Source organism: Syngnathoides biaculeatus, chromosome 16 (genome assembly GCF_019802595.1).
Source record: "Syngnathoides biaculeatus isolate LvHL_M chromosome 16, ASM1980259v1, whole genome shotgun sequence".
Taxonomy (NCBI): domain Eukaryota; kingdom Metazoa; phylum Chordata; class Actinopteri; order Syngnathiformes; family Syngnathidae; genus Syngnathoides; species Syngnathoides biaculeatus.
In genome coordinates, this window is record NC_084655.1 from 5,872,513 (window position 1) to 6,009,624 (window position 137,112).

Genomic DNA, 137,112 nt, shown 5'->3' on the forward strand with positions numbered 1-137,112 from the left:
ACCCACCCCGCTTCAAGGTGATTGGCTCCTTCATTGAAGGAACGGTAGAATACGCTCATGGAACGTGATATCCAGCCTAAATACTGACTGTATATTTGGACGCCCATGAACAGCGAGAAATAAAATATGATGAGTGAACGTGAACCTCAAGGATAGATCATTAATGGAATTGAGGAAGCACTTAAATTATATTGTTTTATATATTTGTGTTTTCTGAAATGTTAGCATATTTCGTGCTTTGTTTTTGTGTTGTCTGAAATGTTAAAGTGTTTCATGTTTTGTTTTGTGGTTCCTGAAATGTTAGTGTTTCACAATTAACTATCGTTTTGCATTTCCAGGCTACCATATCTCTATTTTGTAAACTCAACAGGAGGTGCCAATGACTACTTCCCACATGGTCTCATCACCATGGCTATCTTCCCAACAGACGTTTGGTGAAGCCATCATTGCCTGTCTGTGCGTCTTTGAGGTCTTGTAACATTTTGAGGAACAATTCGTATGAAAAGAAAGTGAACCCGGTGGACAAGGCGGCCTTGATGAGGCTCGGAGAGAGGCCTTTAAAGAAGCCTCGCATGCCCTCCTCTTTGGTAATCTGCGCAATGCAGTCCACTAACCCCTGGTAGTGGCGGACCTACAAACATAGTAGGGGAAAATGGGACTTTTAAATGGCTGGACAAACAAAGATAATGAATACTTTATAGACTTACATGTCTAAACATTTTCTTACTGTAAATATCTGATGCTGAAAGTGTTACAAGACTACCATATTGTTGCTATTTTAACTAGCCTGTCCATAGTGTTTTGCATTATGTGTTAGCATTAAAATATCAAGATTTTGGAACAAAAACTTGTTCACTATTTGCCAAACACCTGATTATTGTGACGTTCACTACCACCACAATCAGCGCTTGTAATTTTACATTTTTGCTCGCAAGTCAAGAAAAAAAGAAATAAATGGGCTGGTGACTCATATCTCGAAAAACGCACAGGTTGAGTCAACAGTAGTCCAATTTACCAATGTAGTTTAATTAGATTTTCATTTTTTGAAGACCAAATTATTCAACTAGCTCTTTATTTTTTAAAAAAATTCCATCGACTTGTTTCAGGTACTTCTGTTCAGTTACACCTTTATTTGTGTGACATTTTAGTTATTTCATACGGCTTTTGTTTATTTTCAATTATTTTTTTATATACAGTGGTAACTTTGCTTACGAACATGTCTGGTAACGAAAAATTCAGGTTACAAAACGCCACCTCGGGAAACATATTGTCTCTAGTTATGAAGGTGATTCATACAGATATGAAAGGAAAAAGTAGGCGCTGGATTCCCCAAATTCCACCAAATGTAAACATCCTCTATCTTGGTTTGTGTGGCACGATAAGTGTTGCTCTCCCACTGGCTATTGCTGTAACATCTTCCTGGCATCCCATTGGCTAGGAAGGATGTCAATCTTTACCCATGATGATTTTTGATTCCCTTGGACATTCGACTGTCACCGAATCACGCTAGTGCTGTCACACACTATCAGAAGCTTACACATGCTGGAGAAGTATAACTTTTTCGTTTGTGTTTTTTGCAAGTTTATTCATCTTTCTTTACCATGGGCCCCAAGAAACTTTAGTGGAATTAAGTTGTGTGCATGCGTATGTTCGTACGTATGTTTTCTCTCGGCTGTCAATGTTTGCCTCCTCCTCTGTCCACCACGATGCCTTTTGCTTGTCACTCACCGTTCTCTTCGCATAGTCGTGCAACATCAAAAGTAAATGAACATAATGTTTTTAGTGTTCTTTACATTATGTACTTTTAATGCTTATTTTTGGTTGGGGGGTAGGTGTTTGGAGGTCTTGGAACAGATTACTGTAATTTCTCGAGTATAATGCATCCCGAAGTATAATGCGCACCCCCAAAATTGACCTAAAAAAAAAAAAAAAAAAAAAATCTGGAAAACCCTTCTACCAATGTACTATGCGCACCACCAATTTGCTGATACCCATATGCTCGGAATATTAGGAATGATCTGTATTTATATTTGTTTGGTTTGTATTTGTATTGTTTTAAAAAAAAATGTTCATACAACAATTATTAATCATTGTGCATGTGCTGATGAAGCTGTAATATCTCGGGACGGGCCACAGGACACGCTTGTCACGGTCCCTGCAATTGTCAGAACAGAATCCCTCAACCAACTAAAATAATTGCTCAATGATGGCACATTTTAATACTGTTGATAACACATATTACAGTCTTAAAAATATAAACTATTTCACACTGTTTATGAAACAATGCATTAAATATTTGTGCATAAAACGTTTGTGGATAGAGCAGTTTATCCACTATATTACACATCCTTGCCCAAGCCTTCAAAAGAAGCATCTGACTCATCTCCAATCCGAAAAAGAGCCATACCAGTTCGTGCATCGCTGTGGAACTCATCAATGATGACTTGAAACATTTTTTTTTAATCCCAAGAGTTTGGGTCACGCAGCGGACCCTCTCCCCCTCCATTCGGCTACTATCTGTAGCATCTTTCACTATGGCGTCAGGTGGCTATCAAAACAGCATGAGCTCAAACTATGTAGAAACAAGCCTAATGGGCACATTTTTAAAAAAGTGAGCATTTCAATTGTGTGCGCTCTCCCGTTTTTTTTTATGTCCCCATGAGGCTCGTATTTCGGAGTTAGAGCTCACGTTATTTTGATACCCACCTGAAGCCAATGAGACGAGCTATCGCTGTTTTGGACTGCGGCGCGGCTTCCGAGTTGGCGGCATCATTGGCACGAGTGATGACACATTTCTTTTAAATGCAGCTGCACAACTAGCCGTTGTAGTCGACATTTTTTGTCTGAGTTTAAGTTTAAACAAACTCACCGGCAGTCGTTTCTGATCTTTAGTCCAGTAGCAACAAGCATGCTACGCTAACGAGCGTAAAATGCAAACTCCCGAGGAGCTCAAAGAACTCTGGCTTGGGGCGCACATTACCGTAATATATATAAATGTGTAACATAAGACATTGAATATCATATCAAAATGTATATGTATACATTTTTTTACTACTCTATGTACCTGTATAGAACTATACAATGATTGTATTTTTTATCCATACCTAAATATAATGCGCTCTAAGTTTTTGAAAATATTTTTGGAAGCATTTGCGTATTATTTTTGAGAAATTACAGTACGCTATTTACATGTAAAATGCGCTTCTTGTGAAAAATTCACGTTATGAAACGACATCCAGAACGGATTAATTTTGTAAGCAGAGGTACCAATGTATTTAAGTGATTTAAGTTAAAAAAAAAAACTGACAATTTTGGAGTAAATGCATAGTATACTCCCAGCTCTCTCAAATTAGGCTAATTTCAGCAACACTAGAAAATAGAGGGAACAGAGCATTTAAAATCAAAAAGAAAAAAATAAGCAGCTCACCTGTCCAAAGTGGACTCTGGCCTCCTCAAAGCCTCCAACTTGCAATCTCTTCTTCAAGAGATCAAATGGATATGTGATTGATTTGCTTATCATTCCGGCTCCACTGCCACACACTAGACTGCGTAGGTTTTCTTCAACACAAAATAAAAACAAACAAAACACATCTGCACATCTGAATAGAATAAAAATGGCACCACCTCTACCTCAATTTGGGCCAGGAAAACCCCTGCTTACACTGAGAGTCTCCTGTGAACTGCACTGACCTCCCGATTTCTCAGCAGAAGGAGGCGGCACCAGCATCTTTTTGAAGACATTGTAGAAGAAGAACTGCAGTCCGGCGTAAGGAAACACGGCAACAAGCGTCGGAGAGAGGCCACGGTAGAATGTCAGTGCACCCTCTGAGCGCCACATCGTACGCACGCCGTGCGTTAGGTTCCTGTACAACTGTAAACATGCACACAAAATAAGCTTATGTAAGTTTATATCATAACGTATACATTTGAATATTTATGAACAAATAAATCAAACAAGAACCTCAACTCTAATTAATGCCATACTTTAATGCAGCATTCACGAATTCATTCATTCTTCAGTTTAGGAGATTCATTGAGATAAAAGTAGAGATTTTCCGCCATCTTATGGGATCTTGTGGTCATCAGGAGTTTCACTGAAACAAAAGAACTGTTGTCGTACCATCTTGTGGCATACTGGTGCCAAGGAATAATGTTGACATGAGTCGAGGAGCATCATATAAACAAAGTAGTGATTTTTCACCATTTTATAATTCTTGCATTTTATGGCATTGTGGAACAATATTTGACAAAATTTGTTGAAGCGAGTTGAGAGGCTTCATTTAATAAAAAGTTGAGCTTTATTTTGATGAGTAGCTTTTTGCTGCAATATTGTGGCATCTTGGTGCAAAGGAACTACAGTTGAATCGTCAAGTTTACATACATTGCAAAAAGATGAAGTGGGAGGTCAACATCAACTTCATCCTCAAAAAGCAGATGATGTACTAAAACAAGACTACTAGTACTTTCTGCAGCTTCTGAGGAAGCACGGCCTGCCACAAGAATTTTTGAGGCAGTTTTACACTGCAGTGATCGAATCAGTCCTGTGCTCATCATTCACAGTCTAGTTTGGTTCTACCACAAAAAAGGACCAACTCCAACTGCAAAAGAGGATCAAAATTGCTTTAAATAAATAAATAAATCGGCAGTGACCCCACTCTGCACTACTTGCATAGCTCTTGTTTACCAATACTGGCCACTCATGTATTTGAGTAGTATATGCACTATTTGTACAATTGTACATCAGACTATTGTTGTAATAGTAATTTCAAACTATTCTAAATTGTTAGAGGACTGATGATTCTGAATGATTACTATATTCTTTAAGTTCACTTTTACTGTTTTATCATTGGAATATTCTTGAGAAAGTTTTTTAAATTTGTATTATTTTTCGTCAAATTAAGACTTTCATGTGGCAATATTCTACATTTTCTATAATACTTGCCCTCAACAGTCTCCTCTTAGTACATTAAAGGAAAGCCGGCGTGATCCATTACAGACCCAGATGCAATAGGTGAAAATTTGAAATCATTTGTTTTTTGGATCGCTTTATACCGCCCAGACACTTTCAACACATTCAAACAAAAAAAAGTGTGTTTTTATTAAATCTAAAGTGAGTTTTATGCATGTGGACGGGTCGAGTGGATCTGGAAGTTGACTGAAAGATACGACATGATTGAGTGTTGTCGACATTTCTCACCTTGGGTTCGCCCTGAGCGGCAAAGCGCGTCCTGAGCGTGTCCAGAGGTTGACACACCACCGTGGCCGAGCAGGCGGCCAAGCCTCCGCACAGGAAGTGCACTCCTGACGTCTGGCTGTCGAACGACGTCATTTCGTGGACCACCTTGGTCAGACACTCGAATGTAGCAAACTAGAACCGAAAAAGTACATTTCTAAACATTATTTTTGACCCCCAAAAAATAATTAAACATACAGTAAGTTTATTTGCACCCCTTCTTTATCATAGATTTTTGCTTTTTCAAAGTATACAGTAAAGTCTGAATTGAGAGTTGAGCACCTTTAGCGTGGAATACCTCATTAGGATCATTGCATAATTTCCCAAATATTTTACAATTTGTTTTCATTTTACCAGTTTTCAAAAAATTTGTTACAATATCAGTTTAAAAAAAATACCAATATGCTTGCAACAACATGTTTTTTCTGCTTTTCCAAACACATTAAAACATGACTTGGGCAATTATGCTGTTTTGTAAGCTCTGTTTCTATGTGTTGCTACTCTGTTTAAGTAGCAGTTCTTTGAAGAGATACAGTGAAGAAAATGAGTATTTGAACATGGAGTGGTCTGAATTTTTCATCATAGGTGCAAGTCCAATGTGAGAGAGATAATCTAAAAATCCAGAAATCCCAATATATGATTTTTTTATTTATTTGTGTGATACAGCTGCAAATAAGTGTTTGAACACCTGAGAAAACCATTATTAATATTTGGTACACTAGCCTTTCTTTGCAATTACATAGGTCAAACGTTTCCTGCAGTTGTTCCCCAGGTTTGCACACACTGCAGGAGGGATTTTGGCCCACTCCTCCACACAGATCTTCTCTAGATCAGACAGGTTTCTGCGCTGTCACTGAGAAATACAGAGTTTCAGCTCCCTCCAAAGATTTTCTATTGGGTTTAGGTCTGGAGACTGGCAAGGCCAGGCCTGAGCCTTTATATGCTTCTTACAGAGCCACTCCTTGGTTTTCCTGGCTGTGTGCTTCGGGTCATTGTCATGTTGAAAGACCGAGCCATGACACATCTTCAATGCTCTGACTGAAGGAAAGAGGTTGAAAAATCTCACAATACATGGCCGCGGTCATTCTCTCCTTAATACAGTCGTCCTGTCCCATGTGCAGAAAGACACCCCCAAAGCATGATGCCACCACCCCATGCTTCACAGTAGGGATGATGTTCTTGGGATGGAACTCATCATTGTGCTGGTTTAAGCAGGGGAACCTTCCGTGCCATGCGTGATTTCAAACTATGACGTCTTAGTGTATTACCAAGAGTCACCTTGGAAACGTTGGTCCCAGCTCTATTCAGGTCATTGACCAAGTCCTGTCGTGTAGTCCTGGGCTGATTCCTCACCTTTCTAAGGATCATTGAGACCCCACGAGATGACATGCACCTACGATAAAAATTTCAGACCAATCCATGATTTCTAAGTGGGAGAACTTGCAATATAACAGGGTGCTCAAATACTTATTTTCTTCACTGTAGAATAACCAAAACATTAATGCACAGTTTAGCTAGCCAGTCCATGGTGTCCATGCATACATTAAATGTTAGCATAAAAATAGATGAGTTTATATGGTTTGGTTTCACATTTTCATGTGTAAATATACAATGTTTGATTCTCTTTTGTTTCATCTTAAAGTTCGACAGTTAACGTTTAGTTGGAGTAACAACTGCAAGCTTCACCATTTATTTGGAGAACTCTATGATCAAGTGAGTTTTTTTGTTTTGGAATACCTTAAAAAGTGTTCTCCATGTGAGTTTATTAGTTTAATTATTAGTTTATTAGTTGTAATTTTGTATTTTCGTGTTTGTTTTAGTCTACTGTATTGAAAAAAATGAGGTCTATATCGTATATTTGTATCTATCACAAATGATTGTGGAATGTATTTCCTGTGATATTCAGCCGTTCATCATACCTGCACTGCTCCATAGCAAATGGAGAGCAGCTGTGCGGGTACGTGACCCTTCCAAAAAGCAGCGAGGCCCTCTTCAGCATGAATGCAACGTGCTGCCTGAAATAAGCCCCAATACTTCCCTCCTGGCCTTGCAGAGGACAGACTCTCAATTTGTAGCTGCAAGTAAACACATTATATTGTTTAATGACTGCCCAAAATTGCCCGAAGGTGTGAATGTGCATGTCAATGGCCATTTGTTGATATGTGCCATGCAATTAATTGACAACCAGTCCAGTGTGTGGTCCACTGGGATAGACTCCAGCTCCCAGCGACTGCAATGAGGACAAGCACTTCAAAAAATGGATACATGAAAATGTAACAACTCCACAGCCCACTACCTGGAATCGGATTTTAATAACGTCCAAAGGGCTGATGAGGGCTCGGGTGACCATCCCGGCAGCCGACCCGGCCAGGGCTGCGTCTTGGGCACTGAGCGGTACCCCCTGTGCCCTGGGGTCATAGCCCACCATGTCACCAAGCCCACAGTTACCTGTGAAGACGGACAAACAGACTATGTACTGCATAACATTCTTGTTTGATACTGCATACAGTTAATTCGCGCTTCTTATTCATTGAAGCGGGGGACTTAGAAAAAGGTGGTACTACTTAGACAAACTGAATCTCACACCTGTAATTTGAGAAGAATGTAAACAGAGGGCATTTTGTAGGACTTAGGCTAAAAGCTAAGCTAACAACAAGAGGAATTTGCAAGGACGAATACGGTGATAATCATCGGTATAGTAAATCACTTACTCGGTTAAATTTGTCAACCTTTAGAAATTACGTCTTAAATCCTCGACGAAAACATGCAACAACATACACGAACTGGTTCAACGAATGCGGCTTCCGCTTTGAGTGTTGTAACGACTTCTGGGCGATGACGTCAGTCTTCTTCTTGTTTCAATACTGTTGAAATGTAATGAAAACACGCAGTACTGTCACTAAGGGATTGATTGTGAAACAACATCAAATGTTTCAAGCTGTAATATTGAAATTAATCTCACAATAACAAACATCATTATGACATTTGTGCCTAGTAAAACAAAATTGAACGTGCATTATTTAAAAGTAGGAATTATTTTGGTTATTCAGTTTATTTATTTATTTATGCCGGGATGAAGGGCAAAATTTATAAAACCGTGGTGAGGCCGGCCATGAGGTTCGGATATGAGACGGTGGCCCTGAAGAAACAATGGGAAGCAGAACTTGAAGTAGCAGAGATGAAGATGGTGAGGTTCTCGCTTGGTGTGAACAGGTTGGATTGGATTAGAAATGAGCTCATTAGCGGGACAGCCAAACTTAGATGTTTTGGAGACAAGGTGAGAGTGAGTATATTGGTAGAAGGGTGCTGAGGATGGAGTTGCTAGGTAAAAGAGCGAGAGGAAGACCAAAGAAAAGGTTGATGGATGTCGTGAGGGAGGACATGAGGACACTGGGTTTGAGAGAGGAGGATACATGAGATAGGCTTAAATGGAAAAAGATGACACACTGTGGTGACCCCTAACAGGACAAGCCAAAAGAAAAAGAAGAAGAAGATTAGATTAGTTTATTTTACATATGTAATATCAGTACCAGTAGGGGTACGATGTTGATTTGGGGAGGTCTTGATTGAATTTTTTTTTTTTAATCTTAAATGTGTGTTTTTGAAAAAACACCTACCAACCCCATTCTGACAATTTCACCTGCATGGAGCAGGAGTAACTGGGTAAGACATTTAATAGAATCGATCCATTTTGAAGACTGGTCAGTTGCAGGGCACATATAAACACTGTCACTGAGTGGGTACTGAACTTATGGTGCCTGTAACAAAGTCAGGCAAGTGTACCACTACACCATCAGTGACCCACGTGTAATTGTAGGGAAGCTTTTATGTGTAGAAATACATTTTTATGCTTAAAAATATGTTTACTCCACATATTCACCTGCAGAGAGTACCAGAGGTCCACTGGCTTCCTCCTTATGTCCATTCTTAATCCTTGTCATCACACTGCTTTTAGTCAGTCCTGTATTGTGAACCTTCTTACATGTTGAAGCATCATCTAATATTCACTGTGAAGCTCCTGGCTGCTTACATTAAGATGAATGAGGTTGTAAAGGAAGTTTTATGTACGGCTTCACATGAAAAGGAGCGCAGCTCAGTCACCAACACATACAGTATATTGCCCGAAGTATTCGTTCACTTCCTCACATGGGTGTGCACCAGTGCACAAACCAAGGCCCATAAGGACATGAATGACAGAATCTGGTGTGGATGAATTTTACTGACCTGCACAGTCCTGACTTCAAGCCCTTACAACATTTTTGGGATAAACTGGAGCGCGGACTAAGAGTCAGGCCTTCTCGTCCAACTTCAGCATGTGACCTCACAGATGTCCTTCTAAGAAGAATGGTAAAAAATGACCATAAACACACTTGACACACACATAACCCTTGTGGACAGCCTTCCCAGAAGAGTTGATGCTGTTATAGCTGCAAAGGGTGCACTGACGTCATACTTATTCAACCTCATTGATTAGAAATGGGATGTCACTTAAATTCATATGTGAATCAATATACTATAATTGTGTATAATATATTTACAATAATATAGTGTATAATAATGACAAAAATAATCATTTGCCCACCTATAGCATATTGAACTGTAGGAATCAGGAAGGATGAGATTATATATACCATAGTTTTATTAAAATTCTTTATACAATATATTATTTATACTTTTACATTTTTCGTTTCATAGGTCTGTGGACTCTTGAGTACCATAATTTCACTCCTGTGTATGTGCTACGTATATTGCAGAATTGACAATAAAAGTACCTTGTACGTTTCCATCTTTTAAGTTTCACCCCCCCCCACACACACACACACATACAAATTCAACGGCAGACAGTACTAGGCATCCAACGTGACCAGAGCGTGTACCTCTTGTGCTGATAGTTTGTCTTTGAATTTCTGCAACTAACCAATGAGTTTAGGGAGGGTAACCATCTTGTAGGGATGTTTCTTCTTTGAATACCGACAGCACGCCATACCTATGCGAGTGAAGAAGGAAAGAATCATCAATTAACTTTAAAATTCGCGTGGTATTTTCCAAACGTAAGTAGGAAGATATAAACCAGATGTTTTTAGACCTCCTCATTAAACTCCTGAAGCGTAAAACTGAACTGCTTTAGCGTAAGTAAACGGGCTGGCTAGCTAACTTCACCTTCGATTTAAAAAAAAAAAATAATGCTAACAATTCATTTGTTAATTACCTTAACGTGTTATTTTGGGGTTAGTAACTTGCTCATTTAAGGCACTGCGACATGAACGTGACCCCAGTTTTTTCAGGGTAATCATTGCTGTCATTAGTTTCGAGTCAACTTGATGACACCACAGGATTTTGGAGCTATTGTTGTCTCTGTCTGTTAAATGGGCCATTTTGGGATTTTTATAGAGTTGATCTAGATAGTTCCTGAAAAAGTCCACAAAAAATCCCTTTGTCTTGATAAAAGACAGTAGGGTGAATGAGTGAATGATTCCATTCAGAATGATTTACTCATTCCCTACCCTCATTATTTTTACAGTAATATCTTTGTAGTGGTATATATACTGTAGCTCACGAACAATCTCCATATAGTGATTTCAGAATAGATAATGAGTAAATTATTCAGAGTGGGGTGTTTTTATTTCCCCTGCAGCTATGGAAAACTCTCCGGAGGATTATAGGATCCAGTCATTTGACCTGGAAACACAAATGTTGCTTAAAACAGCATTGAAAGGTGAGATTGACACAACTATTAGTTCCAAAAAGCAGGTCAGTCGACTCAAAATGTGATTATCTTACAGATCCGGGGTCAGTGAATCTGGAGAAGGTATCCAACATTATTGTGGATCAGTCGCTGAAGGACCAAGTGTTCAGCAAAGAGGCGGGGCGCATCTGTTACACCATCGTACAGGTGGGAACAATGTCAGGAGATGCCATAGTAGAAATCTACTGCAGCTCCTCATAGAAGTGGCTAGGGTGTGCGGCGACTACCAAGTGTATCAATTGTAAAACATTGAAAAAAGGAGTCCCAGAAGAACTTATTTTGAAAAATGCATATTTAGGGGTTAAAATAGTAAATATTTACTACTGGTAGCATTTTTCTTTTAAGCAGGGAGGTTTATTTAGCCCCCCCATCATCACCCCTGCCCTTTGTCCTTTTCAGCTAATGGGTGAAGCAGAATGGAGGATCGTATCCCTTATGTGCCAGAATAGTTTTTCTCTGTTACAGTGGAGTTTTTTTTATCCTCTGTGGTTTGTTAGTATTATAAAGGAAGTTTATTTAGGGAGTCGGTCAATTAAACAGAACAAAGTTTCTAGAGGGTGGAAAAGAACAAAGACAAAAAAGAAAGCGCTAATTGTAAACAGGATGAGAAAAGTACATCATAACATAACTACAACAATGAAATATTAAAAATGGGTATTGCATGAGTCTATATAGCTACACCGTGTGAGGGAAGGACAGGACAAGATGGGACAGGACAAGGACAGAAGAAGAAGAAGCATGCAGAACAAAGGTTGTGAACCTGGCTGAAGTGTGGTGGGATTGACTAAGTGAATTATACACATTTATAGGACGAGAGTATACATGAGGTAATACACAAGCAATTTGTGGATGAGTTATTTGTTAGGGCTGTTTCCACACACTGTGGGGAGTCCCCATAAGTCCCCCTATCATCCTCTTTGGTTGTGGGCTGTGGCACCTCCTGGGGTGGATGACTCCCACAGGTTCATCCCTCACCCTGGACCCTCAGGGCTTTGCCATTTCCCAATAATATTAGTCAAATAATTGTGTGCATGCAGCTATGTGTATTTGTATTTTGTGTGTTTGCTAATACAGTGAAGAAAATGAGTATTTGAACACCCTATACACTGAGACGTTATGGTTTGAAATCATGCATGGCACGCAACGTTCCCCTGCTTCAACCAGCACATGTCAAGGCCTGTCTTACGTTTGCCAATGACCATTTGGATGATATAGAGGAGTCATGGGAGAAAGTTTTGTGGTCAGATGAGACTAAAATGGAACTCTCAAAGTTCAATTTTGGTCTCATCTGACCACAAAACCTTCTCCCATGACTCCTCTGTATTATCCAAATGGCCATTGGCAAACTTAAAACGGGCCTTGATGTGCTGGTTTAAGCAGGGGAACGTTCTGTGTCAAGCATGATTCCAAAACACGACGTCTTAGTGTATTACCAATAGTCACCTTGGAAACGGTGGTCCCAGCTCTTTTCAGGTCATTGACCAAGTCCTGTCGTGTAGTCCTGAGCTGATTCCTCACCTTTCTAAGGATCATTGAGACCCCACGAGGTTATATCTTGCATGGGCTCCACTCCAATTGAGAATTACCGTCATGTTTCGTTAGATCGTTAGCTCCACCCCATAGAATCAGTAAGAGTCATGGTTTGAAATCATGCATGGCACAGAAGATTCCCTTGCTTAAACCAGCACATGTCAAGGCCTATCTTACGTTTGCCAATCACCATTTAGATGATACAGAGTAGTTGAATTTTTTGGTCATAATTCCACTAATTGTGTTTGGAGGAAGACGAATGATGAGTTCCATCCCAAGAACACCATCCCTACTGTGAAGCATAGGGGTGGTAGCATCATGCTTTGGGGGTGTTTTTTGCACATGGGACAGGCCGACTGCACTGTATTAAGGAGAGGATGACCGCGGCCATGTATTGTGAGATTTTGGGGAATAACCTTTTTCGCTCAGTCAGAGCATTGAAGATGGGTCGTGGCTGGGTCTTTCAACATGACAATGACCTGAAGCACACAGCCAGGAAAACCAAGGAGCGGCTCCGTAAGAAGCATATCAAGGTTCCTGCACGGCCTAGCCAGTCTCCAGACCTAAACCCAATAGAAATGAAGAGGCAGAGGAGATGAAACTGCATGTTTCTCAGTGACAGCCCAGAAACCTGTCTGATCTAGAGAAGATCTGCGTGGAAGAGTGGGCCAAAACCCCTCAAACAAAGGCTACTGTACCAAATATCAACATTGTTTTTCTCAGGTGTTCAAATACTTATTTGCAGCTGTATCACACAAATAAATCATTGAAAAAAATCATAAATTGTGATTTGGGGATTTTTCTATTTAGATGATCTCTCTCACAGTGGATATGCACTTACGATGAAAATTTCAGACCCCTCCATGATTTTTAACTGGGAGAACTTGCAATATAGCAGGGTGTTCAAATACTTGTTTTTTTCACCGTATATATATGGGCGGCACGGTGGAACAGCTGGTAAAGCATTGGCCTCACAGTTCTGAGGACCCAGGTTCGATCCCGGCCCCACCTCTGTGGAGTTTGCATGTTCTCCCTGTGCCTGCGTGGGCTTTCTCCGGGCACTCCTGTTTCCTCCCACATCCCAAAAGAATGCAACATGAATTAGACACTCTAAATTGCCTCTAAGTGATTGTGAGTGCAGCTGCTTATCTCCATGTAATCTGCGATTGGGTGTCAACCAGTTAAGGGTGTACCCTACCTCCTGCCTGTTGCCAGCTAGGGTAGGCTCCAGCACTTTCGCGACCCTTGTGAGGAAAAGAGGCTAAGAAAATGGATGGATGGATGTATGGATGGATGGATAGTTAACATCTATTGTGCTGACTCTTGTGGGGCGTAGGCGGAGGCCAAGCAGAACAGTGGAAGCATGTTTAGGAGGAACCTGCTCAACAGGCTCCAGCAGGAGTTCAAGAAACGCGAGGAGACCCGAACTCGATCCCTGCAGGAATGGGTTTGCTTCGTCACATTCATCTGCAACATCTACGACTACCTCAAAGTGAGTGCATTCACCTTACAGTTTCAGCTTCTCTCTCTTAACTCAATCTATGTCACTGGATTTTGAAATTGACACTTTTGTAGGAAGGAATGACAATATTTAACTGTACTGAGATCATGTGGTTGCACAAGTGTGCACAGCCTCTTATAACTAGGATGTGGCTGCATTCAGAATGAATCAATCACAGTGATTAAATGGAGGATTAACACACCCTACCATCAAAGGTGCCCCTGATTAACCGGAAATAGATTTTAGCTGTTCTTTTTTTTATTTAGTTTTATAGATTATTGAGCATATTAATAGTGGCTAAAGGTTTGAAATGATTTGGTCCTTTTTAATATCACAAAAACAACTGAAAACTAAACAGGGGTGTGTAGACATTCGATATCTAATGTACTGCATGTACTTTAGTACCTGCTCAACCTGCTGTTGCGGGACCACTGTCTTCATGGACGTGGAGCCTACAGTGGCACTGGGCCCTCCAGCAAACATCCGGTATACTGTATTGGGATTTGAGCACATTTCTCAGCATCTTAGATGAGATTCTTCAATATCTATGCAGGCAATTTCAGTGCCCCTTAATTTTTGTTTTCACATAGAGAACGGGTGGCGCTATTTTTGTCTAATATTCAAATTGGGCATATTTACTGTTTATATTGAAAAAGGCCCACAGGCCACCATCTTCGTTTTAGGAAGAGTTTGAGTTGCTTTAGTCCTTAACTGTGGTGGGTCAAACTTATTGTGTATAGTGAAAACGGCCCATGGGATGCCCCATATATACATTTTGCTGATTTTATTTTATTTTCTGATTGGTCAGATAGATGTACTGTCTATATTGAAAATGGACTTACGGACCCCAATGAATTGTGGTATGATCTGTGCTCACTGCCTGTTTGCCAGTCCACCTTGGTCACAATAATATCAAAGCTTCTGATTGCCCTAAAGTTAAGGTTGTCAGGAGTTCTTAGTTTATGTTTGCTTTATTGGGGCAAAAGTCACCAGCTGTAGGTATGTATTTTTTAAACTGTATAATTCTCATGATGTGATGTCACTCAGGTGAACAACATGCCCATCGTGGCACTGGTCCAGCCCGTGTATGACTGCCTGATGAGGCTGGCGCAGCCAGACGCTCTGATGAATGAAGAAGAGGTGAGCAAGACCGTACTGTTTAAGCTCGTATGCCTGCTACCACGGTCAATGAGTTTCTTGTGTTTTTTTTTCTTTTGAATGATTCAACTACTGAATGCAGTTGTTTGTGTTCATGATTTGTGTAGATGCGTGGTGTTTGTGCTTCATGATCCTCTCTGCTCTATCTCTTTTCACTGTGCTCACCTCCTTCCACCCCTCAGGTGGATTGTCTGGTTCTGCAGCTTCATCGCATCGGTGAGCAGCTAGAGAAGTCGAGCAACCAGCGCATGGACGAGCTCTTCTACCTGCTGCGTGACGGCTTCCTGCTCCAGGAAGGACTCACCTCCATGGCCCGCCTGCTGCTGATGGAGATCCTGGAGTTCAGGGCAGGGGGCTGGGTCCTCAGTGGCACGGCGCACAGATACTACTACAGTGAAATTTCAGACTAAAGACACCCAAAGGGGCATGGGAATACACCAGCAATTTTGACACAAGAACGTGCAATAGATCCCCGAAGATCAATTCCAGCACTGCTCAGTTATGCATTCTTTTATTTATTGTAGTTTTTATATATCTTGAAGGCATTCCTTTCCATGAGAAAACATTGGTTCAAGTTGGGATATTCCCATTAAGATACAAGCCAATTTTAAATCTTTTCTGAAGTGAAGGAAATCAAAATATCACTTTGAGTTTTGAGAAGTATTTTATTAAAAATTTGCATTCCAGTTATACCTGTGTAGTTTCTTCACCAGCTAACAACAAAAGTGTTGTGATTTCATTTGGAGATTGCATATCCTGTAATTTTGTATTATTTGTTCCAATAAATATTAAAAAGAAAAAAAACAGAGCCACACTTTTTCAAAGTGTTGCATGTCACCTTTTATATGAATGCATATCAAATTTGAATACCTGTACTGTGAAAACCCATTTCAGTACAATGAGTGAAACTCATTCACTTAACTACTCATAAAAAGTTAAGACCCAATAAAGTAAACATATTTGTTTCTAAATACGTTCTACATTTGAGGACATGCAATTGCTGAAAACACAAGGAAAAAAAACAGCACTACACAATTGTGAAGGTTTACCATTGAACTGTTTATTAAACATCTTGGTTTTCCGGATTTTTCAGGCATTGCCAGAACAGTGCCACATGAGATCAGAGTCTGGCATTAAGTTGCCTCCCTCACTATATAAGAACTTTAAGTTTGAATATAAAAGACGTAATAGCCAGCATGAGGACGGAGGCTTTGGCTGGCATGGCCACTTCAGGGCACCTCGTTGGCAGTAAGTGCCTGCACAATCACAAAGAGGCGGCAGAGCAAAGGAAAAAGAAATGCAGCATAAGGGATGGGTTTTAGAATCATGAGACCAAAATGATTCTTAATAGAGAAATTAAACAATTCATCATTACAATTATGAGAACTACTATTGATTATTAATTATAATTAAATTGTATTAATTGAATTTACTGATTAACTTGAACAAGTAAAATAAACATGTACACATGATTTTGATGTATTGAGACATTCCTTTCATGATATTTCAGCTCTCCAAAAGAATTTAGTAATGTTCATTATTTACAAAAGGTGCTGCACGCGTCACCTTCCAACGTCTACCACCAGCGGTAATGCGCATATGCTCTGTTGGCTTCGGCCATCTTGTGGAGCTCGATCTTCTTTTTGAAGACGTTTCCTTCCTTAACAGAGGCTGCCAAGAGCTCCTGGGAGAGTTTTTCATACATATGCGTGCGCCGGTGCTTGTTATCCCTGCACTCAGTGATCATCCACTTCATGGCAAGGAAGCGCCGTCTGTTGTCTGTAAGTGGCACTGGCACCTTAATGAGAAGATGTTGGTCTTCAGAGTTCACATTTTCACGCTACATGGCTCAGTCCTGCTTTCACCCTATGTAACCAATACTGACCTGGTAGAACTTTCCACCTTTCTGGATGCTGGTGAGACCAACAACAGGTTTACAATTGTCTAAAGCCCTGTAGAAAATGGTGTAAGGGTTGCACTCAATCTCCTCTCGCTTCCCCTCGGGAGCTTTGTGGTATTTCTCCACCTGTTTCCTTTTTATATGCTCCAATGTCTGGGAAAAGAACAGACAAAAAAAATGATCAACTGACATACATAGTGGCATCCCATGACTATACTGACACATGAAGGGAATTTAAAAGTGTGATACACACATACTGATTTTAATAACATTTGTTCATTAATATTAAATGGAAAATTTCTACTGTTTTGAGAAAATGTATTTCAAATACAAGTGCAACTCAGTTTGTATATTGTAAGAAAGGAAATTTTCAGTAGTTCCATTTAAAAAGGGAAACTCAAAGCTCCCAATGTTATGCTATAAATTTTGTGTGATATATTATACTATATATAAATATGTATGTATAATTAAAATACAGAATTAGCTTTTTGTGCAGTGTATTGTCTGTGCTTTCATCCTGGATTAGGCTATGCCAAGGTGGAATTTTAAGTTACACACCATCTCATCCTGCACTTTCTACTTTGGCTTCAGACAGACCTTTACCACTCGAAAAGAGAAAATCTCATCCCGTTTAACTACTTTTTCTTTGATTAATCACATACTCCGACAGTCATTGCATCTTAACACAACAGCATTTATTTTTTAACTTTCTCCATTAATATCAAAGTAAACATAAGCAGCATATCTAGCTCCTCTGTGCTCTATGTTGCCCAGACTATGTTGCGAACTAAAGCAGCGGTGGTGGACGCTGTCATTATAAAACACATTGATGGGCTGCGTAAGTGCTTTAGCATATGTAGTTATGAGTGTATGTCTTGATCGCGGGGATGGGGGGCGGGTGTAAGGTAAACTAGGAAAAAGAAAGTGTGGTGGAGCAGCGGTCGTTGTTAGAGAAGGTTCAGTGTGCTGCCTAAAAGAAACCAGTGGCTTCTTCTTCATTTTTTACAGAACGTATGTGAATTGTGCCATTGGATGTAACATGTGCCATTGGATGTAACAACCAGTCATCCCTCACTCATTGAATCACATTGCAAAATGCCACAAACTGAATAGCTGTATGTTATACTTTCAATTTGCATTCGATTTTTTTTTTGTGCACAATGCTGAATATCTGGAGGCCCCGTAATTCAGTGGTTAGAGCACTGGTTTGGTAAACCAGGGGTTGTGGGTTCGTATCCCACTGGGGCCTCCACTCCCTGAGAAGGGTTGCGTCAGCAAGGGCATCCGGTGTAAAAATTGTGCCAAACATATATATGCGTTCATCTGAGATGATATGCTGTGGCGACCTCGAAAGGGACAAGCCGAAAGGAAAAACAGCTGAATATCTGCAAAGAGACTGCATCAGTGGTGCACAGTTGCACACGCGTGCAGTTTAGAGGGAACATTGGCTGATGTTTTTTGTTTGTTTTTGTTTTTTTTGGCACACCGTCCCGCGATCGACCAAGACTGCCTCGCGTTCGATTGCGATCAACGCATTGAGCACCCCTGCGTTAGGCTATCATCCACCTTGTCACTTCATTCAGATGTGGCTAATATGTCAATCGCACGCACATAAAGGCACGTTTTAGCAAGATGGCCTCCTATTTACGGCAGTCATAATACATATTACTACAACAATGCATATCAAAAGTAGCAGTCATTCCAACAGTTTCTTCTGTCTTGCAAAGAAGTTATTAAATTCTTAAACGGCTAACCTACAGTTCCACTGCAACATTCTGCCAATTTTCTGCCTTGAGCTGTTGTCAAACCCTGCTGGGTCAATCAGTACTCCCGTTATATACGACAGACTATCGCACGACTCGTCGGTTTAAACTCCATACACTCCTTAAACCTTGACACCTTTTGAACAATTGTCATTGCATTAGGTTATCGCTGAAATGGGCACTCTAACTTCTCTAAATATTAGAAAACTCTGCCTCCTTTCACAAATTTGTACAACTGTGACTTCTTATGAGGGAAAAAAAGTTCCCAGTCAATTGACTGTCTATTGTCCTTCGTTCTTGTTGGTTCATTTGTTCTGTTCTTCATACTCCAAATGTATTGTCATACTAAGGCAGCACCATCTACTGGAGAAAAAATTGTTTCGTAATACCAAAAGAGTGTCTTTGTACCTCTGTCATGATCTCCCGTGCCAAAACCTTGTTTCCATGCTTCATCATCAAGTTGATGAATTTACTGAAAAAGCAAAAGCAAAATTATCAGCAACTCCACAAGTCGGGTGTATGTATGCTATTAACAATGATGCGAAGTAACCAAGTACAAATACCTACTTCCTTACTTAAAGTGTATGGAATGTGTAATTTCTAACGCAAATTAAATGTTCAACTGTTCTTTAAAATGCATATCCTATTCGATGTTTTAACCAAAAAACATGTGTTTATGACAAAGTCTGCGAACTTTGACTTAGTTTCTCTTGCCTGCAAAACGACTTATTTCGTGGGCGGACCTCTAATGTCACAAAATCTGGGATGGGCTGTTTTGGAACGACGAAAAGCTTTGTAGTCTTCTGTATTCACGACGAAAAAAAAAAAAATTGTTTCGAGAATTCCCAAGTGATTGTGAGCTAAAACCAATCCGTAAAAATTATTTATTATTATTTTTATATTTATTATTAAAACTGTGTCAAACAAATATGAGCATTGTTGTCACAATGTCCTACGTTACACCCCTGATTGGCTGTTTCCGCTTCGTTTCTGTCTTTTTCCGGCAAATCCAGCAATGTGCGATCATTTGTTGCAAAGAACCGAAAAAACAAAATGTTTCCTTCATAACGGATTTAAGATTCGTGTTCAGCAAAAAAACGGTATAATATAAGCAAAAAGGTGCATTGCGGTCTTTTCGTTCCCTTTAAGTAGATGTAGTCATGTAGGCCTATCTGTACTTTTGAGTATTTTTGTGAGGTTTTTTTTACTTATTGCTCCATATATTTGAAAATGTATATCTGTAAACTGCATTCCTTGTTTTGTCAAAATGGGCAAATTACATGACGTAAAAAAGTATACTCCTTGTCAAGTATACGCTGTGAGTACATTTGCCACCTCTACTTATTAAAGCATCCTGGAATCGATATACGGTATGTACAGTACCTGATGACAGGATCATGAAAAACAGAGCTGGTGATGCTGTTTGTGGCTGCCTTGATGGGCCTGAGAGTTTTCAGAGCCCGCTCTTCCTTCTCTTCATCACTGAGTTCCGTCTCTGGTTTGTCATAAGCCTCCTTCCTCACCTCTGGCTCCAGGTAGTATGGATTATATCTGCTCCATCGCATCACTACCACACTGTAAACACAATAATAGTATTTTTTTTTTAAATAGTTTTTATTCATACATTTTCCATACTGATTGTCCTCACAAGGATCGCAGGAGTGTTGGAGCCTATCCCAGTTATCTTGGCTGGCAACCAGTTAAGAGCCTGATGATGGCTGGGATAGGCTCCTGTACTTCCACTACCCTTATGAGGATACGCGGCTCAGAAAATGGATGATTGGATATATATTGCATATAACAGTGTTATTGGTGTCTAAGAGTTCAACGTTGGGGTGATAAATAGGTAGCCTCATTAAACCTACAGTTTTGGAAACATGAGATATTGCACATAATGTACAGAGATGTTATTCAAACATATAACTAATAATACATGTCCAACTCAAGGGGTAATGCCAGGTCATGGTGCAGTTTTACAACGATGCAACTCCGAATATTTAATCTTATTTTTTTATATCGAGAGCGCAAAATCACACATCATTCAATGTCATTCTAATTACTTTTAATTGTAGAGCATCAAACTGAGACATTACCTTGGCGTCCAAGGTTTCAAAAGTCCACATATGGAAGCCGCCATGTCGAAATTGTCAGCCTGTCGAGGACCCCAAGAAAAGGTTTAGTAGCCCGCACAAATGCCTAATGAAATTAAATATCTGCAATATGTGTTTTTGCCAAGATACATATCCTAAATGGAATTGTAATATTGTATTTGATTGTATTTTTCACTTTTTTTCAATATTTCAAAATTTGCAAAAAAGTATCACTATTTTACAATTATCGTTCACACGACCGTGGTTTGTGAGATCTCGCGATGCTTTATTGCTATGGCTTACCAGGAAGGGGAGTCTCTTGAATCCTGGCTCAGTGAGTGATTATTGTAATTTTATCAATTAAACGACTCAAGTAACCATGAAAACTTTAAAGACCGCGTTATATGCGAATAAATCATTTCATAATGTAGCTGTCAGCGCTTCTTTACGGCACTTTCGGTGCCGTAGTAAGGTCGCTAATCTCGTGTATGTGCATCATTTAAGTCATCAAGGGTGGAGTTCTTTGAATTTTGTCTTTTCAATGTGTAGATATATATGTAATTATTTGAAAATGTATGTATGTTTCAGATAAAGCCACCCATCCAACTAACAGACAAGAAGACTGGGAGTACATTATAGGTTTCTGTGATCAAGTTAACAAAGAACTGGAAGGGTTAGTACAATTTTGTTTAACGTTTTGTCGTTGATATCTTAAAAAAAAAAAAAAAAAAATCAACAACTCTATCATTTGGACTTTACTCTTTCAGTCCCCAAATTGCAATACCACTCCTGGTCCACAAAATTCATTCACCACAAGAATGGGAAGCTCTTCAGGCGCTGACAGTAAGAAAGGAAAAAAAAATCTTCAGTGTAGCAGAAGCAAATGGTGACTAATTTGAATTTGCTGATTGTGTGCAGGTGTTAGAGGCATGCATGAAGAACTGCGGAAGGAGGTTTCATAATGAAGTCGGGAAATACCGATTTTTAAATGAACTGATAAAAGTCGTATCTCCAAAGGTGAGTTTTCATAAAGCGATATACAGTGTAGTCTCATTTTACTGTGGTAAATCTCTTCCAAAACCACAGGTGATGTGTGAAAATACAGAGATAACTTTTTGAGCAGATATTTTTTTCCTTTCTCTCACATGCTTTAAAAATATTTAAAATTATTACAAGATATGTTTTAAAGTATTCTTCAGTGTCTGTTTTCACTTTCACAGTTAAGAGATAGGCGACTCGTATCACTTTGAGAAAACTAATAAACTTACACAGTTCTATCCTTAAACAAGAGGCAAAACGTGGTTGTTTCAAGTTCTTTGTCACTCTTGGTTTTAAAGTTTACTCTCAAAACTGACGTAAAATAAGACAAACATTGTGCATTTACACAAACCATATTTCATCCAACCAAAGTCTGCTAGCTTAATATTAACATACAGCTCTATAAACTGCGGGAAATATAGAACAGTGATTTTCAACCTTCCTGGAGTCAAAGCACATATTTTAAGTAAGTAAGTTTCTTTCGGCTTGTCCCGTTAGGGGTCGCCACAGCGTGTCATCTCAGATGAACGCTCATATTTGTTTGGCACAGGTTTTACGCCAAATTCCCTTCCTGACGCAACCCATCTTTTCTCAGTGAGATACAAACTCACGACCCCTGGTTTACCAAACCAATGCTCAAACCACTGAGCTATGGGGCCTCTACAGTTGAATTTTTTACGGCAGACCAACAAACAAAAATGTCACAAAAAGTGACATAATAAACATATAAAACATTAACTACTATATGTACTTCCTGCCATCTAATAGATGAGCATTTCTGTAACTATGCCTCACTGGCATAAGTAGATGAAAGAAGCATTATTTCTTGTAAATAAATGATTTTTTTGTTTTTAGCAATTAAGTAAAATTTTATAACTTCCCACAGCAAACTTGAAGAGTGTTCATGGGACACTAATGTCCCCTGGCACAGTGGTTGGGAATCAGTGATCTAGTGAGGGCCTATGACAGAGTACCCAGAGAGGAACTATAGTACTGCATCCGGAAGTCTGGAGTACAGGGCATGTATGATGGCAGCAGAACAGTGGTGTGGTGTTCTGTAGGTGAGACAAGAGTTTAAATTTCGAGGTAGGACTTTATCAGGAATCAGTCCTGAGCCCCCTCCAGTTTGTTGTGGTAATGGATAGGGTGACAGATGAGGTTAGACTGGACTATAAATTTCACAGATAACATTGTGATCTGCAGTGAAAGTAGGCCACAGGCGGAGGGACAGTTAGAAAGGTGGAGGCTGATTCTGAATGAAGATTATCTTAAGTAAAGACAGAAGCCTTGGCGTAGAAGGTGTCCAGAGCCATAGGAAGCAGAGCAAGGAAAAATGTGTTTCCACTGTATAAGAGCAAGAGAGTAAGTGAGCAACTGGTACTTTAACACACATGGAGCAACAACATATTTAAACTGTATACAACAATACTGTACTCACAGGCACATATTCTCTTTGCTCTGAGGGAACAATGGAGCTAAGTTAGAGATCTTTGTCTCTTCTTGTTTTTTTTTTAATTACACTGCATCTCATCAAGTAGATCTCAATGCTTCCCAGTTTGTTGTGGCACAATGCCATACTGCACTGAAAGTGTCCAACTCTCAATTCAGAATTACCTGAGTAAAACCCATACAAACAGTGGCTGAATGTTTGGTCCATTTTTTTTTTTGGTCCTATTGGTGATTTGCAGTACATGGGCGACACTGCGCCCGAGAAAGTGAAGATGAAGATCGTAGAAATGCTGTATAGCTGGACTGTTGCATTCCCCCATGAGGCCAAGATAAATGAAGCTTACCAGACACTGAGAAGACAAGGTTTGCTTCAACCCTTTTTGGATCAAGATTTCCCCCCACCACTCTTTATTTAATACAACAGACATCCCACAGGACTGGTGACACGGGATCCAGAGTTACCGCTGGACCGAACTTTGATTCCCTCTCCGCCCACGCGGCCCAAACACCCGGTGTTCGACAATGAGGACATGGGAAAGGTGAGGAATTTTTTTTTTTAATGTTGTGATATGATTGGAGGAATGTTGATTGTGATTCACTCTGGATCACGGGTGCTTAATGTGTCGATCATGATGGACCAGTCGATCTCCAAGACAGTAATGGTCAATCTCGACTGTCTGCTCAAAAAAAAAAAAAAAAAGACGTCATCCATCTTGTCGCTTGATTCAGGTGTGGCTAATACATCGGTCGCCCAGGTAGATTGACATTCAGTTCGACCAATCCTGGCCTCTTCTGACATGTCACTGTATGCTGTAAGCTGGCTTCCTATTTAACATCTTTCACTTGCTTTATCCAAGGCATTCGCTCCGATGCCCCCACTACCCACCCCTGCTCTGGATGATGTACCGGGTATGGGTTTAATACTATTATAATGCAGTTTTGTGTCGTATTATTGGTTTCTCAGAAATGCTGTCTCGATACGATCTTTGTGATAAGAAATTTGTCCTTAAAAAATAGGATCAGATTGAACTGGATCTAAAATCTCGAATTTTAGCATTGCTATACAAGCAGTCCATTCCATACTTTCCAGCACCATCTAGATGGCCTGCACGGCGCATTTGATCACAACAACAGGTTGCCTTAGGTGCTACTCTAGTAGTTAACAGAGTTAATTAAGCTGCTTATTGACACACAATACCTGTTTGTTTTTGTTTACAAAAATCACTAACTCAAAGCTAACAAAGTGAATGAAAAACCCCATTTACGAGCTAACAAAAATTTGTGTCGAACCTGTGGCGTATGTCTCTCAAAATAATAAATATTGGGACACAAACGCTGTATAAACATATACAAAGAGTCAATGTAACAATACTGTCTGGCATATGGAAGTAAATATGTGCCACCAGGATTTTAATTTAAAAATGCCACTGAAAATTTCATGTTGTAAAATTCACATTGTTATTTCAAAGTGGTCACATTTTCAATAGTTGTATTTCAGTTTAACTTTTTCAATGTTAACAAATTTGCCATATAAAAAAGTGATGTCACATATTAAGAAAGCATAACTGGATTGACTGCCTGTCGGGTTCTGACCTAAAGTAACACTGCCTGTCGGGTTCTGACCTGAAGTAACCCTGCCTTCTTAACACTGAATTTAGGCGATGAATTTCAGACAGCGAATTGTAGCCAGTTGAATCTCAGGACACCGAAAGTATTGCGTTTGAAATTTAAAGGTTGATTTTTTTTCGTATGGCGACTCTGTTAAAATTGAAAAGTAAATCTGATCCCCGGCTACAGAAATTAAAACTCTGTGGCAGGGAAGGAGCCCGAGTTGGTGCGTGAGGTCGAGAAGTTCCGACTAGATCTAGTCGGACTCACCTCTATGCACTGCTTAGGTTCTGGCACCACTCTTCTTGAGAGGGGTTTGATTCTGTTCCACACTGGAGTTGCACACGGAGAGTACGCCGAGCATGTGTGGATATACTTATTGCCCCCCGGCTCGGGGCCTGTACATTGGGATTTATCCCCGTGGATGAGAGGGTAGCCTCCCTCCGCCTGCAGGTAGGGGGACGGGTCCTGACTGTTGTTCGTGCTTATGCAGACAGCAGTGCAGAGTACTCACCCTTTTTGGAGTCCTAAAAGGGAGTGCTGGAGAGCGCCCCCTCTGGCGACTCAATCATTCTGCTGCGGGCGTTGAATGCCCACGTGGGCATTGAGAGTGAGACCTGGAAGGGCGTGATTGGGAAGAACGGCACTCCCGATCAGAACTCGAGTGGTGTTCTGTTCCTGGACGTTTGTGCTCATCACGGATTGTCCGTAACAAACACCATGTTCAGGCATAAGGGTGTTCAATAGTCCACCTGGCAAAAGGACACACGAGGTCGCAGTTTGATGATCGAGTTTGTGGTCGTATCATCAGACTTGCGACCACATGTCTTGGATACTCGAGTGAAGAGAGGGGTGGAGCTGTCAAGTGATCACCAACTGGTTGGGTTCGATGATGGGGGAAGATGCCGGTCGTTTTGTGAGGGTCTGCTGGGAATGGCTGGCAGATTTCCCTGTCAGGAGGAATTTCAACTCTCACCTCCGAAAGAACTTTGTTCATGTCCCGGAGGAGGCGGTGGGCATTTATTCCGAGTGGACGATATTCCGCGCCTCAGTTGCTGAGGCGGCTGACTGGAGCTGTGGCCGTAATGTGGTACCTGTCGTGGCGGCAATCCACGAACACGTTGGTGGACACCAACAGTGAGGGAGGCTGTCAAGCTGAAGAAGGAGTCCTATGGGGCATTCCTGGCCTGTGGACTCCCGATGCAGCTGATAGGTACCAAGTGGCCAAGCGGAATGCGATTCGGTGGTCGCTGAGGCAAAAACCCGGGCGTGGTAGGAGTTCGGTGAGGCCATGGAGAACGACTTCAGGACAGCTTCGAGGAAATTCTGGTCTGGTGTCTCAGGAGGGGGAAGTAGTGCACCGTCAACTCTGTGTATAGTGGGTACGGGCCACTGCTGACCTCAACTCGGGATGTTGTGAGTTGGTGGGGAGAATACTTCGAAGACCTCCTCAATTCCACCAACACGCCTTCCCACGAAGAATCTGAGTCTGGGTGCTCTGAGGCGGGCTCTTCTATCGCTGGGGCTGAGGTCACAGAGGTGGTTAAAAAAGCTCCTTGGTGGCAGGGCCCTGGGGTGGATGACATTTACCCAGAATTCCTAAAGGCTCTGGATGTTGTGGGGCTGTCCTGGTTGATATGCCTCAGCAACATCGCATGGACATCGGGGACAGTGCCTCTGTATTGGCAGACTGGAGTGGTGGTCCGCCTTTTCAAGAAGGGTTACTGGAGGGTGTGTTCCAACAATAAAGGGAACACACTCCTCACCCTTCCTGGTAAGGTCTACTCAGGGGTACTGGAGAGAAGGGTCTGTCGGGAAGTTGAGTCTCGGATTCAGAAGGAGCAATGTGGTTTTCATCTTGGCTGTGGAACAGTGGACCAGCTCTACACCCTCGGCAGGATCCTCGAGGGTGCATGGGAGTTCCCCCAACCAGTCTACATGTGTTTTGTGGACATGGAGAAGGCATTCAACCATGTCCCTCGAGGAGTCAGAGTTTGGTCCGCAGTCCCGGCAATAAGTCGAATTCGTTTCCGGTGAGAGTTGAACTGCCCTTTGTCACTGATTTTGTTCATAACTTTTATGGACAGAATTTCTAGCCACAGCGTAGGCGTAGAGGGTGTCTTGTTTGATGGCCTCACCATTGCATCTCTGCTCTTTCCAAATGATGTGGTTCTGTTGGCTTCATCAAGCCGTGATCTCCAGCTCTCACTGGAGCGATTCGCAGCTGAGTGTGAAGCGGCTGGGATGAGAATCAGCACCTCCAAATCCGAGACGATAGTTCTCAGTCGGAAAAGGGTGGCGTGCCCTCTCCAGGTCGGGGATGAGATCTTTCCCCAAGTAGAGGAGTTCAAGTATCTTTGGGTGTTGTTCATGAGTGAAGGAAGAATGGAGCGGGAGACCGACAGGATCGGTGCACCGTCTGCAGTTTTGCAGACTTTGTATCAGTCTGTTGTGGTAAAGAGGGAGCGAAGTTGAAAGGCGAAGCTCTCAGTTTACCAGTCGACCTACGTTCCTACCCTCACCTATGGGCATGAGCTGTGGGTCGTGACCGAAAGAACAAGATCCCTGATACAAGCGGCCGAAATGAGTTACCTTCGCATGGTGTCAGGGCTCTCCCTTAGAGATGAGTGAGAAGCTCGGTCATCCGGGAGGGGCTTAGTGTCGAGCTCCAGCTCCTCCGCATTGATAGGAGCCAGATGAAGCGGCTGGGGCATCTGATTTGAATGGCTCCTGGATGCATCCCTGTTGAGGTGTTCCGGGCAAGTCCCACCGGAAAGAGACCCCGAGGAAAACCCAGGACACGCTGGAGAGACTGTTTCTCAGCTAGCTTGGGAATGCCTCAGGATCTCTCCGGAAGAGCTGGAAGAAGTGGCTGGGGAAAGGGAAATCTGGGAATCCCTGCTGAAGCTACTTCCCCTGCGACCCGACCCGGAAAAGCGGTAGATAATGGATGGATGGGTGAAAAGTTAAACTGAAATACAGCTATTGAAAATGTGATCAGTTTTAAATGACAATTTTACAACATAAAATTTTCAGTGGCATTTTTAATTCAAATCCTGATGGCACATATTCACTTCCATACTGGAATTTTATACATTCATCTTCTCCCACTTATTAGAGGTTGGGTCGCGGTGGCAGTAGCTTTAACAGGGACACCCGACTTCTCTTTACCCATCCACTTCATCCTGCTCTTCCGAGGCGTTCCCAGGCCAGCCGAGAGACGTAACCGTAAAGTTTTATTTGGTACCGTAATTCCTGGCCTACGGAGCGCACCTGGTTACAAGCCTCACTGAGTACATTTGTAAAGGAAATACCATTTGGTACATACATACGCCAAAGCTGTGTAAAAGCCGCAAGTGCCTACATTGAAACAGGAGATATTTACAAAGACGATACAGAGTTTAACGCTAGTGCTAACGCTAACAGGGTCGGTTAAAATAAAACTTAAAATATCACTGAGACACGGCAGTAACACAGCAGCAACACACTAGCACAGCGCTAATGCTAGGGCAGCACAAACAGGGCCAGTAAAAGTCACTTCCTCGGCACATATATTCCATCCGTCTCATTCTTACCTTTTCTGCTCGAGTGCCTCCTTGTGGACGTTTGAAAAAATGCACAAATTAGCCACATCGCCGCAAAAACCGCAGGGTTGAAAGCGTGTGGGGGGAAAAAAGTCGCTGCCTATAGGCTGGAAATTATGGTCATTATTTGTATGAAAGGGGCTTCCTAGGTGGTAAGCAGTATTTTAAGTTTATTTATTTTTTCGTTTGTTTTTTAGGACAACAACATATTTAAAGGCGCAAAGCTGAAAGTGTTTCTTCTTTGGTTTGGTGTGCTCACGTGTGATCATGCAAGATTTCAAGATAACCGGTAGAAAGAATATTTTTGTGTAGTGTTTTGTGTTGGTGTTATTGGAACACACAATACAACTAAAACTGTAAAATTCCAGAATTATTTTTTCTGTATGTCAGATTTTTTTTCTCATGTATGTTTGTCACAGATAATCTTTTATGATATGAAAAGTTCTTATTTGTGCGTCAGTCCTTAGTTAAATTCATTACGTACACATTACCTTTACACATACACAATATACATGTGAACACACATTAAATCTAGACACAAACCACACACACACGCACACTCAGAGAAATCGCAAACATACCCAAAAAGCACACACACCGCATAAAAAACACAAACTACAAACAAAACATCCCCATACACCCATAAAAGAAACTCACTCACAAATGCACATACTGAAACACACATGTTGCAAAAATGCCCACAAATCACAAACATACATCACGCACACAAAACAAACTCATAAAATGTTCATGCACAGACAGAAATATAAACACATGAACCAACTACTTAAACACACACACATTACTCACTTTTGTTACGTTCATAAAATAAACCCTTTAGAGATTAATTCTGTGTTGTGTGTTTGTGTTTGCATGTGTTGTAGCTCCTTGCTGAGCTTCTTCGCAGCAAAAACCCCGAAGACCTCCAGGAGGCCAACAGGTTAATCAAAAATATGGTTAAAGAGGTGAGACACTTCCAAGTATCGCTTTTTATTCTTTTTAATTATTAATTCTGTTATTTTACGCAATTATAAATATTGACTACAATTATCATTTCTTTTTAACATTTAAAGCTCAAGTGTCGTCAAACGGATGAGTTTTGGTATATTATTAATGAAAAACCCACAGCCAATATGGTCCCATGTGTTTTTTCACCACAAAACATGATTTTGACGTATACAGCTTTTTGTTACTCCCGCCATGAAAATCCTCATAGGAATTTGTCGAGAAGAAGCAGGAAGTGACGTAAAGGACAGTGGCGCCCCCTCCTGGACTCGTTTGTTTCCATTAGTTTTACCTCAGCGAAGGTAGCTCGTTGTTCCTTCGTGTTAGCCAAAATGCCGGCTCATTGCATCGCTGGACATTGCTTGAACACTCGGGAGAATGGAATTACCCTTCATAAGTTTGAAAGAGACCCTGTTCGTTGTGAAAAATTGATTGCACGGGTCCAGAGGACGAGAGCTTTGTGGGTTCCAAATAACAGGTAGGTGTGTATACAGCTACTAAAAAAAATAGTTTGGGGCGGACCACGTAATCGGTCTCTCTCATAACGTAGCAAAAGATCCGCGTATGAAATGTGTTGATGTGCGCATACAGCTACTAAAAAAAAATAATACTTTGGGGCGGACCACGTAATCGATCTCTCTCATAACGTAACAAAAGATCCGCGTATGAAATATGTCGATGTGCGCGTCGCCCAGCCAACAATGTCTCACTCAACCTGCAACATAGCTCGGCTCCACCCCTCCTTATGTAGCACGGCGGGCCGAAACTCAGCCACACCGGCTGAGGCGCCGCGTTCGGCGGTCACATCTCCCGCGAAGGCTGCGCGTCGGGCTTTGCGACGGGGGCGGCTCTGAAGAACCCAGCTGAGAATGCGTTACTCAGTTGCGTGCGAGCATGAAGCGCACCGGCTCGACCTTGAACACAAAACAGCACTGGTCGGCTCCGTAAAAAGGCACACCGACCGGCTGCGATGAGCCGCGATGGCTCATCTCCGCCACGGAAGTGGATCGGATGTGATGCGGTTTGGCCGTGATGGCATATCACTAAATATGGCTCGAAACAATAGTGTAATATTGCCCTGAGGGCCCGAAACAATAGTATAATATTGCCCTGGTAACTTCACTCGGTTGTGTGGTGTTGTCCTTTTCGAAAAGAGCTTCGGTGTCAGAAGGAGAAAAATACGAATATCTCTGTTGTTCGGCTTCCATAGTAGCAGGCACTGCGCGTTTTCAACGACGGAAGTGACGATGACGTCAAGGACAGATGACGCGACTAATATGGCGACCACTTGGATGTCGAGGGACACTCAATTGCGCAACTTTGTGCATGGATGACGCGCTCTCCGCTCACTTTTTTATTTTCGTGTAGACATTGAAGTGAATACTGTGATATGTGTTTTTCATTACAATATCTGTTTTAGAATGTTTATAGGGATGTCACCCGCACTTTAAGGTACTCTCAAACTAAATGCCCAACCTTAACTTACTTATTGCAGTCTGAGATGAAAAGTAAAAGCTTACTAAACAGGCTCAGATTTGACCACGATTAAGTCTATTTTTTAGTAAATTGAGACAATATCATCATTATTAAGAGTATTCATACCTTTTATGATTTTTTTTTCCTTGGGGGAGAGTGTGTCATGAGGTTTTTCTAATGTTGTCTTAGTTGGCTAAAATTTGTAAAAGTCTGTTGTGTATATTATTCAGGGTTGTGAGCATCTTCTATCCTTTCCCAGGATGAGGTGCGAGTGCAAAAGGTGTCAAAGCGCAACAACACGCTGGAGGAGGTGAACATCAATGTCAAGCTCTTGTCCGAGATGCTCTCCCATTACGATAAAAACGCCTCCTCAGAGTCCGACAAGGAGATTATTAAGGTTTGTGCCTGAACAAAATGTCACTGTTACGTTGAAATGCTAGTTATAAAAGTTGTTAACCGCTGCCTTAGGAACTCTACGAGCGCTGTGATAAGTTGAGGCGGGCCGCTTTCAAAATGGCCACTGAGGCTGAGGACAACGACACCAGTTTAGGTTTGTAGAATTTTGATGGTGGGAGTTTATAAGGAGGTGCAAAAACTAGATGAGACCGACTCAACACCATTGCTCGCCAAGTATTGCACTCCATTTTGTGTCAGTTTCTTTCACATGATTAACCAATTATCAGTCACAGACAATCAAATTCTTAATGTTGGTTCAATGGATCGTTGTGCTCAGGTGACATCCTGCAGGCAAGTGATGACCTCTCCAGAGTCATCAACTCCTACAAGACGATAGTGGAGGGATTGCCCATCAACGGCGACAGCCAGGAAGATCGTGGACACTCACACAGAAGTCAGCTCATTAAGCACACACACACACACACTATACAAAGTATTCACAAACACAAAACACACACACAAAAGGCTACGCACATGCAAAACACGTAATAGACAAACAAATCTCCACTCCTGGAAACAGTCACCTTATTGTGGTGTAGGCGTTTCTGTGTCCCAATGAGTCTCAGGACACCCATAAAAAACAATTCCTATGTGAGGGATCAGATAAGGCTCATCTATGAGACTCCAATGAAGAAAAACACAAATGGATCAAGGTTTGCCTTTCCCGGATTTGGGTCACCAGTGGCTCCCTTTGGACCCAGACCTGGAAGTGGGGTTTGAAGGTAAGTGGCTGGTGGGTCCCCCTTCCCATGGGTTCACCACCAGCGGGAGGGGCCATATCATAAGGATCGGGTGCAATGCGAGCTGGGTGTTGGCTGAAAGCAGGGACAGACGTTGGCGATCCGAACCCTGGCTACAGAATCTGTCTCTAGGGAGGTGGAACGTCACCTCTCTGGCAGGGAAAGAGCCTGAGCTGGTGTGTGAGGTGATGAAGATCCAACTTCTCATAGTTGGACTGGCATTTGCACATCGCTTGGGACAAAAAAAAAAAAACGCTATGTTCAAGCATAAGGGTGTCAACACACGCACGTGGCACCAAGACAATTAAACTCTCAGTTCGATGATCAAGTCTTGGACACTCAGGTGAAGAGAGGGGCAGAGCTGTCAACTGATCACCACCTGGTGGTGAGTTGGTGCAGATGGTGGGGGAAGATGCCAGTAGGACATGGCAACGTATTTAGGTCTGCTGGAATTGTCTGGCAGAATCTCCTCTCACCAAGAGTTTCAACTCCCACCACTGAAAAAACTTTTCTCCTGGCCCAGTGGAGGTGGGGGACATCGAGTCTGAGTGGACCATGTTCCGCGCCTCCATTGCTGAGGCAGCCGACCAGAGCTGTAACCCTAAGTTGATCAGTGCCTGCCATGGTGACAATCCCCAAACCTTTGTGGACACCAACTGTGAGGGATATTGTCAAGCTGAAGGAGTCCATTTGGGCATTTTTGGCCAGAGGGATTCCCAAGGTATGCGTACCATTTAGCCACGTGGAAAACAGCTTTGGTGGTCGCTGAAGCAAAAATGCAGACATCAAAAGAGTTCAGTGAGGGCATTGAGAGAGATTCCAGATGGCTTTGAGGAAATTCTGGTCCACCATCCAGTGTCTCAGGAAGGGGAAGCATTACACTATCAACACTGTGTATACTGGGGATAGGACACTGTTGACCTCGACTAGGGAAGTTGTGAGTTAGTGAAGAGAATACTCTGAGACCTCAATTCCACCAATAGCTCTCCCATCTCTGGGGTTTAGGTCACCAAGGTGGTTAAAAACCTCTTCGGTGGCCAGGCCTTCGGGGTGGAGGAGATCCGCTTGAAGTTCTAAAAGCTCTGTATGTTGTGGGGCTGTGCTGTTTGAAATGCCTCTTCAACATCACATGGACATTGCAGACAGTGCCTCTGAATTGGCTGACTGGCGTGGTCGTCCCCCTTTTTCAGAAGGGGGACCAGAGGGTGTGTTCCAATTACAGGGACATCACACTCATCAGCCCAAGGTCTATTCAGGGGTTCTGGAGAAGAGGGTCCATCAGGAATTCATAATCTTAGATTCAAGAAGGAAGAGCAGAGTTTTGTCTTGGCTGTGGAAATTTGGACCAGCTCTACAGCCTTGGCAGGGTCCTAGAGGGTGCATGGGAGTTCGCCCAACCAATCTATATCTTTAGTGCGCTTGAAGAAGCCGTTCAACCATGTCCCTCAGGGAGTCTTGTGGGGGGTTCTTTGGTAGTATAGGGTACCAAACCCCTGATACGGGCTTTTCTTTCCCCGGACGACCTTTGTCAGAGTTTGGTCTGTATTGCCGGTAATAAGTCTGACTCATTTCCGGTGAGAGTTGGATGCCGCTAAGGCTGCCCCTTGTCACTGATTTTGTTCATAACATTTATGGAAAAATTTGTAGGCGCAGTCTCGGCATAGAGGGGGTCTGGTTTTGTGTCCTCTGCATTGCATCTCTGCCCTTTGCAGATGATGTGGTTCTGTTGATTTCAAGTCGTGATCTCCAACGCTCATTGGAGTGATTTGCAGTGGAGTGTGAAGCGGCTGGGATGAAGCCATGGTCTCACCTCCAAATCTAAGACAATGGTCCTCAGTCCCAAAAGGGTGGTGTACCCTATCCGGGTCGAGGATGAGATCCGGCTCCAAGTGGAGGAGTTTAGGTATCTTGGGGTCTTGTTCACGAGTGAGGGAAGGATGGAATGTGAGCTTGACAGGTGGATCGGTGCAGCCGCTGCAGTGATGCAAACTTTATATCGGTCCGTTGTGGTAAATAGGGGGTTCAGTCGAAAGAAGAAGCTCTGAATTTACCAGTCTAGCTACATTCCTACCCTCACCTATGGTCACAAGCTGTAGGTCATAAGAACAAGATCCCAGATATAAGAGGCCGAAATCAGTTTCCAGTGTATCCAGGCTCTCCCTTAGAAATCAAATATGAAGCTCGACCATCCGGGAAGAGCTCAGCATAGAGACGCTCCTCTTCCACATTAAGAGGAGCCAGATGAGGAAAGTGGCTGGGGCATCTGATTCAAATGCCTCATTGGTGAGGCAGGAGGAGATCTCGGTGAGGACCCAGGACACGCTGGCAGGATTATGTCTCTCGGCTGGTGTGAGAACACCTCCGGATTCCCCCTGAAGAGCTGGCTGAAGTGCCATGGTCTGTCTGGATGTCCCTGCTAAAGCTACTGCCCCTGTGACCCAACCTAAGATAAGCGGTAGAAAATAGATGGAAACAAATGACGAAAATAAAATGCACATACAAACTACAATCATGCAAAAAACAGAGCCCCCCACACAAAAGATCATTCCGCATGGAGCGTCATCATTGTGGCGTGTTTGTTCCACAGACTTGCCCGAGACGACGGACACGCTGATTGACTTGGCTGGCGTGGACCCCCAAGTTCCTCTGGGACTCCATCAGGCGCCCCCCCCAGTGGCCTCAGTCCCGCTTTCCGGTGACCTTTCGGACATATTGGGGGACTCGTGCTTCCTCACCCTGCCACCGGCTTCCCAACAATCACCGGGCTCGCTCGCTCTCCCCAGTCAACCCTCACCCGACGAGGCCTCTGACGCACTCTCGCTTCTTGATCATGAACTGCTGTCCTTGGGTATTTGTCCAACATATTAAGTAAAAAAGTACAAAAGTACAAATTAATTTTGTTTCTTACAGGGCTAAATGACGACCTTCCTGTATTGCTGAGCGACCAATCAAAACCAAAGCTGAATGAAGCGTCCAATCAGTGGAGTTGCTTACAGGTGCAATATATTGTACCTCATCTATCTGTAATCAATTTTATGTCCTTAATAGTACTGGGCCAGCGTGGTGAATGAGTGGTAAGCACATCTGCTTTACAGTTCTGAGGACCCGGGATCAAATCCGGCCAAGCCTGTGTGGAGTTTGCATATTCCCGTGCTGTTTTTCTCCGGGGCCTCCACTCCCTGAGAAGGGTTGCGTCAGGAAGGGCATCCGGCGTAAAAAATTGTGCCAAACATATGTGCGTTCATCTGAGATGACACGCTGTGGCGACCCCGAAAGGGACAAGCCGAAAGAAACTTACTTACTCTAGCTTTTAAGAAATTACTATTTGGCATTTGGGTGTGACTCATAAGGTCCAGGGAGGTAGTCCCTTGGCTAGTAACACTAGAGCAGCACAGTTGTTTATTAAGGTTTAATTGCATACTTGTACGCTGAATGTGGCGCCAGCAATAGAGGAAAAAAAGCATTACGAGTTTGACAGTTTTTCTATCAGTGGTGTGATTGTTGTACTAGTGCACAGAATTATTTTACCCGGGAGGACAGGACAAAGAGTGAGCTCGTATGCACACCTTAAGCTGGATATGGATAAATAATCAACTTTCCATATCAGCAGGCCCCTGCATCGAGTACGGATTTGTTTGGGAGTTCCATCTTCCCTGTTTCAGTCTCGGCTCCCGCAGAACCGGCCGTCACATCACTCCAGAACCTTCAAGACTTGGCTCTGATGGGCTTCCCGGATCAGAAGAGGTACTGCTTTACTATGTTTGGCAAAATGTCTCCATAATTGATGGGTATTTGGACATTTAGTACAATATAAAGATCATCACTCCATCTTCTTAGTCGCTTATCCTCACAAGGGTCGCTGGGAGTGATGGAGCCTATCCCAACTGTCAACGGGCAGGAGGCGGGGTACATCCTGAACTGGTTGTTAGCCAATCGCAGGGCACATGGAGACAAACAGCCGCACTCACAATTACACCTATAGACAATCTAGAGCAGCGGTGTCAACCATACGGCCCGCGGGCCGGATCCGGCCCGTCTGGTGGTTTGGTACGGCCCGTGGAAGAAAGCTGCATTGTATAAAAAAAAAAATATGAATTTTCTTTAAAATTTGTAGTTCTTGTATTTTCCGCTAGGGGGCGCAGTGTTTTAGTACGTGCAGACAACATGAAAGCAACACTGCGGCGGAACTAGGACCACCTTGACCTGGTAAAATCGAACGTCTGTACAGCGTCTATTGGCGACAATTGCATTATCTACTTTTCCGTTTGCCTCGCACCCTCATCAGCAAAATGTCTTTGTCAAAAAGGAGAAAAGTAGACATAGAGTGTCAGACTTTTCAAGAAAAATGGACATGTTCTTATATGTTCACGGACGTGAATGGGAAACCCGTGTGCCTGGTGTGCCAGCAGCAAGTTTCGGTGCTTAAAGAATACAATATTCGGCGCCATTACGAAACTCAGCATGGTGAAAAATACAACAGTTTGCATGGAGAATTGAGAAAACAGAAGGTAAATGAAATGATGGCGCGTCTGAAGAAACAGCAATCTGTTTTCACCCGGAGCCGAGAAGCCAGTGATGCTGCGGTGAAAGCCAGCTACCTAATTGCGAGCCAAATAGCAATGGCATCAAAGCCGTACAGTGATGGAGAGTTCATCAAAAACTGCTTGCTGACGGCTGCTGAAATTGTGTGTCCTGAGAAGCGACGTGCTTTCACCAATATAAGCTTGACAAGAAATACCGTGGCAGACAGGATTTTGGAACTCTCTGCAGATTTGGACCACCAACTAAAACGCAAAGTGGGGTCATTTCTGGCATTTTCTGTTGCGATTGATGAGAGTACTGATATCACGGACGTCGCTCAACTGGCCATATTCATTCGTGGAGTTGCCAAGACTTTGAATGTCACAGAGGAGTTTCTCGAGCTGGTGCCGATGATCGACACCACAACAGCTGAGGACATTTTCAGCTCCGTCGTTGGAGCGCTGGACAGAGTCGCAGTGGACTGGTCACGCGCCGTAAGCCTGGCTACTGATGGTGCGCCGTCAATGATCAGTAAAAAGGCAGGTGTTGTGACAAAGTTCAGAGATAAAGTACAAGCCGCAAATGGGGAAGGTAATTTTTGGACATTTCATTGCATTTTGCATCAGGAGGCATTATGCAGCAAATCGCTAAGAATGGATCACGTCATGGAGGTGGTTGTCCGAACTGTTAATTTCATCCGAGCCAGAGGTCTCAATCATCGTCAATTTGACAGCTTTCTCAGTGACTGTAACATTATCCATGGTGTGCCTTATCACACGAACGTACCATGGTTAAGCAGAGGTGCTGTGCTAAAGCGCTTCTTTGATTTACGTGATGAAATCGGAGAATTCATGGAAAAAAAAGGTAAACCTGTTAAGGAATTACAGTGCCATCTGTGGCTGCAGGACCTTGCGTTTATGGTTGACATCACTGAGCACTTGAATATTCTTAAAATGTTGCAGGGACGCAAAAAAAATCGCAACACAGTATTATGACAGCATACGTGCATTCAAGTTAAAGCTCGGGTTATGGGAGACGCAGGTGGCAAGCGGTGACCCTGCTCATTTTCCCTGTTTAAAAGATATGTGCGCAACAAGCGTTAATTCTGACGTGAAACGGTACAAAGAGAAGATTTCAGGGCTGTTGATGGAGTTTGAGAAAAGATTTCAGGTTTTTAGCGAACTCGAAACAGATTTTGCAGTTTTTCGCTCACCATTCACAGTCAAAGCTTCTGATTTGCCCGTTGCCATGCAACTTGAAATCATTGATTTGCAGTGTGATGTAGAACTGAAGGACAGATTTGCCTCTGTAAGCTTGGACACATTTTACAAGTACCTCCTACCAGGCTATCCCGCATTGACAGCACTAGCTGCTAAAACATTGTCCATGTTTGGGAGAACCTACCTTTGTGAGCAAGTTTTCTCACTAATGAACATTAATAAAACAAAGCTGCGCTCAAAGCTCACACATAAGCATTTGAATGAGATTCTGAAATTGGCTGCTTCTCAGGACATGATGCCTCATATTGATGCACTTGTGCAGGATAAACGATGTCAAGTTTCAAGGGCAAATTCCAAGCAAGACGAATAAATGCTGTGAAAGTTATTCATTTGTTCAAATTGCTTTCCAGATGTTGAAAAACAGTGTTTTTAAGTTCCACAAGGCTGGTACTAAATGTTTTTGGAACATTGTTACTATTTCTGTGATCAGTTTTATGTACAACACACTTAAATATATGTTTAACTGTGTAAAAGTGTTGTTAAAATTGCACATACTTTATTTATGTTCTTATGTTATTCTCTTGTTCATAATATATTGTTCATAGTGTAAAAGGAAAATTCTGTTAATTAACATTTTGATAATTTACTCATTCTTTGCACTAATTATTAGTATTAGTGACTAATACAAAGGAAAAAAGTGGGCTTATTGTTAGTTCTATGTAATTTTGCAATGAGTTTACTGGTCCGGCCCACTTGATCTCAAATTAAGCTGTATTCGGCCCGCAGACCAAAGGGAGTTTGACACCCCTGATCTAGAGTATCCAATTCATGTTGCATGTTTTTGGGTTGTGAGAGGAAACTGGAGTGCCTGGAGAAAACCCACGCAGGCACGGAGAGAACACGCAAACTCCACATAGGGAGGGCTGGGATGGAACCCGGGTCCTCAGACCTGTGAGGCCAACGCTTTCCAGCTGAGTCACCGTGCTGCCTATAAAGCTCAGATCAATTTGTATTTTTGGGGGGATACAATAGGACTAATATAAAAAGTAAAATATCACCAAAAGTAAAGCAGGCCAGTATTTGGGTGAAATGCAGGATTGCTAACGTGGGTTTTCTCTTTTATTGCTTTTGTCCCAAACAACATTAAATATGCACACTGTGATACCCATCATAACATTATATTGCAAAAAAGCAATCATGGTCGGTAAGTACTGCTACTCAAAGTTATGGCTCATCTAACTGAAGCTCCTCCACTCACATCAATATGATCCCCTGGCCTCAACATGAAACTACAGCAATATTTATTATTAGCTATAGTGTTGGCCAAAGGCCAAAAACAGAAGCTAAGTTAGCAAAATAAATTTTATTTATTTTAAACTTGTTAGCATTTATTTGAAGATGCATTTTTTTTCTATTAAAATAAAATAACCAGTCTGCATTCTTTGAGGACAAAAGAAATGTATTTTCTGTTGAGAAGCTGAAATTCCAATGATTTGTGATAATAGTTGTTGATTGATCAGTTAATTCTTGCAGCTGTACTTGTCATGATCAATAAAATGTGAATTTCCCCTTTTTCAGTCAGATGACAATGGGAAGCAGTTTTGTGCCACCTGCGGTAGTTCCTCCCCCTGTGGCCATGGTAAGCTCCCCCTCTCCGTATTCAGCCACTCTCCTCCAGGGGGTCCTGCCCAGCTCTCCTGCTCTGAGTCACGCTAAGGCCCAAAGTCTGACTTCAGTCCCAGGCAGCCCGCTGTTGCACTCCCTCTCCCCGGCCCACCCTCCACTCCAGGGAAGCCCGGCCAGAGCTACACCGATATCCCTAAGCAATGTACACGTTCCCCTGGATGCCATCAACCCAGTAAGACACAAAGATGTTGCTAAAATATATGTTCCAAGTTATATTTAAGTTCCCAGTGATGAGCTAACCTTTAATTTGGTAAATTCCTTTTTAATTCTCATGATTTGCAAGGAAAGATCCCACCTTTGAAAATTCCCAGAATTTTGTTACCTGATTGGCTGGTTGTCATGTCTGCAGGCATCTGATTGGCTAACGTGTCTTTCCTGTTGTAGGTAAAGTCCTGCCGGTCACCGCCTACGACAAGGATGGTGTTCGGGTTCTGCTCAACTTTGCCTCAGACTCTCCCCCTGGCAGACCTGACGTGTTGGTTATGGTGGTGTCCATGCTTAACACAGCCCCACTCCCTGTTCACGCGGTGGTACTGCAAGCTGCCGTACCAAAGGTAACAACAACAACAACAAATCATAGTAGAGGAGCAACAATGAATGGATAAATTTGAAAATTAATGAGTTTCAAATTCAACAACAACTATCTTGATAATCATTTAAATATCTCCAACTTCAAATTCCAGCCTCTGTACAGGATCAGTAATCCATGAAACATACCGATTATCTTTGTCTAATCAAAAGTTAAGACGTTTGCAAACATCTGTTAGAGAATGATCAAAATTTTGGCCTTTTCTCTGAGGTGTTGTTTAAAATTGACACAGAGGATGATGATTTGATTGGATTTCTTGGTTTGGAGTGACACTGACTGACTGGTAAGAGCATGTTCATTATGCTTTAGTTCAGTGGTTCCCAACCTTTGTCACTGCGGAGTAGTCAATGCTTGAAAATTTTTACTGTTGTGGGGTGCATTACATTGATTGTTTGTATTGAATATAGTTTATACTGAAAAAAAGAATATAATACACATGATCATGAATTATAAAATATAATAATGAAATAAATGAATGTTATTTTTCAACAGCTGAAATAATTTGGTCACTTTGAACCATCTCCTCTCCTCTCCCCTCTGCCTCATATCACTCTGTTGGCAGTTACAGCTCTAATGCTCTGACTGGTCGCTATAATAACTTTTAAACTTGCCTTCAAAATAAGATATAGGTACGCCACGAAAATGAATTTAAAGTGCATGAAAATTTTAATTCACCATAACACTAACACCTGATCTTGTTTCTCTAAAACGAGATGGCCCCATGTGGGGATAATGGGAGACAATCACACCCGAAGTGTGTTGCTTGTCCCCAGTTTATTCTGTTGTTTTTGTTTTTGTTGCGGTCACTCCACAAAACCCCGCTTCAGAGATTGAATTTCAGAAATGGCAACTTGGTTTTCAGAGCTTTGGTGGCAATCTCCAGGTATTCCGCCATGACTTTAATCCAGAACATTGGCAAAGTAGTTGTCTCGAAAATACTTTTAAAGCCACCGTCGTTTCGATCTCCAGCAGTTCATCTTCTTGTTGCACAAACACGCTGGATTCACCTGATTTGTTGATAAATGGGTCGTGGATCCATCCCTTGGCAGTTTGTGGGTCCTTTTTTTGTTGGGAAGTAGCACTTGAACTCTTAATGGCAAAGACGGGCTATCATGCACCAGCTGGGAGAATGAAGGCTCAGTCTCACACAAAATCTGTGCTAATGTTTGAAACATGTCAAATATGCCTCTGTTCACACGCCGTCCCCACAAATCCAGCTTGTTTTGAAATCGAGTTGTTTGCCAACTTGAAGACTGTCATTTTCCCCTGAAGTGACAGATTGTATTCATTCAGCAGGCTGAAAATGTTGCACAAGTAAGCCAGTTTTGCGACCCATCCCTCGTCACTGAAATGTGCTCCCAGTGGTGACTTCTTTTCTGAAAGAAATCTTTGCATTGGCTCCTGTAATTCAAATACTCTTGCGAGCGATTTCGCTCAGAATAACTTCTTATTCCCGTCCATTTCATCACGAAGGTCCTCAAAAAGTCGTTAGTTAAGGGCATGTGCTTTGATGTTGTTGGCCCTTCTTCTGTCTCTTCACTGAGCCTTTTCCCCTTTAAGAAACTTTCCAAAGATGTTTTTTTTTTACTCATGTTGCTAGTTTGTGGGGGTCAATTTGGGCACTGAAGTGACATTTCTAACCAAGAAATTCCAGTCATTTCTCAAACTAAAATATTGTTCAGACTTGGATAATGAATACAACGGAACTAATTAATTATTTCTTCGGCGGCCCGGTACCAATTGATCCACGGACCGGTCCATGGCCCGGTGGTAGGGGACCACTGCTCTAGTTAAACTGAATAACTGTTATGTTATGTTATGTTAACATACCAGGCACGTTCTCAGTTTGTTGTTTATGCGTCATGCAACGTTAGCAATACTGAGCACCCATTCAGCCTGTTCTCTATTCTATTTTATTTTTTAAATTGTGTGACAAGATGAAATATCTGTTAGTGTTGGTTTTTATCAAACAAATTTCCCCTCAAAAATGCAACTTATACTCCAGTGCGACTCGTGTTTTTTCCTGCTTTATTATCCCTTTTTTGGGCTCCTGCGACTTAAAGGGGAAATCCAGTGCTTTGCATGAACAGTGTATCCAATAATCATGTAATATGTTCCCTATTTTGACAATGTGATGTTAAATCCTCTCTCATTTAATAGTGTTTTGCGGAGGTATTTATCAACAATTACCAATTTTTAGGGGCGCTGCAATTTTCGCGAGTCACTTTTCGCAAGTCACATGAGCTACGTGGATGGATGTGATGTGTACTGTGCCGCAACAAAGGCTCGATTGCATTGGACACCATTTATGCCCACCGGCGATTTCTCGACTTTCTCAGCTGTTGAAGAAATCACAGTATCGGTTGATCGGGAAGATGGAGGAATACTTCCATACACAGCTGTGTGAGCTGCACAGATTTGAACTTGTGGCTGTAAATGTTGAATATTCATATGGTTCTTTGGGTGGAATTACGCGGAGTCTGACTACTCTGAGGCCTAGGATGTTTCTTCTGCGTTGGCTCTGAAAGCTGGCACATATCCAGATTTTGCTTGGATTTCAAATATGTTTTTCAATTTTTATTTTCAATTAATGTCCAAAATGTATGTAATAATATTACTTCACATTGGAGGGTTTATTGTACATATGAATATTTAGGGAGAGTCTTCCGTTAAACTTCACCCAACTTTCTTTATCATAAGAAATAAGCAAAAAGAGGCTTTTGGTTTGTTTGTTTGTTTTTTTTTTAAATAATGACTTCCCATTTTTCCTTCTGTCACAGTCAATGAAGGTGAAGCTGCAACCCCCATCGGGAACAGAACTGGCCGCCTTTAACCCCATCTTGCCACCAGCCTCCATCACCCAGATCATGCTGCTGTCCAACCCGGCAAAGGCGAGTCCCACCCACGTGCAAATCTCACTTTGCCCCCTGCCACAGTCAGGCTGACTCACTGGCAGTTAAGTGTGTGCTGTTGGCGCATTTTCAGGAGAAGGTCCGCCTGCGCTACAAGCTGGGGTTCACCTTGGGAGATGTGCTGTGCAACGAAGTCGGGGAGGTGGACCAATTCCCACCGCCTGAGGCATGGGGACACCTCTAACACACTTACGCCAATGCTTATCCAAATACACATTCCAATCTGAAGACCTATTATCATCGGATTAATACAACTGTAATAACCCAAAGTGTTGGTTTAGTGCAACGTTTTATTTATATAGTTTTTTTTTTTTCAAGTAGCCAACACTGACCCCATATTTAAAGGGACATATTACGGAAAATCAACTTCAATCACTTAAGTACATACACTGTACTGTACATTTACTGTAATTTAAAAGTGCTATAAGTTGAGTATTTAAAGTTGAGTTGTTGCTGTTTGTATTTTTTTTTGTGGCTTATTTCTCATGATAGGAAAAGTTTTGGGGGAAAAAAATGTCCTCATGTAGATTATACTGTACATTCTGTAACATTATGTTTGGATGCCCATAACTTGGGTCAAAAATTTCCACCATCCTCCTTCAACATCTAATTGAGGGGCCGACCAGTTTTAATTTCCTTAGGCCCCTTCCAATGTTTTGCGGAATAAAATTCAGATGTTAATCGAATAGTAAATTAAAAAATATATACAGTACAATAATACAATAGATTCATGTTCGGTCCCTTAATGCTAACAACAATCGACACATTGGAACCTCATCTTACTAACAACCCGGTTTATGTACAATTTAGTTATGTCCAAAGGTTTCGTAGCAAAATGACCACAAATTACATATTATTTTGAGTCCACGAAGGGTCTTGATATTTACGAACAACAGGATCTATGTTGTACTTCTACTCGATCATTGATGCCGTGCATACCACATTACTGTAAGCTGAAAACTAGTTCAAGCTAGATGTGACCAGCAGCGACACATTCTTTATAAATAAACAGGGAAGTCTGTGCAATAGCGTCTGAAAAAACAAAGGGCTAAATAGTGACAATTTAGAATATAGTAGCTCCCTAGAGGAACCACTCTATGAGCGGAAAGATGCGTGCTGTGCTGATTCATGCATTGTGCAGCCGTCATTGCAACTAAAAAGGTAAGCACTGTATCTTTGTTGTCTTTTGCTTTTATTGGACTGACAAAATGAGGACGTGCTTGCCGAGCATAGCATGAGCGAAGCATTTAAAAAAAAAAAAAAATCAAATGAAAAAGCGTGCAGAAAATTGGCCAACATAGCAATTTATTTTGAAATGATAATGTGACATCCTACTTTCAGAACTTTTTTTTTTTGGGGCGGGGAACTTTGCCTGAATCAGATTGTTGTACTTTAACAAGAATTTCCCCACTATTGTAGATTCTTCTTGATTTGAAGAGCTGGAAGTTCTCCTCACCTTGCACCTCCTAAATTAAAATTAATGACCAATAAATTTAAGATTATTTAGTGTTTTCTATAAAATACTGGGTTTTCACGTATTTCTGTATTGCACACATTTTAACCATACACTGATTAAAAAAAAAGTATCACAATTTTGGGGCTTAGAACAGATTACTCGAGTTACCCTTCATTTCAATAGAAAACTTGAGTAAAGCAAGTTTCGGATTACAAACGGTCGCCGAAAGAGTTAAGTTCGAAACCAGAGGTTGTACTCTATATCAATTACAGGTAGAACGTTTGACTCTTTTACAATACTTTGTACTTTTGCGTTTACTTAACTTTACAACAGCCTTTTTTTTGTGTGTATTAAAAATATTTCAGCCCTTGTGTAAAAGCCCAATATTGAACAATTCAATCATCTGGCCAATTTATTGGTCAGGGGCTAATTTAAAACACCACCATGTCACCAATGTTGAGTGCAACTGACTCTGTGACTCCTTTCTCGCCAGACTGATGAAAATTTTTTTCTGTGGGAATTAAACTTGCTCGATGGAGTTGCAGCAGTATTTTGAAAGTCATTAATTGTAACACCCAAATGGCTAATTTGGCATCTCCTCAGTAAACCAACTCCTCTATGGTTGCAGCCATGTTGTTACTCAAGCTGTGGGTGTCAACATTGATCCATTTTAAACTACAGAAACCACCTTGGCAAATAAATTAGAATTAATCTATTAAAAAAAATGATGATAGCAGGGATGTATTTCCTGTTCTGACTGCAGGTAGGGAGTCTTCAGAGTCCAAAAGTTACTAGATTTGTTGCTTGTGATTTCTGGAAATGGTTGCTATCGGGTGTGAATACAGTTCAGCCGTGTACCCCCCGCTATTTGCCAGGGGTGCTGGACTGCAGGTGGCGAAAAAGCTGCGCATAACTTATAATTTCGCTTAAAAATTAAAAAAAAAAAATCAAACACCCCAAATTCTTGATTAAGCAGCGATAAACTGCCAATTCGTGTTTAAGAATAGTGAGAATCTCCGTTGTCAACCTGTGCTGAGCAGCAGTGACTTATTTGCGTGAATTTCAGCATGACTTACAAATAGTGTGTAAAATGTCTTAATTCTTGATCCTGGGGTATTTTAAAAAAGCATGGCACCAACAACAATGCGTAATATCAACATGGTCTTTTCCACTTGATGACTACAATCTAGGACGAATTACATCATAACGTAAAAATAAATGGGTACATTTACAGATTTTAAACTAGAAAGTGAATCAATTAAATGTGACTGATTTTGCGAATGTTAGCATTTTATTTATTTATTGACAGTTTACACAAAATGTCACCGTTTTAGAAAATATTTTTTGCTTAAAAAATACTTTGCGATGACAGGTATAATTTATAATGAAGTGAGTGTCCAACAAATTTTATTTTATTTGTTGTTGGTTTCAAGGTCGTCAGAGTTTGGATTATCATTTGTGTTCAACCTATTTCGATACTGGGGAGTACAGTACAGTGAAACCCTGCATATGCGCAGTTTAACATTTTGCTTTCCCATCTTGGGTCCAAGGAACTACAGTTGAAACCATGGTTTCATAAACTGTGTGCAGTTATTAGGCAGGTCTCATTTTTCAGCATTATTTGTATTCATTACGAACCACAGTGCTTTCGGTTCATCCAAAATGTTGATATACCAATCACACCAAAAATATTTCATTTTGTTAAATGGCACAATAATGATAGAATTCCTTATGATAATTTAACATTTTCTTTGAGGTCTAAAGTTGGGATACATTTCGAGTAGCATTTCCTTTGAACTGCATGACTTTGGTGGACCGTTTTGAGTAACCTTCCACACGCTTCTGGCAGTTCTCTGCTGGAATCATGGGCTATTCCTCTTGACAGAACTGGTGTAACTGAGCCAAGGCCATTTTGTACTCCCATGGTCGACCCCGGCTTTTCCTCACGTAACCTACGCATTGCCCGGTGCAGCACATTTGCATAGCTTGTGCGTAGCCGGCCGTGCACACGTAAAAAAAAAAAAAAAAAAAAAAAGAAAAATCCTCCGCAGGAAAGCCACAGAGGTCATCTGAGCGTTTGGCCTGTTTTATCACATGCTATGACAACGTACGTAATGTTCCACATACCAACTACTCGCCGATTTCTCAATTGACCCCTCCGTACAGGGCACTTAACCACGCCTCCTGAAGTGACGTCACACCACGTGCACTCACGTAAGACAAACAGGAAAAATGGCAAATACAATACAATACATTCTTAACTGAGAGAGACGCCATGCTTCTGATTTCATTCAATCGTTCACACGTCGCGGTGTTATGCTAGCGGAGAACGTCTCATTCATTTATACGAGACGTGTATTAAAAATCTAATTTAGGGCATATCTTCGTGCAAACACAGTCTGGTTAAGCTTCGGTAGCGAGCCAGCAAGAAATCCATACGTTTGTGCAGTCCGATCATCGCTAAATATCGCTCAACAAAGACTAAGTGTGTCAATCGTTCACACGTGGTGGTGTTATGCTAGCAGAGAACGTCTCATTCATTTATACGAGACGTGTATTAAAAATCAAATTTAGGGCATATCTTCGTGCAAACAGTGTGGTTAAGCTTCGGTCGCGAGCCAGCAAGAAATCAATACGTTTATGCAGTCCGATCATCGCTAAATATCGCTCAACAAAGAATAAGTGTGTCAATCGTTCACACGCAGCAGTGTTATGCTAGCGAAGAACTTCGAATTCATTTATACGAGACATGTATTGAAAATCAAATATAGGGCATACCTTCGTGCAAACATATGTGTTCCGGTTGATATTAGATGGATTTTGTTGATGATGCAGTCTTCCACAAAGTTTGATCCATCGAAGGCATTTTTCGTACTGGGTCTTCGGTTTTGGAAAGGGTACGAATCGAACTCCACCAACTAGCCTTTCAGGATACCTGTCGTCACTATTACAAAGTCCGTGACTACACCTCTTAACCATATTTTTTGTTAAAAATCCCAAATACGCGATAAAACGCTAACTCAACCTATACTGGACCATGCAATGTTGTCTGAGAAAATGGCGGGAGCAAAAACGGGCTTTGGTTTATGCAGATTTCTGGCCTCTGATTGGTCAGTGACGCGGATTGCGCAATATCCACGGAGGGGTCAATTGATTTTTGCAGCGTAATTTCATGTATCATCTGGTCATTTAGGTTCATTTGTTCAAGCAGACACTCTTCCACGGTAACCATTGTTGTTGCTTCATTCCTTGTTGCAGAAAGTAAAAACGACAACCGGAAATTACCAAAACTTGCTGAGGAAACTACACTGTCATCCTAGCTCCTAGTACCTCTGACTTGAACTGCAGCGCATTTTCAAAACTGGTTGCGGGTTGTGCTCGAGTACAAAGGCAAACTACGCAAGGGTTAGCTGCAGTGACGTTGGCGTGGTCGCCACATGCAAGAGTACAAACAAGCTTTCAGGTTTGTCGTTTGCTCGCCCACGCCTTTTCAGATCTGCCCACAAATTTTCAATGGGACTCAGATCAGGACTTTGTGATAGCCACTCCGTGACATTTACTTATTTATCAAGCCACTTTGGAATCATTTCGGCAGTATGCTTTGGGTCACAGTCCTTTTGGAAGACCCATTTGCACCCAAGCTTTAGCTTCCTGGCTGATGTCTTGAGATGTTGCCTTAATATCGCCATGTAATGTTCTTTCTTCACGATGCCATATTTTGTGAAGAACTCCAGTTCTTGCTACAGTAAAAGAGCCCAATGCTGCCAGCTCCATGCTTCACAGCTTGTATGGTGTTCTCGGGTCAACAAGGTTCCCTTTTCCTCTAGATGAAAGGTTATTATGGCCAAACAGCTCCAGTTTTGTTTCATTAGACCACAGGAGGTGTCTCCAAAAGTTGAGAGCTACCTCTTGGTGTCTACTTGCAAACTGTAATCTGGCTTTATGTTTCTATAGGAGTAATGGCTTCATTCTCGGTGAGTGGCCTTTCACGCCTTGTCGGTGCACGACTCGTTTCACGGTGATATTTTAATGAAGTCTTTAGCTTTTGTTCTGGTCTTGATTCGCACATTTGGGACCAAAACACGTTCATCTCTAGCACACATACACAGTTCCCTTCCTGAACAGTGTGAAGGCTGGACATTCCCATGATGTTTATACTTCCGTCGAATATTTTGAACAGATGAAGGTAGCACCTTCAAGCATTTGGAAATTGCACCCAAGGATGAGTCAAACGTGGAGCTCCACATAACTTTCATTTCCTGGCTGATTTCTTTTGATTTTCCCTTGATTTCAAACAAAGAAGCAGAGTGTTTGAGGTGTGGCTTTTAATACATCCCCAGATGAGCCGTCAGTTTACACGCATGATATCAGTTAACCTATCAGGAGGTTCTAAACCCATGACCACACCATCTGGGCTTCCCCATGTTCTTTAAAAACAAAATTATGTGTATGTAACCTTTTGACCCAAAAGAACCCTTCTCTAAGAAATGATTTCATTGTTGTGGAATTTAGCAAAATTGAATAATTTGGCAAATCCTGACTGACCTGAAAGAGGAGCGGTTTAATTTGATTTGACTTCAGACAGATAAAAAATGAAATTTGTTTTTGCAGTGTATGTAAACTTCGGCATTAATGCATAATTAACTTCATTAATGCCCCCACACTTAGGTCACTTATAGTATTAGTCAAAACAATTTTGGAAAGCCCATATGTCGTGTCCTTGAAAGCTATGATTAACATTTGTGTTAGAGAAACCCTTGTGGAGGTATTTGAGGGGCAACAAACTACTACCTTTGTGTAGCATCATGGGAACGTAAGAAAAAAACAAAAAGCTATCAGGAAGAGAGACTTGTGGACTTGCACAAGTCAATGAGGATAAACAAAGTCAATTTTTTGTTCTGGTTCAAAGTTCTGATCTCAGTCCTGTTTAAAATAATTTTCAGACGTAAACAAGAATCTGCACACAAGGCACTCTACAAATCGACTCCAACACCAGTTCTGTCAAGAGGAATGCGTCAAAATATATGCCAATAATTGTGAGAAGAATGTAGAAGGTTATACAACAGTTTTGCCGAAGTCATACAGTTTAAAGGCAATGAAACCAAATACAGTTCTTCAAAATAATAGCAGTCCAGTGTGACTAACCAGATTAATCCACATTTTCTGTGTATTGCAATTGCACAGCCTTAAGAGTGTGTATATCATGAATTCTGGGTCTTTTCTGAGAATCTACTGTACCTACTGGTAAACTCTTTGGCATGTTGCAACAAGGAGACTAGAAACATGGATTAATCTGTTAGTCCCATTGGACCGCTATTATTTTGAACACTACTGTACTAATAAAATATAAAAGACTTGTAACAAAAAAAAAAAAAAAAAAATCACTTTCATTCTGGCATTTAGCAAATAAGAATAATTTGGGGAACCCTTATTAATTTAAAACCAGAAAAGTTTAGTGTATCTTGTCAGTGGGTTGGGGGGGTATCTTTTAATATTGTATATGTTGAAGGGAGTTGATGATCTTAATATCAACAAAAGCTGTGCTTTGCTCCAATCAAGTGGCATGTACACTACAAGCAATTCTAATTCTTTTTGAGGGGCATCACTTTCAGATTTTCTGCTAATAGCAGGGGTTCACTGTACTTGTGTGTGTTATATTGGCAGTTATCACTGAACCTTGACAATGTGAAATAAAGTATGTGGACATTTAAAATGTTATAGTCCAATTGTACATTAGCTGTACAGAAAGAAGTGTACGTATCAAATTACTCTTGTCGTTTGTGAATATGCTACATGTAGTGTTTGACATTTGCTGCATGAAATAAATGTGAGTAGCTGATGAGTCATTAAAGAAGCATGAGTTCATTATCAAACAGGATTTTAGTTGGAAATGTATACAAACAGTACATAGCATTGTTGCTGCTGTGTGTTCACACTTCTACTGTGCCCTCATTGATGATGGCTAAGGCCAGGTTCCTAGCCAGGGCAAATCTCAAGAGCTCTACTTTGGCCTCCAGGTCTTCATCCTTGAACAGCAAACACAAATTAAAAAAAAAAAAATGTATATACGGTACAATTAGATTTTTTTTGTCCAATCATGTTTTCGCCTGTGAGTGTGGCCATGTCACGCTGATCTGCTCCTACCTATTCTGATCAGAAATCCTGGCCTATGTCACTTAAGTATTAGTGAAGGGGCAGGTTTTTTTTTTTTTTTTTGACAAACTTAAGTTGAAGTAGCACTGTAATCCAAATAATCAAACTCCAAACCCATCACTCTGGTTTCAATCTCAGATGGCTCACTATAATACTAGTAGTATTTCATTTGGATTTTTAATGGAACAAATTCAACTCAATGGTCATCCTTGGTGCAATTACCTTACTATAAAGATTTTTGTCCAATATTTTTTCTCAATTATTCCATTGATTAATCAGAATTCATTTTGCATGTTCTCCTCGTGTTTCAGACAGGGTTCATACTCAGTCTGACCAAAAAAATTTAAGGGCTTTTTAGGGGCATTCTTAGGGGTTGACAAAAAATTTAGGGCCGACACGAAAAATTTAGGGCCATCGTGGGAAATCAAGAGTAGGGAAAAAAGACTCACCCAATGCTGCCATCAACCGTTCTTGGTTCGTCAAATGTTCCAGTATCTCAGTACCTGTGACAGTGATCACCTGTTGCCCCTTGTGGTGGTTCTTATTGATATGACCATTGTCAACGTCTTCACATAACAGTATACAGAATAACAGTAGATTCTAACTACAATTGCAACTAGATACACAAATGTCTTCTACTGATGTCTGTCTCAGCACCCCTACTCAAGCTCCTTGAGCCTACCCAGTGCCTCCTCTATTTGTTGCTGCAGAGGTGCCAAAGTGGCTCTCTTGTCCTTTGCTCTGCCTCTGAGTGCATTGGCCTCGGTGATAAACCTCAGATTCCTCTTTTCTTCTGCGTCCTCACACAGCCTGTCAGCCTTCTCAATAAGCGTAGATATGTCAGTCTCTATTCTGGCTTTTTTGGCTTTGAGGCAGTAGAGATGAAAAGTGGGCAGCGATGCCAAATGTAGCCAGGTACGAAGTCTTCCTTTCCCCACACTGGTAGTTTTTAGCAATGTCACTGTCTGGGAACATGACTGCAAACACTTTTGAATTATTTTCACAAGATTTCTAACTGTAATGGCTGCAGATCACTTTTAAAGTCCACACGATCTCTGCCTTTACCGTCTTCGTGTATTGAACTACGTTCATAAAGCCTGACTTCTGGCTGGACAACTGTAGGTGCGCATTAGGGATCGCAACCGGCTACAAATAACCGGTTTTCGTTTTTTTATTTATTTATTTTTAAACCGAAACCGTAATCGGACTTTCGGAATCTGTTAAAATTTTCCAATCCTTTCTTCCGGTTCCGCTTACTCCACATTGCGCTATTTTTTTCAACATCATTTCCATTTTCTTCAAGTTTCGCTGTTAGAGTAAAGTTGGACTCAAAAGAACAGTTAAATCAAAGAAACAAACATGGCATCGAGGAAACGCTCCAAAGTATGGGAGTAAACTTGTTTTATTGGCAGACATCAAAACACTACTCGCATAACGGGGGGAACTCTGAACTCGTCACTCCGGAAGAGCAACAACAAAAACAGTCCGTGCGGAACCCCGCACCCCAACTCGAGGTCCTGCGGATGAATTATGTAAACACCACTCTGGTACCGTTTTTTTGCTACAGCTGTTCGGTTAAAACCGGTTATGAAAGTAAGCGGTTTTTTTGCAATCCCTAGTGCGCATGCACTGCTAGTACCACTGCCTAAAGTTGATGCTTCACTATCTCGATATTTTAGAAACAGATTCATACCAACGGAAGATGCTTGCACAGATGGCAGTAAACATGTGCCGATCTTTTGGATCTCGACGAACCCAGCTCCCAAACTCCTTACTTTCAACCCAAGCTTCTTGAAAAATGCACTTCCCCGTGATACAAGTTGGATCGATGAAAGAACTACGCTACGTCGAAACGAAGACTAAGTGAAATGCCTACTCACGGAAACAAACAATGGAATATCGACAAGATGGCGACTAGTTGTCAACACGGTGACTTCCGTTGACAACTGATTTGGCTGATTTGGACGCCAGACGGATCGCTATTTTTTTTTTTTTTTTTTTTACATAAAAGATTAATTTATTTTTTAGGGAGAATTTTGGCGGTAGAGGTCCTCCCTTTGATATTTTTTTAATTTTAGGAGCCCCTAAATGCACCTTTGAAAATTTAGGGGTTTTTAGGGCCGCGTGCGATCCCTGTCAAGAGGTTTTGTTCCACATTCCAAAAATATGTATGGCATGTTAATTTAAGAGTAAATTGAATTTCAGTGGAAATGGTTGCTTATATGTCCTGTCATTGGCATTTCAGGCACGGGGAGAACATGCAAACTCCACACAGGTGGGGCCATGATGATAACCACATTTTTAGTTTTACAAAAAAAAAAAAAAGTGTCAACTCAAGTAGCTGCAATTCAATTTAAAGACGAGTAACATCTCAAAGTGGCATGGACAAAGTGAGCAACTGCGCACCTGCATGGGGGTGTCAGTCCTTGAAGCAGTGGTGGAAGATGAGGAGGTGAGTTGCTCCAAACAGAAGATGAGCTCGTAGGTTTGCTCTGATGTGAAGATGACCTGAAATGTGGCATCATAAACAAACTATTAGGTAGGTTGATGGATTAAAAAATTTAAAAAGTCCAGAGTATGTTTCTGAAAGTATCAGATTTTTCTCTCTGCAAAATTTAATTTGGTCCAGAGAGGGTTAAATTGACATAGGAATATCAAAATACGATTGGAAAGGGGAAAAAAAAAATATAACATCCAGAGGAGCAAACAGTGCGGCCAAGAGAAATGCAATGACGTATCTGGAAGAGGCTCCAGCACTCCCGGTACCTTTGCGTGGATAAGCGACTCAGTAAAGAGATGTATGGACAATAGACTAATACTAGGTTGTAACACACTGATTATCCCATTGATTAAATCGAGTAATTTGATAATTGACCCCTCCGTACAGGGCACTTAACCACGCCTCCTGAAGTGACGTCACACAGTAAAAATGGCAAATACAATACAATACATTCTGAACTGAGACAGACTCCATGCTTCTGATTTCATTCAAATCAACGATATATTATAGATTCTAAATACAATACATTCTGAACTGAGGGAGACGCCATGCTTCTGATTTCATTCAATCATTCACACGTAGCAATGTTATGCTAGCGGAGAACGTCTCATTCATTTATACGAGACGTGTATTAAAAAAAATCAAATTTAGGGCATATCTTCGTGCAAACAGTCTGGTTAAGCTTCGGCCGCGAGCCAGCAAGAAATCGATACGTTTGTGCAGTCCGATCATCGCTAAATATCGCTCAACAAAGACTAAGTGTGTCAATCGTTCACACGTAGCGGTGTTATGCTAGCGGAGAACGTCTCATTCATTTATACGAGATGTGTATTAAAAAAAATCAAATTTAGGGCATATCTTCGTGCAAACACAGTCTGGTTAAGCTTCGGCCGCGAGCCAGCAAGAAATCAATACGTTTGTGCAGTCCGATCTTCGCTAAATATCGCTCAACAAAGAATAAGTGTGTAAATCGTTCACACGTAGCAATGTTATGCTAGCGGAGAACGTCTCATTCATTTATACGAGACGTGTATTAAAAATCAAATTTAGGGCATATCTTTGTGCAAACACAGTCTGGTTAAGCTTCGGTCGCGAGCCAGCAAGAAATCAATACGTTTGTGCAGTCCGATCATCGCTAAATATCGCTCAACAAAGAATAAGTGTGTCAATCTTTCACACGTAGCAATGTTATGCTAGTAGAGAACGTCTCATTCATTTATACGAGACTTGTATTAAAAATCAAATTTAGGGCATATCTTCGTGCAAACAGTCTGGTTAAGCTTCGGTCGCGAGCCAGCAAGAAATCAATACGTTTGTGCAGTCCGATCATCGCTAAATATCGCTCAACAAGGAATAAGTGTGTCAATCGTTCACACGCAGCAGTGTTATGCTAGCGAAGAACTTCGAATTCATTTATACGAGACATGTATTGAAAATCAAATATAGGGCATACCTTCGTGCAAACATGTGTGTTCCGGTTGATATTAGATGGATTTTGTTGATGATGCAGTCTTCCACAAAGTTTGATCCATCGAAGGCATTTTTCGTACTGGGTCTTCGGTTTTGGAAAGGGTACGAATCGAACTCCACCAACTAGCCTTTCAGGATACCTGTCGTCACTATTACAAAGTCCATGACTACACCTCTTAACCATATTTTTTGTTAAATAACCCAAATATGCGATAAAACGCTAACTAAACCTATACTGGACCACGCAATGTTGTCTGAGAAAATGGCGGGAGCAAAAACGGGCTTTGGTTTATGCAGATCTCTGGCCTCTGATTGGTCAGTGACGCGGATTGCGCAATATCCACGGAGGGGTCAATTGATTTCACAGTATTAAACAAGTTTGTCAACCTCCCCTGCCCCCAATCAATAATAAAACAAGTAATCGGATATAAACACATTGATTACACCTAATAACAGTTTCTGTGGAGGATTTTTTTTCTCTCAATGGCTTGAGTTATTTGATTGATAATTTCTGCGATAAATGCAAGCTATTTTTCAGGGTAATTTTAGAAAATGAGTTTGGAATGATCTTTTAAGTGTTTTCGGACCATAGTTTGGGGGGTATTTAGGGTACAATAGTACCGTGATTTTCGAGTTTAATTATTCAGTCTGTCAAAAAAAAAAAGAACTTGAGTTGAGTGGGTGATAAATATACAGTACTTCTCCTTGCTAATCATTTGAGACAGCCAATAGACTGACAGGCAGCAAAACAGACAAACACGAATAGCCAATAACAAAGCAAGTTGATACCTGCTGAACAAATCATGTGACATCAATAGAATCAAGCCGAGTTAGGTTGACGTACGCTGCACATTTGCAAAGAGATATAACAAGCGCGGTTGGTAGCCTTCTGTTGCACGTGTGGAAAAAATTGATTCCTGTGAGACTTTAGAAAACCAAAATAATTCCACAAACTAATTGTAATGCAAAATATGGTACCTGTAATCACTGTGAAAATGAGACATTCACCTGGGTGATAATTTAACAGACGATGGGCATACAGTGGAATTAGAAAAAGCTTTTGCATGGTTGGATTATGAGCAATTTGTCTTACACACTTGCACAATGTGCCGTGGAATGTTGGAATTTTTAAAGAAAATACTTAAAGGGCCATTGTCATAAAATGCATGATTTTTAGTACGTTATTAATGAAAAAACAGCAACCGACATGGACCCAGGCGTTTTTTTTTCCCCCACCACAAAAGATGATTTTGACGTATACAGCTTTGTGTAACTCCCACCATGAAAATACTCTCGAGGGATTGGTTTTCGAGAAGCAGAAAGTGACGTACACAGCGGGACCGCCCTCAAGTGGACTCGTTTGCTTCTATTAGTTTTACCTCCGGGAAGGTAGCTCGTTGTTCCTTCGTGTTAGCCAAAATGCCGGCTTGTTGTATTGCTGGACATTGCTTGAACACTTGGGAGGATGGATTTACCCTTCATAAGTTTGCAAGAGACCCGGTTCATCATGAAAAATGGATTGCACCGGTGCAGTGGACGAGAGCTTCGTGGGTTCCAAATGACGTGTGTATACACCTACTAAAAAAAAAAATAAAAGTTTGGGGCGGACCACGTAATCTGTCTCTCATAACGTAACAAAAGTTTGGGGCGGACCAGGTAATCTGTCTCTCATAACGTAACAAAAGATCTGTGTATGTATGACAGGCGTGCTGAATGTGTCAATCTGCGTGTCGGACGGTGTCAGGCTCGCCAGCGAAGGCTCTGCGTCGGACTTGCGGACGGCGGCAGCTCTGAACAACGCTACCGACAATGTCGCACTCAACCGCGTGCGACGACAACACCGTAAATCACCCTGGTTCGACGGTGTTGTTGATCGTGGATGGCAGCGGCTATGAACAACGCCCTAAAGCAGCCCGGCTGGGCTCCGTGATAAGCCACCTCAGCCCCGAAAATGAGCCACACCGGCTGAGGCTCCACATCCGCTGGTCACTGCTTCGGCGAAGGCTGCGAGTCAGGCTCGCAGACGGCAGCGGCTCTGGAGAAGGCTCCCGACAATGCCTCACTCAGCCGCGTGCGACGACAACGCAGTAAAGAGCCCCAGCTCGACGGTGTTGTTCATCGCGTATTGCGGTGGCTATGAACAACAGTCTAAAGCAGCACGGCTCGGCTCCGTGATAAGCCACCTCGGCGAAAATGAGCCACAATGGCCGGCTGCGATGAGCCACGATGGCTCATCTCCGCTGCAGAAGTGGCTCGGACGGTGAAGTGGTTTAGCCGTGAACGCTTATCATCTGAATATGGCTCGAAACAATAGAGTAATATTACCCCAGTAACTTCACTCGGTTGTGTGATGTTCCCTTCTTCGAAAAGAGCTTCTGTGGGCGTGGGGGCGTGTTCGTCTGCAATAGTAGAGTCCACCACGTGTTTTCATTGGCGAATGTCCGGGGTGACGTCATGGACGGGGGATGCAGCCAATATGGCGATCACTTGGATGTCGTAGAATGACACTTCTGCAACTTTGCGCATGGATGACGCGCTCTCCACTCATACTTATTTTTTCGTAGACATTGAAGTGAATGTTTTATGTATTTTTCATTACAATATCTAGAATGTTTATAGGGATGACACTTGACCTTTACGGTAAAGAGTAATTGAGAACGTTTAAGAGGTTTTCAACCTTGGTTTCCACATTGTAAGCTTTTGTTTATGGCCAAGATTTTCATTTCAGTGAATCACTATTAAACAGTCGGACCAAAACATTTTTCCCAATGTTCCACTCCACTCATAAAATTGTTTTTTTTTTTTTTTTTGTATTTGGGGGTTACTCACCTCTTTATACTCGAGCAGAGGCAGCGCATCAGTCAGTAGAGTCAACCAGAAGCTTCTGGGGGCGATCTTAGCAGTCATCAAGGAGAGGAGAAGCTTCGCTGCCTCCCTCAAGCGCTTCTCTCCGTACAATTTGTGGAACTCGCGGTACTTCCCTTTAAAAAAAAAAAAAAAAAAAACATGACAAGATGAGACTTGAGTAAAGGCCCCTGGGATGAACCAGAGAGATTTGGCTGGAGGCTGGCCTGGGAAATGCTCAGCGCCGCCTGTATGAGATGGACAAACTGGCTGGGCAATCTGGGCTTCCCTGCTATAGCTGCTCCCCCAGCAACCTCACCCCTGATAGCGGAAGATGGACAAAATCCAAAATGACATGACATAGTTACAATTTAATTACGCTGACAAGGCCTGAAAGGCCACTCGAGAATGAATATAAATAAAAATGGTTTATGTCAAAAATTTTGTTTATTCCTATACTGTATATGGAGACGTATGGAATACCATGTAAAGTGAAGAAAATAAGTATTTGAACACCCTGCAATATTGCAAGTTCTCCCACTTAGAAATCATGGAGGGGTCTGGAGTTTTCATCGTAGGTGCATGTCCAATGTGAGAGAGATAATCTAAAAAGCAAAATGCAGAAATCACAATGTATGATTTTTTTAATGATTTGTGTGATACAGCTGCAAATAAGTATTTGAACACCTGTCTATCAGCTAAAATTCTGACCCTCAAAGACCTGTTAGTCCGCCTTTAAAATCCACCTCCACTCCATGTATTATATTGAATCAGATGCCCTTGTGTGAAGTTGTTAGCTGCATAAAGACACCTGTCCACCCCATACAATCAGTGAGACTCAAACTTTTAACATGGCCAAGACCAAAGACCTGTCCAAAGACACCAGAGATTAAATTGTACAACTCCACACGCCTGGAAAGGGCAAGCAGCTTGGTGAAGCAGCTTGGTGAAAAAAGGTCCACTGATAGAGCAATCATTAGAAAATGGAAGAAGCTAAACATGATGGTCAATCTTAATTGGGGTGGAGCCCCATGCAAGATATCACCTCGTGGGGTTTCAATGATCCTTAGAAAGGTGAGGAATCAGCCCATGACTACACGACAGGACACTGTCAATGACCTGAAAAGAGCTGGGACCGCCGTTTCCAAGGAGACTGTTGGTAATACACTAAGACGTCATGGTTTGAAATCATCCATGGCACGAAAGGTTCACCTGCTTAAACCAGAACATGTCAAGGCCTGTCTTAAGTTTGCAAATGACCATTTAGATGATACACAGGAGTCATGGGAGAAGGTTTTGTCGTCAGATGAGACCAAAATGGAACTTTTTGGTCATAATTCCACTAACTGTGTTTGGAGGAAGATGAATTATGAGTTCCATCCCAAGAACACCATCCCTACTGTGAAGCATGGAGGTGGTAGCATCATGCTTTGGGGTTGTTTTTCTGCACATGGGACAGGACGACTGTATTGAATAAAGGAGAGGAAAACCAAGAAGTGGCTCCGTAATAAGCATATCAAGGTTCTGGCGTGGCCTAGCCAGTTTCCAGACCTAAACCCAATAGAAAATGTTTGGAGGGAGCTGAAACTCTGTTTCTCAGCGACAGCCCAGAAACCTGACTGATCTAGAGATCTGTGTGGAGGAGTGAGCCAAAATCCCTCCTGCAGTGTGTGCAAACCTGGTGAACAACTACAGGAAATTTTTCACCTCCGTAATTGCAAACAAAGGCTACTGTACCAAATATTAACATTGGTTTTCTCAGGTGTTCAAATACTTATTTACAGCTGTATCACACAAATAAATCGTTAAAAAAAATAATATTTTGTGATTTCTAGATTTTGCTTTTTAGATTATCTCTCTCACTGTGGAGATGCACCTACTATGAAAATTTCAGACCCCTCCATGATTTCTAAGTGGGAGAACTTGCAATACAGCAGGATGTTAAAATACTTGTTTTCTTCCTTGCCCATTCACGGTTCACCATTCACAGCAATGCATGTCGCAGATTTTGCTGTATTTCATTTTTCTGTAAAATAAAAAAAAAAAAAAAAAAGTGTCCTTGTATGAGTCGCTCCTGCCACATTATAGTCAAATTGCCAATACAGTGTTCGCCCATTATTCGGGTGGGTTATGTTCTTTACACCCCACCAAAAATGAAAATCCACAAATATTGGATGCAATATTAATACATAGGTAACACTGTCAGCATGCATGCCGGCACGTGTTTTAGCGTGTTTGTAAGCTACCATATGATGGGGCTCACAATGCTGTGAGGAACAATTGCATTTCACATCTGTAAGCCGAAGAAGCTTACATTGCCCCACACATTGCTTATGTAGGCAGGTCGTGCTTTACGGATTTCAGGACCTCCATATTGCCGCAAAGCATGACCTGCCGGGAGCATGTAAAATAGGGTTTAAAGTTCATGTTTTGTGGCAATTATTTTGAGAGTAATATTTTTTTATTTGTTTTATTAGTAGCAAGTTCTGTTTACTGTGGTGTTATATTTTAGTTTCGATGTGACACCGTGAATATGGACATCGTCAGCAATGACCTGCCTCCACAGGCAGTGTGTGAGGCAATGTAAGCTTGTTCTACTTACACATGAAATGCAATTGTTCCTCACTGCCTCATGAGCCCCATCATATGGTAGCTTACATACACATTGAAACACTTGCTGACATGAACGCTAACAGTGCAACCAGTGTATTTAAGTGTACTTTATTGGACAGGTCACAAAACAACATTTGTAAATGTTGGAATGCAGTCTGCACATAAAGTGCCATGTCTAATGTGGCCTTATCTATTTAGAAGAGAATTCAAGACCTTTACGATTGTACCAATACAGCAAATCATTAAAAAAAAAAAAAAAAAAAAAAAAAAAAAAAAAAAGGACACAAAATATGAGAGTATACAGGGCCGTGAGTGGTGAACCACGAATGGGCAAGGGCACACAATAATGCTAACTGTACCAGAGATTTGAAGGTGAGTAATTGCACGACAATTTTAAAAATCTGCAATGCACTGACTCCACAATAAGTGAATGGCGAAATAGCAGGGGAGCACTGTGGTAATTAAATTTTTCAGTTGTTACATAACTTTTTGCATTAAAATGCTGACATTCCCATGAAATGGGAGTGTTACATTAATTCCTATAAAAATCCGGATCCCCCCTGCCCCCATGCCATTAAAACATTCTCAAAAACTCTCAGGACAAATGCTTAACTTCAGATTTTGGACAAAATGTTTTTCAGAGAGCAGTAAAACAGCTCCAATCAACCCTCCCGTCCTCCTTATCAGAGCTTTCATATTCGTCTGTATGTTCTTGGTGCATACCGAGAAAAGTGAGCCTGTCACTGAGCAGCATAGCCGGCCCTAAATTGTCGATGAGGTCCAGATCAGAAAAGGTCCCTCTGGCACAGTAATCCTGTAAAAACCTGAAACACAAACACAAATGAGATGTATGTAGGTCAATGTAGGGAACACGGCGAGCAATGTTTGCATTTTTTCCATGAGGCCTCCAGGACACAAACCTTTCTGAAATTAATGTAGCGAAGGCAGCATCTTTGGCTCGGATGCTCCAGGAGAGGGCAGAACCCAGTCTGTTGTTCTTTAGAGCGCGCATGGCCATAATCTTACAAATACTTCTCACTGCGGTAAGATCGGGTGGGGGGTGAAAGATTAAATCTAAATATATTTACTATTATTGTAATCCACTGTACCATTAAAATAATGAAACAAAAGGTTTCAAATGTATTGCACATAAATTCAATAAAAATGTATGAAACAGTTCTAAATGATTACCATAATTTCCCAAAATAATGCGCAAATATTTCCAAAAATATTTTCAAAAAGTGAATAGAGCGGATTATATTTAGGTAAGGATGAAAAATAAAAAAATACAATCACATTGTATATTTGTACACAGGTACATAGAGTGGTTTAAAAAAAAAATAGGTATACATCAGTCACTGTGATTTGATGGGGGCCCTGCCTGTGTGGTGTTTGCATGTTCTCCTTGTGCCTGTGTGGGTTTTCTCCAGGCACTCCAGTTCCCCCCCCCCACATCCCAAAAAAAAACGTGCAACATTAATTGGACACTCTACATTGCCCCTAGGTGTGATTGTGAGTGTGGCCGTTTGTCTCTATGTGCCCTTCAAGTGGCTGGCAACCAGTTCAGGGTGTACCCCGCCTCCTGTCCATTGACAGATGGGACCAGGACAAGCGTGTCCTGTCCCGAAATTATAATACGGCTACATCAGCACATGCACAATGATTATTATTAATGATTGTTATACGGACGTTTTTTTGAAAAACAATGCAAATACAAACCTAACAAAATATAAATACAGATAACTCCCAATATTTTGAGCATATGGGTAGCAGCAAATTGGTGGTGCGCATTGTACATTAGTAAATGGGTTATCTTGACTTTTTAGCTCAACTGTGGGGGTGCGCATTATATTTCAGGACACATTATGCTCGAGAAATTATGGTAAATGTCTTGTACTTAAATGCTAAATACACCTGAACTATACTAATGTATTGTATTGCATAAAATATTAAGCCATTGTCAGATTATGCACTGTTTAAACAAAAGGATAGTGCTTAAATATACTAAAATAAAAAACTGATTGTCATGTACCACTAACTGGAGTCTCTGTTCCACAATTTTTAAAGTGAACTGGAAAAAAAACAGCATCTTGTAATAGCTGGGAAAAAAAAGTGTGACCTTGCTCTGACATCTGCCGTTGCTCACAAATCCTAAGCACCTTGAGGGCTTTCCGCTCCGTTTCTAAGGGGATGCGCTCCATTTGCAGCTCCAGGTAGACACGCCCAAACTCTTGGCAGTGGTCAAAGTAGTCCACAGCCAGCTGCCACAGACTGGAGGCAAAAATGCACTGTGGTAAGATTCAAGGATTGTTGAAGAATGTGTCTCAAATGGGACATATCATGGAAAATTTACTTTTTGATGGCTTGTGTATATATAAAGTCACACTTTCTTGAAATTTTTCTTTTCATACAAAGCTCGGACAGAACGACAAACCTATTGGGGTGAAAAAAGAGAATCTACTCTTCTGTTGGTAGGGTCAGTATAGAGGTGCAACAATTAATCACTAATCAATTCTCAAAATAAACTTTTTTATATAAATCAATTATTTGCAAAGGGATTAAACAAATGTAAAAAAAAGCCTGGTTGAGATCGAGAAATAATTCTTGAGCAAGGAGCCCTAAGATCTAGTGTCTTTTTAATTGTATATTTCAGTCACCTCGTCATTGTATCTGCATCTGCTTGGAATCAATACTTCAGTCAAATTCACACCTTTTGATATTTATCTTTGTCAAGTAAAACAAAACTATCTGACTTCGGGTATGTACACTAGTACGCATCAATTTGCATAATATCCTTGCAGAATGTGTGATATACAATGTTCCACCGTTATTTCGGGAGGTTACATTCCTTGCACCCCCGTGAATAACGGGGAACACGGTACTACTATTTACACCCTACCAGCATGGTTTGCGGCGCACCCAGCATGCACTGATATAAATAGCGTTTAAAGGTCCACTGACAGGCATATATACATTTTAAAATAGACAATGTTATGAAAACTACATATAACATTATTCACTTCAATGTCTATACAAAAAAAATGAGCAGGGAGTGTGTCAATGCGCAGTTACAGAAGTCTCACTCAACATCTCAGTGGCGGCCATATTGCCTGCAACATCAGTTGCAGATGTCACAGTCAGTCACAATGACAGTCGCCATTGAGAAGATGCTATGCCACGCTATGCCACCCGCTATGGGAGATGAACAAGAGAGATTTTCAGATTTTTCTGACGGCCGTTCTGAGACTGAAGCTCATTTTGAAGAAGAAAACATCTCAGAATCGAGTTAAGTGACCGGGGCAATATCACCCCATCGTTTCAAGCCATATTTAGATGATATGCGGATCACTTCTAACTAACAACAAACTCCCCAACTGACGGACGAGGAACCTGATGAAATATTCAAAATGACAGTCCTATAAATGTTCGATTTCCTAACTCTTTTACAAGTCTTGTGTATGTAGCGTAGTCAGGAGGACCCATGCCGGGCAAGGTAACTACTTCAGGGGTGCCCAGACACCGGTGTGGAGGGCTCCTTTCTCCCCCCCATACGCCGTCAGACCACCTCCCTGCCCGATCAACCTCCACGATGGGGATAGCGCCGCGGCCGGCGGGAAATGACAAACACATCGCGGCCGCCTGCAAACAACAACACCGCAGCCGTGCACATCCACACATTTAGCACCCCTGACTTACGTACTTTATGAAATTATGACGCAGATCTTTTGTTTCATTCTATGAGAAGGATAACGTCGTCGGACGAGGACGATTTTTTTTTTTTTTTTTTATTGCTGCTTTGAGAAATTTTTCAAGTTTGGTGACTATATGCCTAGTTAGCTCGCGCTACACGCTACTAAACGGTCTTTGTACTTCTATTTTGTTATTGTTTTGTGTCGTATTGTATTATGTATGATAAAATTGTCTTAAATGCAATACAAATGCTTAGTTATATTTTACCGGTTTGACCAAGGGCATTTATTCTAAATTCACACGTATCATATGCTATAAACTATGAGACAAATTAGTCAACCACAACTATTGTTTTTTTAATAGATCTATACACACGTACCTGTAATTTAGAACCCACAAAGCTCTCATTCTTTGCATCTGTGCAATCCATATTTCACGACGAACTGGGTGTTTTGGAAAAGTGAATCCATCCTCCCGAGTGTTCGAGGAAAATCCAGCAAAACAACGAGCCGGCATTTTGGCTAACACGCAGAAAAAAACCTGATACTTTCCTGCCAGTAAAACATTTATAAACACAGTAACCCGCCGATGTAGGCGTCTGCAAAAAACGTCACTTCCTTGTTCTTCTCCAACACAAATACCTCGAGAGGATTTTCATGGTGGGAGATGCAAAAATCCATATACTACATCATCCTGAAGAGTGGTGAAAAAACAGATGGGTCCATTCCGGCTGTTAAAAACATACTAAAAATTATGTTTTACTTGTCAGTAGACCTTTAAAGTCCATGTTTTGCGTGAATTATTTCTTCCATCATTTTTTTATGTTTGGTGTGAATTTTAGTTATGATGTGACACTGCGAGTATGCACATCGTCAGTAATGCACTGCCTACACAGGCAGTGTGGAGGGCAATGTAACCATCTTCTGCTTACAAATAAGAAATGCAATTGTCCCTCACTGCCTCATTGAGCACCATCATATGGTAGCTTACATACATGCTAAAACACATGCTGGCATCCATGGTAACAGTGTAACAAGTGTGTTTAAATGTACATTATTGGAAAGGTCTATCAGTGTGCACATAAGGTGCCCCAAATTGTAAACCACATTGCATGTCTAATGTGGCGCCACGTTTATTTTGAAAAGAATTTAAGACAGCTACAGTTGTGAAAATACGGTACATTGAGGGGGAAAAAAAAACTTGAGCAAAATCCATGTATATGCGGGGCCATGAATGGTGAACTGTGAATGGGGAAGGGCACACTGTACACACGTACATGCACGCACACACAATAACTGATGACCGAACAAGGACAATGTCATTACTTTGTTTTGTTAAGTTATTGTGATTTTATTAAATGCCTTAGTTTGAATTCCAATAAAAATAAACATTTGGCGACTGATCCTTAAAGAGCATTCCACATATGTACTTTTAGTTAGTAGGAACTTCACCCTGCTTAGTAAAAACAAGAATGGCGTGTTATGAGGAATCCCATGCCTGGTTCTGGCATTACCAGCCCCAATGAATAAGTTCATAATGATAACACCAATACCTGTGATGAGTGAAGAGTCCAGACGCATATTCCAATAGCAGAAACTCTCTCAAGTTGGAGCCAAAACTACAAATACAAAAACAAGGTTATATGGCATTTCTGCAGTTGTTTCTCATCCATGAGATTCACGTTCAATCCAAAGACTGGAGGACAAATATGGTCCGCTACATCATTTTATGTGCGCCACAAAAGCAAGTCATCCATGATATAAGTCCATGATTCTTACTAAAATCTGTACCAAAATGTCAATGTCATTTATTAACTAATAGCATTGCAATATTCTATTTTTTTTTAATCAAACCCTTTTTATAAAGTAATTTGAACAATAGTTCAACAATTATCCTTGATTTCTGTGTTCATGCTTTTTCCCCCCAACTTGCCCTGTTCAGCTAAATGCTCTTGCAGAATGGTGGATCTCTATGTCTTTGTAGTGGAACAGTATTGCTGTACAACAAGGGAGTGTGAAATTTATACCCTGCTCATTTTTTTAATTATTCTGAGGTTTATTGAAAATGCAGCCAGAATAAAATGGGTTTTAGGGGGCGGACAGAACAACAGAGTGAACAAACGCTGAGAAGCAAAGCAGAATAGTGAGACAGTCTAGATATTTGAACAGAAGTAACAATACAACAGTCAAATCGTGTTATTTGTGGATGGGGTGGACACCCAGTGAGGAAATGCAATCACTAAACATGAAAACAAAATGAGAGATAACATAGAAAGGCAGGTCAGGATGTGGGAAAATGAGCAAGGCAGTGGTACCAACAAGTGAGGTGGATTTCTTTTCTTCTTTTTAGTGTCTAAACACGTGGAAAAACACGAGTTAATATGTTAGTATAACCTGTGCTCTTATTATGGCACGAGCACAAGCAAAGCATATAGCCTGTCTATAGAACTTGAAGTGAATAAATGTATCAGATGCATGTTAGTCAAGTGGTGTAAGGGGTTGCTGAACTACAATATTGAAGAAGGTTGGGCCTGGCGCACACAACCAGGAGGATGCTGTTGACCCACCAGGACCTAGGTCCTGAGCCTAACCAAAGGGCCCCGACCAGTCCCAAAGGGAAGGACACGGGCACCGGACCAGGGGCTCAAATTAAAATTTAAAAATTTGTTATCCTTTAATTTCCTGTGCCAATGTAATATGAGCCCATTCAGCATATATATGGTTTCACTGTCATAGCACTCTTAAGGAAACAACGCGAATACGGTGGTCAGCAAAACTTTGTTTGACACCCCTACATTTGTTCAGTCCTTTTCTTACTGTAGATTGTGAGATTGGAGGAGCTGGCAGTGATCGAGGAGATCTGTCAAATGGGCCACGAACCACCAGTTGTTGAGCGCAATGCTGGGAGGAAATAAAAAGGGAGAATATTAATGGCATGCCAATTCATTTCAATAGAAAAAAAGGGAGTTGACTATTGGTGCAGCTATCAAATATTTAATATTTTGTTTACCATCAATTTCTCGGTTAAAAATAGCTTTTGGCTTATTAGGTCATGGTTAGGTTACCCTGTGTCAGCAGCTGCTTTGGAATAGACCAATTTTACTACCAAGTCCTACCGCTACTTTCTCTCTACCAACAAAAAATTCAGGGTACGAAAAGTCTCCTGGAAAATTTTTGTATCTAGTTACGAAGGAAATTCATGATACAAAAATAAAGAAATGGCGCTGGATTCCACCGAATGTTAACTTCCTGTACTGTATCTTGGTTTGAAAGTGGCGCGATACAGCTGCTCTCCCGTTGGCTGTCGTCGCAGCATCTTCCTGGCATCACATTGGCTAGGAAGGACGTCAATCTTGACCCATGACGCAACGCACATCCTGTATCTTGGTTTGCGTGGTACGATAGAGCTGCTCTACCATTGGCTATCACGTAGCATCTTCTTGGCATCACATTGGCTAGGCGGGACATCTTCCTTTAGCCATGATTAACATCCTGTATCTTGGTTTATGTGGCGCAATAGAACTGTTCCCCCATTGGCTATCACGTAGCGTCTACCTGGCATCACATCCCTCCATTGGCTCGGAGGGACGTCAATCTTTAACCGTGATGAATTTTCTTCACCGAATCCATTATCTTACGCTAGCGCACACTTGTAGAGTATAACTTCTGAGCAGATTTATCCATCTTTTTCACCATGGGCCGCAAGAAATTGATGGCCCGTGAAAAGACGAGTTATTTTGTCCATCAAAACAAAACTACAAATCTTTGAGAAATATGAAAAAGGGTGCATGTGGCCTTATGCTGTTGCGCCAAGGGATTTTGACACCATCAAAGTGAAGCTGGAGCTTGAAGTTGAGGAAATTGTTTCGCTGGGAAAGACTGAGGAGGACATCAACAAGTTGGTTCAGGAGCACCACGGCGATCTTACGACAGAGAAGCTAAAATAGCTGGAGGCTATAAAATACGACAATGCAGGAGCAGTTAAGACTATTTACATATAAAATGCGCTTCTACTTACGAAAAACTCACATTGCAAAACAACTTCAGGAACAGATTAATTTCTTAAGTAAAGGTACCACTCGACTCACATTCAAACATGATGGACAACTTACTATATAGGCCACAATACACAGTGAACAGGGAGTTATTCCCAACACAGTGAAAATCATTAAGCCACATTACCTGCAGTCCTTGATGACCTGATGGATGTCAAACTCAAAAGCAGCTAATAAGATGCTGTCCAGGGCTTCTGGTACACTCCTGGGGTCCACAAACATGGACATGCATGACTGCAAAGAGAACACAAACATAATACACAGAATATAAAGCAATGGCATGAACAGCAAACAGTGCTCCAGTAGTGACTGTACCTGGGCATAGAAATGCAGCTCTGTGGATTTGACTGTGGGGTGGCAATAGAGCAGTCTTGTGACCAGGAAGTGGTACCAGGTGCCCAGAAGTTCTTTGTGTTCCAGCATAGTGTCTTCATCTCCCACTAAGATCTAACATGACAGAAAATAAAAGTTTCAGGAGATATACAGTGAAGAAAATAAGTATTTGAACACCCTGCTATAATGCAAGTTCTACCACTTAGAAATCATGGAGGGGTCTGAAATTTTCATCATAGGTGCATGTCCACTGTGAGAGAGATAATCTAAAAAGAAAAATCCAGAAATTACAACATATAATTTCTTAATTTATGTGTGTGATTAAGGTGCAAATAAACATTTGAACACCTGAGAAAGCCAATGTTAATATTTGGTACAGTAGCCTTTAATTGCAATTACAGAGGTCAAACGTTTCCTGTAGCTGTTCACCAGGTTTGCACACACTGCAGGAGGGACTTTGGCACACTCCTCCACACACATCTCTAGATCAAACAGGTTTCTGGGCTGTCACTGAGAAACACAGAGTTTCAGCTCCCTCCAAATATTTTCTATTGGGTTTAGGTCTGGAGACTGGCAAGGACATGCCAGAACCTTGATATGCTTCTTACTGAACCACTTCTTGCATTTCCTGGCTTTGTGCTTCGGGTCATTGTCATGTTGAAAGACACACCCACAACCCATCTTCAATGCTCTGACTGAGGGAAAGAGATTGTTCTCCAAAATCTTACAATACATGGCCGCGGTCATCCTCCCCTTAATACGGTGCAGTCGCCCTGTCCCATGTGCAGAAAAACACCCCCAAAGAATAATGCTACTACACTCATGCTTCACAGTAGGGATGGTGTTCTTGGGATGGAACTCATCATTCGTCTTTCTCCAAACATGGTTAGTGGAATTATGGCCCAAAAGTTCCATTTTGGTCTCATCTGACCACAAAACTTTCTCCCATGACTCCTCTATATCATCTAAATGGTCATTGGCAAACTTAGGACAGGCCTTGACATGTTCTGGTTTAAGCAGGTGAACCTTCCGTGCCATGGATGATTTCAAACCATGACGTCTTAGTGTATTACCAACAGTCTCCTTGGAAACGGCGGTCCCAGCTCTTTTCAGGCCATTGACAGTGTCCTGTCGTGTAGTCATGGGCTGATTCCTCACCTTTCTAAGGATCATTGATACCCCACGAGGCAATATTTTGCATGGGGCTACACTCCAATTGAGATTGTCAGTCATGTTTAGCTTCTTCCATTTTCTAATGATTGCTCCAACAGTGGATCTTTTTTTGCCAAGCTGCTTGGCAATTTCTCCGTAGCCCTTTCCAGCCGTGTGGAGTTGTACAATTTTGTCTCTGGTGTCTTTGTACAATTTTGTCTCTGGTGTCTTTGGACAGCTCTTTGGTCTTGGGCATGTTCCAAGTTTGAGTCTTACTGATTGTATTGGGTGGGCAGGTGTCTCTATGCAGCCAAAGGCCTCACACAGGTGCATCTTATTCAGGATAATACATGGAGTGGAGGTGGACTTTTAAAGTGGGACTAACAGTTCTTTTGAGGGTAAGAATTCTAGCTGATAGACAGGTGTTCACATACTAATTTGCAGCTGTATCACGCAAATGATTAAAAAAAAAAAAATCATACATTGTGATTTCTGGATTTTTCTTTTTAGATTATCTCTCTCACAATGGACACAAACCTAAACTTCAGACCCCTCCATGATTTCTAAGTGGGAGAACTTGCAATATAGCAGGGTGTTCAAATACTTATTTTCTTCACTGTATAGTGGTGCCTTGATTACTTAAAATTTTATATGATAAAGCTGTCATGTCAGAAGCTATGTCTGTAAGCAAGCCATTCTGCACTCCGACTATGAATGACATACACCCCATGGGAAATTTCTCCAACCATAATCTTGTAGCAATGCTGGGTGAAGAGATCCAGATATGACTTTATACATATATAAATATACACACACACACACACACACACACACACACACACACACACACACACACACACAAACACACAGAGGGAGGGAGAGCGAGAGCAAGAGAGAGAGAGGCCAAAGGCATGAAAAAGGTGACCAAAGTATTGAAAAAGGAAAGCTTTTTTTTACACCTCAAGTAGATGCTTATGTAGAAATCTAAGATTTAAATTAAATTTGCCTCACTGCTTTGCCTTTTTGTTCTGGCCTCCAACATGAGCCTGGGCCATCTCCATCGGCACCTGATGGCTGCTTCAAGCTGTGCCACATCCTCCTACCATCCTGCTCTTTATGCACTCTCATTCTGGAAAATAATTAACTTAAGTCATTTTCTGTTTAACTTTCATTTTCCACTTTTATCAACGTCAAGGTAACCCTTAGATGCATAAGTGGGTCAAAAATGACCCGGTGAGGTTGTTTTCTTGAAATATCTTCGGACTGAAAATTTGTTGTTTCATATTCCAGGTATTTCTCAAAAAGCATGTTTTTTTATATAATGTCGTTCACAACTTTAACTTACCTATTATACATTTTAAGAAATTTCTGTTTTGGTATTCCTACCCCAAGCTTCCACAAATGCTAATTTTCTATGGAATCCAATGGGAACAACTGATTCTAATCAACTTTGGCTGTCAGAAATATATTAACTGTGGAGCATGCAGACTATATCAGAAGTTTTACCCCTCATGAGCATTATTTTACACAGTAAGAGCTGATAAGTGTAAGTATTATCTTCATATAATATTGTTTGTGTGTCTTTCATGACTATTATTTATCTACATATTGGCCTGCTTTATACCTAGCTAACACTAGCGAGGTAACTAAGATCGCTAACATTACTATATGTATTGTGTGTGCGCGCATGTCATTCATGATTGTTTTGTGAAAGAGTATTTTATTATTTATCAACAAATTAGCCTACTCCATAACCAGTGTATCTGTAAAATTGTATTCTTCCCATGCTGAGAAAGCAGGTGGTGCTCATGTATCATAACTAGCTAACACTAGTTGGCTAACATTACTATATGTAGTGTGTGCGCGCGTGCGTGCATGTTCGCTGTTGTGCGTGTATTTATTTACATAGCTACATATTGATTTATTGAAAACACTACTCCTGTCTTTCCTCATCCAAGGTGTCATGGCTGCTAGATACACAACTGAAATGGTCCGACAGATACTGGATGATGAAGAGGCAGTAACAGGGTTGGACTCCGAATCTGAAATTTCTGATGAGTACCCAGACTATTGTCAAGGTAGCAGTACCAATCGTCCATCTGGAATTCCAACTGAACAGGATCAATCAGACTCTGAAGCTGCAAGGGAGCTCTTTATCACTGATGATATAATCCAAGAGGTGATGTAGTGCACAAACTTGGAAGGACGGAGAGTAGCAACAGCTCGAGGAAAACAATGGAAAAATGTCACCAAAGAAGAATTTGTGCCTTTCATTGGATTGACCTGCTTGCAGGAAGTGAGAAGAACTGGGATGCATCTATCCGTGAGTTGTTCGGAAGTCCTCTACATAATCCCATGTACAAGGACATTATGGTGTTCGAAGATTTGAAGACATTCGCAGTACCTTGCCCTTTGATGATAAGAGGACCAGAGCCTTCTGCCTGATATGGGACCTGCTCCTGGTCAACTGCAGACAGCGATTCATCCCCAGTGATTGTGTCACTGTGGACGAACAGCTTGTGCCATTCAGGGGTAGGTGCAAGTTTCTACAGCACATGCCAAGCAAGCCTGCCAAGTACGGCCGAAAGATCTTCTGGGTTTGTGATGCACACATCCCCTATGCAATAGATGGTATAGTTTACACGGGGAAACAACCAGGGGAAGATGTTCAGAAGAATCTGGGAGAAAACTTTGTCCAGCAGTTGTGTAGTAGATTTAGAAACACAGGTCGCAACATCACCATGGATACCTTTTTCACCAGTCTGCCACTCGTGCAGCATCTCCTGGAGAAGGATCTCACTATTGTGGGGAGTCTACGTCAGAACAAGCCAGACATCCCTCCTCTGATGAAGCCTTCCAAGTCCAGGGAGATTTACAGCACAGAGTTTGGATTAAACAACAGCCTAACCATGGTCAGCTATGTCAGAAAGAAAGAAAAAGCTGTTGTGCTCCTGAGCACAATGCACCATTACAAAGCAGTGGATGAACATAGCAGAAAGAAAAAAACAGAAGTGATCACATTTTACAACGACACAAAAGGAGGTGTAGACAACATTGACCAGACGGTTGGAAACTACATGTGCAAGCGGCAAACACAGAGGTGGCCTACGGTGCTGCGGTACAACATAATTGTCATCGGCACCCCGAATGCCTACACCATTTTCATGGCTCAGCACCCAGATTTCAAGAGCGGCATCACCAATGCACGACGGCTGTTCCTCAAACAGCTGTCAAAGGAGCTTGTCACACCACACGAGGAATCAACTGGAAAGGTGCCCCCCAACTGCAAACCCCGATTATTGAAGCAATGTAAAGGTGCAGTGTGACAAAAACAACAACCCAGACACAGGAAAGAAATACACAAGGCGAACAAAAGAGAAAAAGGTGTCAGATCTGCCTAAGTAACAATGATCGCAAAGTCAAAAATAGAAGTGGGAAATGCAATGTACCTCCTGTGCAATGATCACTGCCAAAAACAGGTAGTTTGTCTGAATTGCATACAGTGATGAGACAAGAAGGCAAAACAGGGAAAAGAGAGGAACTGTCAATCAAGGACTGGACAGTTGTACACATGCATACACAGACGCGCACACGCACACGCACATGCACACAATGGATGCTCACATTTTTGTATTGCTGATGTGGGTAATTTTCTTTTTCAAAAATGTTAAAAAATAAAAAATAAAGATATTTCAAACATGAAATAATTCTTGTATGCTCCTAAATATAATTTCAAATATACAAATATTATAGAAGTGATTATTCTTCATCAAAATTACAAAAATTTCATAAAAACCCATTGATTGTATTGTGGGTCATTTTTGACTTGGACCCATACATATAAAAACCTTGTGTTCCCGGGCAGCTTTTGTCTTCTTCTTTGGCTATCCTGCCAGAAGACACACATCTCGTGTGCGGCAGATACCTAGATAAGACCCGGACGTCTGTACTGGACATTCCTTTGTAATAAACCATTTGCTGTTAACTTTTTCTAATCATTGGTCATATCTTCCTCGACTTGTGAACACGCGTAGGGTCCAAACTTGCAAATCCTTACAGTATGCATGACAATCAGCGGGGTTGTCTTATCTAGGCTTAATATCTATGCCCGGGAAGACCAATGGAAGACGCTGTGTGAAGTCATGTGATTTTCTTGTGTTATTTGATTGGTGGACAAGACTTAAACATCACTAGTGTTTAAATTGGGTTGGCGTAAACACCCAATGTTGAGGTCGAAGTCTTTCGCACAATATATTTCATAAGAAATAATTGATAAAAGTCGAGGGCGACATTTAGATTACTGAAATGAAATAAAAGTATCGTTACTTTTTTACAGCAGAAGCAGCGTAATTGTTTTTTCAATTCCTGTTATTTCACTACAGGAGATTGTACAGGTGGAACCTAAGGCCAATGGGCTGGCTTCAGCCTCCACAAAGTTTTTCTTATGTTATAATTATTTCATGATCGTGATAAGTCAAAATCGATAATCATTATTAAATTTAAATTAAACGCCCACCCATAGTGACTTGTGGCTTGTGACTTGCTATGCACTTTGGAGCCCTACAAGCTGGTTAGCTTAGCTTGCGAACCGTTAACAATACAGTTGGAGGAGGGTAAACTCAGTCAAACGAGAACTAGCAATGTCAACTACTAAAAGCTGTTTTTAGACTTATTTCACAATCACACTGGATTAATTTTCAGTTAAAAATGCATTTACGGTATTTTCCGGACAACAGAACCCACTGGATGCAGGCATGTGATTTGACTGAATGAAACAAGACTGAAAAATAGCCGAGGGTAACTGGGGGCTGCAAGCATGATCAAAGGAATATCACCAATTTTAACGTGCAAGTTTTATAAATTGTATTATGAATGAAATATATCTAGTTCATCTATAAATAAATGCTATTCTGTTTTTAAAATGTACACAATATATATATTCATTATTTAGGTGCATACCTTTATCCCCAAAAATTACAAATTCAAATACAAATTCAACTAAATAAACTACTACAAGTCAAACTAAATTGAATTCAGATTTGCATCATGGCTACATGGCTCATTCAAAGATTCAGATTACAGCATTTACATTCCCATTAGAACACTTTTAAGAACAATTTGTTTTTCCAAACTTACAATGAAAATGTAAACAAACAAAAAAATACATTGCTAACCAAACCAAGCATGAACTATAAATTTGAAAGGTCACTTCCAACTTTGTTTCATTTTTTTGTAACCCACAATGATATCCCTGTCTGTTTTCTTGGTGTAAAACTGAATTATTGTTTGCAGAATATTTTTAGCAATGCATTTTGAAAGCTGAATGATGCTCCCAAACAGTTTTAAGGTTATGTTGCCTCCTATACTGCAAACCCTAGGTTTTCGAACGAAAATCTCGAGATTTTACTGGTTCTGTTTTTGAACGAAAATCGGTACTCGAACGACACTGGGGGGGGAACGGAACTAACATATTGCCCACGGCCAGACCAGCTGGCCCACAATGTGCTTCGTTGTTAATTCCCACGGTGATGAAAAAACCCGGACATAATGTGCGCAGCCAGACCAGCTGATCCACCAACGACAGCCTTTGTTAGTCTATTCGAACATCCCCCAAAAAAACCCGGAAATAACCCACAACGCGTTTTGTTATTGTCTATTCGAATGGCGCCCGAAAAAAAAAAACAGAAATGACATAACGTGTGCGGCACAATCAGCACACTTTAGTTATTCTGTATAATGCAGCCTCTGTACACAGAGGAGTCCCGGTAGTGACTGTTTGTCCCAAGCGCTGACAAAGCCATCTGTGCCAGGTGGAACGAAATCCATAATTTCGTCGAATTTCATCACCGCAATAAATCTGAATGTAGCAGAGCACTCCAAAATGTTAATGAAGTCGTGATGAGCCATTTCAGAAATGTCGGTGTTTGTAATTGTGAGACTAACTCTTTAAGAGTTGGGGGGGGTGTCAGGTAAACTAGGAAGTAGAAGTAATCTGAGCAGACCTTGTGCTTCCATGTTTTAAAAAAAAAAAGAAAAAAAAAAGAAAAGGACGCCAGGCTGTGATTCACTGCGCTGGATTGGTTTTCATGGGCGCTGAGAATGTGCAACAAGTGCACAATTGCATTGGTCAAGACTACACAAAATAAGTGACGTCTTTCAAGCCCCACTGACAGGAAAAGCATGGTTTGTAGTACATTTTTAATAAAAAATAAGGCAGCAGGCAACATGATTGTAACGCATATGGCTTTTTGTAACTCCCGCCAAGAAAATCCTCTCGAGGGATTTGTTTTGGAGAAGCAGGAAGTGACGTCAGCAGGAGCGCACTCAGGCAGTCTTGTGTGTTTATACTAGTTTTACCTGTTGGAAGGTTCCTTCGTGTTAGCCAAATTGCCAGCTCGTTGTATTGCTGGATATTGTTTTGTATTGAGACCTGGTTTGTCATGAAAAATGGATTGCACAGGTGCAAAGGATGAGAGCTTCGTGGGTTCCAAATGACAGGTAGGTGTGTATAGAGCTACTAATAAATAAATATAGATTTTTTTTAAATGGATGGGGCGGCGTAATCCTCTCGGAACGTAGCAAAAGATCCGCGTACGTAAGTCAGGGGTGGTAAATTTGTCGATGTGCCCATCGTCGCCACGTACAGCGAGCACGGCTTTGGCCAGGGTAGCTCATTGCAGCGCCGCCGGGGTGGCTCATACAAACTGTCGGGGGTCTGTTGTGAGTTAGAAGTGATCTGCATATCATATAAATATGGCTCAAAACAATATTGCCTGGTCACTTCACTCGATTGTGAGATGTTCTCTTCTTCAAAAAGAGCTTCTGTGTCCCATAGCAGGAGCCAGTATGTGTTTTCAATGGCGAATGTCCTGGTGTAACACCTGCTGATGACGTTGCAGTCGATATGGCTACCACTTGGATGTCGAGTGACAGTGACTTTGCGCATGGATGACACACTTTCCGCTCATGTTTATTTTTTCGTATAGACATTGAAGTGAATAATCCATCCCATCCATTCTCTACTGCTTCTCCAGGTCGGGTCGTGGGGGAAGTAGCTTCAGTAGGGATACCCAGAAATACGTAAATGTAAGAAGAAAATATTTCTATTCACATGATGTGTTTAATCATGGATAAGAACGCTTGAGAGCAGAGCCGAGATGCGGTTGGAAGCTTTGAGTTTCACTCGGCTCAGGTAGCTTCCTCTTTCTTTTATAGCTGTTACACCGACTAATTGAATAGCTTATCTTGGAAGAGACGGCTTTGTGCTGATTTATCTTCGTACGTTCAGCTGGTCATGAGGTCGGCCACAAGCCTTAATCCACCATTTGCATTTATTTAAATTACGCTTTGGGGTGGGAAAACGCAACAGATATCCTCGCAGTAATCTCAATGGACAGCGCTCGTCTCCATTACACGTTCCCCAGCCACATCGAAGCACCATATTTCCGAATCGGATACAAGCAGGACTATACACTCGCAATTCAGAGGCTTAAAATTAACATGCACTCTTTGCTTGTGGCTAAAGGATCGCGGCTGTAGGCAGCATCGGCGGAGTTCAGAAAATGACGCTCACTGATTGGTCAAAAGGGAGGTGTCAATTATTCTCATGGATCCATCCATTGTACAACTCCACACGGCTGGAAAGGGCTACAGAGAAATTGCCAAGCAGCTTGGTGAAATTAGATCCACCGTTGGAGCAATCATTAGAAAATGGAAGAAGCTAAACATAACGGTCAATCTCAATCGGAGTGGAGCCCCGTGCAAGTTAACACCTCGTGGGGTCTCAATGATCCTTACAAAAGGTGATAAATCAGCCCAGGACTACATGACAGGACTTAGTCAATGACATGAATAGAGCTGGGACCACCGTTTCTAAGATGACTGTTGGTAATACACTAAGACGTCATGGCTTGAAATCACGCATGGCAGGGAAGGTTCCCCTGCTTAAACCAGCTCATGTCAAGGCCCATCTTAAGTTTGCCAATGACCATTTGGATGATACAGAGGAGTCATGGGAGAAAGTTTTGTGGTCAGATGAGACCAAAATTGAACTTTTTGGTCATAATTCCACTAACCGTGTTTGGAGGCAGACGAATGATGGGTTCCATCCCAAGAACACCATCCCCACTGTGAAGCCTGGGGGTGGCAGCATCATGCTTTGGGGGTGTTTTTCTGCACATGGGACAGGATGACTGCACTGTATTAAGGAAAGGGATTACCGCGGCTATGTACTGTGAGATTTTGGGGAACAACCTCTTTACCTCAGTCAGAGCATCGAAGATGGGTCGTGGCTGGGTCTTTCAAAATGACAATGACCCGAAGCACACGGCCAAGAAAACCAAGAAGTGGCACCGTAAGAATTATATCAAGGTTCTGGCGTGGCCGAGCCAGTCCTCAGACATAAACCAATAGAAAATTTTCGGAGGTAGCTGAAACTCCGTGTTTCTCAGCAACACTCTAGTAACCTGTCTGATCCAGAGATCTGTGAGGAGGAGTGAGCCAAAATCCCCCTTGCAGTGTGTGCAAACCTGGTGTACAACTACAGGAAACGTTTGACCTATGTAATTGCAAAAAAAGGCTACTGTACCAAATACTAACATTGGTTTTCTCATGTGTTCAAATACTTATTTGCAGCTGTATCACACAAATCGTTAAAAAAAAAAAATCATTCATTGTAATTTCTGGATTTTTCTTTTTAGATTACCTCTCTCACAGTGGACATGCACCTACGATGAAAACTTCAGACCCCTCCATTATTTCTAAGTGGGAGAACTTGCAATATAGCAGCATGTTCAAATACTTATTTTCTTCACTGCAGAATCGCGCACATGACGTCACCATTTTCACGGGATCATGTTGCCAGGTAAAAAGAGCTGCTCGACAGTGTGGGAGACATTGAACAGGAGCAGAATATACACAAATGCCCGAGACATGTTGTGCTGTTGGTTGTTAAAATAGACGAGACAGATATTCAAAAAGATAATTCTATGTAATATCAGTTGAAAAGATGAGAAAAGATTGATGTATTTCAGCAATTAAACGTGATGGATGGTGCCCAACCAAATACACACGACTGTGTAGCGATTTCAGGTAGGAATTATTCTTCTCAATCTCAAATTCCCAAAAAGTATTTATAAGGCCAAGTTGACTCATTTGAGAACAATGCATTAAAAAAAAAAAAAAGAACAAGACAGGGGGGAGTCTCCAACCTACACTGAAGCGTGTTGTGGCCACATGTTAATTTTTTCGATAAACCTCCCCCCGACAGACTTTTTATTTTTTAAATTTGCTGTGTTAAAGGTGGTCTGACCTTGCATATGACTTCCAGGTGTGGGTTGCTGGCAAAAGAGTTGTCCTGGACACAGGAGTCCACTTCATCGTGCCAGTGTTGCCATTTCACGTCAAAGTCTGTCGACGTTTGGGTACCGCCAGGCTGAAGGAATGGCAAAGAGCAGTGGTGCTTATTTTAATGGCACATAGTGTGCATTGCAGCCCGTGGCCAAATTGGGTCCACCACATCATTTTATGCAGCCCATAAAAGGAAATAACATTCAGACCAAAAAAAAATTCATAATGATAATAATCTGTCGCAATTTTTTTTTATTTTTTACAAATATTACAAGCATTTGTTTTTTCAACAAATCTCAGTGTAAGATACATAATTGAATACATATTTTCCTTTGGGGTAAATTTAAATTTAATTAAATCAAATTCGCATCTGAAAATTTTCCACTATTTAAGATCCAAATTCAATTTGTCATTAAAATATGAATCACAACGAATGCAGGGCCAATTTTGTGTACTTAATACTATGATGATGTGATTACACATTAAAGGGAGGATTTCCAGTTTAAAAAGAAAACGGTAAAAATAAAATTGTTTCTCTGACTTCACAATAGAATATTATTAAAATTATATTTTGAAAAATCAACTCCCTCTGGCCCCATCTAATGACAATAATAATAATAATAATAAATGACACTAGTATTGCAGATTTCTCGGCACTGAAAGATGGGTTAAAATTTCATGCATGATTCATTCTCTCCACAGTCCCACCAGGTAGTGGTGGCCACATATGCCCTGGGGCAGTCTGACCGGAGCGTGCCTGCCATTCTGCATTTCGACCACCAACTAACATCCAACCAGATTCATCTACAGGCAATCCGGGTGAAGTGGCTTCCCCAGGAACACGACAACGACAAGCATTCAGGCAGGGATACAAATGGGTGACGCTCCATTTGCAGAGTGTATGCTTACTCTCTGCGTCACTCTAATTTAATTTATTTGAATGTATTTTTGTTTTTTTTACACCCTACACCCTCACATTTTTGAGCCGATTATCTTCACGAGGGTTGCAGTAGTGCTGGAGCCAATCCCAGCTGTCATCATAAATTTTGACTTTAACGGTGAAATCCAACTTGCGCGGAAAATCGGGTTATGACCCCAGTGTAGGAACGGATCACGGTCATAGAGCGAGGATTCCCTTTATATCAGAGTTCAATAAAATCTTCTATTCTGATACCCACCTTCTGATTTTTTTTTTTTTTCAATTACTGGGCTTTATTTTTAAATCCAACTGGATACACTTGTTATCACGTGAATGACTGATTAGAATACATGACCTGACAACAACAGTGATTTCTAACCTTTAGGGAGCCAAGGAACATAATTTACATTTGAAAAAACAAAAATGTTCAATTGGCAGATTTTCTAAAACAAGATATTTTGTGCGTAAAATGAGGAAAAAAAATCTGTTATGGAATTTGTGTGAAATGACTATTAGATTCTTAAAATAAGATCTTGTACCCTAAACAATTCTTTTGGTCCTGCTGAATATTTTTCTCAAGTTAGAAACCGTCTTAAAATAGGAACAGTAAGATGTTTTTACTGGATATAAGAAATTCATGGGGAACATTGACAGTCTTTTGGGATCGCACTTTCTTACATTATAGACTGGCATCTTGCTCAGCAGGTTGTCCATTAGCTTAAACATGTTCTTAGCAGCAGGCTGCAGGGTAGCCTGCTTCGCCAGCAGCTGTCTAACTTCTTCCAAACGGCCCTGCAACACGTAGCTCACCACCTGGGCACCAAAATACCATCAATACTGCTCGTGCCTTCACAAAGTGTCCACATTAGGGTGTGATGCACCTACCACGTCCCAGTAGTCGCAGTGCTCGGCGGGACTTTCACTTTGCAGCATGTGCGCTGCTTTCTCGTCCACATCGCCCTTATGTAATCTCACCCAGTCCAGCAGGTGGAGCAACAGGGAGCCTGTTAAGAACATAGTGTAAAGCAAAGCAAAGTAAATTTAATTAAGGTAACTCAATGTGTTTGACATGACTAAAAGGATTTCTAGAGGAGTGACTCTCAGTTGGTGGGTCAGGACCCATTTTAGCTGGACCACAGAATCAGCTAAAAAATAAATTACAGTAATCCCTCCCTACTTCGCGGATCACCTATCGCGCCTTCAGTACATCGTCAGTACATCCACACCCCACTCCCAAAAAAGACGGATGTCTACGCACTAATGCACCATTCCTGGCGCAACGACATGGACCAATAAAGCAAAACAAAACGAAAAAAAATCTGGTGTGGATTAGTACAGTACCGGGAAGCCGCCTTGATTGTGGCATCCCCAGCAAGACAACATGGACCAATGAATCAAACAAATTTAAAAAATAAATAAATTTTCACCAGTATACATTGGTAGTGCAGTGTCTGCACTGATGCGCACTTTTTAAAATCGGGCCATAGTCTGGGTTAAAGGAGGAGGATAAGGAGAAAAAGGCGGAGCTCTCCATTTACCGTTTGATCTACGTTTGTACCCTCCTCTATGGTCACAAGCTTTGGGTCATGCTCGGAAAAAAAAAGATCCCGGATTCAAGCCACCGAAATGAGTTTCCTCCGCAGGGTGTGTGAGCTTCTCTTAAAAGGTAACATGACCAGCTCTGTCATTTGGGAGGGGCTCATAGTAGAGCTGCTCCTCCTCTGCATTGAGAAGAGCCAGATGGAAGGAGACCCAGGGGATGACCCAGGACACACCGGAGAGATTATGTCTCTCGGCTGGCCTGGGTACACCTCGGGACCAGAATCGCTGGATGAAGTGGCTGGGGAAATGGAAGTCTGGGTGTCCTTTTAAAGCTTCTGCTCTCGTGACCCGACCTGCGATATGCGGTAGAAGATGGTTGGATGTTCTTAACATCTATGAAAGTGGGTCATGACATTGCAACAATAGGAAAATGCATCATTCTGGGTGGCAACAGTTGCGAACCACTGGTTTAGAGAAAGCTTGAAAGGTTGGTTGTGATGCCTTCAATTATCCATGGATTTTTGCTCTCCCCAGGGGATAGAGACCGGGCCAGACCGTGAATAGCAGTGGTCCACTGTACACTTCTGAAGCTGCTTCAAGTTCAACTCCATGTCAATTACAGGTTATTCATACTATGGAAAATGTAGATAATTATTTTTGACATGGCTAAAACTTTATTAGACAAAGTACTAGGTTTATCAATTGATCATTATTCAGTCACTGCTGGTGTAGTGGTACAATCACCTGACTTCAGTGCAGGCAGTCTGTTCAGTTCCCGCTCAGTGACAGTGTGAATGTTTAGTTTGAATGGTTGTCTGTGTCTACATGTGCCCTGCGACACAATGGCGACCAGTTCAGTCTAGTCTGCCTTTCACCGCAAGTCAGCTGGGATAGGGTCCAGTGCCCCATAACCCTGAATAGGATAAGTGGTGTTGAGAATCATTGCATGGATGATTATGATTCAGAAACTGGTTTTCTCCATCCATCCATTTTCTGTACAGCTTATCTCCACTCGGGCTACAGGCAGGCTGGAGTATATCCAAGCTATCTTTGGGCAAGAGGCAGGGTACAACTTGAACTGGTTACCAGCCAATTTACTGAGAGGCTGGCATCAGAGGATTTGAACAATTTTAAGTTAAACATCAGCTCTGAACTATTGACCGATTACCAAAATAGACTAATTTGATGATCAATTAGTTGATGGATAATTAATAAATTTTGACACATTTAGTATCACAGACACACAATAAATTAAAACCACTGCTCAGTGACACTGACCAACATCAATGAAGAGTACTTCGCAAAGATTCCAGATGAGTTCTATGGCCAACAGGATTGATACCTGGTAATATAGAACAAAAAGGAAAGGTGAGATGCAAATACTGTACAGTTTATAGTCACTTATGGAAAAACAGATTTTAAATTGACTCTATCAAACATACAATATTTTCCTCAAAGTCCAAAACAGAGGCTTTAAGACCCGGAAGTCAAACTCAAGGCCCGGGGGCCAGATCTAGCTTGCCACATGATTTTATGAGCCCAACGAAGCAAATCATCTGTCAATTTCCATGATTCTTGTGACAATCTGTACCATAATTTCAAATTCTCATATATCATAAATATAACATTGAGATATAAGAATTTTTGTGTTACCAAACAGGTCTACGCTTCCTACACCTAAGAAAATGGATGAACGTCAACTTCTGATAAAGACCTGGAAAGACTTTGGACATTCTGTCGCCCAGTGCTTCATGGAGACTTGGCTTTGTGGACCTGTTCAAAGGAGCCGTTAAGTTACCCGACTTTTATCTTTATCTGGGAGAAGGCATCGTGGCGCTAACATGCAAATCAAAAGGCAGTGGAATATGCTTTACTATCAATTAGAAATGGTCCACGGACATTACACAGCTCAGCACACACTTCAGCCCACTTTTGGAGTTGTCGTTCTTGAAATATATGTAGTTTTACTGTCCGTGTGATTTTGCTTCTTTCATTCTCATAAGTGTTTACATTTCGCCCCAAACTAGCATGACAACAGCACTGCTAACGCTTGCCAAGCAGGTAAACAAGATTGAGAAAAAACATCAAGAATCACCCCTCACTATCCTAGGATATTTTAACAGTGAAACCTAACCACAAACTCCCTAAATATAAGCAGCACATAAAATGTCCGACAAGGGAAAACACTTTGGACCAGAGCTATACCACAATTAAACATGCATATCGCGCAATTCCATGCGCTCCCCTGATCACTTGCTTAATCTACTTAATACCTACATACAACTACTTAAGTGTGCAAAGCCTTTGGTTAACCCAGTTAAAAAGTGCACCAATGAGGCAAAATTGGAACTTCTGATTCTGATGAACGAAGGTTGAAAAACCCATTACCCTTGATTTCTGATTCAAAAACTAGTTCATAAATTTCATGTAATATGATGGTGATTAAAGACTTGTGATTTCATAGTCATAATGGCCCTCTGAGGGAAACCAAAACTACAACCTGGCCCCTGACAAAAAACAAAAAATGAGTTTGACACCCCTTTAAGACATTTCAATAAACAAATGCTGCGCCTCATCAAAGACATCTTTAAGACTCACATCCAGCACACAAACGCTACAGTTTGTACATTAATTACTAGGAACGGGCAAGCACCAATACAAAGTACAGTGTTCCCTTGCTACAACACGGTTCACTTAACGCTGCCTCTCTATTACACTGATTTTTTTACACTGTAGCAGGCTTTTTTTTCTTACAGCGTATGAATGCACTGTGTGTTCTGTGTCCTGATTTGCCAAACGAAACCCTACATCATGTTTGGCATCCTGATTGGCTCAGGGACTATAGACCATTGTCAACCAAGACTGAAGCCACGGGGTCGGCCGCAGACGCACAAAGCAGTGACGAATTGTGCCGCACCTGCTGTCCCGGTACTTAGGTCGGGTGATCACAGCGGCGCACTGTGTTCCCCAAAGTTCATTGGCCAGGGTTGTCAAGCGATCAAGTGTTAGTGCATCCTTCTACTCATTCTCAACACTTGTGTCCGCTTCTTCCTCTTGACCCACTCACTCTTCTGCGGGAGCAATAGCCCGCCCTAAGTACCGGAAGCGGCCTGCAGGCCCGCAATATTTCAACACACCCACACAGAGCGCCGCGGCTTCAGTTCTTGAACATAATCGAAGGTTGCATGTATGTTTATAAGAAAATTCTCGCCCAAAAAAAAAAAAAAAAAAAAAAAAAACTGCGGCAACACTGACCCATAGCACCAACCGGCAGATGAACTGTAAAATATGGCTGAGTCCCTATTAATCATTTCTTGTGTGTCCAAGATCATAGATTGATCATTAAAATTACTTGTTTTATTTCTAAAAACTATATTTTTCTTTTTATACAAATACACTTATTCCCAGTGCTGGATTGAGCGAAGAAAATAGAAAGAGGGACGTTGATATATTTATTTGTAAAATGAATTTTTTGGCATAAAACAGGTTTTTAATCTTTGTTTCTTTTTAGAATACAGTAGTATTAAAATACTTATTGTTTAATCTACAAAGGCCTGAGTGAGAAATGGACTTAAAACAGAAAAGAAAAAAAAAACATGTAAATGAAAAAAAAAAAATTCTGTAAACAAAAAATATATATAATGAATGAAAAAAAAAATTTCTACTACACAGTGTTCACTTAACGAGTATTTTTTGGACCGTAACCAGAATGTTATATGAGGGAAGACTGGTTTGCTATCATGATGACACCAGCCTTATTTCAAGGTATCAGGTATTCATGAAGCTGCTGATACCATCCACGAAATACTAAAAAAAAATTAACATTGAGTAAGCCCTCATCAGTAGTTGGCATTACACTGTGGCGACTTGGCACATTGGTGAATCATCATGTGCATTACATAAAAACATATGGTCTTTATTCAGTTATATGTTGTGTTAATTGAAAGATGACGTATCAAAAGTACTCATGGTATTGGTATTTGACATAAATATCGGGAAGTACATTGGAATGAATACTCGTGCTGGTATCGGTCTGAAAAAAGTAGTACCAAACATCCCTGGTAATTACACTTAGTATTTCTTTGACATTATTCTCAGTTAAAAAAAATTTTTTTAAAAAACATTCTGAAAGATGAATATAAAATCATACACACCTGACTGCCATACTGGGTGCACACTGCCGAGTCTTTGGTATTAACTATTAAAAAAAAAAAGTGCAAATCATGGATCATCACTGAGTAGGTGGTTAGAATCAATATACGTAGTCAAAAAATGCAAACCTGCAACTTGTTGAAGCTCTTCAATACTGGCCCGTATTACAGATCTATAATTTTTACTGATGCTGACAAATCTAAGGTGAAAGAAGAAACATGTGACACAGTGACTATCTTTACTGTATAATTCTTGAGTTGGCCTTACTGGGACTTCTTCTTCTTGTTGTGGATTTCCTCTCGGATTGTTTGCAGGCCAACAAAAATGTGGTGAGACTCATTGAAGAGTTTGCGCAAAATGGGGGAAGAGATGTCTTCGTCCTTTCTGACCTCATGGATGAACGTCTTGCTTGACCCTGAACCACCTGCAAACGGTGGGTAGAAACAAGCAGCTTGTGAAATTTACTTTTTGACTTTTGTTTTATGCACAATGACCAGATATTCGCTATCTCAGTCCTCTTTGGCAGATGGGAAGCACCTCGCATTGAGACGGAAAAATTGCTGTTGATAGCCACAAGGGACGCCCGCCTCCTCCACATTCCCGTAATTTAATTAACCTAAGAGGCATATGTGCGCCTGTTAACGTTATGCATGAAAGTTTGTATCCTGCAATGTTCTTATACAGGCGGACACCAACATTAAGGAGAAATCCAACAAAATGAAGACTAAAAAACATAAATAATAATATACAAACATTTACTCACCATGTGACGGCTGGTGAGTGTTTATTTTGGACCTTGCAAGTAACTATGCAAGCGTTACACCAGGGCTAGGCAAATTATGGCCTTTATAATGCCAAGAGTCTTGAAGTATTGTGTTTATTTAATTTGGACATTTTTCTTTGCTCATTAAAATGCCTTTAGTCAACAGTAATTTTTAAAATTAATTTACCTATTAAATTATTGTTTGATGTTTACTGTAAATTTAAGCTTTTTGTTATACAGTTATAAATCTATTTTTTACTTTTAATGAAATAGCTTAAAGGTCAAGTGTCAAACGGACGATTTTTGGTATATTATTCATGAAAAACCCTCAGCCAATATGGTCCCATGTGTTTTTTCACCACAAAACATGATTTTGACAGATACAGCTTTTTGTAACTCCCGCCATGAAAATCGTCTCGAGGGATTTATTTTCGAGAAGAAGCAGGAAGTGACGTACAGGACTGAGGCGCCCCCTAGTGGACTCATTTGTTTCCATTAGTTTTACCTCCGGGAAGGGAGCTTGTTGTTCCTTCGTGTTAGCCAAAATGCCGGCTCATTGCATTGCTGGACATTGCTTGAACACTCGAGATAATGGAATTACCCTTCAAAAGTTTGAAAGAGATCCTGTTCATTGTGAAAAATGGATTGCACGAGTCCAGAGGAGGCTTTATGGGTTCCAAATAACAGGTAGGTGTGTGTACAGCTCCAAAAAAAAAAAAAAAATTGTTTGGGGCGGACCATGTAATCGGTCTCTCTCATAACGTAGTAAAAGATCCGCGTATGAAATGTGTTGATGTGCGTATACAGCTACTAACAAAATAATAGTTTGGGGCAGACCACGTAATCGGTCTCTCATAACTTAACAAAAAATCCGCACATGAAATGTGTCGATGTGCGCATCGCCCAGTCAACAATGTCTCGATACTAAGGCGACTTTGAACATACGCCTAAAAGCAACATAGCTAGGCTCCACCTCCTCCTTATATTCCACCACGGGCGCCGAAACTCAGCCACACCGGGTGAGGCGCCGCGTTCGGCGGTCACAGCTTCTGCAAAGGCTGCGCGTCAGGCTTTGCGATGGGCCGGCTCTGAAGAACCTAGCAGAGAATGCGTTACTCAGTCGCGTGCGCGCATATAGCGCCCCGGCTCGACTGTGACTAAAGCAGCACCGCTCGTCTCTGTCATAAGCCACACCGGCCGCGATGGCTCATCTTCGCCGCGGGAGTGGATCGGACAGGATGCAGTTTGGCCGTGATCGGATATCATCTGAATATGTCTCGAAACAATAGTGTAATATTGCCCCGGTAACTTCACTCGGTTGTGTGGTGTTGTCCTTTTCGAAAAGAGCGTCGGTGTCAGAAGGGGCGTCGGAAAAATGCGAATATCTCTGTTGTTCAGCTTCCATAGTAGCGGGCACTACGCGTTTTCACCGGCGGAACTGACGATGACGTCAAGGACAAAAGGACGCCACTAATATGGCGACCACTTGGATGTCGAGGGACACTCAATTGCCCAACTTTGTGCATGGATGACGCGCTCTCCGCTCACTTTTTTTTTTTGTATAGACATTGAAGTGAATACTGTTATATGTAATTTTCATTACAATATCTATTCTAGAATGTTTATAGGGATGACACCCGGGGTTTAATGTACCCTGAAAACACCCTATCTCATCAGATCTCGGATGCTAAGCAGCTTTGTCCCTGATTTGTACTTTGATGGGAGACCGCCTGGAAATACCAGGTGCTGTAAGCATCTCTCCCGGGCTAAATGCAGAGGGGTTGCGTCAGGAAGGGTATTCGGCGTAACAACTGTGCCAAATAAATAAATATACGTTCATCTAAGATGGCACACTGTGGCAACCCCTAACGGGACAAGCAGAAAGAAGAAATAGCTTAATGTATTTTTGTAAATATTGAGTAATAAAATACAATTTATAAATGCATAAATAAAATGTGTTTATTTTGTTGTAGAAAATAAGTTGGTTAGAAAAAACTCCCATTTTACATTAGCATTCAACATTTTTTATTAACTTAATAATTTGTTCATTCATTTGAATCAATTCCATCCATCTACCCATTTTCTGATCCCCTTACCCTCACAAGGGTCACGGGAGTACTGGAGCCTATCCAAGCTATCTTTGGGCAGGAGGCAGGGTACTCCCTGACCTGGTTGCCAGCCAATTACAGAGCACATCGAGACAAACATCACACTCACAATCACACCTAGGGGCAATTTAGAGTCTCCAATTAATACATGTTTTTGGGATGTGGGAGGAAACCGCAGTGCCTGGCGAAACCCACGCAGGCATGGGGAGAACATGCAAACCCGACACAGGCGTGGCTGGGATTTGAACCCCCAGTCTTCAGAACTGTGAGGCCAATACCGCCCATGGTCCGACAAGACAAGATAAAAGATGTGTCCTCTCTCAGTACCTTTGCACTTGTGAGCTCCTACAGCTATTGTCTGTAACTCATATGTGCTCGGAATATTCTGGAAGTAGAAAACTTTGAAGAAACTGTCTCCAACCTGTATTTGGATAACCAACATTCTCACTAGTAATAAACACACAAGCAGAGGAAAAAAGCGTCCTCCAACACAGGTGAATACTGAATCTCATTTAGCATGAGTTTTGAAGTGATTGGTTTATTCTTAACACAGTCACATCCCAAGTAAAGAAAGGGTGTGCACAGATGCAACTCATTTGTAACATTTTTACTTTGTCACTCTAGAACTTGTTTTTTTTTTCCCAATTGAGTTATATAGATATAGGTCACATGATTTGGGGAAATATTTTTTACATGATTGACCTTGGCTTAACTTCGTTTATTTACATCGCAAAAACCTGGCAATTGGACAGGGGTTTGAATACTTTTTATATTCACAGTAATATGAACAAACACACACACCTGGTTTGTAAAACGTCTCGTACACGAGGATATCTCCTGGTCCCCAAGCAAAACCCAAATTCTTCACATGACTGGATGTGGGAATATTCTGCGAGAAAAGGGGACACACACACCATAAACCCAACAGCAATAAGCACTTGTCATCTCTAAACATGACCATGTACTCAAGAAACTACATTTCGTGCCGAATAGTTTTAAAAGCTGTGGGGACGTCTGGCTAGTGAGCAAGAAGGAGCCAGTGAAACTAAGCAACAGAAGTCACTTACGGTAATTGTCGGGTCAACGTCGACCTCCTCCATCAGGAAACAATATTCCCAATACAACAAGAAGTTAAAAGAGCAAATATTTAGTAAAGAAAAAATATACGTGAACTACAAATGTGGTTGGTTTACCGCGCTCTAGCCATTAAGTAAAAGGCCCCTGTGGTGCGGTCTGATGACGTAATGACATGGCTGCCCGTTCTTGTGCCCAGTTTTCCATCGGCCCGCTTTTCATACGTAATTTACTCGATAAAGGACCAAAAAATACACTTTTTAACCATTATCATATCGCAAACCACGTAAAATTTCCATTTATTCTGATGAAAAGCATTTTTGAACACAAAAATGACGAACATACGTACGAGTGCCGTTTTTACGTAGGTGCTTAAAAAGAGAGCATAACATGCGACACTCGTTCGGACATGGTTTTGTGTTGTGCTTTGATTTGGTTCATTTACCACGACCTAAACGCCAACAAAGGGAAAACAACGCCATGCGCGCTCACGCGGTGGCCAAGTGTTTCTGTAACGCGCATCTCCGCCCACGAACGACTCGGCTGGCGTCCCTCGTGACGACCGGCAGCCAATCGGAGCTCGCTCTACCGTGCGCGCACCAGCTCGGGGCCGCGCACGTCGGGTTTGGAAACTTTTAGCGGGAACGCGTACGTGCGCGCACCCGTGTTCTTTGTGTGGCAGGAAAGAGAAAGCGCCAAAAGAGTGACCATGGCTGATGAGAAACCCAAGGTGAGTGCCAGTCCATCACACCGTCTTGAACTCGATTTATTCCACACCGCGGGCGGCGTGAGGGCTCATGCGAAACATTAATTTCCACGTGCTGTGTGTAATCTTATCGAAGTTTGCAAGCGACAACTGAAGTCGTTTTGAAGAGACGAACCGGAAGGCTTGTGCACGCGCATTAAGCAGCGCGCGGCCTGCATTTTGTGCATGAGCACAAGCCGCAGCCAACCAGCTGGTGGCACCCTCAGTGCATCATTTCTATTTAGAGATGTTTGAATTTCATTTATTTGGAAAATGTAAGCGGGATATATACATATATTTAAACAGCAAAATATACGAGATTAAAAGTAATGTTTCCATCCTTTCACTGATGGGACCGCTTGAAATATTTCTATGGTGGGAAGTAACGAAGTACTAATACTCAGTTACTATACAAAGATTATGCAGGTAGCCGATCAGTACTTTAGTTGAATAGCAAACAAAATATACCTTGTTACTGTACTTGAGTACAAATATTTTATGAATTAAGTATATTTTTTGTGTACCAAATTCAGTTGAGCAAAAATGAGCAAATATTGTGTTGCTGTGTTTACTTAAACAAGATTTCTGTTATGTCTACTTGAATAATGACATACTAATACTTTGTTTTTGTACTTAATAGAGTTTTAAGATACAGTTCTTGGTCACATTTTTTATATCTATTGAACTCGAGTAACAAAGTACAAATATTCCGTGAATTAACTGAGTAGATTTTTCAGGTACATTTATCCCTGCTATAAAGCAGTTCAGACTTTCGTGTCCCATCATACCTTTGTGGGGGGCTTAGGGGTAGTGTTATTACCGTTGTACTTATCTTTTATTATACCGTTTGTGAAATATTTGTGCTATCCATTGTACTTGCTCTCTCTAAGTATATGGTTGAATGTTTGTGTGGTTTTAAGAATGTTGAAGAATCTATATTCAAATGCTATAATTGTAAAATAAAATATGCTCAGATTTTTTTTTTAAACAAGACAATTGATAAATCCCGTGTTTCACTGAACCTTGGTGAAGGAGGCGGGGTTTACTTTAGCTCTACTTGAGGAATGCTGTGCAAATACTCTATTACAGATACTTATGTAGTTTTTGGGGGTTTCTGTTCCTGAGTATTTCTTTTTGAGTCAACTTTTTATTTTTATTTCTTAAATTGGAAAATAGAGATCTGTGTTTCCTATATAGAAGTAAATATGTGCCACCAGGACTTGAATAGAAAAAATGACACTGAGAATTTTAGGTTGTAAAATTCACGTTCTTATTTCAAAGTGATAACATTTTCAATAGCTGTATTTCAGTTTAACTTTTCAACGTTAACAGATTCACTAAATAAAAAAAAAAAAAAAGCCAACCTTTGAAATTCAAATGCAATATTTTCAGTCTCCTGAGATTCAACTGGCTACAATTTGCTCTCTGAAATTCAACTGGCTACAATTCGCCGTCTGAAATTCTCCACCTAAATTCAGTGTTAAGGAGGCAGCCAATCCAGTTACACTTTTTTAGTATGTGACGTCACTTGACTAAGAAAGCGTAACTGGATTGGCTGGGTGTTGGCTTCTGACCTGAAGTAACCCTGCCTTCTCAACCATGAATTTCAGACAGCGAATTGTAGCCAGTTGAATCTCCGGATAATGACAATTTTGCATTTGAATTTTATAGGTTTAATTTTTTTACATGGCAAATTTGTTAACATTGAAAAGTTAAACTGAAATACACCTATTGAAAATGTGATCACTTTGAAATAATGTTAATTTTACAGGGTAAAAATTTCAGTGGCATTTTTAATTCAAATCCTGGTGCCACATATTTACTTCCATATTCCTACTCCTTATTTGGCTTGTTACTTGGGTCTCGGCAGCAATGATTACACATTTTAAGAAAGACTCAAATTTACAATACATATTCTTGCAGTACATACGTCATGAACCATTGTTGAAACAAAGCATCAGTGATCAGGAAAGTAAGTTTTATTTTTTCAGGGCCATTGAAGAATCGCACAATGAGAAAATAATGATGGTTCCCCGATCAGTCATATTCTCCAAAATATTGCCAATATTTGACAGTAACGTAAATATAACCTAAATATATTTGTAAATAAACATCAACATACATTCTCTTTTTGTTTTTGTTTTGTTTTCCTGCTTGTGTCCCACAGGAGGGAGTGAAATAAATTTGTAAATAAACAACATACATACTCTTTTTGTTTTGTTTTCCTGCTCGTGTCCCACAGGAAGGAGTGAAGACTGAAGGTAGTGAACACATCAACCTGAAGGTGGCAGGACAGGATGGATCCGTGGTGCAGTTCAAGATCAAAAGGCACACGGCACTCAGCAAACTTATGAAGGCCTACTGCGATAGGCAGGTGAGCACGTGACACAACACAGTGGTACCTTGATTTCTGAGCGTAGGTGGGTAGAAATGCACTACATTTTCTCCATTACATTTACTCAAGTAACCTTTTAGAGAAATGGTGCTTGTCAGAGTAGGCTTGGTGAAGCATACTTTTTACTATTACTCCATTACAGCCTAAATGGTGCTCGCTACTTTTTATATCAATAAATGCATGCACAATGTATTTTTAGACTTCAGTTTGCGACTTCTGCGTCGGGGGCCATTGCTCAAATCCACAGTGGTTACCACAGTGATGTTTGACTCAGGTTCACTAGCGATACAAAAAAGTCACATTTGCACACAAAGTCTTCTATTGGGCTTCACAGGCCAATGAGTGTGCGTTGTGACAGCCTTGCCCGACTCCTGTTTACATTACAGTAAAACAACTGCTTTAACATGCAAGGTAGTTTAGAATTTTTAAATATCTATAATGCTCAAACTTGATTGCTAAATGCTGGTTGTTCCTAAAGATGTCTTCACTTTCAATGCAACAAATTTTACAGTTTGACCCGCCTTCAAATTTGAGACTGAAGAGTTATTTCTTTTAAAATGTTAAGTGGCACAAATCAATCAATCAAAACAAAATCCTTTATTGTCATTGATGACAATAATATGTATATTAATAATATAATAATTCATAATATATGACAATATAGTACATATATTAACGAGATAACGAGCGCTTCTCCACAAGGTGCTTGAACCAATAAAATAAAATAGAAAAACATTTTAAATATGAGGTGAAGTAACTTGGGTAAAAATATTTACAATGAACATACAATGCAGATATTACTAAAATAACTTAAATGCATAAATAAAGTGTATTTTTCAGTCTTATTCTCCATGTCCAAGACTGAATAAGATTATTACACATTTTTACTCCACTGTTGGTCCGAGAACTAAGAAAAGCAAACAAGAAAGTGCAGTTGCACAATTTTTGATAACAGTACTGTTTTCTATGTAGTGGTCTTAAATCCAAGGAGTTGATTGCTTTCACATTTGTGAAGAACCAATTCCAACTGTCTCAGAGAAGCCTGTGAAGAGCTTTGGCCTCTGGTATGATGCCTCTCTTAAGGGCAAAGAGTGAGTAGAGCAGCTTAGAAAGGAGGTGGCCAGTTGCCTGGAAAGAATTGACAGAACCCTGCTTCCTGGGAAGTTGAAGCTCTGGTGCTTGCAGTACAGGTTACTTCCTCGACTCCTTTGGCCACTCACCATCTATTAAATCCCACTCTCAAAGGTAGAAAAGCTGGAGAGACTGATCAGCTCGTTTGTGAGGAAGTGGCTTGGCCTTCCCAGGTGCCTCAGCAGCATTGGACTCTACGGTAAAGGGATGACACCTTCCCATTTTCAGCCTGGAAGAGGAATACAAGTGCGCCAAAGTAAGACTGAAAATGATGCTACTGGGTTCCGCTGGTAGCCCAGACTGCCCCCACCCTGGCCACTGGAAGGAAGTGGACACCGGTGGCTGGAACTGAACAGGCAAACGCACCACTCAGACACAAGGACATCGTTGACGTCGTCGTAGGGAGGAGGGGAGGAGTGGCCTTGGGCTCGGGGCCAATAGACCAGTATGGAGCAAGGCCAATACTGCTGAGCAGCGCAAGCTGGTGGTCCAGGAGGTACGCCGGGAAGAGAAAGCACAAAGGTGCGCTCAAGCTGTATCGCAGGCCGAGCAAGGGCAGTGGTTGGCCTGGGAAGGATTGGAGGCAAGGAAGATAACCTGGAAAGAGCTTTGGAAAATGGAGGCATTCAGGGCAAGCTTTACCATCAGAGCTGTATATGACGTATTGCCTTCTCCCATGAACCTAAAGCAGTGGTATGCCAAAGATCCCAAGTGCCTGTCATGCCCAAGCCCTGCAACACTGAAGCACATCCTGGTTGGTAGCAAGACCAGCCTTACTCAAGGCCGTTACACCTGGCGGCACAACCAAGTGCTGGAGTGTCCCACTGGTGTTCTGGAGAACCAGCGGATGAGGGTGAATGCCCTCCCACCCTTGTCAGCCAAGTGGCAACCAAGGCTGTTTGTTCGGGGGGGGGCACACCAACAAGCTACCGGACAGCTGGGCAGTCCGCAAGACTGGAAACTCCGGGCAGACCTAGACAAGAAGCTCTGCTTTCCAGTTGAGATTGCAACTACCACCCTACGACCACGATCTAGTGCTTTGGTCTGCCTCTCTCAAGCTCGTCTACATCATCGAGCTCACAGTGCCCTGAGAGGGGGCAGTCGAGGAGGCGAATAAGCGGAAGCGGCTGAGGTATGCAGGACTTGCGTCTGAAGTGCAGCAGCAAGGCTGGAGAGCAGAGGGATGCCCGGTGGAATTTGGCTGCAGAGGGTTTATAGCCTCCTCAACATCCAGGCGACTCAGAGAGATGGCAGTCCGAGGGAAGACCCGTCGGCAGGCAGTCAGAGATCTCTCCAAGGTGGTGGAAAAGGCCAGCCAGTGGCTGTGGATAAAGAGAAAGACCCCAATTGGGCCTTCAGGAGAATTGATGGCACCTAGGGGGTTAACCTGGAACGCTGGGATTCATTGCTGAACCCTCTCGAGAGTGTCGTGGGCCTATCAGCGAAAGACTTGATGAGGGAAGGTAGCCCACTTGATAACCCATAGGGTGCCATCACTTATCTGAACATCCTACAGAGCCTCATCTGAGCGAAATATGCATAGAGGGATATTAACATTTAGTCTTACGTAATACATCTGTGCACTCTCCCGTCTTTATTTAATGTGCCCATGACGCTCGTATTACGTAGTTTTAGCTCACATTGTTTTATACCCACCTGAAGCCATTGAGGTAAGCTATCGTTGTTTTGGACTGCCATGCTACTTCCGGGTTGGTGGCATCATCGGCACAAGTGATGACACATTTCTGTTAAAAGCAGCTGCACAGCTAGCTGTTGTAGTCGACATTTTTTGTCTTTGTTTAAGTTAAAACAAACTCACAGGCAGTCGTTTCTGATCTTTGCTGAAGTGGCAACAAATATGCTACGCTTACGATCGTAAAACACAAGCTCCCCGAGGAGGCCATAGAATTCAGGTTGGGCGTGCACATTACCGTAATAAATATAAATGTGTAACATAAGACATCGAATATCATAGCGAATTGAATATGTATACCTTTTTTTACCACTCTTATGTACCTGTATACAACTATACAATGTGATTTTTTTTTTTCATCCATACTGAAATAAAGTTGCACGCTATTAACTTTTGGAAAATATTTTGGAAAAATTTGCGCATTATTTGAGAAATTACGGTAATTCCAATTCGTCCATTTTGTGAGTTACGTTTGTCAAAACGATGCTTGGTAACGGTGGTCTGTAAGGTTGCTTCCTTAGATTAGCAGCCAAGCCTCACCGACATCCTCTTCTTTTTTCTTTCACTCCCTCTGCCTTCTCCGTTGTTTGCTGGGCAGACAGACTAACCATTGAGATCCCGGTGGTCTTGTGGTGTCCTCCGGAATATTGTCTTTCTCTCTGTATTCGTTAGTACTTGCTGTGAGGTGCCTCCTATGGAAATGATGCCTGAAATGAGTTTTTCAGAGAAGGAACAACTGTTTGCTCATTCCTAGACAGTTTTATTTTATGGGAGGGTGAGAAACTAAACAATACTACAGTTTCCACACTTCCATACAATGCTACTGATTTCATGAGTAACCACAAAGTGTAGTAGTGTGGTAGTGGTAGTGCTGGAGTGTTGGAACCCATTCCAGCTATTGTCGGGCAGGGGACCAGGTACAACCTCATAGGCTTTCTCTAGATCCACAAAGACACAATGTAGCTCCTTCTGACCTTCTCTGTACTTTTCCACTAGCATCGTCAAGGCAAATAATGGATCTGTGGTACTCTTTCTAGGCATGAACCCATACTGTTGCTTGCAGATACTTACTTCTGTCCTGAGTCTAGCCTCCACTACTCTTTCCCATAACTTCATTCTGTGACTCATCAACTTTATTCCTATATAGTTCCCACAGCTCTGAACATCACCTTTGTTCTTAAAAATCTTAAAAAATTAGTACACTTTTTCCCTCCATTCTTCAGGCAACTTCTCACCCGCTAGTATTCTATTGAATAAGTTTGTCAAAAACTCCACAGCCACCTCTCCAAATTGCTTCTACACATCTACCGGTATATCAGGACCAACTGCCTTTCCATTTTTCATTGCCTTTCCATTTTTCATACATGCATTCCAATGTTCCCTCTATTTTTTTGTGTCTGAGCAAATACACAAAGCCCCTTAGCAGTCCCTTTGACCACTCTGAGCAACATCAGACGTGTCATCCATTGAAGTTACATGGCTGTAGCAGTAGAAGATAGATGGAATTAAATGTGTGGTCACAAAATTAATAAAATGTTTGTCTTATTTTCCCACTATATCTATCTAAATTCAGGGAGTAAGCCAACAATTGTGTGTGTGTTTTCCAGGGACTGTCGATGAGGCAAATCCGGTTCAGATTTGATGGACAGCCGATAAATGAGACAGACACACCATCACAGGTAAGGTTAAGATAATGACAAAAAGGTAATTCAGGTCATTTTCATATAATTTGATCATTAACATGAAGATGTATAAAAATATTTTGTATTTAATTAAAAATGTTTTGTTATAATTTAGAATTTTTTAAATTACAGTTTTTTATGGGTTAATTTGTTCAACATTGAAACCGACGCATTTAAAGTCCCCTCTTTAAAGTTACGGATGATTTAAAATTTTTGGCATTCATTGTAATGGTGTTGAGAACCTCGCAATTCAATTCAGTGTTGATTTTAACGCGCCAATCTCAATTTAGTAAGAAGTAGAAATTGAGAAATAATTACAGAGCATTTTGAAATATTTATTTTTGATTGGGCAGCACAGTGGGGCAGCTGTAGAGCATTTGGCCTCACAGTTCTGAGGACCAGGGTTCAAATCCTAGCCCTGTCTATTCGGAGTTTGCATGTTCACCCCGTGGTTGTATGGGTTTCCTCCACATCCCAAAAACATTCATGAATTGAAGACCCTAAATTCCTCCTTGATGTGATTGTGAGTGCGACTGTTGTCTGTCCCCATGTGCCAAGCGATTGGCTGGCAACCAGTTCAGGGTGTACCTGGCCTCCTGCTCGATGACAGTGGGGATTGGCTCCAGCACTCCTGCAACCCTCCTGAGGATAAGCGGCTTAGAAAATGGATGGATGGATTGTTTTTGATGCCATGGAAAAGTACTCTGTCGTATGTCACATCACATTTGTTATGCAATAAAATAGTGGGGGAAAAATGCATATAAAGTATTGGTGCATAAGGTGTACAAAAGTAAAAAAAAAAAAAAAAGTTTTGTGTAAACAATAGGTCAAGTCCACATAAACTCTGGGGGCAAGTAAGCTTCTGCTTACATAAACAGCAATTGTTCCTCACTGCCTCTAAAGCTCCACCATGTGGCAGTTTACATAAATCATAATATATATGCTAGTTTGCATGCAAGCTATCTATGGAGCCAGCGTGTTTGATTGTAGTTTATTCAGTCTCAAATAACATTTTCAGATTTTGGAATTTGGTGCACACATGAGGTGCGCCGTATTATAAGGCCCCACGTGCATTTTGGACAAAATTTAAGTTTTCTAAGTGTGCCTTATGGTTACAAAATTACCGTACATATCATACATAAGCATTTTAAAACTAAATTATTTGCAGGTTTTCAGGATTTCTGGGTGGGCGGAATGTAACCCCTGTGAATAATGAGCGAACACCAGACACGTTGACTTGCCAGTATGGTACGATCTCACAAAAACAGAAAATCCTTAACACAACAGGACTTGAAAGCAAATATAACAAAAGTGCCCTACGTTTCTGACAAGTTTAAACATCCATCCATTCTCTGAGCTGCTTATCCTCACAAGGGTCACGGGAGTGCTGGAGTCTGTCCCAGCCAAAATCGGGCAGGAGGCGTGGTACACCCTGAACTGATTGTCAGAGACAGCACATAGAGACAAACAAAAGTCGCACTCACAATGAAACCTTCAGGCAATTTAGGATCTCCAATTAATGCATGTTTTTGGGACGTGGGAGGAAACTAGCGGGCCCGGAAAACATGCAAACTTTGCATAGGTTCAGCTGGAATTTAAACCCCAGTCCTCAAAACTGGGGGCAACGCTCTAACCAGTTGCACCACCGTGCCGCCACCAGTTTAGACAAATTAAAGGAATTTCTATAATATTTACTGATTTTTTTTTTTCTTTCTTTCTTTTTTTTTTTAAACAGTTGGAAATGGAAGATGAAGACACGATTGATGTGTTTCAACAACAGACTGGAGGAGCGATTTAATCCACCGTCCCGACGTCATCTTTCCTCATTTAACAGAACCGCAGCCTGGGATATACATGATTTACATCTCATCCTATTGAGGTTTAAATGACTCTGCTGTACAGTATTTTCAATTTTTTCCCTGTTATTTCTGTACTTTTTGTACATAAACCAATCCACATCAATTTTTAGGTCTTACATCATCAAAATTGGACTGATTCTAGAATGAGAAATATTGTGACTTTTCCGATCGCCAGACCGGGTCATGAGTTTTGGTATTAAATTGGCTCTAAAGGTGAGCTATTTTGAAATTGATTTAATGGTCACACTACTTTGAGAATGTGGTCACAAGGGGCCAAACCATGCATAAAATTGATCCGTGTGATCAGATCACTCTGTGTGACATGATCTGACTACTTAGAACCAATTACAAAATTTCAGGGCTCTTATCAAACTGTTGAAATTGAGCTGAAATCTCATTTGGTGACCATATGAAAATAATTAAATTTTTACCTTTATATAGTGGTGATTATGTGGACAATTGCATTGATTAATCCATTAACCAGAGCAAATGTCATATTTTGGGGAGGAGGAGTAATATCTTGCCATCATACAAAGAATCTGTTTTGTCTAAAATACCTGATGAAATAAAGCTATTGTTGTTTTTCCAATACTCTTATTTTATGATGCTCTCCAGTGTGATTGTCTTCTCATTTATACTCATTGCCCCCAAGATCCTCATTTGTAACACACTATGTGATGATACATAATCCCCTATTTAAATTAAATTGGGATGTGTAAAATGAAAATTAAAAACTAAATACAATTTGATACTCCTTCTCAATTTATAGTCCTGCTGACCATTTTGGGAAGCCCTTTATTTGTAAGCTTGCTCCTCATTTGTAACACTATGTCATGATACATAATCTCCTATTTAAATTAAATTGGGATGTGTAAAATGAAAATAAAAACTAAATACAATTTGATACTCATTTTCAATTTACAGTCCTGCTTACCGTTTTGGGAACCCCTTTATTTGCTGCATAACCTTTATATATTCAAAATTTAGTGGAAATGTACCAAACTTACATCATCAGGGTCTTGTAATTCGAGGCCCAGAGCATTTTAAGAGAAATTTTTTTCAATTTAGATATGGTAACCTCGAAGAAAAAAAAAAGAAATAAGCATGTGGCTGCAGTATTGGCACCCTGCCCTTAATATTTGATTGCCCATCCCTTTGGTAGCAATAACAGTCTCAATGTTTCTTTTACCCATCTATTTATCCATCTATAAGCTTTTTGCACTTTTGTGGTATTTTTCCTGCTATTTTTTTGCAATTTGTTCCAAGGTCTTGAACATTAGCAAAGTTTTTTTTTTTCCCCACAATGGCAGAATTCCAAATTCAGCTCCTCCCAAAGATTTTCCGTTGGGTTCAGAGAGGACTTATTGCAGGCTATTTTTCACCAGTCCTCTGTTTTTGTCTTGCTGGAGGACCCATGATCTTCACCTCAAACCAAGTTTTCTTATTTTAGGTAACATCAAATAAAAAAAACGTCGCTTTAAATCTTGATAATTTTCCGATTTTATGTTACCTGTCATAGAGTCAACGGCTCCAGTACAACATTTATCAAAGCAGCCCCACTGCATGATGGACCCTCCATTTTTGACTGATGGTAGAGTTGCCAGAAAGCTCTGTTTATATTCCATTGTCCATAAAATTTTATTATTTGTACTTTTCCAAACAAGTTCCCTAGAAAATTAGTTCATGACTTTTTTTTTTTTAGAAGATAATCCATATTTAGGATGAACACCGAAAGGGTGCCAATAATGGTGAACAGGACTCCTTGCAAATTGATAATTGTCTTGTTTTTTGTTGTTTTTTTTTTTTTTTTACAAATATTCTATTATTCGGGGAGGAGGGTGAGAACAGAGGCAACAAAAGACTGGGAAAGTTTAGGTATACTAAAAACATTGTTTGGAACATTAATTTGCAATATGTCAAAGAAATAACTCCATAAATTGGAATACTATATGATGCACATAATGACTGCACAAGGTCCAGTCCACAAAATCCCAAGATGTATTGTAAAAGCAAGTGCTGAGATATGTTAATATTTGTTTTGTGCACACAAGTTTTTAATCGCATTGCATTTGTGTAGAGCCATTGAACGTTCCCTGTTAGATTAAGAAAATTATGTTGTGGGGGAGACAATTTAATTGTAATTGTTTTGTGAATGTGGGGGAGAAAAAAAAGCAGTAGTATGCGAAGAATGCCCACGCAAGCACTGGGGTTGTATGGAAAGTTTTACAAAACCCACACAGGAAGTCCGGACCCAGATTCGAATCCCCAACCTCAGATTGTGCGTTATTGCGCTAACCACGAGCATACTATGTGGCCTGTGGAATCAGTCTGCAGTACTCAAAATAATTTTCAACAGATTTGCATAAATTCTATAGATACCTTGTAGAATAAAAAATAATACTGTAATAATAAAAATGCTGACAGAAAATGGCCCAGGGGGACTGTGACCTTTTTTGCTCGTTCACTCAAGCATCAACAACAGAGGTGCGTTTCGTAGTTTTTGTCCAATGACAGACAAGTTACATGACCTTCTGTCCAATCCGAGTGAGGCGAATGACGGTGGGCGGAGTGACGATTTGCAGTTACCGAAGCAGCTCTTCGTGGACTGGCGGACGGCTTCAGGCTTTCCACAGTGTCGGGTGGAGACCACCTCCTTTTATCTCATTTGGCTGGTGACTTTTCTTTCCCCCCCCCTATTCGTCGCTTCGAATTCATCAAGAAACCCGTCGAAGATGACGACGACCACCACCTTCCAAGGAGTGGATCCCGGTGCCAAAAGCAGTTCCAGGTAAACGGGAATTTTTGAGTCCATTTGGTGGAGGGGAACAAAAGAAGTGGATACGATTCTTCCTTTTTTTTTTTTTTTAAATTCCCCAAACGCTAATCCTTAGCCGCCGTTAGCCTGCTGCTGCTGATAGATTCCTGTGGTTTGAGCGAAACTGTCACACAATCTTGCTAATTAAGTTAATCTGCTTTGCCATTTAGATTTTAACTACACTGCATTGGGTCATTCTGTCTGGACGTTGTTGAATAATTAGCGAGCTCGCCTTAAGAAAGCCAATAACTCGTTGGGAGAAAAAATGTTTTTAGTCACTTACCCTGAAGTAACGAGGCCTAATAACCTAAGCAGATCCTTTCTAATACTGTTGAGTTGCTCTTCTTAATGTAGCTATAATTAATATAATAAAACAGTTTGGCAGTGCTATAAACGCATGATTAGTCTTCTAGACCTGTAAATGTCATTTAACACAGGCATAGTTCCTTATCCCTTGGGGTTAGTTCAAGTTGAAGACAATTGACTGGATTTAAAACCTCAATTTGTGAGTAAAACCTCCTGCATGGCTACTCACTCAAAAGGTATGCAGTCATGTCATATAGCTGGAAGTCATGAGTCTCGCCTCCCACTTGGCCCACAAAACAATGCAAAGAAAATCTGCTGTCTCGGTGAATGGCTGGGGATGTGGGGGTTTATGAATCAGGGAATGTAAATCAGATTTGGGAAAAGGAGGCGCAGATTTTTTTTTTTTTTTTTTTGCTGAGCAAATCTGTGTCAGTCATCAAGCGTTTTGATATGGCATGTGGAGCAGGGTGGTGGCTTTGGGTTAGCTAAGCCTCCCAAATTGTGCTTTCACATCTTTGCTCTCACTCCTTTTAAGTCTCATTTATTGCGCTTCTTTCTGCCCTGCGAGGGGCTCCTTCCAAGACACAATCAGGTGGCTTGATTGAGGCTCAAATCTCACCAGGCTGCCACCAGCTTGCATTAGACAAGCCGTCTTTAGCACCCAAATACTTCATCCTCCTACCCAGTCTCTGCCTGCTCAAGCACACATCGATGTCATTTGCAGTGTGAGTCTTGGGTGGGGTTCGCTGCCAGGCCGCTTAAAGTCTCTCTCTCTGTCTCTCTCTCTCTCTCTGTGTGGAAAGCATGAGCTCATCCCCTGGCCGAGAAGGTGAGCTCTGCTTTAGCTTTTCCCACATGAGCCAAGTGGGACAGACACGGGATGTGCAGGCTCTGTTTGATTGACATTGCACATTTGCCGTCTTTCCATATTGGCTACCAGGGCCTTGGACAGCTGCTCAGTGTGTCAGCTGGTGGCTACATTGACTCCCAAGGAAGAGAGAGTTAAAAAAAAAAAAAAAAAAAAAAGGGGAGTGGTACACTGAGCCTTTATGTCCTTTGGGTTGGAAGGAAAAAAGCTTTTTTCTTTATTATTGTCTTCTTTTTGTTCAGTTTGGAGTGTGAAGATACTTTGGTTTCCAGGGCTATTCATCCAGTGACAGCAAACATTGTGTACTTTTGACCTCAGTTGAGTAATATTAACCCTTGAGAACATTGAGGTTCAATATAGCCATTCGATAATGAAGATAACCAACCTCACGTGTCTGTCACTGCAAAAGTATCCGAGGGTAGCAGCAAGCTGGAGTCAGCTGCAGGGCAGACATTCTCGGACAGAATGACTGCCATCTTAGAGAACACAAACATTTAAAGTACTTTGAACTCAGGGATACATTCCAACCTCATGCGTCAGGGGTGAAATCCTTGATTCAAAGAGACCACCTCTCACCTCCGAAATGAATTTGGGAATTCTTCACTCTGTGGCTTCGTGGATGACCGCTTTCCATTGCATTACAGCTAGCAGTTTTGAACAAAACAGACTTGCCTGAAATGTATTTCACCAAACATTCACTCATTAAAAAAATACAAATTAAAAAAAAATCCAGACTTTTAGTCTTGAGGTGACTTAGTGCTGCACGGCTTCCGCAGAGTGAGGGAAGAAGTGTAGTTTTACACTTCTAAGTCAGTTGAGTATTCAAGAGATTTTTTGATTTGACATTTGGATTTTTGAATGTGAAAAAATAAGACTATATGGGCCCCTGGAAATGATTTCTGGAGGGGTTGAGTGGGGGGGGGGCAACTAAAAAATTAAACTGACCCTATTTGGGCATATGGGGTTCCCGCTTGACAGCAACGATATGATATGCCATATCCCAAAGAACTGGACTTGAAAAAGTAAATATCTCACCACAAATACTGTATTAGCCTCCTTTCCAGTCCGCTACGAACACAAGACAATTACCTTTTACCATGGCTGATACTACCTTGTGTTGAAGTAGCCCTCATTACTGCAACACATACAGTACAAGTTGCTCAGTAGAAGGGACATTAGATTTAAGATTGATAAGTGTGGATGAGGACTTCTTATAGCGTTTAAAACAGAGAAGAATGCATTTTAACTTAATTTGCTCCTCCACAGGGTACTACGACCACCAGGCGGGGCCTCCAGCTTCACCTTTGGCACAGAGGAAAACACCACCCCCCAGCGTAAGAACAAGATGGCTTCCAGCATCTTTGCAGAACCCGAGGACCCCCATGCTCATCGGAGGAACAATCCACCCAGTCAGTTTGTATTTTATATATTTCTTCCCCCTGGCTCTTTCATCCAGTCTAGACTGTTCTGTCCTTTCAAATGCTTCAGTCCATGCTGGAAAAGTTACAAGCAAAAAGTGTCACTTAGAATTTTTCCATTAAAGTAGTCAGAACATTCCATTGGTCTCATATACTAGAAGTGCTGGGATATGGGTAATTTGACCTCAGACTTTGTTATTTGTGGGGATTAGATCAGCCCTCAATGGGGGTAAAAAAAAAAAAAAAGGTCAGTACAAGTATGGGCCTATGAGCGAGTCTTCACTGACAAACAGGACATAAGCTCCCACGACAGTGCTTCAAAGAATCCAGGTAAGACTTTGTCCCAACAAGCTATGTTTAGCATGATCTTTCAGTAGGATGCTGTAGTTTTGTTTTTTTGCTGGTGTTAGTGTCAGTTTGGCAAAGTACTTAATGTTCTGCAGAACATTAAATTAAATTGTATTTGCACAGGCAGCGTCGCGTTTTTCCCTGAAAACTTTTTAAACATCTACATGTTGCATTTCTCTGGTGCAGAAGTACTTTGACTTAGAATTTTAATTTGATCAGTGATCAAGCTTGTTGTAAAATTACCTTGGGTTGGCTGGTTAGTATGTGTGTGAGTGTCTGTGCATGAGCTTTGGCCTACAGCAGCGCATTGCATGTTTTCTTCTTTTCTTTCTATTTATCCCATTCAATAAATAACTGCAAGTGCAACTGTCTCCTTCTTTGCCCACCTGCAAGGGCATTAGAACACAAATCTAATGCCTTAAATATTGACCTGGAACAAAAAGTACAAAAATCAAGTCAAAGGTCACCACTCATAAAACTTGGAAATGGACCTTTCAGAGTGGTGATCTTGAGCTCTGCCCCCTTAGCTACAGTTGCCATGTATCACAAGCTTCCAAAATGGCGACTGAACAGAACATGTTTGAAGTTGATTCTCAATCGTGTATTCCACATAATGTGGTATGTTTTTTGCCAAAGGCGTCAGACTTGTCCAAAAGAGTACCACAGAGAGCTCTCAACTATTTCACGCAAGGATATGTACACGGAATTAAGATTTTGGACAGAGCAGGACGCAATCAGAGTTACAGCGAAATGTTGGCGAGCGATGCAAAAAATTTTGACGCCTCACAAACTTCATATTGAAATCCAACAGGATAAAATAGTGGAGTCGTACTGCGCATTGTAAAACAGGGTGAGTACTTTTTACTTGGAAAGATCATGAGTAATATCGCTGTAGTCTTTATAAGTGAGTTAGGTTCGATTTTCTACACGTGCATTAAAACAATGGTGATTAACTCAGTCAGTACCGGAGTCACCAGATGAAAAAGTTTGACTTGGCTCGTAATCAATCCCAGTGCTCTGTCTTAAAAGTCTGATGTGATACAAATGGGCAAATAGACATTTATCTTGCATGACATAGGGCATTTACGTATCACTAACCCAACTCGTGGGCATAAAACATTACACACTTCATTCAGCAGTGATACACTAACCAAGTGAAAGTTGTTTTCCTGCACTGATTATAATTAAATCAAACTCAGAGAAGATACTTCTCCCTCACTTAGCTTCAAACATACAGCCTTGTTTGTTGATATTGTTCACATTTAGTTGTATGTACGGTCATCCGCAGGCCTTAATCCATCGTAGACACTTCAACTGTGTTTTAGGCTTTGGGAAAGGAATCAACCAGGCCCCTTGTAATCTAGCAGGATATCTTTCATCAGAATTGCACGTTCCCCAAGCGCATCTGAGGACCATTTTCTTCGTAACATTAACTTTTCCAAGCACATGCTACTGACAAACAGTATTGCTTGTGGGACAACATGGCGGCAGGGGCGTGTCAAGCCAGGGGTTAAGACAATGTGGCTATGTGATTGGCGATTATTGCACATGTGATTGACAGGTTGGAAATGTCCATTGGGGCACTCATGTATAATGATTCCATTTCCTACCCAATGGCAGCCCCTTCCTTCTAATGGAATGGTCGTTCATCCTGCTCACATTGTTTGACACGGTTCAGGCCAGCTTTCCTGTAGTACTTCCTATCCACAAGAACAAGAGGGAGATGTTTATTTGCTTGCGAGCTTTTGTGTTAGCTTTCTTCCATGTGTAAATTCTTACAATGAGCCAAGTGCTTGTGACCCTTCTTTGTTTTTAACAGCTTGACGCACATTATTCACACCAATGATTATTTGTACACATAGGTTCCATTTCATTTAAGGATTGAAGACTTGCATTTTTACTTTGTTACAGAGAGCAGTCTGTTCCTTTTAAAATCCTGTCTACGATATTGTGCGTTTCCAAAATACATGCACAGCGTCACCGTCAGGCATTGTACCGCAAATGAGTGCTTCACCACCCCTGGCTATCAAGCGCTTTAATGTTGTGGTGATGCACGTAGTAGCTTGTATTTATAATCACAATGAGTGGCTTGTTGACTGTTGCTAACTTTGGACCAGTTGTTAGGAGCAGCTGCTCAGCTGAAGCAAATGTCCTCAATGCATAGATGCAGTATTCTCACCGCCTTCATCAGATACAGAAGTATAGACATATAGAGTACTGCACTGTCACCGGGGAATACATTTACATTAGTCACAAAAACTTATTGGGCTTGGGTATACATAAAATGCAGGTGAACTTTGGCTTTTGTAAATGTTTTGTGAATTTTGCCATTCTGCTCTTTGTTAGAGAACATCAAGTAAGCAGCTGGATGTTTACAAAAGTTCACCTGTAAAGATTATACTGCAGTGATTCCAAAAGTGTTGTACACAGGCTTGTCTAGAGGTAAACCAAAGAATCGCCAACTTAAAGATGCTCTTAACAGATATCAGTGGGTTTTTTTCTAAATGTATTAAATACAGAGGTATTTTGAGATACGAGTTTAATTCGACCCTGACTGAGCTCTTACCTCAAGTTGCTCTGTCAAATCAGATTTCCCCTTTTGAAATTAATGTAAATGGCATTACATTTATATCTAAATGCCAAACTGCTAATATATTCTTGATATATCAAAGTAATTGTGTGATTGGATACCCCCTCCCCCATTTTGTCTTTCATAGGTCTATTTGGCGTTTAAAAAAAAAAAAAAAAAAAGCTTGTGGTTCCAATTTCCCGTCCGACCCTAACATTTTTACAGCACATAATAAATAGGGCCGTGATTCTCCATTCCAACGTGGACAGCAAGCTAGCGCTGCTGCGGAAGCAGTGTTAAGTCACCCGACTTGACAGCAGCTGCGGTGAACGCGGGCTTGGCCGTGCCATTTCCTTGTGCACACTGCTGGACCTCGTTACAACCTGATTATCATGTTTAACCCTTATTTTTCATCCCACTTGTTACCACATCGTTTTGGTATATGCATGTGTTCAGGAGCATCAGCTAGCATAACTGCCTCGTCCCATGTCAAACTGACCCATATCAAGTCAAGTAATCTTTTCATGTTTTGCCATGTCTGATTTTTGACATAGTTTCATGTTTTTCGGACCAAGCCTTTTGCCTTGGGATTTTTGTACTGTCGCCCTGTTGAACTGCCTTCCCGTTTATGACCTCTGCGTGGCAATAAACCTTCCTAAAATCCACACCTATGTCTCTGCTTCTTGGCATCTGGGTCTTACCCTCTGCCTCATTCGTGACAAAATCAAGTTTACTTATCATCTCTGCTAATATGCTGGTGTTTTGCAATGCGAGACATCTTGATGAATTTGGATCTCGTTATGCATGGGAGACCGTGACTTAACAAGAACTGACAAAAAAGTGGCGGCACCATGAGCTCGAGAAGGAGTAAAAATATTTTGTACAATTAAAAAATAAATAACTACCTACTAACCCTATTTAAAAAATGTAGGAAATCGGAACCACTTTTTTTGGGGGGGGGGGGCGGGGCTTATCGTTCAACTGCAAGAATTTTTTTTGTCCTTCCGATTGAAATCATTCTGATCAAATATCTTTGGTCAACTATTTACATGGCGTAGCGTTATGTTTGTGAATTTTTTTTTTTTCTGAATTGTTTTTGCTTGGCTGCCACAAAAGGTGAGCAAATCGAATGACCAATGAGCAGCCAGCGTGCCAGCAGGGGTGTGACAGATTTGCGATCCACTAGCAATGTCACTCACTTCAGCGAATGACTAATGAACTGCCAATGTTAGGCGGTCCCGTCCAGGCGGGGGAGGGACTTAAAGTGTAGGTGACATCCCTATAAACATTCTAAAATAGATATTGTAATGAAAAATACATAACAATATTCACTTCGATGTCTATACGGAAAAAAAAAAAGTGAGCAGAGAGCGCGTCATTCATGCACAAAGTTCCGCAATTGAGTGTCCCTCGACGTCCAAGTGGTCGCCATATTAGTTGCGTCATCTGTCCTTGACGTCGCCGTCACTTCCGCCGTTGAAAACGCGCAGTGCCTGCTACTATGGAAGCCGAACAAGAGATATTCGGATTTTTCCAACGCTCCTTCTGACACTGAAGCTCTTTTCGAAAAGGACAACACCACACAACCGAGTGAAGTTACCGGGGCAATATTACACTATTGTTTCGAGCCCTCAGGGCAATATTACACTATTGTTTCAAGCCATATTCAGATGATATCCGATCACGGCCAAATCGCATCCCGTCCGATCCACCATCACGGCTCATCGCAGCCGGCCGGTGTGGCTTATGACGGAGCCGAGCGGTGCCGCTTTGTGTTCACATTTGAGCCGGCGCGCTTCATGCTCGCACGGTAACGCATTCTCGGCTGGTTTCTTCAGAGCCGCCCCCGTCGCAAAGCCCGACGGGCACCCTTCGGGGAAGATGTGACCGCCGAACATGGCGCCTCAGCCGGTGTGGCTGAGTTTCAGCCCGCCGTGCTATATAAGGAGGGGGTGGAGCCGAGCTATGTTGCAGGCTGAGTGAGACATTGTTGGCTGGGCGACGCGCACATTGACACATTTCATACGCGGATCTTTTGTTACTTTATGAGAGACCGATTTTGTGGTCCGCCCCAAACTATTATTTTTTTTAGTAGCTGTATACACACCTACCTGTTATTTGGAACCCACGAAGCTCTCGTCCTTTGCACCCATCCAATCAATTTTTCACAATGAACAGGGTCTCTTTCAAACTTATGAAGGGTAATTCCATTCTCCCGAGTGTTCAAGCAATGTCCAGCAATGCAATGAGCCAACATTTTGGCTAACACGAAGGAACAACGAGCTCCCTTCCCGGAGGTAAAACTAATGGAAACAAATGAGTCCACTAGGGGGCGCCTCTGTCCTGTACGTCACTTCCTGCTTCTTCTCGAAAACAAATTCTTGAGAGGATTTTCATGGCGGGAGTTACAAAAAGCTGTATACGTCAAAATCATGTTTTGTGGTGAAAAAACACATGGGACCATATTGGCTGTGGGTTTTTCATTATTAATATACCAAAAATCATCCGTTTGACGACACTTGAGCTTTAAGTAAACTGAGTGATTTCTACATTGAACTAGTACTGAGAAATTTAAAGGATTCCTTCCGGGGAGGGGCCTTAAGTGAACTGAGTGATTCGTTCAATGAACTCGTGTACTTGGGAACTGAAGAGTGATTCATTTGTTTTTGATCCACTAAGGTGCGACGTAACGGTACAATGAATGATTTGTTTGCGAGAGGAACGACGTACTACGCAGATAGCGTGCTCATGAACGATTTTAACAGCAACTCCTAACATCTACCTGGGGATAGCTTTCACAGCAGTTTCTTCAAGCTAACTGCTAATTTTGAGTCAGTCAAACGCATGAAAACAGGCACATATAGTTAAAATATAAATGTATATATGTACATGTCATTCCTTAAGTGTCTCTGTGATTGTGAAAGCCAGAGTGGCAGATGCTGTGGACCTGTAAGCAGAAAAGTGATGCCGTTTGACAAGAGCCTAGCTGAACCTAAGCGGACTCAGAAAGATGGCCAATAGTAGAACTCGCTGTGCGGAAAGGTGTTTTTTAAATTGCTCCGCCTTTCCTACTCTATGATACATGATGACGACGACAATGTATCTAGTGCTTTGGTGACTGTGTTGTCAACGTGAACTTCAGGGATGGATCTTAAATGGAATGAGGAACCACAAATTATTTTATGAAAAAGAAATGAATGATTCTGTGAATGAAGCTTTTTAAGGATTTAATTCGAGTGATTCAATACATTCAAAAGAACTACCGTGCCCATCACTAATGTGTTGATCTATTCCGATTAAGATTACTCGTGTGCACTACCTTTAATCAGAAAGCTCTGTGACATGAGGACTTCGTCATGAACGTCACAATTTTTTATCATGACCGGGATCTGCTTTATTAAAAACTTTTAATTAACAAGATCTCCATTATATACGAGTTCCTCCGGTATCTGAATCATAGTTTACATGGTGAAATTTTTACTTCTGGTTGGTTTGGGAAGAGGTATATTCCACCCCATTGAAACTAAATGAAATTCCATTTATATTTGTCCTTTTTTATTGCAATTGAGGTCTGATGTGGACATTTTCATTCAGTTTGGGCTTCTAAATTGATTTTTAATCACTCATTGGGAATAATGGATGTGAAAGCTGTCATGTCATTAGCATTGCAGTATTATATCAGTGTTCCTATCTCCAACCTTGTGTATGATACACAGTTGACCTGATGCACCCAGGTAATCTATGTTTATGTAGAAAGACTTACTTTGTTATGATAATATATTATTTTCTATTCATTTTGTCTTTTTTCCATTTGATGTTTGTGTTACACCGTCCAGAGAATCCATCAGACTCAAGCACTGTGGTAGTAATGAACCAACCGTTGTTGAGGGGCAAACATTGAAGCTCTTCACTCCATTAACAGGAGTGGCCACTCCCCTGAATCTTTACCATTCATTGTTTCCTGCATGACAAAGAGTGTCTTGTGCTGGCTTTCAGGTTGACTGCCTGGAGTTGTTCCAAAGCATGTGCTGAGTCACAGCCCTTTCCTGTTAGGGGTGCACAGTAAACGCTTGCGCACCGTCATCGCAATGTATATGTGCGCAAACACATTGTCCTGTGAGATGTTGGTGTATTCATATGCAGTCAATCAAGTGTAAGTCCACTTGACACTTTTTAGCGGCCTGAACGGATCGGCTGATGGTTGTTTTTTTTTTTTTTGTTTTGTTTTTTTTCTTCTCCCTGATCGGCCATTCGGTTTTGTCATTCGACAATTGATCAGTTCCAAGAAAACAGTCCGCGCCGGTGTCGTGTACAGCATATCCAAATAAATCCAAAAGATAGTTTATTTATATATATATATATATATATATATATATATATATATTTTTTTTTTTTTTTTGTCTTTTGACGGCCATTTTTTTAAAAATGGCGGTGCAATGGGGGAGGCAAGATGACATGTAATGTGTGGATCAGACTACAAGACAAATTTACTCTTTTGTGACTGTAGTGTCAGACAGGCAGACTTCATGACAAATGACCCATACGTTTGTGCTCTACTAAGCACTGTTTTTCTGGTCAATAAAGAGGAATGGGTGCAGATTTTTGGTTTACGTGTATTTAACATTGTAATACCGTGATTTCTCAAACAATGCGCTTTCTTTTTTTCAAAAATATTTTCAAAGTCAAGACACCGCATTATACTTGGGTATAGATGAAAAATAAAAAAAACAATCGCATTGTATAGTCATATACAGGTACATGGAGTGGTTTAAAAAAAGGCATACATGTCAATTTCTACATGATATTCGATGTCTTATTTTACACACATTAAGTGAAGAATATTAGTACTTGAACACCCTGCTATATTCTAAGTTCTCCCACTTAGAAATCATGGAGGGGTCTGAAATTTTCATCGTAGGTGCATGTCCACTGTGAGAGAGATAATCTAACAAGAAAAATCCAGAAATCACAATGTATGATTTTATTTTTTTTTTTTTTTTTAACAATTTGTGTGATACAGCTGCAAATAAGTATTTGAACACATGAGAAAACCAATGTTAATATTTGGTACAGTACCCTTTGTTTGCAATCATAGAGGTCAAATATTTCCTGGAGTTGTTGACCAGGTTTGCACTGCAGGAGGGATTTTGGCCCACTCCTCCACACAGATCTTCTCTAGATCAGACAGGTTTCTGGGCTGTTGCTGAGTAACATGGAGTTTCAGCTCCCTCCAAAGATTTTCTATTGGATTTAAGGTCTGGAGACTGGCTAGGCCACACCAGAACCTTAATATGCATCTTACAAAGCCACTCCTTGGTTTTCCTGGCTGTGTGCTTCGGGTCATTGTCATGTTGAAAGACCCAGGCACGATCCATCTTCAATGCTCTGACTGAGGGAAAGAGGTTTTCCCCCAAAATCTCACAATATATGGCCGCAGTTATCCTCTTCTTAATACACCCCCATGCTTCACGGCAGGGATGGTGTCCTTGAGATGTCTCATCTGACCACAAAACTTTCTCCCATGACTCCCCTGTATCATCCAAATGGTCATTGCCAAACTTAAGACGGGCCTTGGCATGTGCTGGTTGAAGCAGGGGAACCTTCCGTGCCATGCATGATTTCAAACCATGACGTCTTAGTGTATTACCAACAGTCAACTTGGAAACGGTGGTCCCAGTTCTTTTCAGGTCATTGGCCAAGTCCTGCCGTGTAGTCCTGGGCTGATTCCTCACCTTTCTAAGGATCATTGAGACCCCACAAGATGATATCTTGCATGGGGCTCCACTCCGATTGAGATTGACTCTCATGTTTAGCTTCTTCCATTTTCTAATGATTGCTCCAAGAGTGGACTTTTTTTTTTCACCAAGATGCTTGGCAATTTCTGCGTAACATTTTCCAGCTGTGTGGACTTGTACAATTTTGTCTCTGGTGTCTTTGGACCGCTCTCTGGTCTTGGCCATGTTACAAGTTTGAGTCTTACTGATTGTATGGGGTGGACAGGTGTCTTTATGCAGCTAACGACGTCACGCAGGTGCATCTGATTCAGGATAATCCATGGAGTGGAGGTGGACTTTTAAAGGCAGACTAACAGTTCTTTGAGGGTCGAAATTGTAGCTGTTAGACAGGTGTTCAAATACTTATTTGCAGCTGCATCACACAAATAAATCATTAAAAAAAATCATATTTTTTTAAAAAGTGCTCATTACGTTCATTTCTACGTAGTTTGTCCTCTCGTTTTGATAGCGACCTGACGCTATGAAGAGATGCTACTGATTGTAGCCGAATGGGGGAAAGAGGCTACCCTATTAGCACGGTGGACCTTCCCCTCAAAGCGCTGACAATAATGAGGAATAAAGGGAACCAAGACTCTTGGGATTCAAAAAATGTTACCTCACATAGGCCATGGATGGCACAGAGAATGCCAGTCAGATGCTTCTTTTGAAGTCTTGGCCAAGGATGTGTGTATGTATGTATGTAGTGGATGAATTGCACTATGCACAAATGTTTTTTGCACAAATATTTAATGCAATTTTTTTTTTTTTTAAGTTAAACAGTGTTAGTTTATTTACGTAGGACTGTAATATGTGTTTTCAAAAGTATTGATAAAATGTTATGCCATCGTTGAGCATTTATTTTAGTTGGTTGAAAAATTCTGTTCTGACAATTGCAAGGTCCTTTGGCCTTTCCCGATATATGCATTACCATTATTATTATTAATTATTGTTGTACAGATGATATTTTAAAAAAATACAAGTACAAAAATAATAGTCTAATCCAGTAGTTCCAAAACTCTCTCCTCCCCCCTCCCCCCCGCATTTAGCACCAACTAGGACTCGGTAATTGTATAATCGAGTTTGAAGAGCATAAAAAATTTCCCGTCTATCTCTGATCAGCTGTGAGCATATCTAGCAAAGCAAGAATGTGCGTACAAGAGCCATTCAGAGTACTCCTTTTTCAGAATAGGTCCTGTTTTATCAGCAGAGGGTGCTAAAGTAAGACCAGCCCACCTTTGTGCGATAAAAGAAAACAATGGTAGTCAAAACACTATCCATGTTTTGAGAAGGCAGGTAATGGTAATAATTTGACAACACCCCAAAGAAGAAATCCACCACTAATGTGAAGTCGTGTGATCGTGGTTGCCATTCAACTGGCCTTTTTTTTAAAAATCCAAAATTAAATCAGCAAATAGATAAGAGAGTAAGAAAGCAAGATATTATAGCTATACTGTAGCTACTTTTACACTCCTTTGTTAATAGCCTGCGTGAGGTTTGTCCGCCTTATTCTTGGTTTATAGGATAGGGGTCTCGGGGTGGGGGTCTGTGTGACTAATTGCATTGGGCTCCATATTGCAGGACATCTGCTCAGAAGCATCAATCACTATGGGTCAGCGGTTTCCTGACTCATCCTTTTGTCATCTGCCAAAAACATGGATTTGGATTCATATAACAAATGAATAAGATGGCCAACTTCGTGTCTGATTCACTAAATGTTTGTGCACACAGAAATGGGCGCAAACTTAATTGCTGTGCAGTTTATTTTTGCTTATATAAATAGACAGGTGCAACCGGGAACCGCTGCGTTTAACAATGACTGTGGTTATGCATGTAAAAAAAATAATGAAAAATTAGGACACGTGGTTCAATCAGCAATGCAATTTTGGCGGTTCAGAATAGTATAATGGCTGATTTAGAACCAGTCATAAGGAGTTTTGCCATATTGCCAACCATAAAACTAATTCCAACTGAATTTCCTTGCATCTGGATGGGTCATTTCAGGGTATGGAGACATCCGGTGCTGGCCTCTCTCAGTGCAGTTTTCTAGTTTTAAATGCAGTGCTTTGAAGTCAAATTACAGTAAGTTTAAATAACATGGGGATTTTATGATGGTTGTTGGCTTTCATAAGAACAGAGTGATTGGTATAACTCAGTAATGTTTTTGTCTTTTAGTAACACTTTCAATTCCTTCGCTTCAAACTTCATTTTATTCTTGCTGTACTCTCAAATGTTTCATGGTAAATAGCACCAGCCCTACTTAAAAAAATCTTGTTAAATACAGCAGTTGATACAATTTGCCAACTCCGCCACAATCTTAGTACATAGATCATCCCTTATAGACCCAGCAACAGTCCGCATCTGTTTGTGTGAACACGCAATTTAACACCTGCTGTTTGGAATCTTAATAAATCGGGCCCTTTTCTCTAAACACTTGATGGTTAACTTCCCCAGGTGCCAGTGATGCCGCTGCAGGAACCCTGTGTGGGGAGCCCTCAGCCCCACTGAGACGGTGCCAGCAGCCCATTCTATTTCCCAAGAACCCTCAGCCAGAGCTGACGACCATCCACAACTCTGGAGCTGCTTTGGTGTGGAACCAAAGACAAGAGGTAACACCACCCGTGCAGTTGTCTTTCCAAATCAGCCTTACCGCCAATGAGAAGTGACAGCTCAGAGAAATCTTGAGAGACGGAAGGAGGACTGTGTGCTATGGAAAGGATCTTATCTAGTCTCTTGTTGGCATTTTATGCTACACGACTGGAATTTTTGAAGTTTTGATGCCAATATTACAAATTCAAGCTCAAATTCTGGCCTTGCCTACAATAGGCCGCATGGTTAAAAAATATATGTTAAAGTATAATCACCTCATATGATTACCTATTCACAATTGCTACGGCTTTTCATGATTATGCCGTGTTCCTGGGTTTGTGGTGCCCGTTTGCCACCTCACAAATGGTAAATGAAACAGGATACATAAGCAAATATTACCCATGTTGCATCAAAACTATAGTTGAGCATCGTTTGAATTTGAGCGATTGCAATCTTGATTCCGGTTACAAATGATTCTCGATTCTGATTCTTTTAGGGGGTTGGGCCCAAAAAGGTTTTCATGCTTTCAATAAAGTGTATCCAAAATATGAACATTTATTTTCTCAGAATGAACTAAAATGAATGTGGCTCTTTATAACCAGTATCAATATCAAACCTATGAACTAAAAGTCCATGTTTCTGGAGGTAACCCAATTGAATACTTTCAGCTAAAAGTTACTTATACAGTTCTTAAAATTGTTGTGATTGTTTTATTCCTTTAAATGGTTTGTATCTGCAAGTTCCAACTTGATTTACTGTTTCAAGCATATAGTTATTTTCAAGGGTACACACTGGAACTCAGTATTTTAGCACAAAAAATAACTTCACGACACTGGTAAAACAAAATTAAAATGATAGTAGAAAACTAGACTATTGAACCAAGTGTTCTGTAAAAGGATAACTTTACCTACCCACCAATGAGACAAGGTTTGTGGTTATGATAGTGAGATGTTTTTGTGAATTATGTCCCAATACATTGTTGTGTAAATTTGCTAGTTTGACATTGGGTGAAGTTTTAGCTCAATGTTAAGCTTGTAATGTGACCATTTCTGCTTTCTTTTGACTGGTAAAGTAATTTATATATTTTTGTTTTTCTGTCATCTGCTTTTATGTTTGATGAAAGACTAAACTAATAAGTGCAGGAGTGCAACCCACCGTTTAACTTGTTGGATCCCTAGGTGTTGGCACAGATGTATTTTGTTTCACGCTCCCCCAGTTGACTTCACTGAAGTTCAGCGCTGTGTAGGCTGAGGCTCAGAGCGGCAGGGAACACGTCAGACTTCTGCATGTCATGAAAACCTCCTTAAATCAATATAGTCTTATTCCAACTTACACTGAGGTCATTTGTTTGAACATAGTTAAGACACTGGCGCTCTTGGGCTTCGTGGGGATTCTTCGTTGCTTTCTGCCACTTGTACGTTGGAAAGTGAGCGCGTTCATTCTGCTGTGTGTCAATTGTGCAAGAGATTTCATGACTCAGTACCAACCCAACATGTTCTTGTCCGAATATCAAAAATCCAAGTCAAGTAAAATGGTTTGATTGCCTGCAGATGCCACAAGGTAACAGCAAGGCATGACTTTTGTCTAAATTCACCACCTCAATTAATGTAAACATACTTACTTGGCAGAGGACAGAAATATACTGAGCTTGTCAAGGGCCAACCAATTGGACTTGTAATGCCGAATTTTTAATCTGATTTGGGTACAGACATTCTCGTTTATAATGTAGTTGGTTACATGGACAATCTTTCTGAAGGCCCTGGCCAGGTTAGATTAGATTAACATAACAGAGAGAGTCTGAAATTTGAATTTCAAAACAAAAAAAAAAACATACACACTGGAAGGAGTTCAACCAAGAGAAACACTAACAAATGAACAGAATACACTATTCGGAATAATTAAATACAATTTCATGGAAAAAATATTTCAATTTGGGTTTCAAGTGTAGGTCAGAGCTTGTGATTATTATGGGAACCTGCTAAAATGCAACTTGAATATTAAAGACAACTTGTTTGTACTTGACTTTAGCTACCATGAACCTTAATCTCTTTTTTTCCCCTTTCCTGAGTTGAAAGGCCAGGCCTTCAGCTGTCATGCTAATTATGTCACATGATGATAGGGTGTTGTCCCATGTCTGGGCCTGGGCTGGGTCACTTTGGTTCATGATTGTTTTCTTTCTTCATGTTTTCATTGCAGGATGAAAATGGCCAAGAACAAGCCAACAATGGTGAGTATGTTGACGTTCATGTTTTCTTGAATGAATAAGGAAATTTATCTGTAAGGATGTCAACTATTTTCTTTATAGAGTGCTTGTGTGCTTCATTTTTGTAGTCAATTAGTTGGTTCTGTTTTTATTTTGTGAAGAGCAAGAGTTCCCTCAAATGAAAACGTTTATAAAAAGGGAGCCCCTTGAAACAATCTACCTTTGTTGGAAGAGCAGCCAGAAGACCAGTGATGATGCATGTGATTTTCCACCCCTTGCATATGCTTCTGATTGGTCATGCATGGTAGCGCCGATATGCTCTAGCACACACTTGACAGCCTGCAAATGTTGTGATGTGGATATCAAGAGTTTTTTCCCATGCTATTGGTTAACTGTGTTGAAGTAACAAAGTACTAAATTCTTCCTTACTGTACATAGGTTTTTACAGGTGTCTGTACTGGACTTTATTTTTCAGCAAAGTGTGATTGATTGAAGTTGAAAAACAAATAAGCATCAATGTTACAGTAATTCTAAAGCTTCCAACAAATGTTAAATGCTGTCACAGACTGAGTGACAGGGCCAAACCTGACTGAACTGTCGCGCAGTGTGCATAGTTTGGCAGCTGTCTTCAAGACTGGCTAATCCATCAGCCACTAGGTTTTACACGGTCAGGATTTTTTGGGGCCTAGTTTGGGGGGAAAAAAAAACGTTAACCGATCACTGATCCGACCACACGATAAAGCAATGTGTATTTTAAAGACCTTTTGCATTTACTCGATATACTAAGTATCTTCAAAAGCATTCTCTTGAGAATATTCATGTACAGTAATCAGTCAGGATTACAAAATGGAAATGATGGGTGCTAACGTACTTTAATAAATTACTTTATGGTAATTCAATGTTTTCACGCATACCAAAACATCAGAGCATGATTCAACAGAGCATGTTGAATCATGTTTGCGTACAACTGTGAGTGGTAGCACTGGCTTGGACTACAAAACAGTTTGTTGGCTACTTGCGAGCCGTATCGATTAAAAGTATATGAGCATATTTCAAGCAATCTTCAAAAGAATGTCCTCTCCCGAGCAGTGGTGACCTCCACCATTTTGTTTGTTTGTTTTGTTGTTGTCGCAATGGTAACAAGTATATTCAGTCACGTTTCTGGTAATAAGATAAAACTCTGTTAATGTGTAAGACGGGATGCAGTGGTATTTGTTTGTATTGCAGTAGTCTGACATAATGTAATAATGAAATACCAAATCGTGAAAGACCAGATTTCTCTTGTAGTCTGATCCAGCTAGTACATGTTATTTTAAATGTGTGTTGTTGTTTTTTTTGCACCACTTAACTTGTTCGTCAGATATTTACAGGTCTGCGTCAAAAAGTTGGTGGTGGTCAGCAGCGGTCCAGACAGGGAGAATGGATGTTGAACACATGATCTGAGCATCGAATTCAAACCTTTTTGGAGCTGAGCCAACTGTACAATTAAAAAAAAAATTCACAGTACACCAACAAACAAAAAGTAGATGCGTTCATTGGTGTACTTACTGCCATCTAATAGAAGACCATTCATTTCTTCTGTAACTGTGCCTCACTGGCATACATAGATGTTATTTATTGTATTTTTGAGCAATTAAGTACACAAGCATATGCGGTAAATGAACAGGTCATTTAAATAGACTCATTGCTCCCTTTTGTAATCTGATCGGTTATCGTTTTCAAAACTCACTGATTGATGATCAGCCCCAAAAATCCTGATCATGTAGAGTGCAATCGTCACAGAAAATGCCTGTGGTAGAATTTAAAGCCACCTTGGTGAATATAACTATAGTAAAAGTCTTAAAGCAGCTGACAGTTGTTGTATTTAAAATAGTTTGGGCTAATATTCAACATCAGAGTAAAGGTTTAGGGGGAAAAAACGTTACCAGAAATATAGATACTGGAGTGAAGTACAGATACGTGAATACTTTAGTAGCAAAGTATTAAAATTTCATGACAATACTGTCCTTGTGCTTGAGTCCATCCTGTGAGTAATTTTACCATCTGTGGTTCTAAACAATTTTTCCCTTGCAAATTCGTTGTCTTCTCGTCACAGATTGTCCCGACAATGAGGAGCCAGATAAGGAGGAGCAGGAGGCACCACAACCCTCCGCCCCGTCGGGAAGTGCCAACTCTTCTGCGGGCAACCGAAGAAACCCACCCGGTGGCAAGTCCAGCCTCATCTTGGGTTGAGAGACCCTTCTCCTCTTCATTTTCCTCTTCCATTTGAACACATTTTTTTTTTAATTTTCAAAGATAAATCCCCCACCCCTTTCCCGTATCACTCTTCCCCTCCATCACCCCGTCACCTCTTTCGACTCGTGTCTTCCGCACGGTCATCTCCTCCTCCTCCTATTCCTTTCTAATGCCAACATGTCCTTTTAATCCTTTTTTTCTATTAAAGAACTGTCAATAAAAGCACTTTACGTATCTCTGTGCCCTCTTCCTGCCTGTTCCAGCCACTCCTGTAGTCATTGGCACCTGCCGGGGAAGGCGTGACATTTAGCCTGTCTCCCCCCCGCTCATCTGTGTTGTAAATGCTAAAAAAGAAAACAAAACTGAATTGTTGCGTGAATTTCTAAATACAATAAAGACTATGAATTTGCTGAGGCTCTATTGTGTTTCTTCATTAATTTTAAATCACATTTCATCAAATTGTGTATTTTTGAATGGGGCCCACTTTCAAATAGCCTCTGCCTCAATCACCAGATGTGTTGACTTGGGTAAAATACATGCCTGACCTCAAATTATTTTTTTTTCCTCTCAGAAAAATGTACATGTATTTTTTTTTTAGATTAAATGTTTTCTACATAAACTGTGACCATCCTTGTGAGGAAAAGTGGCTTGGAAAATGGATGGATAAATTGTATTTTCAGATTTAGTTAGCCTCACAGTTCTGAGGTCCAGGGTTCGATCCCGGCCCCACCTGTGTGGAGTTTGCATGTTTTCTCCGGGCACTCTGGTTTCCTCTCACATGCCAAAAACATGCATTAATTGGAGACTCTATATTATTCCCAGGTGTGATTGGGACTGTGGCTGTTGTCTGTCTCCATGTGCCCTCCAATTGGCTGGCAACCAGTTCAGGGTGTACCCCGCCTCCTGCCCGTTGACCGCTTGGATAGGCTCCAGCACTCCCGTAATCCTCGTGAAGATAAAGAGCTCAGGAAACGGATGGATTTTAAAGTTTTCTGTTCTTGGTTGTATTTTTTTTTTTTCATTTAGATATGGATGAAATATTTTTGTCATATTTTTTGAACTTAAATTGAGGGAAAAATTATTTTTATCATTCATCCATCCATTTTCTTAACCGCTTATCCTCACAAGGTTCGCGGGGAGTGCTGGAGCCTATCCCAGCCGTCTACGGGCAGGAGGCGGGGTACACCCTGAGCTGGTTGCCAGCCAATCGCAGGCCATATAGAGACAAATAGCCGGAGGGGCAATTTAGGTCCGGTTAATATTGCATGTTTTTGGAATGTGGGAGGAAACCGGAGTGCCTGGAGAAAACCCACGCAGGCATGGGGAGAACATGCAAACTCCACACAGGGGAGGGCTGGGATTGAATCCGGGTCCTCAGAACTGTGAGGCCAACGCTTTCCAGGTTAGTCACTGTACCGCCCATATTTTTATAGCTAAAAGTTCATTTTCTTTAAAGTTTATTTTTTTTATGAAAAGAAATATTACTCTTAACTATTATGACTGTTAAGATGTTGTCCATAAAGCACCGTGGTTTCTATTTCTACAAAGATGTCGAGAATTTGTAACAATGTTTTTTGTTGTTTTTATTAATGTATCTGAGGAAATAGTTTATTCTATCATCACAAAAGGTTGCAATTATCTTCAATTCCGTTTTTTTTACTCGACAATTTCGACATCCAGCAGACTTTTGGATCTCCTTGACCTGATTTAGGTGCTGTGAGTCTGTCTTTTATTGTGGTAGTGATGTGGTCTGTGTGTCACGCAACGAATATACAGCACTCTTCAAGGCTATCCTTTATTTGGAAGTGCTCATCTTGGCCTGAATCCTGCAGTCTTTAGTACTGTTTGGCTACAGTGAGATCCAGAACATGATTGGAGCTTCGTTTGAGATCAGATCTAATGCATTTCACTTTTTTTTTTTTTTACCACATACTGTGAGAATTGACTTTCCACTTATGATTTATGAGCTGTTCCAAAAATGTTCCAGGACATGTATCACAAAGGACAGTCTACAAGTTTTCCACTTGGATGTCATCCTCCTGGAGTCTAACACACTATCCCAGGCTTGTCTGTCACGCTTTGATGCACTCCTGGAAGGATTCTTCCACAACACCATCGTCGTGGCCATCTTTATGTCATCCATGTTTTCAAAACGGGTACCCTTGCTGACCTCTGGCTTTGAAAAGAGAGGACAAAAAAACGTTAGGTTGCTCCAGGACAGCAAGTGTCAGATGAGCAGACCGTTGAAGAGTCCTGCTGCAAGTCTCACCTCTTTTCATGCACTCATCCTCACAAATGCTGCCAAATTGTAGTTTGGGTTTGACATACTGTACTGTATTGTGACACCAGTCCTTAAACTTTTCTGACACACAAATTGATCTAATAACCTGACAAAATCAATCCATCCATCTTCTTCACCGCTTATCCTCACGAGGGTCGTGGGGAGTAATGGAGCCCCTCCCAGCTGTCAACAGGCAGGAGGTGGGGGCACACCCTGAAATGGTTGCCAGCCAATCGTAGGCCACATTGAGACAGACAACCGCACTCACAATCACACCTAGGGGTAATTTAGAGTGTCCACTTAATGTTGCGTGTTTTTGGAATGTGGGAGGAAACCGAAGTGCCTGGAGAAAACCCAAGCAGACACGGGGAGAACATGCAAACTCCACACAGGCGGGTCCGGGATTAAACCCAGGACCTCAGAACTCTGAGGCCATTGCTTTACCAGCTGATCCACCGTGCCGCCCTGACAAAAACACAAGAAATTTAAATAAGATACATCCTACTCACCAGAGATTCCGTATTAATAAATGGATAAGAGATTAATGCATGAATAGCTACAATAGCTACAGATATGTTTTGGTCTTTGTACATTTTTACCTAGACTAACCAGAAAATGCAGACAACTGAATTTTGGTTGCAGAAACAGGTGTGTTGGCAGATTTATGTTTTACATATATACCAAATATTAGTTCTACTCTATTAGTCTGACCTTCAACTTTCACAGGTTTTGTTCCGTTGTGGCTTCTAGCTCTCAGATTAGACTGACATGGCAATACACGCTAAAACCTGATTGGGCAAAAAAAAAAAAAAAAAATCTAACATCCACACACCTACAACCTTCATGAATTGAATGTATTGTTTTTATAGAAAATTTTCAGATTCAGGAAAGGTAAAAAGTCAGATTGTGTGAATTTTTTCCTTTTTTAAGTCACTTAATGCTGATATACTTTTGGATATAGTTAATTTGATGCTTGATAATCTCCTTTTTCGCATTAAAATTAATAAAGCAGATTATCACAGTGGGATGATATCTTTAAAGATAAATCATTGGTAATCTTCTTTGTTGCAGTAAGCCAAACACAGCCACTGGGTACTGGCTGTGTTTGGATTAATTTACTAATCCTCTACAAAGAACTATGAGCAAAAAGTTGGTGTTTTTTCTATGTAAAAAGGCAGAGGGTTTTTTTTAGCTTCAAACGTTTTTTCTTTATATATTTTACCAGAACCAAAGATTTCATTTACAAGGAAAAGTTATATTCGTCATATTATATTTCTTAGATAAAAGTTGAAATTTACAAGATATATATAAGTTTTGAAACTGATGTTTTTTTTCTAAATTAAATCTTTTTTTCCCAAGATCAAACCTACTTGTAAACTCTTCTGTACTATTTCATACCCTCATTCAACAAGAATTGTTTCAATAAGTAGTATCATTAATCGATTAAAACGGCAATTAAAAGGTTTAAATTCTTATCAATTCCCATTCCTGGTTAGTATTCAAACAGCAATACAAAATAGTGACCTCACTATGTAGTAAATGCCAAGTGCTTCTCACCCCAGCCTTAAAGAAGTGGCAGAGTTGATTTTTGGACGTTCTCCAACGCTTGCAATCTGAACACAGTTGGCCGAACAAACAAAGTAAGATGGATTTTCCCTACCTACCTGGAATTTGTACTCCCAAATCCCTCAATTGGATACTGAGCAGGTCGAGTGGAGAGCTGCTATGTTTCCAGCCCAAAAGGCATGCAGAGACCATTCAAGATCAGGATAAGCACTTCCTGTCCTGGAGACATGCCAGGATGTTGGACCCATTTTGATGATTTTCAGTTCCTTCAGAACCCACATGGAAAGTCTGATGCTTTGCTTTCTGGATGGCTTGAGGAGTCACCACAGCTTTATTCAAAAGCTGAAAACATTCTTCAGTTTTTGTCAGAGGTGGCAAGTCAACAAGTACAAATACTTTGCTACTGTATTTAAGTACATTTTGCAGGTAGTGTATTTGATTGCAATTTTGTTTTTGTACTTCTGTGCTATTCAGAGTGTACTTTTTCTCTAGCTCATCATCTCTCCTCGTTGTACCTGATCTGAATGCAGCATTCGACACAATTGATGATTTTAAATTGTCTGTCAATCCTTCTCAGGGTTAGTGATTCTACACTCTCCTGGTTCACGTCTTAGCTGTCAAACAGAACGCACGTCTCTCATAGAGAGTCTCTCAGAGACTACTGTACAGTAAACTATGGCATCCCACAAGGTTCAGTGCTTGGGCCTCTGTTTCTCTATATAGGTGCTTCCCATAGCATCCATCTTCTGTCAGTTATACAATTTCACTATGATGCAGACAACACTCAAATCTATATATAGTACCTGTCGCTCCTGATGACCAAACACAAATCCCTCACTATGAATCCTATTTGCATGCCATCACAAATTGGCTGTCACTAAACCCCCTCAAAATTAATACTAACCAGTGATGCTGGAAATACATAAAGTAAAAACTTTAAGTTCTGCATATAATTACAACCATCAATAACAGACTACGCTCCCAGGTAATCAGTAATAGTTACTGTGATTTGACGGACGCATATGTGCCCGCGGGCCATCGCACTCGCAAACCTACACAGTCGAGCATGAAAAATCATGCCCGTAAAAATTTGTTACAAGTAGAAATAAGTAGATAGTGAAAGACGTCGCTTTCTTGACGTTAATTTTTTTCATAAACTTTGGCAACAAAACAAGGGTGATCACGAACAATCAGTATTCACCCGGAAACAGGAAATGTAAGTTAACCATACGGAGTATGTTCGGAAGTTATGCCAAAAGCACATGTTCCGAGCTTCTTCATGTACTTCGAGCAATTTTATGTCGAAAGTCATCAACGTTATGAGCGATGTCAAAGGAAATTCAGTTACACTGAAAACATTTCTGGGATATAACATCGATGATGTTTCAGTATCTAACGATAATAAGTATGAGATTGTGATTTACTTTGGCTTGATCTAAGTTCTAATGTTAGACAAGTCTGTTCATATCATTTTCCCCCGTGGTACCACGTTATCTTGAAGTTGAAAACTTTTCTCCTCTACATGCTTTAAGAAGATATAGATCATCTTCTGCTAGCTTTCATCAATGGATTGACAATAGCTACCTCCGTAAATTACACGAGATTATAACAATACATCATTATGAAATAAAATGATTTGATTATATGAATATTAAGTTTTGAAATTGAATGTCCATTGAGTTCTTTAAAATGTCTGTCTCGGTCTGTGCAATGTCAATAAATTATGATTATGGTATTAGGTAACAACTACATACTCGGGTATAACAACTCTGTAAGTTATTTTAAGGTCTTGAGATTCCATCCCTGATCACACCCCCAACTTTATATCTGCAGGCATGACTGGTGGACCACACCCGTAACTTTATATCTGCGGGCATGACTGACCACGCCCATACATTTTTCAAATGTGAGTGACTGCAGTAATGTAACTCAGTTTCCTTCAAGGGCAAGTAATCAGGAAAACCAACAAAGTTACTCTTTCAATGTCACTGTGGCAACACTGATCTATCAAAACTATTTATTGGGCTAAAAAAAACTCCCTTGTTACGCAGAGCTCAACTTCACCCTCATTAGCTACAGAATTACTCCATGTACTACCTAAAAAAAAACTTTAAAACTTGGGCATCTGATTCAACTCACTGCTCCCATTCAAGACATTTCCAAAATGGCCTTCTACCATCTGCATAACATGGCCAAGATTCGATCAGTGAAAACAACCCCAGATGCACAAACCCTAATCCATGTATTTTAAACTTATTGCAATGTGCCTTTTTTGGCCTACTCCTATGCACCACGGATAAACTACAACTTGTTCAAAATAGTGCTTCCAGAACACTCACTCACACCAAAAAATTCACATAACACCCATTCTTAAGTCACTTCATTAGGTACCTATTCAGCCCTCATCAGACTTCAAGGTTTTACTGTTGGCCCTCAAATGCCTTCAAGACCAAGCACCCTCCTGTCCTTCAGACCTACAGTACTGTAATTACCTCTTACTTTCCCCACCGTCCCCTTTGCGCACAAGACACTCGCCAAAACATTGGGAATGAGACCATTCTCTTATGCACTTTTCTTCTGGAATCAACTTCCGGTTTGTGTTAGAAATGTTCATTTGATCCGACTGTTAAAAACTGGTCTCAAAACAATCTTGTCATGATCCTGCCGGTGCAGGTCCCCTGCACACCTGCGCCTCATCAGGGATAATTAACCCTAATATATATAGGACCCAGCGGACGGTCTGGGTTTGCCAGATTGTTGCCATCCATGCCTCGTTCCCGCACTTCCTTGTTCCTGATCCTGAACCCCTGTATACCGACCTCCGCCTGTCCCCCGACTAACCCCGTAAGCTTGACACTCTTGATACTGCTGCTCACTCTGACTGACTCTACGGCTTACGACCTTGGAACAAATAAAGATCTTTCTTTAACTGCCTCGCTGTCTACCGAGTCGTGCATTTGGGTCCGCCCTAGCGTTCTGGTTATGACAGAATGATCTGGCCACAACATGGACGCAACCGTTCAGAAGCCATCCGCCGCTCTCTACAGATCCAGGGCAGAGGCCTGGCCGAGCAGGAGAGTGCTCTTCAGGTGAACAACCAAAGACTTCTCGAGATCTGTGCCCGATTAGATCCATGGCTAGCTTCTCAGGCTAGCGCCACTAACGCCACGTCAATGACGCCCGCCACAGTTCCTACCTCAATCCAGGTCGCCCAGAGTTTCAGTGGTTCGGGGCCACACCTCTCTCCTGACCTGAACGCTTTTCTGGCGACACGGGGAACGTCAAAACCCTTCCTCACCCAGTGCAACCTCCACTTCGAGCTACAGACTTCCATCTTCCCGACGGTGGCGTACGAATTGCCTTTGTCATATCCCACCTGACGGGAAGAGCAGAGGTGTGGGCCACAGCAGAGTGGAGTCGTAACTCTGAAACTTACCACTCCTGCACCTCCTTCGTATGTGCCATGATGCAAGTTTTCCAGTATGCCTCGCCGGAAGCAGCGGCAACGTTGATTACACTTCGACAGGGGCAGCGTCGTGTGGCAGATTATGCTATTGAGTTTCGCTTCAGAGCAGCTGAAAGTCGATAGAAAGAGGATGCGCTTCTCAACGCCTTTTTCCAAGGCCTTTCACCACAGATCCGCAGTCACCTCATTGCAGTGGAATTGCGTACCTCCCTGGATTCGCTCATCGCCCTATCTCTCAAGATGGATCAGAGCCTAGCGATCCAGGGACAAGTGGACGCGCTACTAGAAGGAGAGCAGGGCGCATCCGCCACACCGGTTCCCCTTCTGCCATAGGCCATAACCGTGACGGAGCCGATACAGGTTGAGGGGCTCGATGGTCTGGCAGAGGAATGACTGCGACGCCGGCGAGAGGCCTGATGTGGACACCTGGGCCACTTAATAGCCCACGGTCCAGTCAGGCCCAAGCCCTCTGATCTCAAAATCACGACTCCAGTGAGTGTGAATTACACTGCGGCAGGATCGAGTCGATCACTGCTTCAAGTCACCTTGAGCATGGGGGATCGTACTTATTCCGCTACGGCCTTTATTGACTTGGGATCAGACGCCAACCTGATTAATGCATGGGTAGTCGAGGCCTTGAGCGCAGTGACCTTTCAGTCACAACAATTCCGCAATACATACGCGGCCAATGGTAAATTCCTATGCCAAGTAACTCACCATACGCAATCTCTGAGGATGACATTTCCGGACGCTCTCACCGAGAATATAAATTTCCACGTATTTAACTCGCGGGGCAGCGATGTCATCCTGGGCAGCCCCAGATTTAAAAGACACAACTCACACATTGACTGGGCCACCGGTCAAATTAGGGCATGGGGCGATGAATGCAGTAAATGCAGCCCTATTGGGGCACAAACCAGTGCAATCTGTAGGCCGGTCCCAAGCCTGGATAAATGCAGAGGGTTGCGTCAGGAAGGGCATCCGGCGTAAAAACTGTGCCAAACAAATAGGAGCGTTCATCTAAAGAATCCCATACCAGATCGGTCGTGGCCCGGGTTAACAACGCCCGCCCCTGGCACTGCTAACCTGCAGGGCGTCTGTGGAAATTCAGCTACTGTGGGTCGAAGACAAAGAAGAGGAGGAAACCGGATCCGTCGTCAGAAGAAAAAGAGGAATGTACACAGCCTACAACTGAGTGTAGGGACTTTGAATGTTGGGACTATGACAGGAAAAGCTCAGGAGTTGGTTGACATGATGATGAGGAGAAAGGTTGATATACTCTGCATCCAAGAGAGCAGGTGGAAAGGTAGTAAGGCTAGAAGTTTAGGAGCAGGGTTTAAATTATTCTACCTTCTAGTAGATGGGAAGAGAAATGGAGTAGGGGTTATTTTAAAGGAAGAGCTGGCTAAGAATGTCTTGGAGGTGAAAAGAGTATCAGATCGAGTGATGAGACTAAAATTTGAAATTGAGGGCGTTATGTACAATGTGGTTAGGGGCTATGCCCCACAGGAAGGATGTGACCTAGAGTTGAAAGAAATTCTGGAAGGAACTAGATGAAGTAGTTCTGAGCATCCCAGACAGCTAGAGAGTTGTGATTGGTGCAGATTGTAATGGACATATTGGTAAAGGAAACAGGGGTGATGAAGAAGTGATGGGTAAGTACAGCATCCAGGAAAGGAACTTTGAGGGACAGATGGTGGTGGAATTTGCAAAAAGGATGGAGATGGCTGTAGTGAACACTTATTTCCAGAAGGGTTAGGAACATATAGTGACCTACAAGAGCGGAGGTAGAAGCACGCAGGTGGATTATATTTTGTGCAGACGATGTAATCTGAAGGAGGTTACTGACTGTAAAGTAGTGGTAGGGGAGAGTGTAGCCCAACAGCATAGGATGGTGGTGTGTAGGATGACTCTGGTGGTGGGTAGGAAGATTAAGAAGACAAAGGTAGAGCAGAGAACCATGTGGTGGAAACTGAGAAAGGAAGAATGTTGTGCGGCCTTTCGGAAAGAGGTGAGACAGGCTCTCGATGGACAGCAGAAGATCCCGGAAGACTGGACTACGACACCCAAGGTAATCAGAGAGACAGACAGGAGAGTACTTGGTGTGTTTTCTGGTAGGAAAGAGGAGAAGGAGACATGGTGGTGGAACCCCAAAATACAGGGAGTCATACAAGGAAAGACATAAGTGAAGAAGAAGTGGGAAACTGAGAGGACGGAGGAGAGGCTAAAGGAGTACATCGAGATGCGACGTAGGGCAAAGGTAGAGGTGGCAAAGGTTAAACAAGAGGCATATGAAGACAGGTACATCAGGTTGGACACGAAAGAAGGAGAAAAGGATCTCTACAGGTTGGTCAGACAGAGGGATAGAGATGGGAAGGATATGCAGCAGGTAAGGGTGATCAAGGATAGAGATGGAAATGTGTTGACTGGTGCCAGTAGTGTGCTAAATAGATGGAAAGAATACTTTGAGAAGTTGATGAATGAAGAAAATGAGAGAGAAGGAAGAGTTGAAGAGTCAAGTGTGAAGGACCAGGAAGTGGCAATGATTAGTAAGGGGGAAGTAAGAAAGGCACTACAAAGGATGAAAAATGGAAAGGCAGTTGGTCCTGATGACATACCGGTAGAGGTATGGAAGCAATTTGGAGAGATGGCTGTGGAGTTTTTGACCAAGTTATTCAACAGAATACTAGTGGGCAAAAAGATGCCTGAAGAATGGAGGAAAAGTGTTCTAGTTCCCATTTTTTAAGAACAAAGGGGATGTTGAGAGCTGTGGGAACTATAGAGGAATAAAGTCGATGAGCCACGCAATGAAGTTATGGGAAAGAGTAGTGGAGGCTAGACTCAGGACAGAAGTAAGTATCCGCGAGCAACAGTATGGTTTCATGCCTAGAAAGAGTACCACAGATGCATTATTTGCCTTGAGGATGGTACTGGAAAAGTACAGAGAAGGTCAGAAGGAGCTACATTGTGTCTTTGTGGATCTAGAGAAAGCCTATGACAGAGTACCAAGAGAGGAACTGTGGTACTGCATGTGAAAGTGTGGTGTGGCAGAGAAGTATGTTAAAATAGTACAGGACGTGTATGATGGCTGCAGAACAATGGTGAGGTGTGCCTTGGGTGTGAGAGAAGAATTTAAGGTGGAGGTGGGACTGCATCAGGGATCAGCTCTGAGCCCCTTCCTGTTTGCAGTGGTAATGGATAGGCTGACAGATGAGGTTAGACTGGAATCCCCTTGGACCATGATGTTCGCAGATGATATTGTGATATGCAGCGAAAGCAGGGAGCATGCAGAGGAACAATTAGAAAGATGGAGACATGCACTGGAAAGGAGAGGAATGAAGATTAGCCCAAGTAAAACAGAATATATGTGCGTGAAGGAGAAAGGTGGAGGGGAAGAGTGAGGTTACAGGGAGAAGAGATAGCGAGGGTGGACGACTTCAAATATTTAGGGTCAACAATCCAGAGCGATGTCGAGTGTGGTAAGGAAGTGAAGAAACGTGTCCAAGAAGGTTGGAACAGCTGGCGAAATGTGTCTGGTGTGTTATGTGACAGAAGAGTCTCTGCTAGGATGAAGGGCAAAGTTTATAAAACAGTGATGAGGCTGGCCATGATGTATGGATTCGAGACGGTGGCACTGAAGAAACAACAGGAAGCAGAACTGGAGGTGGCAGAAATGAAGATGTTGAGGTTCTTGCTCGGAGTGAGCAGGTTGGATAGGATTAGAAATGAGCTCATTAGAGGGACAGCCAAAGTTGGATGTTTTGGAGACAAGATTCGGGAGAGCAGACTTTGATGGTTTGGACATGTTCAGAGGCGAGAGAGTGAGTATATTGGTGGAAGGGTGCTGAGGATGGAACTGTCATGCAAAAGAGCGAGAGGAAGACCAAAGAGAAGGTTTATGGATGTGGTGAGGAAGACATGAGTGCAGTTGGGGTTAGAGAGGAAGATGCAGAAGATGAAAAAAGATGACACGCTGTGGCGACCCCTAAGGGGACAACCCAAAAGGAAAAGAAGAAGAAGAAGAAGGCGATGAATGCAGTAAGGTGCGTCCTGGGGCTCTAAAAGAGAGGAATTTACAGATTGCGCCAGTCGATTTACAGGAGTCGAAGTCCGTGCTGGAAGTATCAGCAGTGCCGGCTTGTTATTGGGACCTTAAGGAAGTAGTTTCAGAGGCAAAGGGCAAGTCCCTTCCGCCGCACCGCCCATACGATTGTGCTATCGAATTGTTGCCCGGCACCTCAGCTCCTCCGGGGAGGCTCTTTTCATTAATAGAACCGGAACACCAAGCCATGAAATGGTACGTGGAGGAGTTGCTGGCAGCAGGACTCATCCGCCATCATCGTCACCGGCTGGACCAGGATTCTTCTTTGTCAAAAAGAAGGACGTTGCGGCCCTGTATTGATTACCGGGGACTTACGACATCACCATCAAGAACAGGTACCCTCTTCCCCTGATCGCCACCGCATTCAAGCTGCTACAAGGGGCCCGGATCTTCACCAAGTTGGATTTACGAAATGCGTACCATCTGGTACGCATCAGAGAAGGGGACGAATGGAAGACTGCCTTCAATACACCAATGGGCCACTACGAGTACCTGGTGATGCCGTACGGTCTGACTAATTCACCAGCGGTTTTTCAGAATTTTACTAATGATGTGCTACGGGGGAGACTGAACAAGAATGTGTTCGTCTACTTCGACAACATTTTGATCTTTTCTCCAGACGAAGCTTCCCACATCGAGCACATCAGTTAGGTGCTGCAGCAGCGACTACGACATAACCTATATGTCAAGATGGCGAGTTTCACCGACCTTCTGTCACATTCCTGGGATTCATCTTGGCCGAGGAACAGATTCGCATGGATCCCATTTAGGTTGACTCTGTCCTCCAATGGCCCACTCCCACCAATCGAGGGAGGTGCAGAGATTCATCGGATTTCTACCACAAGTTCATCAGGAACTTCAGTTCCATAGCTGCCCCCTTGCACGCCCTCACTTAACCCCGCAATTCATTCGAGTGGGATGTGACCTGCCAGGACGCCTTTGATAGACTTAGGTCGAGTTTCACCAAAGCTCCAGTCCTCATCATGCCAGATCCAGAGAGACAGTTTGTGGTAGAAGTGGGTGCATTGGACTCGGGAACGGTAGCAGTACTCTCACAGAGGTGTGCAAAGGATGGAAGACTTTACCCGTGCGCCTTCTTGTCTAAGAGACTGACTCCGGCAGAGCGGAATTATGACATGGGTGATCAACACTTATTGGCGGTCAAAAAGGCACTGGAGGGATCGCAAGTGCCATTTCTGGTCCTTACTGACCATAAGAACTTGGAGTACCTGAGGACCGTCAAGAGATTGAATGCTCGCCAAGCCAGGTGGGCACTTTTTTTTACTCGCTTCCGTTTCACTCTGTCCTTTCGTTCAGGCTTGAAGAATGGCAAACCAGATTCACTATCCCGGATCCATGAAGGGGATCGAACGGAGGCCGTGAGTGTTCCTATATCTCCGGAGGCCTGGTTCGTGTCCGGGTTCACCTGGGAGCTCGAGACACGGGTAAAGGAGGCTCCAAGGGACTCTCCGGGCCCAGACGAATGTCTTTCGGGTCGTCTGTTTGTGGTATCCTCGCGACGAGGAGACGTCATTGATTGGGCCCACACGAACAAGACCGTCTGTCACCCCGGCATGGTGAAGACACGCTCAATAGTTGAACAACGGTTTTGGTGGCCAAACCTGGGAAGGGACGTGAGGGAATATGTCAACGCGTACCCGATCGCCAATAAGACCTCTCGCCTACAACCTATGGGTGAGCTACGGCCGCTACCAATTTCTTCTCACCCCTGGTCACACATTTCTCTAGACTTCATTACAGGTCTACCCTGCTCCCAGGGAAACACAGTGGTACTCAGTCATTGATCGGTTTTCTAAGATGGTCCACTTCGTACCAGCTCCTAAGATTCTGTCCGCCAAGCAGACTGCGCAGCTACTGCTACACAAACTCATCCGCTATCATGGTCTGCCAGTGGATGTAGTGTGAGACAGAGAACCGGAATTCGTGTCTCGGTTCTGGAAGGAGTTCTGCACTCTCATTGGGGCAAATGTAAGCCTCACGTCAGGCCATCACCCGGAGTCTAATGGCCAAATGGAAATAATAAATCAGGATCTGGAGACCAGTCTACGCTGTCTGGCATCACATCATCACAGAACTTGGAGCCAGCACCTCGGATGGGTGGAATATGCCCACAACTCTCTGCCTTCCACTTCCACAGGTATGGCTCCGTTCCACATTGTTCATGGGTCCCCTCCCTCTCTGTTTCCATCTGTGGCCGCCGACTCCGCGGTGCCATCCGCATTGGCAGTGGTGAGACGCTGCAAGCGGACCTGAGAACTAGCCAGAAAAACGCTACTATGCATGGGCAGCTCCTACAAGTCCGCGTCAGACCTTAAGAGAAGAAGGGCAACAGCGTTCAAAGTGGGACAATGCGTATGGCTGTCCACAAAAGATCTTCTGCTGCAGATGGAGTCACGCAAGCTAGCTCCCAGGTTCATGGGTCCCTTTGCTATCACCAAGATCGTTAATCCTGTCACTGTTTCCTTAAAGCTTCCCAAATCGATGAGGGTTCATCCCACGTTCCATGTAAGCTGGCTTCGACCAACTCGTCCATCGCCTTTCGTCCCCCCCAGTCAAGACACCTCTCCACCCACCCGCATGATCGATGGAAGTCCGGTGTACTCGGTACGTCTGCTTCTATCATCCCGTCATAGTGGAAGGGGGGTTCAATACCTGGTGGATTGGGAGGGGTATGGCCCAAAAGAACGTTCCTGGATCCCGTCCCGTTTTATTGTGGACCCTAGCCTTATCAGAGACTTCCACGCATCCCATCCTGTGCCGTCTGGAGCCGGCCGTTGAAGGGGGCTACTGTCACGGTCCTGCCTCCCGGCTCTGGCGGTGCAGGTCCCCTCACCTATATGAGAGCATGTTCCAGTTCATGTCAATATCAAGAAACTTCGCACAGGCTTTGAAGAGGAGTGGACCGGCAATCAACAACCTGATCAACTATGCAATGGAGATGTGTTGTGCTGCAAATAGCAGTCACACCAGATATTGACTGGTTTTTGCACCCCTCAGACACCCCACAATAACTAAAACTGCAACTGTACTTTTTCCACTTCTGCTTTTAGTCTTTGTCTTGGTCAGCAAAACATATTATTCCTGTCCAAAAACACCAATTCATCCATTGAAGGAAAGCTTCCCAGTTCTTCCGTAGTAGTTCTTGCGATAGAGTACAGAAATATCTGAGTTTGGATACCCAGATTTGAATTCGAATGAATGAATAAATAAATAAATAAATAAAAACTGACAGTTTCTCAGACTAGTAGCTTTTCTCCAATTACTTTCTTACAGTTAGTCAAGAAAATATTTTGAGGACTCTTTAAATGGCGGAACAGTGAATGACTTGTTGGCACATCTGCTTCACAGTTCTGAGGACCGGGGTTCAAAGTGTAGTGACGTACATTGCAGGACCGCCCTCAAATGCACTCGTTTGTTTTGATTAGTTTTACCTCTGGGAAGGTAGCTCGTTGTTCCTTTGTGTTAGCCAAAATCCCGGCTTGTTGCATTGCTGGATATTGCTCGAACACTCGGGAGGATGGATTTACCCTTCATAAGTTTCCAAGAGACAAGTACATCATGAAAAATGGATTGCACGGGTGCAAAGGACGAGAGCTTTGTGGGTCACAAACGACAGGTAGCTGTGTATACAGCTACTAAAAAACATAATAGTTTGGGGTGGACCACGTAATCCGTCTCTCATAACATAACAAAACATCCGTGTTCGTATCACAGGCGTGCTGAATGTGTCGATGGGTGTGTTGGACGGCTGCCGCGTCAGCTCGCCAGCGAAGGCTGCCGCGTTGGGCTCGCGGACGGCAGCGGCTATGAACAGAGCTCCCGGCAATGGCGCACTCAGCCACGTGCGACGACAATGCCGTAAAGCGGCCGGGCTCGGCGGTGTTGTTCATCGTGGACGGCGGCGGCTATGAACAACGCCGTGGACGGTGGCGGCTATGAACAACGCTGCCGGCAATGGCTCGGCCGGCAGCGACGACAATGTCCTGAAGCAGCCCGGCTCAGTGCCGTGATCGGACGGGGAGGCAGTTTGGCCGTGATCCACACATCATCTAAATATGGCTCAAAACAATAGGGTAATATTGCCCCGGTAACTTCACTCTGTTGTGAGATGTGCTCTTCTCCGAAAAGAGCTTCTGTGTCAGAAGGGGCGTGTTTGTCTCCCACAGTAGGGGCCTCAGGGTGTTTTCAATGGCGAATGTCCGGGGTGACATCACGGACAGGAGATGCAGCCAGTATGGCAACCACTTGGATGTCGAATGACACTTCCACAACTTTGTGCATGGATGACGTGCTCTTTGCTCATATTTATTTTTTCGTATAGACATTGAAGTGAATAATGTAATATATGTATTTTTCATGATAATATCTTTTTTAGAATGTTTATAGCGATGACACTTGACCTTTAATGTGAGGTGGGATAGTGCCAGCATGGCTGCAATGCTAGTCAGGAGAAATAGTGAATTGTGGATATGACTTTTTACTTTTAAATTAGTCATATTATTTTTTTCAATAAAAATACTTGTGTCCATTATTTGGCTACTCTCCCTGCCTCTGCTCACATGAAAAAGTTCTGATACAACTGTGTTATGCACCCCCAGAATGTTTCTCATGCTCTCAATAAAACTTTCTGGTACCCATGAGAAACATTTTTTTTACTCTCTTATAAACTAACAACAACAACAACAAAAAAGCCAAAATATCAGATAGAGTAGAAACTACAGATCTTTTTTTTTTTTTTCAAATGTAGGACATAAAAATAAAATGTCAGGAAAATAGGTACTCAAGTGAAGTACAGCTAGCTGAAAAAGTACAGTACATGAAGAAATTATTTGCACTGTACTTGGTAAATTTGCACCTCTTGTGGAGTCAAGTCACCAAAGTTGCCCCTCACTCAGTGGAAGTCGTAAACAGGATGTGATGATTGCTAAATGGACCGGCTGCTCTTGTTCTTTTGATGAGTGTGGGAAGTGCACGAGGGGAAGATGCGGCAGCATCCCCTCCCACAGGAAAGTCATGTCTCTTAAATCGGTCTCCAAGGAGTCACGATTTGATAGGAAAGTGAGTTGATACTGAAGGTGGCCTGTGCATTTGGTACCTGGGTCTTAAGGCCCTCTTGTATTTGATGAGAAGCAACGCTTTCATCCAATGCCCCTGAATACTGTAGTGGCTTCCAGATGAGGCCTATATTTTGTATTATTCATAACCCAAATATTTAATTGCATTCCTTATCAATATATTTTAGTTGCAGCGAGAAGTAATTTGTGTCTTTCTGAGAATACAATTCTATATTTGTTTGTTTTTGTTCAAAATAATGTTCACAAGAAAAAAAGTTGTAACAATACAGGGATAAGGTCTTTTTTCCCCAGGGAAAAATATGTCATATGAGAATAAAGTATATAATAAATATAATAAAGGTATAGTATGAGAATAAAGGTGTTTAATTCAAGAAAAAGACTCAATATTAATGGAACAAAGTTTCACTTTTTGGGAAATCTTTTTTTTTTCCTCCATCAAGTCTGATTTATTTTCAGAGAAATTTGGTGCATTTCTTGACAAGGTGGACTTCCACGAGAGTCCACCAGTGTAGCAGCTGTCTTTGTCCTGCGCCAGACTTTCAATTGCCTGGGCCGGGTTGTTGTTGGCCTCAATCTTCCCCTTCTCTAGCACCTTCTT

At 41.6% G+C, this 137,112-nt stretch overlaps 7 protein-coding genes across 11 annotated transcripts; 4 read left to right on the forward strand and 3 right to left on the reverse strand.

Annotated features, from left to right (window-relative positions):
• Window positions 1–203: 203 nt before the first annotated feature.
• Window positions 204–9,166, reverse strand: slc25a19 (solute carrier family 25 member 19). Of its 2 annotated transcripts, none has more exons than XM_061846435.1 (8): window positions 9,114–9,166; window positions 7,945–8,097; window positions 7,530–7,681; window positions 7,153–7,308; window positions 5,198–5,368; window positions 3,691–3,871; window positions 3,428–3,558; window positions 204–631 (listed from the first exon to the last, which is right to left on the reverse strand). In XM_061846435.1, exons 3-8 carry the CDS (start codon window positions 7,659–7,661, stop codon window positions 413–415), a joined length of 990 nt encoding a protein of 329 aa, XP_061702419.1. In that variant the 5' UTR covers window positions 7,662–7,681; window positions 7,945–8,097; window positions 9,114–9,166; the 3' UTR covers window positions 204–412. The 2 variants fall into 2 exon arrangements, with proteins under 2 accessions (XP_061702419.1, XP_061702420.1); XM_061846436.1 differs by having other exon boundaries at window positions 8,012–8,097; window positions 9,114–9,131.
• An 894-nt stretch (window positions 9,167–10,060) lies between these two features.
• mif4gdb (MIF4G domain containing b) lies at window positions 10,061–15,977 on the forward strand. 2 transcript variants are annotated; one of them, XM_061846441.1, is made up of 6 exons: window positions 10,061–10,362; window positions 10,869–10,949; window positions 11,017–11,126; window positions 13,846–14,001; window positions 15,058–15,150; window positions 15,351–15,977. In XM_061846441.1, exons 2-6 carry the CDS (start codon window positions 10,871–10,873, stop codon window positions 15,576–15,578), a joined length of 666 nt encoding a protein of 221 aa, XP_061702425.1. In that variant the 5' UTR covers window positions 10,061–10,362; window positions 10,869–10,870; the 3' UTR covers window positions 15,579–15,977. The 2 variants fall into 2 exon arrangements, with proteins under 2 accessions (XP_061702425.1, XP_061702424.1); XM_061846440.1 differs by having other exon boundaries at window positions 10,063–10,284.
• A 226-nt stretch (window positions 15,978–16,203) lies between these two features.
• mrps7 (mitochondrial ribosomal protein S7) lies at window positions 16,204–21,346 on the reverse strand. 2 transcript variants are annotated; one of them, XM_061846439.1, is made up of 7 exons: window positions 21,225–21,346; window positions 20,925–20,983; window positions 20,215–20,406; window positions 19,240–19,303; window positions 17,054–17,221; window positions 16,735–16,966; window positions 16,204–16,424 (listed from the first exon to the last, which is right to left on the reverse strand). In XM_061846439.1, the coding sequence occupies exons 2-6, from the start codon at window positions 20,966–20,968 to the stop codon at window positions 16,745–16,747; spliced, it is 690 nt and encodes a 229-aa protein (XP_061702423.1). In that variant the 5' UTR covers window positions 20,969–20,983; window positions 21,225–21,346; the 3' UTR covers window positions 16,204–16,424; window positions 16,735–16,744. The 2 variants fall into 2 exon arrangements, with proteins under 2 accessions (XP_061702423.1, XP_061702422.1); XM_061846438.1 differs by having other exon boundaries at window positions 16,204–16,966; window positions 21,225–21,342.
• gga3b (golgi associated, gamma adaptin ear containing, ARF binding protein 3b) lies at window positions 20,998–50,388 on the forward strand. Of its 2 annotated transcripts, XM_061846434.1 has the most exons (17): window positions 20,999–21,255; window positions 21,510–21,594; window positions 21,689–21,764; window positions 21,840–21,938; window positions 23,648–23,771; window positions 23,844–23,947; window positions 29,485–29,565; window positions 31,341–31,478; window positions 31,550–31,631; window positions 31,815–31,931; window positions 34,865–35,125; window positions 35,188–35,273; window positions 35,888–36,021; window positions 39,597–39,913; window positions 40,089–40,258; window positions 43,074–43,184; window positions 43,279–50,388. In XM_061846434.1, exons 1-17 carry the CDS (start codon window positions 21,216–21,218, stop codon window positions 43,387–43,389), a joined length of 2,136 nt encoding a protein of 711 aa, XP_061702418.1. In that variant the 5' UTR covers window positions 20,999–21,215; the 3' UTR covers window positions 43,390–50,388. The 2 variants fall into 2 exon arrangements, with proteins under 2 accessions (XP_061702417.1, XP_061702418.1); XM_061846433.1 differs by lacking the exons at window positions 40,089–40,258; window positions 43,074–43,184; window positions 43,279–50,388 and having other exon boundaries at window positions 20,998–21,255; window positions 35,885–36,021; window positions 39,597–40,019.
• A 134-nt stretch (window positions 50,389–50,522) lies between these two features.
• Window positions 50,523–89,810, reverse strand: nup85 (nucleoporin 85). Its single transcript, XM_061846432.1, has 19 exons — window positions 89,370–89,810; window positions 89,104–89,191; window positions 85,699–85,855; window positions 85,560–85,630; window positions 85,434–85,477; window positions 82,558–82,621; window positions 80,623–80,741; window positions 80,416–80,550; window positions 78,781–78,903; window positions 68,301–68,432; window positions 68,113–68,219; window positions 66,748–66,831; window positions 65,484–65,549; window positions 62,361–62,512; window positions 61,162–61,279; window positions 60,965–61,065; window positions 57,614–57,765; window positions 53,221–53,322; window positions 50,523–50,687 (listed from the first exon to the last, which is right to left on the reverse strand). The coding sequence occupies exons 1-19, from the start codon at window positions 89,400–89,402 to the stop codon at window positions 50,592–50,594; spliced, it is 1,944 nt and encodes a 647-aa protein (XP_061702416.1). The 5' UTR covers window positions 89,403–89,810; the 3' UTR covers window positions 50,523–50,591.
• A 139-nt stretch (window positions 89,811–89,949) lies between these two features.
• sumo2b (small ubiquitin like modifier 2b) lies at window positions 89,950–99,483 on the forward strand. Its single transcript, XM_061846443.1, has 4 exons — window positions 89,950–90,106; window positions 92,364–92,495; window positions 96,948–97,019; window positions 98,758–99,483. The coding sequence occupies exons 1-4, from the start codon at window positions 90,086–90,088 to the stop codon at window positions 98,818–98,820; spliced, it is 288 nt and encodes a 95-aa protein (XP_061702427.1). The 5' UTR covers window positions 89,950–90,085; the 3' UTR covers window positions 98,821–99,483.
• A 1,943-nt stretch (window positions 99,484–101,426) lies between these two features.
• LOC133514609 (jupiter microtubule associated homolog 1-like) lies at window positions 101,427–120,417 on the forward strand. The gene is made up of 5 exons (XM_061846437.1): window positions 101,427–101,669; window positions 104,137–104,279; window positions 115,431–115,585; window positions 117,762–117,792; window positions 119,864–120,417. The coding sequence occupies exons 1-5, from the start codon at window positions 101,614–101,616 to the stop codon at window positions 119,998–120,000; spliced, it is 522 nt and encodes a 173-aa protein (XP_061702421.1). The 5' UTR covers window positions 101,427–101,613; the 3' UTR covers window positions 120,001–120,417.
• The last annotated feature ends 16,695 nt before the right edge of the window (window positions 120,418–137,112 follow it).

Excerpts from the sequence above, each read along its gene's own strand:
- sumo2b (XM_061846443.1), top strand. The coding sequence starts at position 90,086 with ATGGCTGATGAGAAACCCAAG. Across the intron at positions 90,107-92,363 it reads TGGCTGATGAGAAACCCAAG|GAAGGAGTGAAGACTGAAGG; the intron begins GTGAGTGCCAGT and ends CGTGTCCCACAG. Across the intron at positions 97,020-98,757 it reads AGACAGACACACCATCACAG|TTGGAAATGGAAGATGAAGA; the intron begins GTAAGGTTAAGA and ends TTTTTTAAACAG.
- nup85 (XM_061846432.1), bottom strand. The coding sequence starts at position 89,402 with ATGGAGGAGGTCGACGTTGACCCGACAATTACC. Across the intron at positions 80,551-80,622 it reads ACTGCGACTACTGGGACGTG|GTGGTGAGCTACGTGTTGCA; the intron begins GTAGGTGCATCA and ends TTTGGTGCCCAG. Across the intron at positions 57,766-60,964 it reads TGACAGGCTCACTTTTCTCG|GGAAGTACCGCGAGTTCCAC; the intron begins GTATGCACCAAG and ends TTTTTTTTAAAG.
- LOC133514609 (XM_061846437.1), top strand. The coding sequence starts at position 101,614 with ATGACGACGACCACCACCTTCCAAGGAGTGGATCCCGGTGCCAAAAGC. Across the intron at positions 101,670-104,136 it reads GGTGCCAAAAGCAGTTCCAG|GGTACTACGACCACCAGGCG; the intron begins GTAAACGGGAAT and ends GCTCCTCCACAG. Across the intron at positions 117,793-119,863 it reads CCAAGAACAAGCCAACAATG|ATTGTCCCGACAATGAGGAG; the intron begins GTGAGTATGTTG and ends TTCTCGTCACAG.
- mrps7 (XM_061846439.1), bottom strand. The coding sequence starts at position 20,968 with ATGGCGGCTTCCATATGTGGACTTTTGAAACCTTGGACGCCAAG. Across the intron at positions 20,407-20,924 it reads TTGAAACCTTGGACGCCAAG|TGTGGTAGTGATGCGATGGA; the intron begins GTAATGTCTCAG and ends TTGTGTTTACAG. Across the intron at positions 17,222-19,239 it reads CACGGGAGATCATGACAGAG|ACATTGGAGCATATAAAAAG; the intron begins GTACAAAGACAC and ends TTCTTTTCCCAG.
- mif4gdb (XM_061846441.1), top strand. The coding sequence starts at position 10,871 with ATGGAAAACTCTCCGGAGGATTATAGGATCCAGTCATTTGACCTGGAA. Across the intron at positions 10,950-11,016 it reads GCTTAAAACAGCATTGAAAG|ATCCGGGGTCAGTGAATCTG; the intron begins GTGAGATTGACA and ends ATTATCTTACAG. Across the intron at positions 14,002-15,057 it reads ACATCTACGACTACCTCAAA|GTGAACAACATGCCCATCGT; the intron begins GTGAGTGCATTC and ends GATGTCACTCAG.
- gga3b (XM_061846434.1), top strand. The coding sequence starts at position 21,216 with ATGGCTTACCAGGAAGGGGAGTCTCTTGAATCCTGGCTCA. Across the intron at positions 23,948-29,484 it reads ACAATGAGGACATGGGAAAG|CTCCTTGCTGAGCTTCTTCG; the intron begins GTGAGGAATTTT and ends CATGTGTTGTAG. Across the intron at positions 29,566-31,340 it reads TCAAAAATATGGTTAAAGAG|GATGAGGTGCGAGTGCAAAA; the intron begins GTGAGACACTTC and ends ATCCTTTCCCAG.
- slc25a19 (XM_061846435.1), bottom strand. The coding sequence starts at position 7,661 with ATGGTGGGCTATGACCCCAGGGCACAGGGGGTACCGCTCAGTGCCCAA. Across the intron at positions 7,309-7,529 it reads TTATTAAAATCCGATTCCAG|CTACAAATTGAGAGTCTGTC; the intron begins GTAGTGGGCTGT and ends GTTTACTTGCAG. Across the intron at positions 5,369-7,152 it reads TTTGCTATGGAGCAGTGCAG|TTTGCTACATTCGAGTGTCT; the intron begins GTATGATGAACG and ends TTTCGGTTCTAG.